Below are 101,069 nucleotides of genomic sequence, written 5' to 3'. Positions count from 1 at the left end.
TTCTCATTTCGTCCTGTTACTCAATTGAGGAAGTCACCCAACCAAGGGTACCACAGAAGTCCCGGTATGACCAAGGATGCTGCTGTATCAACCACACAACCGAGCACTCATACTCTGCTGCGCCAGCATGTTCATCAACTTAAAATTGTGTATAAATTGATTTTCATTGTCTACATTTCAATTTTGCTGTTGAGTTACTGTGCACGATTCCTTTTTTAGAAGTTCAATATGACCTCACCACCATACAAAAAAATGTCGATTTGAGTAATTCTTTGTCATTGTTTTCCATACCTGAACCTGAATGGTGGCGTGCCAAATTTAACAATTACCTATAAATTTTGGAATTGGGAATCACTGTAGGGGATACCAAAATTTAAACTTTCTCATTAAAGATCGTTGTGTATTGTTTTTTTGTTTTGTATGCATGTTCCCAAAATTTTTCTCTTTTCTTGTGTTTCTCTATTGTTTTGAAATTTCAGTTCTCACCATTACAAATGAGGTTAAACTGCGAACACTGCTTCCATATTGCCCTTCCGTGTCTGTGCAGGTTTGTGTATCAGTTTTTGTACTGGTGAGCTCTCAAGCCATGAGAATTGTAACTTAAGGGAAACATAATGAAAAGTAAGGCCGGCGTCAGACGTCGTGCTTATGCTGTGTGGAATCAACATAAACGTGAATTTTCTTATTCGAAATGGCACAAGCACAGGCCTACTGAAACAGGCCTACTGAACTATTTCGAAGCATCACATGATGTAAACGAAGATAAAGGTCAAGGTAACTTGAAAAAATTGATTTTTTTTGGGGGGGGGGGGTCCGTGAATCATTTATGATGTTACCATTTCTCATTTGTTTATGTTTACTTTTCGATTAATTATTGTGTAAGTGTTTCTCACTTTTCTTGGTTACTCATCCCAAGCAGTTCTGGTTGACACACAGTTTTCTTTGTTGTGCAGGAGCTGCGCTTGTACTCAGTGAATAATGATGTGAGTGGTTCGATTCCACTGCTGCTTCATTGAACATGATTTGTGACATTGTAATATACCTCATAAATACTCATCAGGTAGCCGCGGCATTTAATTCGTCCATTCCAGCAAGTCATCCGTGTGAAAGTTTGTACTATTTCCCCGCGTCTTCGTACGCGCGTGTGACGTTTAAAAAAGTGGGAGCATAGATATAGAATAATTCTATATCTATGACAAGTGGGAGTTACTCGATCACACACCGATCTTAAATAAGGGAATAACATTTGTGCTGGGGGATTTTAACTGCGTTATTTCAGGCTGCTTGGAGTATGGACGGGTATTCCCCGAGCTGTAAGCGATGGTAAATGACGTCACACTTAAGGACTACTATATCAGTGTTGGAGCAAAGGCTTTGACCCTCAAGGCCAAGGCCAAGGCTTTGACCCTTAAGCCTCGAGGCCAAGGCCAAGGCTTAACCCTCAAGGCCAAGGCCAAGGCCCTGTTTTATGAAATGACCACTGATATAGAACAAATTATAGTCACATGAGTGACACATCATCACGCAAGGGCGGATCCAGAACACAATTTTTTTTGGGGGGGCAAAGAAATTTTGTTCCCCCCCCCGAAAAAAAAAAGTGGGTCAAAAAATTACGGCTTGGGCTTCGGGGCCCGCTTAAGGGCCCCAAAAAATTGTTGGATTCGAGATGCTCTGTGGTGCGATTTGAGGCAATTTCTGACCATTATAACCCATGTTTTTTGAGGAAAGATGGTGGTGTACTCATTGCCTGCCTTTATTACGACGTCACATTAAAAAAGTGGGGTTTTTTTTGGGGGGGGGGCATGGCCTCTTTTGGCCCCCCTGGATCCGCCCTTATCATCACGAATTGCTCGTTACGAAGAACAACATTTCTTTAATTGCAATCAACATGCTCTCATAGGCCTACACCGTTTGATGAATGCACTGTATCTATTAATGTATAAGTTCAGGTCTTCAATATGGTTTAACTAAACAAAATAATGATTTACTTCTATATTGACACACATTTCTCCCAAGTGTAACAAAAGGGGGATCCAAGAAACTGATTTGGGAAATTTTTATTTGCTGGCCCAACATGGTCATAAAAAACAGCATTATCTAAAACAGATACATGGAAATCTTTAGCACTTATCAGGGAGACATATACAACCAATCAGATCTATTCCATAGTTATATGCAATTAAAGTGATCATCTCATTAGCCCCACAAGTGTACGGAATATTTTTGCAGCAAATCTACTACAATGACAACAAAATGTGATGCTAAAAAACGGTGGAAGTGTGCCCAACACACAAATCTATAGGGTGCTTCCCTCCTCCGTGGTAATACGATTAAAATTAATGGTAACAGCAACATTTCGAACAGATTTATCTGGAAAATGCAAAAATCTATGGGCCTTGAAGAGCCTTGACTCAAAATTGCAAGGCCCTGAACGCTCAAGGCCAAGGCCAAGGCCAAGGCTTTTGCCCTCAAGCCTCGAGGCCAAGGCCAAGGCCCTCAAATCCAGCCTTAAGGCCAAGGCCCAGCATCAAGGCACTACATCACTGGACTATATAGGTAATTCCGCTCCGTAACCATTGCCATGTCAGAGTCCGCTTTGTAAAGTTTTCATGTGTAAGTGTTTCCATGGGTAGGGGCATATTATTATTAGTGTGTATAAATGCAGAAATAATGTGAACTAATTATTGTTATTTCATGTAATAGATGGTGTTGTTAGTAAAGTATGATATATATCTTCAATGAAAAAAATGTATATAATCACCATGCCACAAGTCATGTACATGACTAGCACTATGCGTATGTTGTGGACAACGTATTACAATCGACTCTCGTTAGTACAAACTCTGTTAATACAAAATTCTGGTTATAACAAACATAAAGCCTTGGTCCCGACTGTGCATTTATATGCACAATAAATGGGACTGATTTTCCTCTGAATACAAAATTCTGATATAACAAACAATTTGGCTAGGTCCGAACGAGTTTGTTATAACGAGACTCGACTGTATACTCGACTTCATGCATGCGAAGTTTTTGCCGTGCGTAGTCTGAGTTCCATCCGTTGTTAAAGGGCGTTTATTCCATAAAGAACATAGAAGCTACACTTACACATTGTGCGGTTTACCGCAAGCGAGTGTAAAGGAGCATAAAAGAAGTTACATTTTTTCCCCTAGTTGAATATCTGCTGCCCATCTTTTGATAGGAGTACACCCCTCTTCCCCGTGTTTTGTTTTATAGTAGTTGTTTTCCCCCTTCCAAGATGCTTTATTCTAGCACAAACTGCCTGTGCAGTTAAGCTTTCAGTTCATTGACATAAAAAATCATTCATCAGACCAAAGGCAAGACACATAAGCACTGCTCCTTATTACTGTTCTTGTTACTTTCCATTCACTTTCATCCCCATTGTTTTCATTCCCCCCCCCCCTGTTTTTTGAAGCAAGATTCAATTGTTATAAAAGTACTTTCGAAAAAGTTTTTTCATCTTATTTAAGGATCGAAATTGTTAGTCGTTTGTTGAAGATCTTGAGAGGAAATTACTTTTTTTGAGAAGTATATTATTTTGTTTACTTGGTTCCTTTTCTTCTTTGTACCAGCTTAAAAATTAAATCGCGACTTTATCATTTTGAACCGGGAGATTTGTAGTGAGCCATTTCTCGCCGTTACATTGATAGTTTTCATTGGTGCTGCTTGCGTTTAGTCTGTTCGAAGCAGTGTTGAGTTTGCCTTTGTCAAATATTTTCCTCTTTCATTTATTATGTGAAATAATTTATTGAAAATGAAATCTATAGTTTCAGTTCTTTTGAAGATTTGGTTTTTAACGTGAATTTTTTGTCGTCTATAGTTTTGCAACATTTTGCTTTAACTTTCTTATTTTTTTCTCTTGCTTTGCTATAGACACATTTTTTGTGCTTGTTTGGATCATGGTTCACCTTATCCCGCTTTTGATGAGCAATTTTTAGTTTTGTTGTAATGTAATTCTCTCTCTTTGATTGAATTCTTTTGAGAAGTTTCTTAGTCGTTTTCAACCTTGGTGTTGTGCAAGGATATACATTTGTTTGGCCTTGTTTTCTTAAGAAACTAGGTTGAAAGCTCATTTCAATGCTAGATTTGTAACGCTTTTTCTTGTACATTTTCATAGGTGTTAAAGATTTCCTTAAATATTTTACCTAGTGCTCCCATTTTTTTTGTTTCACACCGCTCAATGGCAAATAGTTGGGAGCCTGTTCAGTTATTTTATGATGTGCTAATCCAAGAGTTGGGGGATTGTCTCCCACTTCGTTTTTATCTTCGAAGTTGTTTATTGTCCCTGATAATTCATTACCTTTTTTTTTTAATATGTTTTCTCTTTTGTAACTTTACAGACTTCATTATATGCACCATTCTTAATTATTTTTTTTTTGGCCTTTGCTTTTAGTTTGTGTTTCTGGCTTAAGTTGTACCTTTTTTTAGTCTTTACTTTTGATTGAAGAGTTTATTCTTTGGAGTAGGTTAATTGTCTTTGATTTTACGTTTATTGTATTATTATCAATTCTTTGGGGTCCTCTTTGTTGAAATATTTTTGTCGGTTTGGTCTCCTATCTCCATTAATTAAGTGTCCTCGAGACTTTTCCCTTCCAAGATCCTGAGTTTAGTTTAGTTTGGGTAGTTAATCCCCATAGAATCTGTTTAGTGCGAGTTCGCAATACTGTGTCAGTTTGACAGGTTACACGTGCTAAATGCGACCGGAAAACGGCTGCTACCACCATTCCGCCTTTAAGTAAAAAGAATACACATCAAGCATGCATTACACAAAATTGTTTTGAAGGACATTTTGGTCAGTGTCCTTCAAACATCTCACATGAATGGAACAAGTTTTAAAATATTATAGGAAAATGCGTGTTATACTACTTTGAGATGACTTCGAAAAAAATAAACTTGGGGCTTGACTTGACTTTTTGAAAAAATGACTGGAAACTTTACTTGACTTGTAAAACAAACGAATTGAGACTCGACTCGACTTGGACAGAAATGATTTGGTTACAACTCTGTAATTATTGAAACAAAGGCTATCTACGATCGAATTTAAAAACAAAACAACGTAATCTTTAATATCCGTCATATTTTTTTTATTTAATGGAGTGACCTGCAATCTGTCAGCAGACTACAAACATGGTGGAATGCACTTTCTTTCTCTTAATATGAAACGTTTCTTGTACACGTGATTGTGATTTCCCGTCTTCAAAATTACCAAACCTTGTTAGCAAACTGGTTGAACACGAAGCATTTACAACGGCGCAAGTGATCTGTAATCAAACTAATCCATTGTCCTGTCAACTTCAGTCCATCTTGAAATAGTTTACAGAAAACAGAGGCAGCCGTAATCTGAAAAGAAAACAGAGAGTGACCACCTAGAGATAATCCATGACAAGCTACATCAAAAAGTGCGCATGCGCATGTTGCTGTATGGCATTGCACGCACAAGACTTTAAGAAGTTTTTTATCTTTTTTGCCATCATCATTGTGTATCGTGCCCTCATCTGAAGTTCATCGGCTCCTACACGTGTCCTTTTTCTGCAAGTTTACATGTCTGAAATTTGCACCTTGACCAAACTGACAGGATTGCGGGTATGTTTTGTGCAGGAGTAATCACCTCCTCTGAGCCTATTTCTACTGTTTTTAGACATGTTACAGTGTCTGTTCCTTCATGGTTGCTTGCTATATGACCATGGTATGACTGAGTGGATCGATCGAAGTGACGAACTTCTTCTGTGCGGTGTGTTCCTCCATGCTCCATCCATCATTGTCCATGTTCCATCATGCCCATGTTCTTCGGATGGACAAAGTACGTTTCGCCATATTCTCTCGGTAAGTACCGTTTCAGGCACAATTGCAGAATACCCCGCCACTCGATCTATCCACCTCGTAGCCTGGAGTTTCACATTCAACATACATTGATGACTTTTTGTTTTTCTCCCATCCCCCAACCGAAAAAGTTCAGAAATTGTCAAGTTTTTATCCCGAATAGTTCAACACCACCTTTCTTTTTTAGCTTGAAGTTTGCAGTCGTTGATCGGTCAATGAGATTGTGTTAACACATTCGATCGTATTGTGTTGCCTGTGTGTGATTTGAGGCATGTCAGGCAGTACATAAATAATGCATTTATCTAATTTCATATTTTATGTTGTAGGGTTTGTAGCGCGTATTGATTTGTCAGGGTATATAATACGCATATAGTAAATATCATATGAAAAGGTAATTGAATCGATTTCACAAGAAGGATGCATATGTGATCAAATTTCTTTTTGGCCATTGCTTTGTTATAGTTTGCATTTTTCTTGTATTTTGTTATTAAATAACCCTGGAAAATGCATATTGTATGCGAAGACGGGCGTTAAAAAGTGAAGTCCACTAGCACTACAAACTGGGAACCAGTTTGTATTCGGCGGTTGCTTGCTCATTGTTGAAAACATTTTTTTATTTATTGTGTATTCAATATCGGAATCTAAATCTTAAACTTCATTCACGCTTGCTTTCAACCTTTCCTGAAAAATATCGTGTCCCCTATTAACCACAAAGTTGGACACGGATTATTCCATTCTGCCATATTTTTTTTGGTTGGTAATACGTTGAATGGTATACATTGAACGTATACTGCACATACCGTGCAATAGGCCTATTTGCACCAAAAACCTAGGTGGGTAAAATGCGGAACTCTCATTTTAAAAGGTCTTCCCGGGTGAATTTCCAAAAGAAAAAAATCATAGGAGTTGTTGAGAATATAATACATTAATCCAGATAAAAATTAAAACATTGTGACGATTTTTAATGTTGGTTCTGCAGCGATAAAGATGCCCCCTCCCACAGCATCAGAGCAAGTACGCGTATACTGCACATACCGTGCAACAGGCCTATTTGCACAAAAAAACCTAGGTGGGTAAAACGCGGAAATCTCATTTTAAAAGGTCTTCCCGGGTAAATTTCGGAAAGAAAAAATTAGAGTAGTTGTTGAGAATATAATACACTTATCCAGATTAAAATTAAAAGATTGTGACGATTTTTAATGTTGGTTCTGCAGCGCTAAAGATGCCCCCTCCTACGGCATCGGAGCCAGTACGCGTATACTGCACATAACGTGCATAGGCCTACTTGGACAAAAAACCTAGGTGGGTAAAACGCGGAACTCTCATTTTAAAAGGTCTTCCCGGGTGAATTTCGGAAAGAAAAAAATCACAGGAGTTGTTGAGAATATAATACATTCATCCAGATTAAAATTAAAAGATTGTGACGATTTTTAATGTTGGTTCTGCAGCGATAAATATGCCCCCTCCTACGGCATCGGAGCCAGTACGTGTACACTGCACATAACGTGCATAGGCCTACTTGGACAAAAAAACCTAGGTGGGTAAAACGCGGAACTCTCATTTTAAAAGGTCTTCCCGGGTGAATTTCGGAAAGAAAAAAATCACAGGAGTTGTTGAGAATATAATACATTTATCCAGATTAAAATTAAAACATTGTGACGATTTTTAATGTTGGTTCTGCAGCGAAAGATGCCCCCTCCTACGGCATCGGAGCCAGTACGCGTATACTGCACATACCGTGCATAGGCCTATTTGGACAAAAAAAACCTAGGTGGGTAAAACGCGGAACTCTCATTTTAAAAGGTCTTCCCGGGTGAATTTCGGAAAGAAAAAAATCACAGGAGTTGTTGAGAATATAATACATTCATCCAGATTAAAATTAAAAGATTGTGACGATTTTTAATGTTGGTTCTGCAGCGCTAAAGATGCCCCCTCCTACGGCATCGGAGCCAGTACGTGTACACTGCACATACCGTGCATAGGCCTATTTGCACAAAAAAACCTAGGTGGGTAAAACGCGGAACTCTCATTTTAAACGGTCTTCCCGGGTGAATTTCCGAAAGAAAAAAATCACAGGAGTTGTTGAGAATATAATACATTATCCAGATTAAAATTAAAAGATTGTGACGATTTTTAATGTTGGTTCTGCAGCGCTAAAGATGCCCCCTCCTACGGCATCGGAGCCAGTACGCGTATACTGCACATAACGTGCATAGGCCTATTTGCAAAAAAAACCTAGGTGGGTAAAACGCGGAACTCTCATTTTAAAAGGTCTTTCCGGGTGATTTTCCGAAAGAAAAAAATCACAGGAGTTGTTGAGAATATAATACATTCATCCAGATTAAAATTAAAAGATTGTGACGATTTTTAATGTTGGTTCTGCAGCGCTAAAGATGCCCCCTCCTACGGCATCGGAGCCAGTACGCGTATACTGCACATACCGTGCATAGGGCTATTTGCACAAAAAACCTAGGTGGGTAAAACGCGGAACTCTCATTTTAAAAGGTCTTCCCGGGTGAATTTCCGAAAGAAAAAAATCACAGGAGTTGTTGAGAATATAATACATTATCCAGATTAAAATTAAAACATTGTGACGATTTTTAATGTTGGTTCTGCAGCGCTAAAGATGCCCCCTCCTACGGCATCGGAGCCAGTACGCGTATACTGCACATAGCGTGCATAGGCCTATTTGCACAAAAAAACCTAGGTGGGTAAAACGCGGAACTCTCATTTTAAAAGGTCTTCCCGGGTGAATTTCGGAAAGAAAAAAATCACAGGAGTTGTTGAGAATATAATACATTCATCCAGATTAAAATTAAAACATTGTGACGATTTTTAATGTTGGTTCTGCAGCGATAAATATGCCCCCTCCCACAGCATCGGAGCCAGTACGTGTACACTGCACATACCGTGCATAGGCCTACTTGGACAAAAAAACCTAGGTGGGTAAAACGCGGAACTCTCATTTTAAAAGGTCTTCCCGGGTGAATTTCCGAAAGATAAAAATCAGAGGAGTTGTTGAGAATATAATACATTTATCCAGATTAAAATTAAACCATTGTGACGATTTTTAATGTTGGTTCTGCAGCGCTAAAGATGCCCCCTCCTACGGCATCGGAGCCAGTACGCGTATACTGCACATACCGTGCATAGGCCTATTTGCACAAAAAAACCTAGGTGGGTAAAACGCGGAACTCTCATTTTAAACGGTCTTCCCGGGTGAATTTCCGAAAGAAAAAAATCACAGGAGTTGTTGAGAATATAATACATTCATCCAGATTAAAATTAAAAGATTGTGACGATTTTTAATGTTGGTTCTGCAGCGCTAAAGATGCCCCCTCCTACGGCATCGGAGCCAGTACGCGTATACTGCACATACCGTGCAACAGGCCTATTTGCACAAAAAACCTAGGTGGGTAAAACGCGGAACTCTCATTTTAAAAGGTCTTCCCGGGTGAATTTCGGAAAGAAAAAAATCACAGGAGTTGTTGAGAATATAATACATTTATCCAGATTAAAATTAAAACATTGTGACGATTTTTAATGTTGGTTCTGCAGCGCTAAAGATGCCCCCTCCTACGGCATCGGAGCCAGTACGCGTATACTGCACATACCGTGCATAGGCCTATTTGCAGAAAAAAACCTAGGTGGGTAAAACGCGGAACTCTCATTTTAAAAGGTCTTCCCGGGTGAATTTCGGAAAGAAAAAAAATCACAGGAGTTGTTGAGAATATAATACATTCATCCAGATTAAAATTAAAACATTGTGACGATTTTTAATGTTGGTTCTGCAGCGATAAAGATGCCCCCTCCCACAGCATCGGAGCCAGTACGTGTACACTGCACATACCGTGCATAGGCCTACTTGGACAAAAAAACCTAGGTGGGTAAAACGCGGAACTCTCATTTTAAAAGGTCTTCCCGGGTGAATTTCCGAAAGATAAAAATCAGAGGAGTTGTTGAGAATATAATACATTTATCCAGATTAAAATTAAACCATTTTGACGATTTTTAATGTTGGTTCTGCAGCGCTAAAGATGCCCCCTCCCACAGCATCGGAGCCAGTACGTGTACACTGCACATACCGTGCAATAGGCCTATTTGCACAAAAAACCTAGGTGGGTAAAACGCGGAACTCTCATTTTAAAAGATCTTCCCGGGTGAATTTCCGAAAGAAAAAAATCACAGGAGTTGTTGAGAATATAATACATTCATCCAGATTAAAATTAACAGATTGTGACGATTTTTAATGTTGGTTCTGCAGCGCTAAAGATGCCCCCTCCTACGGCATCGGAGCCAGTACGCGTATACTGCACATACCGTGCATAGGCCTATTTGCACAAAAAAACCTAGGTGGGTAAAACGCGGAACTCTCATTTTAAAAGGTCTTCCCGGGTGAATTTCAGAAAGAAAAAAATCACAGGAGTTGTTGAGAATATAATACATTTATCCAGATTAAAATTAAAACATTGTGACGATTTTTAATGTTGGTTCTGCAGCGAGAAAGATGCCCCCTCCTACGGCATCGGAGCCAGTACGCGTATACTGCATATACCGTGCAATAGGCCTATTTGGACAAAAAAAACCTAGGTGGGTAAAACGCGGAACTCTCATTTTAAAAGGTCTTCCCGGGTGAATTTCGGAAAGAAAAAAATCACAGGAGTTGTTGAGAATATAATACATTCATCCAGATTAAAATTAAAAGATTGTGACGATTTTTAATGTTGGTTCTGCAGCGATAAATATGCCCCCTCCCTCAGCATCGGAGCCAGTACGTGTACACTGCACATAACGTGCATAGGCCTACTTGGACAAAAAAACCTAGGTGGGTAAAACGCGGAACTCTCATTTTAAAAGGTCTTCCCGGGTTAATTTCCGAAAGATAAAAATCAGAGGAGTTGTTGAGAATATAATACATTTATCCAGATTAAAATTAAACCATTTTGACGATTTTTAATGTTGGTTCTGCAGCGCTAAAGATGCCCCCTCCTACGGCATCGGAGCCAGTACGTGTACACTGCACATAACGTGCATAGGCCTACTTGGACAAAAAAACCTAGGTGGGTAAAACGCGGAACTCTCATTTTAAACGGTCTTCCCGGGTGAATTTCCGAAAGAAAAAAATCACAGGAGTTGTTGAGAATATAATACATTCATCCAGATTAAAATTAAAAGATTGTGACGATTTTTAATGTTGGTTCTGCAGCGCTAAAGATGCCCCCTCCTACGGCATCGGAGCCAGTACGCGTATACTGCACATACCGTGCAACAGGCCTATTTGCACAAAAATCCTAGGTGGGTAAAACGCGGAACTCTCATTTTAAAAGGTCTTCCCGGGTGAATTTCCGAAAGAAAAAAATCACAGGAGTTGTTGAGAATATAATACATTCATCCAGATTAAAATTAAAAGATTGTGACGATTTTTAATGTTGGTTCTGCAGCGCTAAAGATGCCCCCTCCCACAGCATCGGAGCCAGTACGTGTACACTGCACATACCGTGCATAGGCCTATTTGCACAAAAAAACCTAGGTGGGTAAAACGCGGAACTCTCATTTTAAACGGTCTTCCCGGGTGAATTTCCGAAAGAAAAAAATCACAGGAGTTGTTGAGAATATAATACATTATCCAGATTAAAATTAAAACATTGTAACGATTTTTAATGTTGGTTCTGCAGCGCTAAAGATGCCCCCTCCTACGGCATCGGAGCCAGTATTGCGTATACTGCACATGCCGTGCATAGGCCTATTTGCAGAAAAAAACCTAGGTGGGTAAAACGCGGAACTCTCATTTTAAAAGGTCTTTCCGGGTGATTTTGCGAAAGAAAAAAATCACAGGAGTTGTTGAGAATATAATACATTTATCCAGATTAAAATTAAAACATTGTGACGATTTTTAATGTTGGTTCTGCAGCGCTAAATATGCCCCCTCCTACGGCATCGGAGCAAGTACGCGTATACTGCACATACCGTGCATAGGCCTATTTGGACAAAAAAACCTAGGTGGGTAAAACGCGGAACTCTCATTTTAAAAGGTCTTCCCGGGTGAATTTCCGAAAGAAAAAAATCACAGGAGTTGTTGAGAATATAATACATTTATCCAGATTAAAATTAAAAGATTGTGACGATTTTTAATGTTGGTTCTGCAGCGCTAAAGATGCCCCCTCCTACGGCATCGGAGCCAGTACGCGTATACTGCACATACCGTGCATAGGGCTATTTGCACAAAAAACCTAGGTGGGTAAAACGCGGAACTCTCATTTTAAACGGTCTTCCTGGGTGAATTTCCGAAAGAAAAAAATCACAGGAGTTGTTGAGAATATAATACACTTATCCAGATTAAAATTAAAACATTCTAATGATTTTTAATGTTGGTTCTGCAGCGCTAAAGATGCCCCCTCCTACGGCATCGGAGCCAGTATTGCGTATACTGCACATAGCGTGCATAGGCCTATTTGCAGAAAAAAACCTAGGTGGGTAAAACGCGGAACTCTCATTTTAAAAGGTCTTCCCGGGTGAATTTCGGAAAGAAAAAAATCACAGGAGTTGTTGAGAATATAATACATTCATCCAGATGAAAATTAAAACATTGTGACGATTTTTAATGTTGGTTCTGCAGCGATAAATATGCCCCCTCCCACAGCATCGGAGCCAGTACGTGTACACTGCACATACCGTGCATAGGCCTACTTGGACAAAAAAACCTAGGTGGGTAAAACGCGGAACTCTCATTTTAAAAGGTCTTCCCGGGTGAATTTCCGAAAGATAAAAATCAGAGGAGTTGTTGAGAGTATAATACATTTATCCAGATTAAAATTAAACCATTTTGACGATTTTTAATGTTGGTTCTGCAGCGCTAAAGATGCCCCCTCCTACGGCATCAGAGCCAGTACGCGTATACTGCACATACCGTGCATAGGCCTATTTGCACAAAAAAACCTAGGTGGGTAAAACGCGGAACTCTCATTTTAAACGGTCTTCCCGGGTGAATTTCCGAAAGAAAAAAAATCACAGGAGTTGTTGAGAATATAATACATTCATCCAGATTAAAATTAAAAGATTGTGACGATTTTTAATGTTGGTTCTGCAGCGCTAAAGATGCCCCCTCCTACGGCATCGGAGCCAGTACGCGTATACTGCACATACCGTGCATAGGGCTATTTGCACAAAAAACCTAGGTGGGTAAAACGCGGAACTCTCATTTTAAAACGGTCTTCCCGGGTGAATTTCCGAAAGAAAAAAATCACAGGAGTTGTTGAGAATATAATACATTTATCCAGATTAAAATTAAAACATTGTGACGATTTTTAATGTTGGTTCTGCAGCGCTAAAGATGCCCCCTCCTACGGCATCGGAGCCAGTATTGCGTATACTGCACATAGCGTGCATAGGCCTATTTGCAGAAAAAAACCTAGGTGGGTAAAACGCGGAACTCTCATTTTAAAAGGTCTTCCCGGGTGAATTTCGGAAAGAAAAAAATCACAGGAGTTGTTGAGAATATAATACATTCATCCAGATGAAAATTAAAACATTGTGACGATTTTTAATGTTGGTTCTGCAGCGATAAATATGCCCCCTCCCACAGCATCGGAGCCAGTACGTGTACACTGCACATACCGTGCATAGGCCTACTTGGACAAAAAAACCTAGGTGGGTAAAACGCGGAACTCTCATTTTAAAAGGTCTTCCCGGGTGAATTTCCGAAAGATAAAAATCAGAGGAGTTGTTGAGAGTATAATACATTTATCCAGATTAAAATTAAACCATTTTGACGATTTTTAATGTTGGTTCTGCAGCGCTAAAGATGCCCCCTCCTACGGCATCGGAGCCAGTACGCGTATACTGCACATACCGTGCATAGGCCTATTTGCACAAAAAAACCTAGGTGGGTAAAACGCGGAACTCTCATTTTAAACGGTCTTCCCGGGTGAATTTCCGAAAGAAAAAAAATCACAGGAGTTGTTGAGAATATAATACATTCATCCAGATTAAAATTAAAAGATTGTGACGATTTTTAATGTTGGTTCTGCAGCGCTAAAGATGCCCCCTCCTACGGCATCGGAGCCAGTACGCGTATACTGCACATACCGTGCAACAGGCCTATTTGCACAAAAATCCTAGGTGGGTAAAACGCGGAACTCTCATTTTAAAAGGTCTTCCCGGGTGAATTTCGGAAAGAAAAAAATCACAGGAGTTGTTGAGAATATAATACATTTATCCAGATTAAAATTAAAACATTGTGACGATTTTTAATGTTGGTTCTGCAGCGCTAAAGATGCCCCCTCCTACGGCATCGGAGCCAGTACGCGTATACTGCACATACCGTGCATAGGGCTATTTGCACAAAAAACCTAGGTGGGTAAAACGCGGAACTCTCATTTTAAACGGTCTTCCCGGGTGAATTTCCGAAAGAAAAAAATCACAGGAGTTGTTGAGAATATAATACACTTATCCAGATTAAAATTAAAACATTCTAATGATTTTTAATGTTGGTTCTGCAGCGCTAAAGATGCCCCCTCCTACGGCATCGGAGCCAGTATTGCGTATACTGCACATACCGTGCATAGGCCTATTTGCAGAAAAAAACCTAGGTGGGTAAAACGCGGAACTCTCATTTTAAAAGGTCTTCCCGGGTGAATTTCGGAAAGAAAAAAAATCACAGGAGTTGTTGAGAATATAATACATTCATCCAGATGAAAATTAAAACATTGTGACGATTTTTAATGTTGGTTCTGCAGCGATAAATATGCCCCCTCCCACAGCATCGGAGCCAGTACGTGTACACTGCACATACCGTGCATAGGCCTACTTGGACAAAAAAACCTAGGTGGGTAAAACGCGGAACTCTCATTTTAAACGGTCTTCCCGGGTGAATTTCCGAAAGATAAAAATCAGAGGAGTTGTTGAGAGTATAATACATTTATCCAGATTAAAATTAAACCATTTTGACGATTTTTAATGTTGGTTCTGCAGCGCTAAAGATGCCCCCTCCCACAGCATCGGAGCCAGTACGTGTACACTGCACATACCGTGCAATAGAGCCTATTTGCACAAAAAACCTAGGTGGGTAAAACGCGGAACTCTCATTTTAAAAGATCTTCCCGGGTCAATTTCCGAAAGAAAAAAATCACAGGAGTTGTTGAGAATATAATACATTCATCCAGATTAAAATTAACAGATTGTGACGATTTTTAATGTTGGTTCTGCAGCGCTAAAGATGCCCCCTCCTACGGCATCGGAGCCAGTACGCGTATACTGCACATACCGTGCATAGGCCTATTTGCACAAAAAAACCTAGGTGGGTAAAACGCGGAACTCTCATTTTAAAAGGTCTTCCCGGGTGAATTTCAGAATGAAAAAAATCACAGGAGTTGTTGAGAATATAATACATTTATCCACATTAAAATTAAAACATTGTGACGATTTTTAATGTTGGTTCTGCAGCGAGAAAGATGCCCCCTCCTACGGCATCGGAGCCAGTACGCGTATACTGCATATACCGTGCAATAGGCCTATTTGGACAAAAAAAAACCTAGGTGGGTAAAACGCGGAACTCTCATTTTAAAAGGTCTTCCCGGGTGAATTTCGGAAAGAAAAAAATCACAGGAGTTGTTGAGAATATAATACATTCATCCAGATTAAAATTAAAAGATTGTGACGATTTTTAATGTTGGTTCTGCAGCGATAAATATGCCCCCTCCCTCAGCATCGGAGCCAGTACGTGTACACTGCACATAACGTGCATAGGCCTACTTGGACAAAAAAACCTAGGTGGGTAAAACGCGTAACTCTCATTTTAAAAGGTCTTCCCGGGTTAATTTCCGAAAGATAAAAATCAGAGGAGTTGTTGAGAATATAATACATTTATCCAGATTAAAATTAAACCATTTTGACGATTTTTAATGTTGGTTCTGCAGCGCTAAAGATGCCCCCTCCTACGGCATCGGAGCCAGTACGTGTACACTGCACATAACGTGCATAGGCCTACTTGGACAAAAAAACCTAGGTGGGTAAAACGCGGAACTCTCATTTTAAAAGGTCTTTCCGGGTGATTTTGCGAAAGAAAAAAATCACAGGAGTTGTTGAGAATATAATACATTTATCCAGATTAAAATTAAAAGATTGTGACGATTTTTAATGTTGGTTCTGCAGCGCTAAAGATGCCCCCTCCTACGGCATCGGAGCCAGTATTGCGTATACTGCACATGCCGTGCATAGGCCTACTTGGACAAAAAAACCTAGGTGGGTAAAACGCGGAACTCTCATTTTAAAAGGTCTTCCCGGGTGAATTTCCGAAAGAAAAAAATCACAGGAGTTGTTGAGAATATAATACATTCATCCAGATTAAAATTAAAAGATTGTGACGATTTTTAATGTTGGTTCTGCAGCGCTAAAGATGCCCCCTCCCACAGCATCGGAGCCAGTACGTGTACACTGCACATACCGTGCATAGGCCTATTTGCACAAAAAAACCTAGGTGGGTAAAACGCGGAACTCTCATTTTAAACGGTCTTCCCGGGTGAATTTCCGAAAGAAAAAAATCACAGGAGTTGTTGAGAATATAATACACTTATCCAGATTAAAATTAAAACATTCTAATGATTTTTAATGTTGGTTCTGCAGCGCTAAAGATGCCCCCTCCTACGGCATCGGAGCCAGTATTGCGTATACTGCACATGCCGTGCATAGGCCTATTTGCAGAAAAAAACCTAGGTGGGTAAAACGCGGAACTCTCATTTTAAAAGGTCTTTCCGGGTGATTTTGCGAAAGAAAAAAATCACAGGAGTTGTTGAGAATATAATACATTTATCCAGATTAAAATTAAAACATTGTGACGATTTTTAATGTTGGTTCTGCAGCGCTAAATATGCCCCCTCCTACGGCATCGGAGCAAGTACGCGTATACTGTACATACCGTGCATAGGCCTATTTGGACAAAAAAACCTAGGTGGGTAAAACGCGGAACTCTCATTTTAAAAGGTCTTCCCGGGTGAATTTCCGAAAGAAAAAAATCACAGGAGTTGTTGAGAATATAATACATTTATCCAGATTAAAATTAAAAGATTGTGACGATTTTTAATGTTGGTTCTGCAGCGCTAAAGATGCCCCCTCCTACGGCATCGGAGCCAGTACGCGTATACTGCACATACCGTGCATAGGGCTATTTGCACAAAAAACCTAGGTGGGTAAAACGCGGAACTCTCATTTTAAACGGTCTTCCTGGGTGAATTTCCGAAAGAAAAAAATCACAGGAGTTGTTGAGAATATAATACACTTATCCAGATTAAAATTAAAACATTCTAATGATTTTTAATGTTGGTTCTGCAGCGCTAAAGATGCCCCCTCCTACGGCATCGGAGCCAGTATTGCGTATACTGCACATAGCGTGCATAGGCCTATTTGCAGAAAAAAACCTAGGTGGGTAAAACGCGGAACTCTCATTTTAAAAGGTCTTCCCGGGTGAATTTCGGAAAGAAAAAAATCACAGGAGTTGTTGAGAATATAATACATTCATCCAGATGAAAATTAAAACATTGTGACGATTTTTAATGTTGGTTCTGCAGCGATAAATATGCCCCCTCCCACAGCATCGGAGCCAGTACGTGTACACTGCACATACCGTGCATAGGCCTACTTGGACAAAAAAACCTAGGTGGGTAAAACGCGGAACTCTCATTTTAAAAGGTCTTCCCGGGTGAATTTCCGAAAGATAAAAATCAGAGGAGTTGTTGAGAGTATAATACATTTATCCAGATTAAAATTAAACCATTTTGACGATTTTTAATGTTGGTTCTGCAGCGCTAAAGATGCCCCCTCCTACGGCATCAGAGCCAGTACGCGTATACTGCACATACCGTGCATAGGCCTATTTGCACAAAAAAACCTAGGTGGGTAAAACGCGGAACTCTCATTTTAAACGGTCTTCCCGGGTGAATTTCCGAAAGAAAAAAAATCACAGGAGTTGTTGAGAATATAATACATTCATCCAGATTAAAATTAAAAGATTGTGACGATTTTTAATGTTGGTTCTGCAGCGCTAAAGATGCCCCCTCCTACGGCATCGGAGCCAGTACGCGTATACTGCACATACCGTGCATAGGGCTATTTGCACAAAAAACCTAGGTGGGTAAAACGCGGAACTCTCATTTTAAACGGTCTTCCCGGGTGAATTTCCGAAAGAAAAAAATCACAGGAGTTGTTGAGAATATAATACATTTATCCAGATTAAAATTAAAACATTGTGACGATTTTTAATGTTGGTTCTGCAGCGCTAAAGATGCCCCCTCCTACGGCATCGGAGCCAGTATTGCGTATACTGCACATAGCGTGCATAGGCCTATTTGCAGAAAAAAACCTAGGTGGGTAAAACGCGGAACTCTCATTTTAAAAGGTCTTCCCGGGTGAATTTCGGAAAGAAAAAAATCACAGGAGTTGTTGAGAATATAATACATTCATCCAGATGAAAATTAAAACATTGTGACGATTTTTAATGTTGGTTCTGCAGCGATAAATATGCCCCCTCCCACAGCATCGGAGCCAGTACGTGTACACTGCACATACCGTGCATAGGCCTACTTGGACAAAAAAACCTAGGTGGGTAAAACGCGGAACTCTCATTTTAAAAGGTCTTCCCGGGTGAATTTCCGAAAGATAAAAATCAGAGGAGTTGTTGAGAGTATAATACATTTATCCAGATTAAAATTAAACCATTTTGACGATTTTTAATGTTGGTTCTGCAGCGCTAAAGATGCCCCCTCCTACGGCATCGGAGCCAGTACGCGTATACTGCACATACCGTGCATAGGCCTATTTGCACAAAAAAACCTAGGTGGGTAAAACGCGGAACTCTCATTTTAAACGGTCTTCCCGGGTGAATTTCCGAAAGAAAAAAAATCACAGGAGTTGTTGAGAATATAATACATTCATCCAGATTAAAATTAAAAGATTGTGACGATTTTTAATGTTGGTTCTGCAGCGCTAAAGATGCCCCCTCCTACGGCATCGGAGCCAGTACGCGTATACTGCACATACCGTGCAACAGGCCTATTTGCACAAAAATCCTAGGTGGGTAAAACGCGGAACTCTCATTTTAAAAGGTCTTCCCGGGTGAATTTCGGAAAGAAAAAAATCACAGGAGTTGTTGAGAATATAATACATTTATCCAGATTAAAATTAAAACATTGTGACGATTTTTAATGTTGGTTCTGCAGCGCTAAAGATGCCCCCTCCTACGGCATCGGAGCCAGTACGCGTATACTGCACATACCGTGCATAGGGCTATTTGCACAAAAAACCTAGGTGGGTAAAACGCGGAACTCTCATTTTAAACGGTCTTCCCGGGTGAATTTCCGAAAGAAAAAAATCACAGGAGTTGTTGAGAATATAATACACTTATCCAGATTAAAATTAAAACATTCTAATGATTTTTAATGTTGGTTCTGCAGCGCTAAAGATGCCCCCTCCTACGGCATCGGAGCCAGTATTGCGTATACTGCACATACCGTGCATAGGCCTATTTGCAGAAAAAAACCTAGGTGGGTAAAACGCGGAACTCTCATTTTAAAAGGTCTTCCCGGGTGAATTTCGGAAAGAAAAAAAAATCACAGGAGTTGTTGAGAATATAATACATTCATCCAGATGAAAATTAAAACATTGTGACGATTTTTAATGTTGGTTCTGCAGCGATAAATATGCCCCCTCCCACAGCATCGGAGCCAGTACGTGTACACTGCACATACCGTGCATAGGCCTACTTGGACAAAAAAACCTAGGTGGGTAAAACGCGGAACTCTCATTTTAAACGGTCTTCCCGGGTGAATTTCCGAAAGATAAAAATCAGAGGAGTTGTTGAGAGTATAATACATTTATCCAGATTAAAATTAAACCATTTTGACGATTTTTAATGTTGGTTCTGCAGCGCTAAAGATGCCCCCTCCCACAGCATCGGAGCCAGTACGTGTACACTGCACATACCGTGCAATAGAGCCTATTTGCACAAAAAACCTAGGTGGGTAAAACGCGGAACTCTCATTTTAAAAGATCTTCCCGGGTCAATTTCCGAAAGAAAAAAATCACAGGAGTTGTTGAGAATATAATACATTCATCCAGATTAAAATTAACAGATTGTGACGATTTTTAATGTTGGTTCTGCAGCGCTAAAGATGCCCCCTCCTACGGCATCGGAGCCAGTACGCGTATACTGCACATACCGTGCATAGGCCTATTTGCACAAAAAAACCTAGGTGGGTAAAACGCGGAACTCTCATTTTAAAAGGTCTTCCCGGGTGAATTTCAGAATGAAAAAAATCACAGGAGTTGTTGAGAATATAATACATTTATCCACATTAAAATTAAAACATTGTGACGATTTTTAATGTTGGTTCTGCAGCGAGAAAGATGCCCCCTCCTACGGCATCGGAGCCAGTACGCGTATACTGCATATACCGTGCAATAGGCCTATTTGGACAAAAAAAAACCTAGGTGGGTAAAACGCGGAACTCTCATTTTAAAAGGTCTTCCCGGGTGAATTTCGGAAAGAAAAAAATCACAGGAGTTGTTGAGAATATAATACATTCATCCAGATTAAAATTAAAAGATTGTGACGATTTTTAATGTTGGTTCTGCAGCGATAAATATGCCCCCTCCCTCAGCATCGGAGCCAGTACGTGTACACTGCACATAACGTGCATAGGCCTACTTGGACAAAAAAACCTAGGTGGGTAAAACGCGTAACTCTCATTTTAAAAGGTCTTCCCGGGTTAATTTCCGAAAGATAAAAATCAGAGGAGTTGTTGAGAATATAATACATTTATCCAGATTAAAATTAAACCATTTTGACGATTTTTAATGTTGGTTCTGCAGCGCTAAAGATGCCCCCTCCTACGGCATCGGAGCCAGTACGTGTACACTGCACATAACGTGCATAGGCCTACTTGGACAAAAAAACCTAGGTGGGTAAAACGCGGAACTCTCATTTTAAAAGGTCTTTCCGGGTGATTTTGCGAAAGAAAAAAATCACAGGAGTTGTTGAGAATATAATACATTTATCCAGATTAAAATTAAAACATTGTGACGATTTTTAATGTTGGTTCTGCAGCGCTAAAGATGCCCCCTCCTACGGCATCGGAGCCAGTATTGCGTATACTGCACATGCCGTGCATAGGCCTACTTGGACAAAAAAACCTAGGTGGGTAAAACGCGGAACTCTCATTTTAAAAGGTCTTCCCGGGTGAATTTCCGAAAGAAAAAAATCACAGGAGTTGTTGAGAATATAATACATTCATCCAGATTAAAATTAAAAGATTGTGACGATTTTTAATGTTGGTTCTGCAGCGCTAAAGATGCCCCCTCCCACAGCATCGGAGCCAGTACGTGTACACTGCACATACCGTGCATAGGCCTATTTGCACAAAAAAACCTAGGTGGGTAAAACGCGGAACTCTCATTTTAAACGGTCTTCCCGGGTGAATTTCCGAAAGAAAAAAATCACAGGAGTTGTTGAGAATATAATACACTTATCCAGATTAAAATTAAAACATTCTAATGATTTTTAATGTTGGTTCTGCAGCGCTAAAGATGCCCCCTCCTACGGCATCGGAGCCAGTATTGCGTATACTGCACATGCCGTGCATAGGCCTATTTGCAGAAAAAAACCTAGGTGGGTAAAACGCGGAACTCTCATTTTAAAAGGTCTTTCCGGGTGATTTTGCGAAAGAAAAAAATCACAGGAGTTGTTGAGAATATAATACATTTATCCAGATTAAAATTAAAACATTGTGACGATTTTTAATGTTGGTTCTGCAGCGCTAAATATGCCCCCTCCTACGGCATCGGAGCAAGTACGCGTATACTGTACATACCGTGCATAGGCCTATTTGGACAAAAAAACCTAGGTGGGTAAAACGCGGAACTCTCATTTTAAAAGGTCTTCCGGGTGAATTTCCGAAAGAAAAAAATCACAGGAGTTGTTGAGAATATAATACATTTATCCAGATTAAAATTAAAAGATTGTGACGATTTTTAATGTTGGTTCTGCAGCGATAAATATGCCCCCTCCCACAGCATCGGAGCCAGTACGCGTATACTGCACATACCGTGCAACAGGCCTATTTGCACAAAAAACCTAGGTGGGTAAAACGCGGAACTCTCATTTTAAAAGGTCTTCCCGGGTGAATTTCGGAAAGAAAAAAATCACAGGAGTTGTTGAGAATATAATACATTCATCCAGATTAAAATTAAAACATTGTGACGATTTTTAATGTTGGTTCTGCATCGATAAAGATGCCCCCTCCTACGGCGTCGGAGCCAGTACGCGTATACTGCACATACCGTGCAATAGGCCTATTTGCACAAAAAAACCTAGGTGGGTAAAACGCGGAACTCTCATTTTAAAAGGTCTTCTCGGGTGAATTTCGGAAAGAAAAAAATCAGAGGAGTTGTTGAGAATATAATACACTTATCCAGATTAAAATTAAAACATTGTGATGATTTTTAATTTTGATTCTGCCTGTGTAAAACGCGAAACTCTCGGAGGCCCATACCCATTGATTGCGTTGCCTGGGTAAAACATGGAACTATTGATACAGAAGGCCTTCCCATAAACATGTGGAGGATATAAGACAATTGTTGACATTGCAAATAAAACATTACGATTATTCCATAATGTTACTTCGGCAGAATTCGTTCTGCAGCGGTACATTATCCCCCTATCAACTGTTTAAAACACGTGCTTCACAGAGCACTGGGTCAAAGCTGCACCCTTGGTTTGTAAACGGCATGTATCCCTGTACAGCATGTGTTCTGCACTGTTCTGCAAATACTACACACAATTATTATACGACGGCACAAACAGGTGGGAAATCTTTTATTTTCAATTTATTTAAGGGTAGAATGTGACGATTTTGGGACTTAATAATGAGATTTGTCGCTTGTTGTACTTTTAAAGCCAGTATTTCATCTTAATTTAGTGTTTTATTAACAATTTTGCAGAGTTCCGCAGAGTTCTGCACGTTCTGCAAGTTCCGCAAAATACCCACACCCGGAATAATCTAATCTTACCGGTTTCAGTTCGGAAAATACCAGCGGACTTCTCCTTTTTTCACCAACTCAGATCAGATGTACATATAGGACCTACCAACTATTTAATACATAGTCAAAGGTAGCACCTGTAATTAGGTTTTTCGAGCGATCTCCACCCAACAAAAGTCTAAATAAAAAGTGTGACACATATATACAGTGGCGGTATCACAACCTAAAAAAACGAAAATTATAATAATTATGCCTATATTTGAATAATTAGTGCGCTGCACCCGTAACCTAGTAGTACAAGTACAAAGTATTGCATAATTCATGACCTATTGTGACGTACTACTGGTGATGCCATAATTTCCTGTTTTCGGGATGTACCATACTACTACGCCGATATCGCGGCGACGTGCGTCATCGCATGCTCAGTTCGTCGGTCTCGACTCTGTGCAGTTTGCACATGGAGGAAGGAAAATAAGGGGGTGAAAAAAAAATAGCATCTATGGTAAGAAATCACCCTGTTTACTGATTTTTAGTAATTGGTATGATTTAGAGCCCCGCTTTCAAACGTTTATGTGTAAAAAATAATGAGATTCTGTTCTTGAGCTTTGCAAATACTGTTTGCTCAGGTTTTATGCTTGTAATAGAGGGCGCTGTTTTAAAGCTCCAATAACATCATTGCCATATCCCAGGAGGAACAGATACATTTCATTTATTTATGTCTATACATTTCTTTTATGGGGGTAGGGTTGGGTGGGGTGGAACGCTGGGCTCTGATGCAGGGATGCATAGCGATAAACACTGCAGGACTCGGTGTGGTTGTCCCAAGTGATTGTGAGAAAAAAACATCATTCGGGTGGGACTTGATTCCATGACCTCCTTTAAGAAAATAAAGCTAGTTAGTAGTTGTGTTTATCTATTCAAGTCTATAAATTGCAAGTTTCCAAATAAAGACCAAATTATTAAGGTGTAATGTATTTTCCCGTTGTCTCCAGCCTAAGTTTTACTTAAGCTTCGAAGTGAGACGCTTTGGTTAACAACATGGAGCATCAGACCAAAGTACCCTCGGAAGGCCAAACCACAACGCTGAACCCAAACACCAACAGTAGCTTGTCTACAGAGCCCTCACCAGTCCATCAACCCAACAACATGACCGGCGTCGTGTCTAGCGTGACCTCTACCCAGGGTGCATCTTACCCCCCTGGCCCCCCGATGGTGTCCCAACAATACATGGTTATGATCCAGAACCCCACCGGCATGCTGCCTGATTTCAACGTGCGTGGGGCCTACATGACGGCCCATCTGCAGATCATATGTGGGATCCTGTCGGTCATGCTTGGAATCATTGCGATAGTAATCGAGTCGGAAGATGCGTATATTGGTGCCCCCATCTGGACTGGCATATTTGTAAGTATATTTGTAACTGCTTTTGCCTCTGTTGAGTGCGTTTAGCTACAGCTGCCAAATATATATTACTTTTTCCAAAATAAAAATTCTTGTGTAAAAGTGTACTGATATTGTAACACGTACCTTGCATGCAGAAACCATCAAAGAAAACAAAACCAAAGAAAACACAATTATACATTTATTTCTATTTCACAAATAAAGTGAGGCTAAACAAGTAAAAGTGTTGTCTAAAGGTAGGTATATTTGAAAAAAAGTAATGAAATTGAAGAGAAAATTTCAAAAAGTGAAGGTTCTAACGCGTAAGCCAAAAACTTAAAATGCAACTTTGAAATTCAATCTTTACTACAAAAATGGGTGGTCTTTTTATTTTATATCATTAGCGTTTACCATAAAGGATCTGTTATTCTTTTCTTTTATTTCAGTTCTTTATGTCAGCTGGGTTGACTGGAGAGTTTGCTGCCAAGAAAAGACAGAACTGTCTGGTAAGTTGTTAACATGGAGTAAGATTGCTTGATGCTTCAAAATCATAAAGAGTGACTGTGTCATTAGACATTTGAAAAAGCCTTCAGAGCAGGCAAAGCTGGCTTGTTTTAATTACAACTTAACAAGTGCTCTTAGTTTTATTGTGTTTGTTTATTTTGATTTGAATCAAGGTGAACTGTTGTGCATTATTTTGCCTCCGGAAACCATAAGGGACTGTTGAGTGTTCTTGCATAATTGTCAAAGTACCTGGAGTTATTTTTAGATGAAATTTAAAACCCTGCTGTTTTCAGTTTTGTGCTTTTGTCTTCCTGTGTACTGTAGGCTGCACGAACAGTACATCTTTAACTCTTAGTCAGTGAAGCGCCGGAAAGTGCCTGGCCTATTACTCACAGGAGCACCTGAAACTGCTGGAGCACTCTATGGTCTTATTGATTCTTCACTGAATAAACATAATGTAATTACAATGTAGTACAGATGCTAACCAGTTAACCTAGCTGATTTGTTGTTTATATCACTCATTAGATCACAGGATATCTAGTCTTGTCCATCTTATCGGCCGTGGCAGCGTTTCAACTGCTATCCCTCATGGCTTCGTTCACTGCTTGGGAGTTTGGAGCTCTCTACTCTTCAACCCTTCTTGTAAGTGCCAAGTCAAAGTCCCAACAACTATTGGGTACTAAGCAGCTCCATGGCATTGGAACCTGAGCCGATTTCATGGAGCTGCTAAGCACAAAAGTTTGCTTAGCATGAAAAGTCTATGTTGGCAAAAACAGAATTACCAACCAAATTTCCATGTGATGTATAGATGCTTAGCATGAAAATGGTATGGAGTTTTGGCTGGTAACCTGCTTTTACTAAGCCAAACTTTTTTGTGCTAAGCCAATGTTTGTGCTTAGCAGCTCCATGAAAGTGGCCCCTGGTGTTGAATGAATTAATTCTGGTCACAGTCAGTGCTTGATTTGGATATGTTTGCTGGACTGATGACGGCCAACCTATTGTCCTCCTGACTGACTGGGTACCTGACTGACCAACTCCCCGACTTACTGACTCCCCGATTGACTGACTCCCCAACCGACTCCCCGAGTCATTTTCTGACCGAGTGACTGAGTCACCCCTGACTGAGTCACTGAGTGACTGACTGATCCGAATAGTTCAGGCTGACTCCCCCACTAACTGACTGAGTCAATGACTGACTGAGTCACTGACTAAACCGAATCACTGACAAACTGAATTACACAGTGACTGAGTGATCGAGTCACTGAGTCACTGACTGAGTCACTGACTGACTGAGTCACTGACTCCCCGAATCACTTTTGATTCCAACTTGACTCAGCGAGTGTTGTCTTGTTTGATTCCTATTCTAACTAGAGAGGTCGAGTTGCTGTAGATGCGCTGACTGCCGTCATTGCTCTTCTTGAGCTTGGTGTCTCCATCGTAGCGTCTGTCATCTCATGCCGTGGGACTTGCTGCCAAACTTCAACTGGCTCTTCAATGACGGTAGGTCATAGGGGTTGCTTGTATTAGGGTAGGAGTGGAATTGCTACCACTGATGAAACAAACTGGGAGGTATGGTGTCACCCACTGCGCATGACTCACATAAAATCCCAAAAATAACAAAATTAAAATGTAAAACCCCAAGCTGTCCATCAAAGCTGGTGGATATGTCCGCTTTATAAATACACACCATAAACAATAGTAACCGTTTAGCAGTTTGATTGCATTGTATCACCATTACATTGAACGTGTAGTTAGTCCTCCATGAATCAGTAAAGCCTTAGAGAGCTGGGGCGGTTTGGGGCGGTATGAGGAGTAACGGTCTAGGCAGTTTTGGGCGGTATAAGGACTACATGTAATGGGTTAATGTCTGTGTTCTTTTTTTCTTTTGTATCACCGTCAGGTTCAGTACCTGCCTGCCGTGCCAAATGGTGGGACGAGTGTCTTACAGAATGAGCACGGTAAGCTACATTGTCTCTGTCTGATAAAATAATGCAAAGTTTTACCCTCTGTGTTAACAGATTTTGTGTTCTTGAACCCTTCAGACTATTTTGGCACTTTCATTTTTGAATGTACATGTATACAACTGGTGCGCATTCCCTTAAAATCTGTGCAGGGCACTTTGTGCAGGGACAACCCATCCAAGTTACCACCTGCAACTCGGGTCAAGTAGCCTATCAGGTACAACCTTGTCCCATGTCCCACCCACCGCAACCCTTGCCTCAAGCCCAGCAGTCCGGGGCTTATATACCCCCGTACCCCAGTATGGAGGACAGTGGCACCCAGTTGGAGGATACTGAAAATGATCAGGTCACAGGTATGGAAAAGGTGCCCCTGGTGTGAGTTACAACGAAGCAAGATTGAGAGACTCGTAGTTGATGCTGTCTGCAAAAATTAACCCAGACTCTTCTGGGAAGCTGGTTGAACAGAGGTTTTTTAAACAAAGTTTGTGATGTCTCGAAGTTGAAATTAGATATAAAAAAAAAGTACTATATAATTTGGGGTAACCGACATATTATTTAAAAAAAAAAATCCCTAAATCAATCATAGGCTTTTCGATGCAAAAGTACAGTCGGGAACTTGCGTCGATATGCAGACATGGTTAGGATCACAGATTTGCAAAACACTTTATGATAAAGAATGAAGGAATACCAAGCCATCACTTTTCGGCTGTGCATGTACTCTATTTCACGCTCTGCTCGGAAGGGTGTTCTCATAGTCCTAGACTGAACTTCATTTTGTGTGCATGTTGTATGTTATTCACCAAAGTGAACACTCATGAATTTCCTCACACTATTAATGTCAATCCTGTCATGTGCAAAAAGTGAGTTGATGCCAACCTCCGCTTTCCGTGTAATTTACTCTGTAAGCTTTGTCAATGCGTGTTCTAAACGTCAGATATGTTGGAGGATTTTCTCTAAGGCACTTTTTGGAAAGAAACAATTTTTGGTGTAAAAATGCGGGGAAAACCCAGCACACTGCAGTGAAAGTGAATTTGTATATTTTGGAGTACGACAAACTTGTCTGTGTTTGCACAACTCGTCTATAAAAATAACCAAAGTAAATGTACATGTACTATTGGTGGTTGCCTATACACCTAATCAATCTTGTCAATGTTTTCTTGCCATATTTGCTTTTCTTTTCTTCCCATGAATTTTGAAACAAACTCTATTGAATTTGTTTTGGTTCTTTAAAATTACCCAAACTAATGTAGGTACACAATCTTTTGTGATTCACTTCATTTAGACGTACTGTATTCAGAAATGTAATACATGGTATTTATATCATTTGGCAGCTCTTCACAACTTACCAAAGGTTTTCAAAGTTGATCGTTTATGTTTGTAAATAGTGGTTATTTATTAAGTGTAGTAACACAAACTCGCCTTTTACATACCCTTGCCCATTATAGTGTATTCTCTTGACATTTCACAGTACTTCAGAACTTATCTATATACAATGTAAAAGCTTGCCAAAGTAAGTTTTAAAAAGCTACGTCTCCTTCATTAAAACAAATACAAAAGAATGTATTAAAAACTATTTAAGTACTTTTTTTTAAAGATAAAATGTGCATTTATATTAATTGTTCAGAGAACACGAAACTAGGTTTTTTTTAATATGTATTTTGTTTTGGTTGGGTTTCTGAGTACAACTTCGAAACTTTACTGTCATCACTTTGAATTTTCATACATTTTTTAAAGTTAAGTGTTTAACGAAAGTACTATACTACAGGGTACACGTGAAAAGTTCATTTGCAAAAGCAGCAAAATGTGTTTATCAATTTTCAACTTTTGAGAAAATATGCTTGAAAACAACACAGAACCCATTACTTGTGCACAAATGTGGACTGCCCCTTACATCATATCTTGAGGACTCTTGAACAATTTCATTTAAAAAAGAATTAAAATTGTTCAGGAATATTATTTTATTTTGGCAAATATTTTTTTCTCCATTTTTGTCAAACTGGCCCTTGTCTGCTTTTGAAAATGAACCCTTCATGTATGTGATCTGAGGCTGTGGCATGTTACCTGTTTAGAGAAAAGAAAACATGGAGTGAAGTACATGTATATTACAACTTGTGCATTACATTTATAGGTGTTATTACTTTTATTCATGCAGAGTGCATGTAACTTATCCAAATTTGTTAATTTTGTGGATCTTAAATAGTGCAGCTCATTGTTAATGTGCAATATCTGTGATTCTTTGTGTATTTGTGTGCAATTTATTTGATTCACCCCCATCCACTTGCCTCTCTCCACCCAGGAGTATAAATGGGTACCGGCATTAGCTGGGGAGTAACCTGCGATGGACTAGCATCCCGTCCAGGGGGAGTAGAAATATTCTTAGTCGTTTCATGCTACTGAAACCGGAGATAAATGCCGGCCTGATGAGCCACATTGGCTCGGGACAGACTTTACTTTACTACTTTATTTGATAAAAAAAAAACTAAACTGAATTTGATCAGACCCTGCTGGTCTAAAAAAAGTACTTTAGCACTTCTCCCCAAAACTTTTGTGAAAGCATTTTCACTTGTTGCAATAGTACTACAGGTTTGCCAAAAAGCTTTTTGTTTTGTACGTATACATACATGTGTATACGTGTTCGTGGTCAGTATTGTATTGAAAGGGTTTAATAAAGTTTGCCAATGTCATACAATAAGCATGCCTTTTTGGGTCAGTTTGTCCTTTTGTCAGTTCTATTCAGTTTATTCAAATTGATCCAAATTAACAAATGTCACAATTACATGTTTAGTTGCTACGTTACTTGTTATTGTTTAAAAGGAAATGATTTTGTAATAACGTTTAATTATAAATAATATTCTCAGTTTCTTTGAAAGTTGCACTTTACACATTGTTTCTGTTCATGAGTGTTTTTGTAATACTTCTCACCACATTTCAACTTCCTCTATTGACTTAGTTTCGAGACATCTTTCAACAATTATTACATGTACATGTAACAACAAACCCTTATTTCCTTCATGACTATCCATGGTTAATACACAAAACTGACTAGTATGTTGCCATCTTATGATCTGGATCACTCTGTAAACTTGGGTTACACTTTTTTCCTGTCCCCGTTACATATGACATCTATGATTATATAATTCTGATAAACTCTGTAATGCAGTCGTTCCCCAAGAGTGATTATGAATACCAAACTACCTCCCCAACAAATAAAGAATGGATTAAAGTAATTCTAAATGATACTTGATTGGCACATTACAAAGAACCAAGGTAACAGGGACAGGAATAATATTGCACTTCAGGCCCTAAATTCACAGAATAACTCGTAATTTGAATGTTGGAAGTTGCATTTTGGCAGTGTGCGAGTCCCTTTCCAGACTCCTTTAACTTAAGTGTTTGTTACTCCTTGATGTAAGGGTGACGTTTCTTGAGCAACTACTGTCTGTAGTCTCAGCATATCTTCCACTTCCCTATCTGAGCGCACATACAAATGCATCTCAGATTCCGGTATATCTTTCTCGGTCAGTTCTTCATCCAGGTTTACCGTTTCTTGGTCCAATAATGTGTCCACTGAAGATGCACTGGTGAACAATTTACAGTGATGTTTGATGTTGCCCTCATCATCGGAAGGTAGTTTTCTTTTCCTTCCTGGTTTCCACAACAGAGGATGTGAAAATGTGGGTGAGGTGCATGAACTACTAAGGGATTGATTGGATGTTTCGTCTTTGTTGGTTTTTTCTGTAGTGGCTGATTCCTCATCATCCCTAGAGTCCTGTTCATTAGGTAACTCGGCACAAGATATAAGATATTTCTTGATGTGCAGGACATCGTCCAGGTACTTTGTTGTCATATCTGCGGTGATAGTCTTTAACTTCAACCAGGGAAGTTTCTTGACAAGTTGCATCAAGGTGCTTTGCATCTCTCTGACACGCGCTGCGGTCTGGCCTGGCAGCTTGAGAGGTAGCAGCCCACGAAATGTCGCCAGTCGTTTGCCTTTGCCTCGTCCCTCCGGGGACGCTTTCCAAACCAGGAATGCGGCAGCCACGATCACAGCATCGTAGGATCTGCCGCAGGTGATCCACGCATCCTTTGCCAAGCTGACAACCTTCACAGACTTATCAACGAATGACTGATCAACAAAACCGTACTTCTTCAAGACAGTCTTGACAATATCCTCAATGTTTGTATTAGGAACGTGCATGTTATACTCGCTCTCCAGTATCTGCTTCACTGCAAACAACTCCTTGACTGTGCTCTGTACCACAGCAGCGATATCCGACAGAACCACCGGCCAGTCATTCTGTCGGCAAATTGTAAACACAACAGCCCCACACAGAGCTTGCTTCTTAGCTCGCCCCTTGCCCTTAAGAATCCCTCTCCATGCTTGGCTGAAAAGGTCGACGACCCCTCTCTCCATCTCCCCATTCAGCCTCATCATGCTACAGACTTCCTTCACGTAATCAATCCAGGGCTTGAGTCCCCTGCTGGGCGCGTTAGGATCTCCCTGTCGGATATTTCGGCACCTGCCCAGGTTGTTACTCTGTAGTGATCCTGCTTGATTGCAGCTTGTGACGCCGCTCCAGTAATCTCTCTCCTGCTCGAAGGAAGTTGTGGAGTCGATGACCTCCCCGCAGTCTGAGCACACACGATGATGCTGCCCTCCATGCTCCTCCACAATGACAGCGGATGAGCTGCATTTTGGGCAAACACTTGCCATATCGACCTTTATAGGAAAAACAATGGATTTTTTTATAAATAAATAAATATTCAACAGTTTAATATTTGAGTTTATAATATTAATATACTAGCCCAACGTTATACTAAATAACGGGCCTACGCCTACATGATCATTATGTAGGCCTACTTGTACGTACTAATGAATGTTATTGTTAGGAAATAAAGTATAATTAACTCAAAATATTGAACTTTTGAAAATTAGGGCCTATTATTTATCCAAAAAAATAGCCTACATAGTACATGTACTGCTGATAAAGATGGCATTGGTACAAATGTAGATGATATAGGCCTAGTTTGAAATTGATACACAAAATTGTTAAAATTAGGCCTACTTGACATTTGACAAGTTCAGTTCACTTGTAATTTTGTAATTTATTAGACTTTAATATAACACCAACATTTTAAACTGAAGAAGGCTAAAAGATCATTTTTACTAAATCAATACCTCAGATGGGTGGTATTACTCGCATTGTCTGAATCACAGACGACAATTTCAGGATCTAAATACGACAACACGTACGAAATTCATGTCTTGTTTTCATTTTTGAGAATGTAATTGTAGGTGGATTGATTCTTGAGGGCGCTCTTTCACCTTGCTTACGGTGGCTCCGAAATGCCAAAGCTACATGGTGCATTAAAATATGCATGGATATTAGGGTTGATTTGTTGCTGGTAATTAAATTATTTCTCAAAAATGTGACTTCAGCAACCAAGAATCAATGTGTCATCCCCTGATACATCTTTCTCCATCAGTTATTCACGAAATAGCACTCATACCATGGAAATCAGTGGTAAACTTACGTTACCGGGAGGGGGTTACTCCCCTGAAGCCGCAATTAAAAAAAGGAAAATCATGCACCCACGCCCACACCCCCAATAAAACATGCATGCCAACACCCTAATGGTAAAAACCCCCTTCCGGCCCCTTGAGGTACCATGAAAGTGAAGGGCCTACTGTATTGGTATAGATCTGTCATTTTCCAACTATATCGCCTCTTGACCTCTAGATTTTGACCAATCGACGAGCCCTCACAAGTATGATCGGGTCTTGACACACCGGTTGCGCGTCATATACAATGTATAAAAAAAAGTGTCACGTGCTCTGTATCATGTTTGGCGATAAAGCGCCCGGCCTTTTCTTTTATTACAAAACACTGCATGCGAATTGACCAATCAAACCATTTAGTCCTAATTTAGGAATGAAATGACGTCACGATTTAATAAAGTCGACTCCGATTGGCTGGCGTGCAGCTTGCATAATATATGTACATGTACCTGCATGTAGACATTATCAGACGTTACACAGGATATGTGGCTCCACGGTTCGTTAGTAAAAACGTCAAACGCGCGCGCGCGCCACTGATAACTATATAGCGCCCATTGGATAAAAACTCAAGTTGCTTTAGCTTCTGGGTTCCAATCTAATGCTATTTAATGGCCAGTGGGCGTGGTCTAAAATGAACCGACGTCGCACTATTTACGAACCGGATAGACATAACACGACTGTCTAACGACTTGTCCTCAATTCTAGGAAAGTCTATGCCAGCAGATTCGGCCAGTAATTATGCAAAACTTGACAAGACCGTCATCTTGACCTCGAGATTTTGGCCATTCGGCGGTTGCCTTGTATCGGATCTTCCGTAACCTGTTGTTGTATTACAAAAAATGTCAGCCTAATTGACCAATCAACAGCTTAGTCCATTATTTCCGATCGAAATGACGTCACAATTTCTAAAATCGACTCCGATTGGCTCGCTCAGATCAGATTATCATCAGACGTTTGATATGGAGGGCTCCGTTGGATGGACAACGGGCTATAATTGAATCAGACTAGGGTGGGGTGGGGGCCCTCATAGATTCGCACTGCATGCAGGCAACTTTTCATTTGTCCATGCACATGACTATCAGTTTTATCCTTTAGGGTATATAAGGAGAACGTTTGACAATTAAGCACGAAACTCATTTCGACTGAGAGGTTTCCGTGTCTAGCTCTGTTGACAAAGCTCTAGCTCTTTGAAGTATACATCAATAAAGCCCTATTTATTGTATGGATAACAACACAGTTCGACAACACAGTACACTCATGACTTGGACTTTGGCAGATTATAATGGAGAACTTAAGAGGAAGTGACTTTCAAATTTCAAATTATCTTAGCTGTAAGTAATGTCGGCCGGATCGGTTTCGGGGCTTGGTGCATATTATGTAAACTGCCATCTTACTAGTAGCTTTGAATATCCTTGTATACCATTTCGTGTGTTTGCCGCTGTTCTTAGCTTCCGATGCGAAGTATGGGGAGTTCCCCTAATATGTTAATATAAACGTGTCTGCACGACGTTGGTCGTTTTGACCACATTTGGTTTACCTTCCGGATAGTCAAGGATATAGCAACATACAGGACACAATGGGTTAAGTGAGATTTATGCGGGAAAAAACATAAAATTAATCACACTCGGAATAAAAGCAAAGATCAGACGCCTATATGCGGTTCTACGCTGGCTGGGTGACAGCACTTATTTCCTCGATGGTTTCCTCGTTCAGTGTGACAAACTGCACAGTTCTTGATTATTATCGCAGTGGTGAATATGATATGACCGTACCGTCCAGGCAGCTTCAGGACAAGTCTGTGTTAGTTTTGGCATGGACTATATACTTCCGCAAGTTTGCCCCAAACAGACGTTTCGTTGTCGACGGGTGAAACAATAGGCCTAGCTACGACTGGGTCTGTACTGTCTGTACCACTTTATTAAAACCAAGCACCAATCATGTCTGAGGGTGATTTGAACTCGACCATGGCTCAGAACTTTGAAGATCAAAATATAACCATGGCCTCCACCGTTGAAGCACCTCCTGAACTTCACTCGTATGGCGTTTTGGCGTTTGTAGCTTGCGTGTGGATCATCGTAGCTGTGTTGGGTATAACAGGCAACACTATGGTTATCATAGCAGCGATTCTCAGTAAGCAAGTCCGGACGACCACTAATGTTCTGGTGGTCAATCTGAGTGTGGCTGATCTGTGGACTTCCTTGTCTCTGCCTTGGTCAAGCGTGGCTTTGCTGAGTAATGGTACCTGGCCTCTAGCTACCGAGATCCCGTGCCAAATAGCTGCGTTCATGTGGCACACCGGTCTAGGAGCCAGCCTGTACAACCTGGCTTTCATTGCGTTGAATCGTCTTGTCAAGATAACTTGCCCACTGGCCACCTACAATCGCATCTTCTCACCTCGCAAGATGGTCTTCATTGTCACTCTTTCCTGGCTTATCCCGATCTTTGTTATCACCTTTCCACTTACTATCGGTGTAGGTGCCTTAGGTCACGATCTCAAACACGATACCTGCACCGATGACGACTTGCATCCTCGCGCTAATGAATACAACCTGGTCCAAACCATCGGATTCTACCCCATCCCTATGACCACCGTCATCGTCAGCTATGTCATCATCTATGTCCATGTCAGGCGTCACTTCAGAAAGCAACTCACCAAGACAAAGAACAAAGACAGGTCCACAGATGCCATAGAGCCCAGTGCAACCAGCATGACATCCCTGTCAACTGCCGGTACGTCAGCTGAGGTTATCGAGGAACGCGAAGAGCATGAAGGTGCCACAAGAAAGCGCAAAATCAGCCGTCAGCAGCTTCAGATTACCAAGAATCTCTTCTGGGTCTTCTGCGCGTTCACGCTCTGCATCTCTCCGTACTACATCTCACTCTTCTTTGCCAACAGTGATGTGTTCGCTCTGTACGGCGCTACCATCTTGATCTTCAACAGTTGTGTTAATCCTATCATCTACGGAGTCAAACACCCGCAGTTTAAGAAGGTGCTCCGGCCGATGTTGTGGTGTAAGTGGAAGAAAATACCACAGCCGTCTAAGACACTTCAATCGATCCTCTCAATGCGCCAGAGAGAGAATAAACCTTGAGAACAAACTGCTTACTCGGTAAACACAGGCACAGTAATTAGCTGCTGTTTAGCAAATTTTGTTTGCGTTTTACAACCTCCGTGACTTGTCTGTTCCTTATTAGCCTCCGTATAATCAATTACCGGCAATGATGCCTGGTGCAGTGACATTTAACACTTTATCATACCATTATTATGAGGATATTACTGGATTTATTTACCGGATTAAGTCGCTTATAACCTTGTATTTTGCAATTTAGTGACCCGTTATCTTGTATTATCTGTACGATTATTTTTTATATATAGGTTTTCCCAGTTATTTTAACACTGGTATCACACGAATTCCCTATATCGATACTTTAGAGCAACTCATTATGAACATACCCAAGAAATTTCGTGACTATAGGTCAAAGGATTTTTGGAATTATGGCTAATTAATTATTCATATGAATGAATGGTAATTGTGCTCAGTGTACACGACGTATATGGGAAAATTCAGTTTCTCGGCGCGTAGCGCTGGAAAAGTTTTCGCTGCGTAGCAACCCGTGGTCTGATTTTTATGTTTTTGGTATTAAAAGATGCGCAAGGCTCAAGGCTAAAAAAGTCATAACAGCTTAGGTTGCGAATTGCTTTTTTTTATTTTTTAAAAAGCTATCGCGGAAAAAGTTGAGGAGGGGGGGGGGGGGGCGGATTCCGCCCCTGGCCCTTTTAGGGACAATGCCGCAAAGGGAATTACATGTATATATAAACTTGCGGCATGTCTAAGTCGGAAATCCTGGAACTCAATTTGGTCAGGTACATGTACTTTTTCCCTGCGGTTCTCATATCCGTTCGGTGTGCATGAGTTGAATGTTTGTCATGGTACGGTAAAAACAAAAAGCTGTTCTTCAAGTGTCTATGAAATGCATTTTCTGAGGAACAAATTTTGTGCAACTTTCTATTCTCTTAAAATTGTGTTCAAAATTTGACATACCTTTGTGATATTTCATTGAAAAGTGCAAAAAAAATACAAAAAGCGGCCATGCTTTTTCCGGACAACAGTGTGAGGGCGTTGTTGTGATATAATTTAGGGGTTTCTGTTAAACTTGTGGACCACAACAAAGAAATTGCTGGACATTTAAAACATCAATCTGTAAGAAAAGTTTTCTCATTTGGCATACTGATTTGTACTGACACAACAAAGAATCACCAAAGAAAAGAAAATTTAGGAGCTCAAAATCTCAAACATTCTGGCGACTTTCTGTGCTGAAACATAGGTTTAACATTATTAAGGTTTCTTGTCGAACTAAATTTGATTTATCGTAAAAACCCAAAAGGGACCAAAATACCGATTAAAATTACAAAATGAAACTTCAAACGAGATTATGGAAAATTAGGTTACATGTACATATGTTCAAGGATTGCATTAAAAAAAAAATTGCATTGCATTAGTGACTTTCTGATCGGATCACCAAAAAAGAAAAGAAAAATGTGATATCTGTATAAAACTTCAACGTGATTCGTAGAAGCGAGATTTGGCTGGCCGATTTTCATGGATTTAAAAACCGTGTATACGTACAAAGTTTTAATTGCTTTCCAGGCTTTCCAGGCTATATCCTATTATTTCGTATCCTATTATTTTCCTGTTACCATAAAATTACCGCGGGCCCATCTGAGTCGGCCGCTATTCGCTCTAAGACTGAGGGGAAGGGGAATTCTTTTCTGCTGAAAAGAACTATTATCATTTTTTTCTGAATTCGGCGAGTTTTCTGGTTTGGTCCATAGTTTGTTTTGAGATTTTTTTTCATTTTGACGACGATGCAATAATGGGAAATTGAGCTACACAGTGTCATCATAAAGTGAATGATGATGACTCGGAGATTAGGGTATAATCAACGGGTCCGGTTGCAGCATGGGGCTCCGCATAGCTCCATGATTGCAGGGAAGCTCCCCTCCCACTAAAAAATCCAGGCCTTAGTACACATGGAGGCGCACTGGTTGGAGTATGATGTTATTTTCCTCTTTATTTCCTGTCCCCGCAAACATAAGGATGGCTTCCCGCCTCCCCCCCCCCAATTTCGAGCAATAATTACTCCCACGTGTAAAGGCCTTTCGTGGCCACCGGAGGTTTCTAAGGCACGTAATCTGGGTCAAAGGTCATTTGGATGATGAACGTGCGCCCGCCGGCAAAATGTGGCGAACGACTACACAAACTTCGAGTAAAATCAAGGTATTTGGTTTTTGCTTTACTTTCTTTTTAGATGAGTAGAACGGCGAATTGTAACTGAATCTTAATTTGAAATAAACGGACAGAAAATGATTCATTTCCTAAATGCAAACATGAAATGGCTTGTTGCCTAGTTTCCGGACAGCAAATTGTACCAGCAGCATACGATTCGAGTAGGATCGACAGAGGGCGCCCTCTCAAGCGTGCAAATTTCAGAGGTGTCCAGGGAATTTTGAGAAAAAAAGACAATTTTATGATAACGAAAAAAAAAGTGGCTATGTTTACAGCAGCCACAATGCGATTTTCATCGGCTATCGTTACCTGGTTACAGCTCTGCAATTTTCTAAATGGGGCCCTGTTGATTTGGGTGACACTTTTTGTGAATAGGAAAATTGTGATTAAACTTATGATTTCTTTACGCATTCGTACAGCCCAATTTCATGTCTAGGCCCTATTTACTAATTTAGTTTTCAAATAGGCCTAGGGGCTTATAAGAATTTTTGAAATAATGATTGGTGTCTGCCTTATAATTATTGAAATAAGCACGAATAAAGGCAAAATAATTGACAAATCATGAGTTTTGACAATTTCTATCATGTTTCTCCTTATTGTATGTAGGCCTATGCAAAATAATCACATTTTACTCTGCATCAAGCATGTCAAGCATACACATTTCAGAGTCGCAAAAAAATCCCTGCTTAAAATCAATTTTTCTGGTTTGCAAATTGCAGATTCTGACGTACTTCACACTTGCATTAGAATGTTTCTTTTAGTTTTCTACAAAACCACGTCAAAAACAAACTTTGTATAAAATATATTTTAAAAAAATTATTATATTAGCCAGCCTACTATGCCATTGTAATCCTTACCTTTAAGACACCTCTATTTTTTTTACGAGTTCTGTTCAAAACTCACGTTTGTAGGTGACTGTCAGGTACCAAAGTGACTTTTGCAGACTTAAGCATCTTTTTTCTTCAGATTAATCCGTATTTTGTAATTAGTGCCCTTTTGTACACAAGTGCCTGTTTTTCACATGCGTCCTTTTTGTTAATGAGTACCCTTCTTGGAATGTTGCCCAAATGTCAGCAATTGTGCCACACTAAAAAGCACCACCTATTGTCCGATAGTGTTCGTGATCCCCCAAGTTGAAAAGCACATATGAAGATGGACCCTGACTTGTTATTTACTAGTGCATATTCCTAAACCACTCCATTAATTTAATGAGCTCACTGGGTTCAGTTGGCTGGCTTACATCTGACGCTGGAGAGGAGTATTCGGGGAGTTTCCCCTTCAACAGTGTGGGGTCCCGAATGCTGTCAACTGTTCATGCTAATTGAAGTGCCCCACGGGGGATCTTGAAGAGACAAACCATAAGAGAGGTCTCCGAGAGATCACAGAAGTAATCTGACTGTTTGTCCTTTACAGTGTGCCTGTAGTTTTGCTGGGCGGAGCCTAAAGGTGCCAGCCAGATGTCAGTTGTGTACAAAGACAGAAGCCCCTCCCCCTCAGCCACCTCTACCACCGAGAAGGTAAGGCTGTCTGAAGGGCCCAATTTCACGGCGCTGCTAAGCACACAAATTTGTTTAGCACAAAAAAAGTATGGCTTGTAAAAGCAGGTTACCAGCCAAAACTCCATGTGATTTTCATGCTAAGCAAACAACAGCTGAATACTAGTCATGAGCAATATACATCACATGGAGTTTTGGCTGGGAACCTGCTTTTATAAGCCAGACTTTTTTTGTGTGCTAAGCAAATGTTTGTGCTTAGCAGCGCCGTGAAATTAGCCCCTGGCTACAGCTAACACTGAACAGTAGCACACGTGTCTATGGAAAGTAGATTCAGCTACTTCCATAGATGTGTGTGTAATGCCAAGCCATAGCCATGTTATTAGTACAGAGACCCTAGTGAGATATTGCAGAGAAGACACTTGAAGGTGATTGGGTAAAAGACCAATCCATTAAGCCCCGCCCCATTTATGTTTTGAGCAATCACAGCTGTGATTACATTCTGGGCGGGGTTTAATCAGTCTAGGGAGATGGAAGTAGGGAGTATACATACATGTATATTGCCTCCCCCCCCCCCCCCTTCCCCCACCTTCCCCCCCCCTTCCCCCCCCTTCCCCCCCCCCCCACCTTCCCCCCCCCCCAACTTTTCGACTAGGTGTATTGGCTATGGATCATCTCCCCCCCCCCCACCACTTTTTTCGTGGTGAGGGGAAAGAAAGGCGGATTTGGAGGTATTTTTCAAACTTTCCATTAGTTTCCAACAACCAAAAATGTGTTTAATAGCCCTGACAAACGGAGAGAAAAAAATGATGTTTGATTTAATGTTAAGGCGTGTAAACATAAGATGTACATCAGTATCATGAACAGCGCCCCAAGTGTAATGTGTTTTTTTACGCCACTGAATCAGTTCATTGAAAAAAGGGCATGAAATAAAGTTAAGTGGTATGACTATGATATGCTGCTACCTAAGCTATGCCATGGAGTAATATGACTGAATAATCTTCATTATTACTTGTTGAAAACCAAGGTTCAGAGGAAAATAGGAAAAAAAAGTTTAAGAAGAAATTAAAGGACATTCACTATAACATTTCACCACATAGACCATGGTGAATTCTTCCAACACCTCCCCCAACTCCCAAGATAAAGTAATTTGCTGGTGTTGTAGAACGTTCTTTTAAACTTAACGAGAAATAATCTTTTCTGACCCTTGTCGACAGATCCGGCCGCCGCTTTCTGAAGTTTCTGGCGGGTTCTGTGCTAGTGACTGGTGGGACGTTTGTCGGAGCGGTCGCCTATGGCAGAGCTAACCCTGAATTCCGCAAGCAGGTGGAGAGCAACTGGCCTATTCTTCTCGGAATCTCTCCGTATCTCTTCAAGGATGATGATACTATTTTTGAGGGTCTACCAGCACTAAAGACTACTAGTCCTTCACAAATGTGAGTACAAATGACTTGAACAATGAATGCAAGTCAGGTTAAAAGGAAATGCTACAATATGTTGGTTGATGGCATTCATATTTGAAATAAACGGACAGAAATTGATTCATTTCCTAAATGCAAACATGAAATGGCTTGTTGCCTAGTTTGCGGACATTAGTTTGTGATTTGTTTTAATTCTTATTTTTAATGTAGGCCGGCATTGCTTTTCCAAGATACTAAGCAAGAAGTGAAGGAAGTTGTCAGTGAGAAGACAGGCCCTGTAGCTCAGGACAATCCAGCAGAGGTTGTAGGCTCAGACAAGGTATGTGAAGGCATTGAAATTTAAAAGCTATAGATTTTGATTCAAGCTTCAGATTCAAAACATTCTGGGTTCTTCAGAAGGAGAGAAAGTTGCCCTCAATAAATACTAAAAAATGTTTTCTAGTGTTTAGAAAATCAGTGTTTTTACGTGATAAAGATGTGACAAAAAGGTATACAAATAAAGCTTATGTGATACATCCTTCACTTCTCACACAGGATAAAGAATCTGCAGAGTTGAGGACGGCAGAAGAGGAATCGCGGCTGGAGAGGTTGCGGAGGGAGCGAGAGGAAGAGCAAAGAGCCAAGGAGTTACATGAGAAGATGATTGAGCAGGAGATTGATGATGCAGCTGATCTGGCTGGTAAGATGTCCCAAGTCCTTTCTCAAAGATTCATTTAGGTTTATGTGTTTGATATAATGGCACTTATAATACAGAAGAAATAATAATGGATATTTATAAAACGCTTTTAACTAGGATCAAAGCCATCTACATTATTATTACCCCTGATCATCGGGCTAGTGAAACATTCAAAAGACAATCTCAGCTCCCTGGGCAGCATACAGCTCCATGCTGCCATTTCGGCGTAAGGCAGCTAGAATCAACCACAATGACCATCTCTGCCCTCACAAGTACCCATTTACTCCTGGGTGGGGAGAAGCAATGAGTGACAAAGTGCCTTGCCCAAGGGCACACGCACCGTAACCCCAGGCTGGATTCAAACCCACAACCTGCAGACTTACCCGCAGATCATGAATCCAATGCTCCAGACCATGAGGCCACGATGCTCCGAAATGAGAAATATGAAACAATGATGAAAACACAAGAAAGAAAAGAGTATTTTTGGTGTTTCAGTAATTATTAAGACTGTGTTGTCACCGGCAAAATAACACATAGCTTGCCCGTTGTTACAAACGCGAACACAATGAGGTTGTACACGGCTGTAGACATCAGGGCAATTTGTCAGGACAGTTGTTTTCATCTACAAGAAGTAAATTAGATAATTGACCCTTGAGACTTGACCAATTTTTTTTTAAGACTAAAGACTTTGACACTAAAGTAACAATTTTGGTGATTTGATTTGGACAGCTTTTGAAACCATCATCGACACCATAACAGCGAGCAGTGCTCAACTCACCCAGGATGCTATCGACGCGCAGAAGAAAGCGGTCGTCTTAACAGAAGAGCACCGAGACAGACTCAAAGAAGCCATGGATGAACCCCAGGTAGGTAGAATATTGAGTTTTGGGCGCAGACAGTGGTTAACTGTAGTTCGACTAACTTCTCTTGAACGCAGGATGGTGGAACCACTCTAGTCCACTATTGTGAACCTGACCTTCACTGGTTACCAATAGCCGAGTGCATCATTATGCACAGCAGGGAGCCAGGATCTAGTTTCCCGACAAAATTTTTGCTTAGCATTAGGTAGGAGGCGTTTGCATATTACTCTTAGTGTGCAGGTGTATTTTACGTCACAATTCAACCATTAGTCAACTAATGGTCCTTGCCCAATCTTTCTCATTGACATTATGTCCACACTTCTGTTGAACATGTTGTTCATCCACAACTTATCAACTTTCATTCTATGAATGCTTTGCTAATTTTGGAGTGATGGAATTTTGCACTAGAAGACAAATTTGTCAAATGTTTGCTAGTTTTTCTTAATATTCTTCAACTGTACATTCAGTTAAAAAGATATATATCTATATAAACATGACATTGTAGTGTTTCTGTCTTTCCACAGAAAGGCTCCCTCATCCACAGTTGTTGATATAATATTTCAATGGCAACTGAACATATGATAAAAATATGGACCGGTGTAATATTTCTACATTTCCGTTTGCATGTTTACCCCATTCATCCACATACCTTTTTCCACATAGTTGAACTCTGTTGAACAGTGGTGTTATCTACACACACACCTTTACTGTTTTCTTTGTTTATGTTTCTTCAGAGTGACACAGCTGACAAGCGAGCGCAGTGGACGAGGGTCGTGGAGGCCGCGGAGGCAAAAATCCAGGCGTTGAAAGTAGCAGACGACTACGCGCAAGCTGCCAAGTTAGTTGATCAATTTCAGCTGTTAAAGATCAGTTACTTTAATCCTAACCCCCTTATGCATTATGATAACTTGTGATGTCTTGTGAATGAACTTGTGATGTCTTGTGAATGAACTTGTGATGTCTTGTGAATGAACTTGTGATGTCTTGTGAATGAACTTGTGATGTCTTGTGATTTCTCAGGCTGGAGCTTGAAAAACTTCAAGTTGTGATTGCGGACAGCCAAGAGAAGAAACCTAGACTTGGTACCAGTCCAACCATCACTGATGCAGCCAAACACCTGAAGGACATGACCTACGACCTAGATACTGCCACAGCTGAGGTAAACATAGACTGGCATTATGTCCTACTCATACACAGGGATGGAAAGACAGGCAGTGGGCATTGAATTTGATTGGTCGTTGGATTATGCATGTTTACTTACAGAGACCACTTACCACAATGCTGAACAAAATGTGTTTCTAAGAAAAATTCATCCCATGGACCCTTTAACATTTTGCTGTAGTAAGTTCTTTCACAGTCCCATTGTCCTAAGAACATCCTAAATACAGTGGTGTAATAAAAATTTGAGGGGCATCATGCATGTAAGAAAACAAAGGAAAGGAAAACAAAATAAAATAATTTGTCTTTATTATACATTGTATTAGCCTCGAAATGCTAACAGAAGTTGACAGAAGAATTTGGGTAACAGGAAAGTTTACATCACACGCTTGTCTGGAGACCCAAGATACAGAATTTCAAAGCAGCTAGTCAAGTCATGATTTGTTTTGAACCCCCTAAGGTGGTGACAGCTCAGACTGAATCCAACATCCTGAAGGAATACCATGACTTGATCCAAGAAGGGAAGGAACAATTTACTAAGGAGCTGAGGAGCCTCATGCCAGAAGTCAAGCTGGGAGAAAAAGGTATTGCAACAAAATGATTGTGCTGAGTCAAGATGGAGATATTTGTCAAAATGGGTTGGTTTCTAGTACAGGACTGCAATTGAAAATACTTAGTCTTTTTGTTGTTGATTTCTGTTTGACAAAAACCCTTTTAATTTTAGGGTAAGAATCATGTGTTGTTTAGAATTTATCAAATAGAACATAGAACACATTTGAAATTTGATTTTTTTTTTGGCGTATTTTTAAATATTCTGATAAAAACTTTCTGAAAAGTGAAAAAAAATGTCCTCATTCGGTATTAGACATTTACCTACATTGCTGAAACAGTGAAGGATTTGCACAATTTACAAAATTGAAAATGGCAAATGAGGTTTTACATTTTCCATCTAGGCATTAACAGAAAAGGAATAAATTTAAAGGACAAGATGAATTCATACAAAAATCTGTTTTGCATAGGTTAGAAACTTCAGAATAAGAAAGAAAGAACAATAATGTATATAATGTATAATGTCTTATCTGTCATTCCCATTTGCTGTGTCCTTCGTCTCTAAGGCAAGAAACTGACTGAAGACGAGCTGAATTCCTTGATTGCTCACGGTCATCGTCGCATTGAACAGCTGCAGCATCAGCTAGCTGAGCAACAGGCCTTGGAACAACGACGATTGCAAGAAGCCATAGAGAAACAGAAGACGGAACTAGAGCAGGACACGGTGGATGCTATCAATAGAGAGCTGGAGAGGAAGGAAGGAGTCTTTGCTGTGGATCTTGAGAAAAAGGTGAGAAATTGGGAAGATTTCCTAAGATGGGAAGATTTCATTGATGACTATGAGTCAAATGTAGCTGAGAAAGGGTGAGCTAGAAAAAGATACAATAGGGGTGTGTTGTCTGGTGGTTTGGGTTTTTGACTCGTGATCAGAGGGTCAGGGGTTCAAACCCAGCAGCTTTCCATATGTTGTGTCCTTGGGCGAGTCACTTCACTCGTACCTGCCTCGGCCCACCCAGGAGTATAAACGGGTATCGGCATTAATACCAGGGGAGTACTCTGCTATGGACTGGCATCCCATCCAAGGGGAATGAAATAATTCTCTCTTGTTTCACACCAAGTTAAACTGAATATAATCACTGGCCTGATGAACCATATTTTTTTTAGAGAGACTTTACTTTTATTACTTACAAGGCAGAGGGGCAGGCTAGATTCAAACAGCAACAACTGCTATGAGCAGGAGGCTAGAATCACATAGAGCTAAGAAGGAGATTGGGTGGTTAGAGACGTTAAGTGATTAAGATTGACGTGATGATTGGTGATGAATTTAAGACGTTAAGACTGATGGGAGTCTTTAGAGAGGTAACCATTCTTGTCAGAAATTATTATTTCAATTGTATTTCAATTGTTTGTTTATTTCCTGTTATCAGATGGAGGAGGTCATGAGAGAGAGTGAGAAAGAAATGCGTGTTCAGCTTCGTCGCCAGGCGGCGGCCCACAGCGACCACCTCGCTGACGTGCTACGACAGCAGGAGCTGGAGTTTGATAAGCAACTACAGCAACGTGAGCAGGATGTACGCATCCAGGAACAGAATCAGTACCATCAGAAGCTCGTGGGTGCTCTGGCCACGCTGAAGGGTGTACAGTCAGCCGTGGAAGGTAAGGAAGAAGGATTCGTTGTTGGGCAAGGGAGTGTTTGGAATGATCTTGCTTCTTTAGAGTTCTTCTTTTGGCATTGCCTAGAGACAGCAGTCCACCACAAGTCCCTGCAAGCCCATCACAAGTCCTCCAGTCCCAATTCAACTCACAAAGCTATTCAAATGAGCTTTGACAAAGGCATTCCTTTGTTCTTGTTCATCCATTGTTTCTATTGACTGGACTCGTGAATTGCTCGCGACTTGACTTGTGTCACAAGTCTTGTGATGGATTTGACTACATTCCTGAGAGACAGTCAACATAAAGGCCGCCGTTCGTACTTCATGCAAATGCAAATGCAATGTGAATTTCACGTCAGAAAACTTTCTCTGCAAAATTTGCCGCAGTTGAAATATGTTCAACTTTTGTGAATTCGCAGCGGCAACACTGGATGTCACGCATTCGCATTCGTCGAGTATGAACCAGCCTTAACTCTAACTGACACATTGACATTAAGCAGCACAGACTGGCTGCAGTATCACGGAATGTAAATGGGCTTTAATTTTTTGCAGAAAATTTACAAGAGTTTGTGTCATTGTTCGAAATGTTCTTGTCCCACTTTCATACCAAACGAAAACTTCGTAATCATACATTGGTGTAAACCAACTATTCTGGTTTCATCCAAATTTCTTGTCATCAGTGTAATGGTTGTATTTGATTAAGCACCATTATTTTTGTGACCAGCGGTTTTTTGTTTTTGGTTCAGGCCGTGCTGGCATGGAGAAACAGGTCCAGAAAGCACAAGAACTCTGGTTGGCATGTGAAAACTTGAAGAGAACCATTGCATCAGGTAGGCTAGCTTGAGTGGAAAGTAGATATCTGTTGGGAAAAAGGCAGGACTCCATCGAAAAATTTAATGGGCACCAAAGTTCTCTGTCCATTTTGAGTCAGGTTCAGTGTTGCTGTCTTGCAGTTCTCTGCAGCCTGTTCCCTCCTGAAGTAATCAAGTATGAGGGCTCTAAATATCAATCAGGCTGATTCTAGTGATTAACAGTTCGATTTAATATTGTGCCCAACAAATTCAGTGGATCCTTATACTTGACTAATCTCTGAGCTTCTGGAGTTCTACAGCAGATTAGATTGGATACCAGCAAATTCTTCTTTTTGGTTTAGTTCAGCCAAAAATGCCTTTAAAGCATCATTGGAGTCTTTTTTAACAATACGTCTTCTTTTTACTGTATACTTAATTTCAGTTTGATACAGAACATTGGCGATGGTAGTCCCTTGTAGAACCAGCTTTCTAATGGACAGGTTGAGATATTTTTCCTTGTTTTCAGTCCCGAAAATTATCTTGGTTTTCTGTAGGCCAGACCTGAGCCACGTCTAGTACTAGTAACGTAGAACACCAACTATTGTTGCATTGCAGGTGACACCATCTCGGCACCATTAGCCAATCAGATCGTAGCTGTGACTGATGCCGCTGAAGACAATGCCTTCGTGGATGCCGTCGTCAAATCAATTCCCGAGAAAGCTCTGATTCAAGGAGTACAGACCGAGGAAGCCTTACGCCAACGTTGGGAAGACGTCAACAGAGTCTGTCGTCGCGTCTCTATGGTTGACGAATCAGGCAGTGGCCTCGCCAAGTATCTTCTCTCCTTCCTACAATCCTTGCTCATCTTCCCCCAGAGGACCCCATCGACTCCGCTCCCAAATCAGGAGATTGACCCGGACACTTTAGACACATTTCGACTGCTAGACTTTGCTAGTTACTACATCGAGCAGGGTGACCTGGAGCAGGCCGTGCGTTACATCAACCAGCTCCAAGGCATGCCACGCAAGGTGGTTGCTGATTGGCTGAGAGAGGCTAGGTTGCTATTGGAAACCAGTCAAGCAGCCAATGTGCTGTCAGCACATGCTTCCGCATCAGGTCTGGGTGGTCTTAAATTTTGAGTGACGAATTAACGACAGTAGATTTTCAATAAATTAGTTTTATCGGTGGACTAAGCCAAATTGCCTATTTCACAATTGTAGGTTTTTCAAAACCCCTCCTGGTTGTCATCACGAGTGAAGCCTACCGCAGTTTTATTGGGAATTATATTGTCCTGAAATGATTTTGATTCGCTGAATCCAACACCGTATGCTGTAATTGCTGTGCCATGTGTATGCTCATTGTGAAAAAAAATAATCAGATTCAACCTTTTCATGGTGTCAATCCCCGTTCATGGATTGACAACATGATCAAACAACATATGATAAAGTAGACTCCATTTTCACTTTGTGATGTGCAACTGTTGGGTTGCATCCTTTTCCATTGTTTCATTTGCATCAGCTGAAAAGAGCATGCAACTCAGAATACAGACATCAGTGATTTATAAAATATTTCATTATAGATGATAAAATAAATGTAACTTGATAAACACAGTTACTGTGTTCACAATCGTCATGTTTGCTTATGTAACCCAGGGCACCATTTGACAGTCAGCAAGCAACAAATACACGTCAGTGTTGTTTAAATGAAACTTTATTAAAACTTAAAGGGAATATACATCATTTGCTTTTGCTGTAATTTTCAGAAATGGATGGAAATGGATCGGCCGATCAGCGTTGGAAATTGATACAAAAATACCACTTTTCTTGAAAATGACAGTATACCAGGTGCCATAATTTTACAGGATGCTTTAGACTGTCATTTACCAACATCCTATTAAGGTATTTCGCAAAAACTTGGTAGTTTTATTTTTCGATGTTTGCAAATGTTGTATATTCCCTTTAACGCTCACAAAATATGAAGTATATACAGTTTTGTGTGATAAGGCAGTGTAAGTGAGGAACGAAATAACAAGATCGCTGGACGTGTTTCCAAATTCAATAAAATGATACTTAAAACATGCATCGGAATAAGACAGTGTCAAAACTATAAAAATATTCTCTTTTTTTACAAAGGGGAAATGGCATCCTACTTGAAAGCGAATGAGGTTACAAGCACAGTTCACAGGCAAATTCGAAACTAAGCAACAACAGGCAATACAAATTAAACGAAAAAGACAGAAAAGCTGGCGTGCTCCAGTTATTCGTACAAGTAATCAAAAGCGAGGATAATTTTGTTAATAAACTACAATTGTCTGAAATGAGCATTTTTTCCCAAAAAAATATCTTAAACGTTTCCTTTAAATTTGGTTTCTGGGTAACTTGCCATTTTTTAACAGCTGAAACTTGAAATGAATTTTTAACGAAATGTCAGTTGACGTAATATTCATTAATGCTAATGAGCTAAAACATAGCTGCAACCTTCAATGCTTTGTTTTCTGTAAATGCAATCTCCATTGACTAAAAAGAAATTGTTTGATAAATGCTTGCTCTTCTGGGGAGAAAACACTATGATTTTGTTCAATTTTTGGTGACAACCTCCCCTCAAGATTTTTTCACAGATCAGAGTGCGGCTATTCTGCGTTAAGATCACCCCAGTCTATCTGTGTCTTGCCAACTTTCTTCAGAATCTCGTTGGTCTTGGAGAAATGCTTGCAGCCGTAGAAGCCTCGGTAGACAGACAAGGGAGATGGGTGGACGGCCTTCAGTACGTGGTGGCGTTTCTGTGGAAGTTAGAAAAAACAAAAGTGTGAAATGATTTAACATTTCAGGCATGACGATAAGTTCTACCTCACTGGCTGACATTCAGCTTCGTCATCACAGCAGTCAAAATCAGTGAAGTGCCTGTTGTTAACTCCCTTGTTAGTTTGATACAGCCATGTTTTTACTGGAGGTGATTGATAAGCCAGCTATCTTTTTTTCAATTTTCAATTAGAAACAGCAGAAGTTGCGGTAAGTCAGCCAGGAGTTTGACAAAATTTGTTTACGTACGGTGTTTATGATGCTGCCTTTCTTCTGTGCATAAGACCCCCACAGCAGGAAGACGATATCATCACAGTGTTTATTCAGCCAACTGATGACGGCATCTGTGAACTTTTCCCATCCTTTGTCTTTGTTGGAGTTGGCCTGGTGAGCCTGCACGGTCAGCACCGCGTTCAGAAGCAGCACCCCTGGAAATCAAGATATCAAATAAATTGGCTGGACGGACGGAATCAAAGTCAACATTATGGGAGTGTTAGATATTCTGGAGTTGGGATTTCTGCTTCAGAGTGCATCTTGAAATGCCTCTTTGGCACTGTGGTAAATTGTTAAATGAGAGATCTTCTAAAAATTGTGCCTGCCAGTTTTCATGCCACGGTTTGGACAAAATTATCTATGTAGGAAATGTGACCCTTTAATGTCTGTAGGTTTCTTTGTTTTTCAGATCTCAAATCTGGATTGAAATACTTCGAGGAAAGCAACAAAATGCCTACCTTGCTTGGCCCATCCTGTCAGATTTCCATGCCTAGGAGTCTCAAAACCATCAATATCCGTGGACAATTCCTTGAACATGTTCACCAAACTAAAGATTGATACGAAAAATAAGTTTCAGGGATATAAGTCTAATTCAATTGCTCGATTTCTTTTTTTTCCTTCAAATTATTGGCTTCATACATCTGCGTATACTTTTCTTCTATACAGGTACCTCATTTTCTAGCAACAATGTCACATTCCTGACTGCTTGTGAACTATTTTAATAATTAAGGCAGCATCTTTAAATCTGGAGTTTTCTTTGCCTTTGAGAACAAAGGCCTCTTCCCAAGAGGAACAAGAATTTGTTGCACTTTTGGACATATTCCCAGTGGAAAAGAAAACAAATATGGGAAACTCCCTCGTGAAATTAACTACAGACTCAGGACAGGGGGAAGCGTTTTCTTATGTAAACCCATCGGTACAATTTGGATCAAGTTCCACATGGAAAAGTCTGAGAAAGCAGAAAGCAATTTTACCTGGGAGGTGGCGACACTCCTTTCTTGACACTGAAACACAAACCTGAAGTTGGAAATACACAAAATAATTCTGTTATTCATGTGTGAAAGTGCTTCATCTTTTGTGCGGCCATTTTAAGATTTCTCTCTGATTTACTTTTTGTTTGGTGTTGAGGTTTGCTTGCGTCACTGTTTAGTCTCTTCAGTTATGAGACTGTCTGTCTTTGTTTCTTTACCCTGCTATCCTAGTCTTGTGACAGTGAATTCTCGAGCTGTTTGAACTCTCATTATACGTACCATGAGCTTGCCCCGGTCCATGGTAGGGATCCTGCCCCAAAATTACAACCTTGACCTGGTGTGAAAAAAAAAAAAAATGCAAAATCAGGAACATGTGGCTAATTAGGAAAAAATGGCTTTCAAATTAAAAATTTTAGTCGATGACAGAATAGAAGTAAAATTGTTCCAAAATGAAATGAATATTAGACTATGGCTTGTAGAGAGATGAAGTAACATACATCATGGATGGAACAGAGCTGTGTCCACGAGTAGACTTGGTCGGCTGGTGGGTAGATAGTCTTAGATTGTCGCTCCTTCTCAACAAAGTCTTGAAGCTGTCAGAAAGACGGGGAAAAAGTTCAAAATGTTGTTCAATTATATTAAAAAAAATTATTTCCTTTCTTTTTCATAACAATAATTTGACTTCATGGTGGAAGCTATGGCAATATTCCTCAAGCATATATGATACCGAGTCACCAAGTTTATTTCTGATTTATGTGTACACACTGAGGAATTTGTGTTCCTTGCCTAAAGAGTTTAAAAAACAATCTGTTACTTGATGTAACTCCTCCAATTAATGTTCCTGCAACATTTCCCTTAAAAGTGATTTCTTCCTTTGTTCAGAACTGATATGACAAATGAGTACCATCAATCTCATGTTACTGATTTGTTATGGATTTGTTCTGGTAGGGGCCTGATTTTCCGGTAAATCTGTCATACTTTGTTGAAGTACGGCTTATTGAACTCCCCAGACAGCGCCCTCGCCCAGGATTGTCCGATTCCAGGAGGCGCCCCAGCGATTCCAGCAGTTGGCAGGTTTGTTTGTTTGCTGTGTAGTTTCTCCAATGCTTTGGCTCGTTGTTGTGCCATTCTCTCTTTCTGTTCAGGGCTGAGACTGGTGACGGCATCTCCTGATTCAATGGATTTCAGTTTCTTGGGTGGTGTTGATCCCTGCAGTAAACAGGTTGAATTTTAAAGAAGACAAATTTATAAAATAATATAGAATCATATGTCGACATATATAAACTGACACATAATCAAATTATTACAAGGAATTAGAATTAACTTAGTTTTTAGTTGACGTAATTTTATGGGGCATCATAAATCATAACAACATATTGCCATTTTTATTGGTATACCACAAGGAATGGGCCACTATGCGTTGCAGGTGTCTGAAACAGACATGACGGAGGCTAACTAGGCCTAAGTCATTTTAATTATTAATATTAAAATTTAAAAAATAATAATAATAAAAATAATGAATAGCCTACACGAAAGGTTTACTCATGGCGTCATGCCTATCCACACAATAAAAAAATACATTGTCCTTTCCACTCCGCCTTAATTGGTCTATACAATGATTTGATCGCAATCATGGCAATCACTGCAGATGCAGATTCATTGGCAGATTGTTTACCTGCGCGGTCCGGCCCATTTTGATTTTGTCCACTTACATTATCTGTTCCGAGCTGTCGTTTTGTTCCACTCCCGACCGATGCAACTCGGAAGAAAGATGAAATCTTTTGTTGTCCGATCATTTCTTGTCATCAACTTGTGTAAAAATTGAACAAAAATTCCAGCAATTTGTTTCAAATTTCCAATCGCAAGCCGCGCAATCCGTCGATCGTGAATTCGTGATCAGCTGTATACATGTGCAAAATTTCGCGCCAAACCTGGACAACAACAAATAGGCGTGGCTATCATCGACATTACCTCTAACAGAATAGAACATCCAAAATGTATCATTCAAATTCAGTTTGTGACAACAGTTTTATCTGTTTGACATCTTGTAGAACTTTTATTTACATCTAAACATTTTATATGATAAGTGTGTGCATAATTATGCGCAAAATATGATTTTATTGAATATTTATATTTTTATTTATACCGTCAGAGGGGATAGTATTTTGGTACGCGCCCATATATTAACATAATAATTCATCCTTTTTTTCGCTATCTAGTCAATTGAGGGCGCTGTTTTGCAACCGGCAAATATTTTTTTAACCTAATTCACTCAATGTCTTTTTTATGTCAACAAATTTATCCGATTTGTAATTGTTTAGGGAGGGGGAATTCTACAGTCGTCTATAGAATAAACATGGACCGTTAGGTAAATATGTTTTTTTTTATTTCCGGGTGGTGTTATATTAAAGTTTAGACCCGTGAACGTGGCGTTGTATACAACAAGCAAGCCACGTTCACGGGTCTAATTAAAGTTATACCCTTAATAAGAATGGCTGTTTTACGCGTGGCTACCCGACGTCGTAGCTCCGGAAATGTGCAGTGCAGTTCCGCCCGGCCCCGGCCGGCCCCATAACAACTACCTCCATAATTAAGGGCCACTTGGAACATGCCTACCCGAAAATGTAGAACTAACTAGAACTTTATCAAATTTTGATTTTTACATTAGACTATTTATTGTTGTAATGTAGTTTTTGAAGCACACTCACCTTCTTTATAGTGATAGAAAGGAAGTACATGTACCGCTTTTCTCAGACATGTCAGAGGTTTATTTTTTGTTAGTCCCTGAGTAACTGGGTCGCTAGAACTCCTTTTTTGACATTTGGGATGTTACTGTTCAGTAACATCCCAAATGTCAAAAAAGGAGTTCTAGCGACCCAGTTAGTGGGACTAATTTTTTGTGTCATTTCGGAAAGAATGTTGCAACCTGATGCTACTTTTTTCATCATATATCATCGCATGGAAATTCTACCTCCATGATCATCTCAATGAAGCCAAGGCCAGTTGCAAAAATGATGATAAGACATGAATCTGGGACTGAGAAACATTTCAAATTTTGTTAGGAAATACTTACTAAGAACTATTTTGTTGACTCTCCATAGGCATAGACTTTGTAGACAACCGCTGAAGTAGCGTCAGGTTGCAACATTCTTTCTGTAATTTCCATGTTCGTTTGCACTCATTTGTATGCGCGGGCTGTATCGTCAGTCACGTGGTAACTTGGACACACACAAAAACCGCGAATGCAGTGGCTGTGCACGGAGCCAACAAGCTCCGCCACTCGCATGGTCTTTTTTCGTGTCTGGGTTACCACGTGCACCTTGACTCAAGTCTACGTGACTGACGATGTTAGATGATCATATCTATATGACCCATAAATTTTGTTTTAAAATATATGTATCTGTACTTTTCTCTGATGTTCCAGGAACAGCAAGTCACATCTCATCTACCTCTGTCCAATCTTGCCCCTTGACGTTTCCCCTTCCTTCACTCCCTATCCCCTCCTCTGCCCCCCCCCCCCTTCTGCCACACCACACCCGTGACCCCATGGCTACCCCTAAGGGTAGTGCAGGCTACACCATCATTGGGGACAAGTCGGCCGAGTTCTACAAGAATCCTATAGCATTTGCCAATTGGCGTATGGAGGAGTATGGGTCACGGGTGTTTCTGTCGCGTCTGCTCAACAAACCCACTGTTTTCATTGGTTCCATCAACGGGGTGAAGGAGCTAACTGGAGGTATGTTAATCTTAAAATTAATGTGGCCTGACGTTGCGAACTTAGCAAGTTCTTCTTCAGAGGCTAAAACAGAAATGACAGAGATACATACATTAACATGGGGGTGCACACAAACATGCAGGGCTGAAAGAAGAAACACAAAAGGAGGATTAGGAGGGAAAGGTGTGGAAAGATGCAGGGGAGGGTGGATGAGAGAACAAAGAAACAAAGGGAGATGGCAAACCACAAGGGGTCTGGTGTAAACAGGGGAGGGACCAGAAAGGGGAAGGATCAAAGGTCACAGGGAGTGGGAACGGACAAAAGAGTGTGAGAGTGAAGGGATGATGCGGGGGGGGGGGGGGGGGGCAGTATAGAGGTGGAAAGGGATGAAAGATGGCGGGAGATGTGTTAACACAAACAAGGAAGACCAGATGGATTATCTGTAACAGAGGACAATGGAGGAAGAAAAGGATTAATCATTTCCAAGTTGGATGTTGAGACCATGTGGTTGAATAGTTCGAAGACGATTCATCCACACCTTCTCTCTGCTGAGGCGAACTGACTCTTTGCGATGGCCAAGAGATTCAATGCCCTGCAAAATCATATCAGAAATGGAGTGGTTAGGCAGGTTGAAGTGATGACCAACAGGGGTGTCTAGTTTCTTGGTGTTGACCGTTGACCGATGGGCATAGAAACGCTTCTTGAGCGTATTCTTAGTCTCACCTACATACTGCACTCCACAGACCCTGCAAGAAATGAGATATATGACATTAGAGGTGTTACAAGTGATGTTACCAATGGTTCTGTGGGTAGTGACAGAAGAGTGGCCAGAAAAGGAGTCAGACTCCTGGATATGAATCTGGCAGACAACACATCTGGAACTGCACTTGAAAGTACCATGCTGGGTGGGAGGGGATGCATCTAAGGATGGGACTTCAGCTCGAACAATCAAGTCCCGTAGATTTCGAGGACGCCTGTAAGCCAATGTGGGGCCGTTGGGGATGGCGCGGGCAAGGCGATCTGAAGTATGGAGGATATGATGATTGTCATTAGTGATTTTGCGGAGGGGAGGGAGATTGGGGTGAAACGTGGTAACCAAGGGAATCATGGGTTTGGCCATGGCATCAGGGGCCTTTCCCGTGAGAGCTTGATTTCTGGGGATAGATTTAGCTCTGGCAATGGCACGATGAACTTGGCGAGAGCTGTGACCCCTGGCCACCAAGTTGTTCTTCAGTATCTGTGTATGGCGGGAGAAATCGGAATCATTAGAACAAATTCAGCCATAGAGACATACGTTCAAGTTATCAATTCCCAAGTCACTAACCCGGACAACTTCCCCCACAGGACTCATGATAATCTCCCCAGAGAGGAGCGCCTGGCTCTCAACTCCTTGCGCTCTCGCACCGACATCATCATCAAGCCAGCAGATAAAGGTTCAGCTGTGGTCATCATGGATCGTCAGCAGTACATTGATGAGGCCCACCGCCAGTTGGATAATCGCACTAACTATACCCGCCTTGACTCTGACCCCACAGGCACTTTCTGTCAAGATATACAACAGGTACTTGACGATATGCGATCACGTGACCAGTTGTCGAAGAAAGCTCACAAATTTCTTTCTCCCTGTGATTGTAGGACTGCCAGATTTTACCTGCTACCCAAGATTCACAAGGCTGGCAACCCCGGTAGACCCATCATCTCCGGTAATGGCTCACCCACGGAACGCATCTCCCTGTTCATTGACAGTTTTCTCAAACCCCTTGTCCCACAGATTTCGTCATACATTCACGACACCCCAGACTTCCTACGCAAGCTTGAAGGAATCAAGGACCAGATTCCCAGCACAGCCATCATTGGGACTTTCGACGTCTCATCTCTGTACACTAACATCCCACATGAGGAGGGAGTTCGTGCTTGCTCCTTGGCTCTGGCCAAGGCAGGACACACGACTCCTCCCATCAGTGATGTTGGCACCCTCATGAGACTTATACTAACGAAGAACAATTTTTCCTTCCTTGGTGAACACTATCTACAGGTACACGGCACTGCAATGGGCACTCGCATGGCCCCGTCGATGGCTTGCCTCTTCATGGGTGACCTCGAAGAACACATTCTTGCCTCGGCCCCATGTCGCCCTTGGATCTGGTGGAGATATATTGATGATGTTTTCTTCATCTGGACCAGTGATGAGGACAGTCTCTTGACCTTCACTAACCACATCAATTCCTTCCACAGAACCATCAAATTCACATCGGAGTTCTCGGCTCACCAAACCCACTTTCTGGATGTCACCGTCCGCAAGCAAGGCAACTCACTAACCACTGACCTGTATTCCAAACCCACAGACACCCACCAGTACCTCCACTCCTCCAGCTGTCACCCCAGGCACTGCAAAACTGGCATAGCGTTTAGCCAGGCACTTAGACTCAGAAGAATTTGTTCTAATGATTCCGATTTCTCCCGCCATACACAGATACTGAAGAACAACTTGGTGGCCAGGGGTCACAGCTCTCGCCAAGTTCATCGTGCCATTGCCAGAGCTAAATCTATCCCCAGAAATCAAGCTCTCACGGGAAAGGCCCCTGATGCCATGGCCAAACCCATGATTCCCTTGGTTACCACGTTTCACCCCAATCTCCCTCCCCTCCGCAAAATCACTAATGACAATCATCATATCCTCCATACTTCAGATCGCCTTGCCCGCGCCATCCCCAACGGCCCCACATTGGCTTACAGGCGTCCTCGAAATCTACGGGACTTGATTGTTCGAGCTGAAGTCCCATCCTTAGATGCATCCCCTCCCACCCAGCATGGTACTTTCAAGTGCAGTTCCAGATGTGTTGTCTGCCAGATTCATATCCAGGAGTCTGACTCCTTTTCTGGCCACTCTTCTGTCACTACCCACAGAACCATTGGTAACATCACTTGTAACACCTCTAATGTCATATATCTCATTTCTTGCAGGGTCTGTGGAGTGCAGTATGTAGGTGAGACTAAGAATACGCTCAAGAAGCGTTTCTATGCCCATCGGTCAACGGTCAACACCAAGAAACTAGACACCCCTGTTGGTCATCACTTCAACCTGCCTAACCACTCCATTTCTGATATGATTTTGCAGGGCATTGAATCTCTTGGCCATCGCAAAGAGTCAGTTCGCCTCAGCAGAGAGAAGGTGTGGATGAATCGTCTTCGAACTATTCAACCACATGGTCTCAACATCCAACTTGGAAATGATTAATCCTTTTCTTCCTCCATTGTCCTCTGTTACAGATAATCCATCTGGTCTTCCTTGTTTGTGTTAACACATCTCCCGCCATCTTTCATCCCTTTCCACCTCTATACTGCCCCCCCCCCCCCGCATCATCCCTTCACTCTCACACTCTTTTGTCCGTTCCCACTCCCTGTGACCTTTGATCCTTCCCCTTTCTGGTCCCTCCCCTGTTTACACCAGACCCCTTGTGGTTTGCCATCTCCCTTTGTTTCTTTGTTCTCTCATCCACCCTCCCCTGCATCTTTCCACACCTTTCCCTCCTAATCCTCCTTTTGTGTTTCTTCTTTCAGCCCTGCATGTTTGTGTGCACCCCCATGTTAATGTATGTATCTCTGTCATTTCTGTTTTAGCCTCTGAAGAAGAACTTGCTAAGTTCGCAACGTCAGGCCACATTAATTTTAAGATTTATATATTTCAGGTCCATCCAGTCAGTAAGCAGTTTGCAGCAGTCTTACTTTTTTTCATTTTTTTTCATGGAGGTATGTTGGAAGATATGACATCCGTTCTTTGGTGAAGTATTAACCATTCTTGTGTTGTCATTCATCCAGTGGTACTTGTGTTTGACTTGTGACTTTACTGAAGTTATTGACGAAATGTTTTGATTACAAGGAAGTGGCTCACTGTCTCCCAAACCAGACTGAAGTTTTTAGAATTTGATTTCCGTATTGACTTTTGCTAGAGCACTTGAAATTGATTGGAAAACAACAAAACCAGAAAAATACTATTGTAGTCGTAGACAAAAAGAGTTGTCAAAAGCTGAGAAGTCAATGGCTTTTCTGGCGATTTCAGATTTTCCAAATCATGACTCAAACGTATTTATTAAATGAATGTATAATTTATGAAAACCCTTCCGTCACAGAGAAAAATGCCCACTTTGACATGGGTTACAGAGCCTTCCTGCAGCCGATATTCGGAGATAACATCATGTTTGACGTCCCCACGGAGGCAGCAAGGCTGCACAGGGTGATTCACCTGATGTATGGTGCTCAGACGATACCAAGCATTCACAATCTCATCCAGAAACTCACTAAGAAACACTTCACCTCGCTTCACAAAAGGTTAGAAAACTCAGTAACTCATTCCTGAGACTCATAGTTTGGAATATCGGTTATTGGCCTTTTTCAAGAAATTAATTTTTTGTTCTTTTGAAAGTACGGTTAAATTAAAAGGAAGCATGCATTTTGAATTTTTTTTATTCCGGCAAACTTGAATTCTGGATCCTGATTGGTCAAACCATTGCAACAACATTGTGTTTTTTTTCCAAACAGCAGTCTATATTGCATGGAATGTTCATTTTCTTTTCTGCAGCCAATGTGTGAGTGTGTACAATGTCTTCAAGAGGTTTGCCACCGAGTTGTCGTTGGCGCTTTTCTTGGGCCTAGATGCAGACGAGCACCCAGAGATAACAGAAAGTATCATTGCACTCACCACTACACACTGGCATGGTAAGTGATTGCACTGAGGCCCACAAAAATAGTTAGGTAGGGAATTGTTGGTTTTTTTTTGGGGGGGGGGGGCGCATTTTATTGGGTGTTGATCATATGTAGGTGTCCGCGTGCAGTCAAAGGTAAAAGGCAGTAATTGATAGGTTTTTAATTTTTCTCACTCCCCCCCCCCCAAAAAAAAAAATAGGGTAGGGGCTGTCAAAATAGGGTAGGCAGGGTAAACGAAAGTAGAACTATTATCTTTTTTTGGCCTGACCACTATGCACTTGTGTGGCGAAACTCACTACACACTGGTGTGGTCAGGGGTGTGAAATCTCAGCTTTATAGCTGATTTCAGTTTTTTTGGGGGGGGATTACAGCTTTTTTCCCCTCACTTTCTATGTACAAAAGTATAGGAGATTTCCAAAGTTCTGCTATTTTACACCTTTTTCAGCTGTTTTCAGCTGTTTTTATCAGTGGTCACTCACACCCCTGTGTGGTGAAACTCACCACACACTGGTGTGGTGAAACTCACCACACATTTGCATGGTGAAACTCACCACACATTGGCGTGATGAGCAGAAGTATCATTGCACTCACCACTACGCACTCGCATGGTAGACAATTTCACTGACCACTGTGTAATGGCATGGATTTATAAGCACATTAACAAGCTCCGTATTTATTTTGTAAAGTTTTAGACAATGAATGGAACGGATTGCTTGGCACAGTAACATGTAACAAATACACATAGGAGTGTCATAATGACAAAACCATGCAGTTTTGTCACATGTGGAATTGTCTTTTTGAAAGAATGTAGACTTATTATATTTTGGTTTTTGTATCAGGAATTATCTCCATACCACTGAGTCTGAGAGTCTCCATGTTTACATCGACATTCAGCAGAGCCTTGGAGGCAAAGGTAGGTTGCAGTCTAGTCTATCAAAATTCAAATCACAAGTCAAATCGGGAGTGAATATCTTATTTCCTTGTGGTTTAGCCAAGTTAAAAATCCCTAGGTATTTTAAGGTTGACTTCTTGGTTGAAAATCATATCGTTTGTACACATGCAGGGAAAACTATTAGAGATTATCCATGAGAGGTTGGCGCACATTCAGGATGGCTCGCTGTTGGAGCAGATGACCCAGGCAGGTTTCCAGACAACGGCAGAAATGGAGCAACACACGCTACTCTTCACGTCGGCTCTCGTACCCAAAGCTCTGGCTTCTATGATGACGTCATTTGTATTGGCCACAGGAGGCCCAGACAAAGTAAGTCAATGCTGAGATTTGTAGTCTGTCACTAGTTAATCACAACTTAATCACAAGTCAATCACACGTCAGTCATAAACGAATCCCATGTCAATCACAAGTCAAATCATAAGTCAATCACAAGTCCATCACAAGTCAAAACACACGTCAAAACGTAAGTCGATCACAAGTCAATCACAAGCCAATCACAAGTCATTCATAAGTATCGTAATTCAAACACAAGTCAATCCAAGACAATAACAGGGCAATCACAAGTCAAATCATGAGTCCATCACAAGTCCATCACAAGTCCATCACAAGTCAAATCACAAGTCCAGTCACGAGTAACAGGGGATGATTATTGACGTAGGAATGCCTTTGTTGCGGTTCATTTGAATAACTTTGGAGTTGACTTGGGACTGGATAACTTGTGAGTGACTTTTGGCGGACTTGTGATTGTCTAGTAATTGACTGGTGATGACTTGTGAACAAGGTTTTTTTTGCCTTGTGATTGACTTTTTTAATGACTCGACTATGACTCTGTTAATGCAGTCCAGTAACGACGATGAACATTGTGTTCTTAATAAATGTCAAAACTGTTGTATTTCTAAAGCCTAAAGTAGGTTTTTAAAATTGTTTTCTGTGATGTCCCTAATTTCCATCTCTGTATTCACCATGCAGAAAGCCTTGAGGAGACAAGCAAGTAGCGAGAGTGAATGTCTAAGACATATTCTACTTGAGGTCGAGAGACTTTGGCCACCATTCCTGGGAGGTAGAAGGATTGCAAATAGGGTAAGATAATCATATGAGGGATCTGAATGGGTTAAAATTGGTTTTGTTGGATTGGGTTAGATTAGGGCGGGTAGGGTATGATGGGTTCAGCGGGGAGGGTTGGGGTGGGGTGGGGTGGGGTGGGTTTGGATAAGGGTGGTATGGGTTGGGTACGGGTGGTGGGTTAGTTGAGTTAGGGTTGGCAGGGTTAGGGTGGGTTAGGGTTAGGATGGTGTTGAGTAAGGGTGGGGTGGGTTGGGGTTGGGTAGAGTTAGGGTGAGTTGGGTTACGGTTGGCAGGGTTGGGGTGACGTAGGTTGGGTTTGCGTGGGTTGGGCTCGGGTGGGTTTGGTTAGGGTTGGGGTGGGTTGGGTTAGGATAAGTTGGGTTAGGGTTGGCAGGGTTAGGGTGATGTGGGTTGTGTTTGCGTGGGTTAGGTTAGGTTGGGTTGGGCTAGGGTTGGCAGGGTCAAAGTGACGTAGGATGGGTTTGCGTGGGTTGGGTTTAGGTGGGTTGGGTTCGGGTGGGTTTGGTTAGGGTTGGGGTGGGTTGGGTTAGGATGGGTTTTGTTTTGGTTAGGGTGGGTTGGGTAAGGGTTGATCAAAGATTAATCTGAGTGGATGGAGAGGGTTGTGAATTTTGTTTGGTTTACATGGACTTCATGGGTGGAAAGAAATAGTCTCTAATCAACTCTGTTGGTTGAGGTGCCATTTCTGATTTCTCTTGTGTCTGTCTTAATGTTCTAGGGTTCCAGCAGAATCTCATGATCTCCCAGCGTGCAATATTTCTCAGTGTGCAATATTTCTCAGTGTGCAATATTTCTCAGTGTGCAATAATTCTCATTGTATGGTATTTCTCTTGCAGGAATGTGTAATTGACGGCTACAAGATACCCAAGGATCATGCCGTTGTGTACATCACTCATGCAGCTCACAGAGATCCGACTGTCTTCTCGCATCCAGAGACGTTCAGACCAGAACGCTGGTCAGAAAGGTATTAAATCATAGAAAGACGTACCACACAGACAGATAGTCAGTATAACTGACAGACAGATATGGGGATCCTGTCATTCAGGAACCCCACTGAACCAACAAGTATTTGGAGTGATCCTAGTTGACCTAAATGGATTTTGGTTTCAGAAAAGGCGAAGTTGATGTATTAATTTTCTATTTACTAGACTGTGGAGTCATGCCTAACAATTGTTGTGGTAGGTAGCTTTGGTCAACTTGTACCTGTTCTCTCCCCTAACTGTTTAAAAATGTAAATTTAATTAACACTAGTCTGAAATTACTATAAGACAACCAAAGTCCACAATTCATATGGTGATACTTACATTTACAAAATGGTCTTCCCGTCAATTTCAAGTAGAGCAGAATTTGAAACCAAAAACCAACTTAAGAGGGGAACTATTGTTGTATTCTTCAATTGTTGGAAGATGAATGTGAACCTTTTGTCTTGTATTATTTTGTCGCAGGGGATCAGATGCGAGTTTGCTCTTCACGTATGGCGGTGGGGCGCGTTCCTGCGTCGGTACTGCACTGATGAAGACAAGCATTGAGGTAAGTGATGTCACTTTGCTCTTGTTGAGAAAAAAGTAGAAATGGCGTATAAGTGTTGTTCCACACCCCACTGGGGTTAAAGAAAGTGTTGTCCTTTTTAAAGGTATTTTTTTGTACTTTCAAGGTTTTGAGTATTATATTTGTGGGCTGTTTACAAAAATAAAAGTATGACTTGTACTTTGGTAGCCATCAAGTGGATGAGAGAATGGATCTTTGAAATGCCAAATCTTTAACCCTCCTGCTATCTGAACAGTCACAGACAGTCAAAAGAAATCAATCCTCTTCCCCTGCCATGCCTTTTACACAGGCTAGTCACTAACAGTCAGATCATATTTCAAGTAAGCACTGTGACTAGTCAAAATCAGGCAACAGACAAAAACAGGCAACTGGTAGGCACAGCTGGCTTATCAATCACCTATAGTCAAACCACAGCTGTATCAAGTTACATAAATAGTCACAGCCAGTCAATCCTGCTTTATGTAGGCTGGGAGCTCTTACATGTCACTATTAAAAACAGTCACTTGATTGATTTTGACTGAAAGGAAAACTTTGCAAAGAATGCATGTTTGTACAGGAGGGTTACTGAATTAAAATTGTGTGAATTCGGGCGATTCACAATGCAGTGCGCCACCAAGATTTTGCCTCAGAGAGTTCCTTTTTCCCAGTGCATTGTGGGAGATGGTTGACAAATTCGCAGCGCGGGACATTTGAAATTGTTCATTTTTCCAGTCAGTAGTTTCGTTAGTGTATGATTGGAGTATCTGTTTGCCCTTTTCTTTTCTTTCTACCAAAATGGTGGTTTTTTTGTAAGGCGGCAGAATGCTGTGCCCCAATCTGTAACAAAATAGCTTAAGTTGTCGACTGACACAAATGGGCCACGTTTTGTTGACCGTAAACTTGAAAAATGGACTCTCCGTGGCAAACTTGTGGTGGCGCACTGCATTGTGAATGGCCCGAATCGATGTGAATGTTCACAGACCGTCTGCAAATATCTCGTGGATCATTACGACTGGAGTGTCCCGGCTGGTCAAGATTTGTCCTACAAGTGGCTCCCTGTGTCTAGACCCAAGGAGAAACCGGTAGCCTGCTTCAAAACAAGACATCCATCAGGGGAACCAATGACGGCCAACTCAGTGAATCATTCCTGAAGCTAGGAATCATGTACGAGACAAATTATGGGCTCTGTGCACAAGTACCCCCTCAACGGTAAGAAAGGGAGAGTTGGGGAGACCACTGGGAGGGACATTGGAACGCATCGATGACGACGCCTGACGCTTGCTTTATGGTATGGCTTTGTGCACATTCAGAATATAATTAATCTGAATAAGGCCGTGTCCGAAACGGGCTTCCAGAGCTACGGCTACGTCTATTGTCAGCGCGTCCCCGCGTATTTTCAATGGGCGCGGACCTAGACCTAGCTCTAGACAGTTGATTCGGATGCAGCCTTAAAATTATCTATACGCACTCGAACAATTAAGCACACGCAGTGTGTCCCGTCCACTGGTCCCTCGAAAGTGATCAAACAGCGCCCTCTCTTGTTCACGCACAGAGCTGATGGTTGCAGACCAGTAGATAGACTCCCATAGACCTCAATGATAATTACGCGCACTTCCCAAAATTATTAAAAATACTCACAACTCTCCAAGGTGTTTGAGACATGCAACAAATTAAAGCTTATTTCATCATCTTTCAGTTTCTGTTCAATTTTTGGGGAGTTAACCAAGGACTTTTGAAAGAAAATTCAATCCAAAGATGATCACCCCTAAAAGTAGTTCTGAAGCCCATCGCCATTTTGAAAAAGGATGCCTACGCTCCATTGCAAAATAAAGCCTTTTTAGGGCCTAATTTCATCAAATTTTCACAGAAATACGAGCTCGTAGTCCTTTGCTCGGCTTCCACCCTTCTTTTTTACAAATCCTCAAGTTCTCTGCCCTCAAAAATGCTCTTATACCGGAGAATTTGAGGGCTTGCAAATCGTGATTTGGCCAGCGTAGGCAATAAGCCTTTTCTGAGTTCGTAACCTGTTGCGCATTCGTAACCTGTGACAACGCGCATTGTTTGTCTCAAATGGCCTTTGACATCATCGCGCCACTGACTTTACAAAAAGGCTGTTTGTGCATTGTGGGTACTGTCAAAGGGCATTTGAGACAAACAATGTGCGTTGTCACAGGTTACGAATGCGCGCAGTTGGAACTCCGAAAAGGTTTATTTTGGGCCTATTTACTGGTCTGCACCCTCAATGTCAAGTTGATGTTAAATGCCTTGAGATTCGGAGTTTATGAGTGGATGACTTGTGATTGAATTGACTACAACTCTAGTCAAAAACAAATGCACAAAGTTCGCAAACAAAAGGAAGTATTGTCCAGAGATGTACATAAAATACCATAATGTGTCTTTCATATCCAAATAGAAATATAATGTTTTTGTAAGAACACCAAAACAGTGTGACAACCCAGGTACTTAATGTCGGTATTTTTTTGTATTAGGTATTGAATGTATATTTGTGAAAATGTACCGGTATTGATGTAAAAATTTCGTTGGAAAATTTTAATATTAAAGTTTCGTATTATGATGTACATGTACGATAACCAAAGTGTGTGTCATGTTTTTGAACCATTCCATGAATTCAGTGCAAGTAGCAATATATGAAAAGTCTGTACATGTGATATTGAGTATCGTAGCCACAAAACTACATTATGAGTCTATATATATGTATGAGTAATGTTCATGTACATTAATGCTGTAATGATCATTGGCAATGCACAAAGTGTTTCATTGGTTTAACAACTCAGTTTTTATTTGAAATTGTTTAAACATTATACGAAGAGTTTAACCAAGTCGCGCATTTGAATACATGCAATACCTTCGAATAAAAACAGGTCATTTTCATTGTAAATAAACTTACATTGGTAATGTTGGACTACTTTGCATTTTATGTTTGGGGCTGCAGTAGCTTATTTTGTGACACCTTTCAGATTAGCAGCATGTGGACTAATATTGGACTCTGTCATATTGACATAGAAATTAATAGTAACCTTTCAGAGTCTGTTGATTAAGCATGATGAAGCTTACGAGGTCGTCATGACCTCTTTGTTCAGCGTTGTGGCTAAATCCCTTTCAGATTATTACATGTAGGTTCACGGCCTTGTATTTTAGCAGGATACTTTACCTCAAGTAGTTCTAACTTCCAACAAGTTGAAATCTCAGGCTGAAGTTGGATGTACCTTGTATTTCCTCGATAAACACATACGCACACACACTCTTTATAGCATAGGTGAGGTGTAATATTTATATGTATTTTATTTTTTTATGTTATCTTAGTATCTTTATATATTTATTTCTGTTTACATTGCTATTTTAGAGTACTATCAAAGAGTTTGTTAAAAATGTTTAGACATAAGGGCTGTTGTAAACTCAAAGCCACGTCTCATATCATTGAGCGCTTACACACATGTAGGAATTCATTATCTGTATAAATATGAGAAACTTCAGATTTATTTGTTGAAGTTTCACTATTGGAAGTTTACTGTGACTGTAGCAAGAGAACTGTTGAAATTAAGAAGACAACAGGACACTGTACTCTTTTCTGTGGAGTCCTGCAGGCAATGATTTATCTAAGCCTCATAGAGTGGGTACTATCATAATTTTCCCAACTGCAATTTTGAGCGAACTAATTTGAAATCATGTTTTAGGGTTCGCTTCGGGCAGGGAAGTGACAATAATGTTTAGAACAGACAGATTCTCAGGGATAGTTATGTCTTTTCAAGCTATGAAAGTTGTTCTTCATGTACTTATTTTAAATGTCCTTAACTTGGATTCTTTGAACTAATGATTTATATTTTTCCATGTTTTTCTCCATCATAATTGAAAAGATTGACATTCTCTCCAAGTTTAAATCACTCAGTACGATTATCAATCATCTTAATAGTTTCAACAAATAATCTTGAACCACTCTTGAAAAGTTTTACCAATGGTAATAGAGGCGTGTATCTGTATCTAATGTTCTACGGTGCGAATTCCAGTTCTAGAATTCCTATCACTTTAAATAGTTGGAGTATTTTTGAGTAGATTAACTGATTAAATTTATCAACATAATTAGCATCATTGCGTATTTATTAGTCAAAATAGAACATGATGGACAACATGAATACATCAATCGAGATTGTGCCTTTTTTTCAAAGGTCTTATTAAAAGTTGTGAAAATTATTATTTTTTGTCATAATAAGTCGAAGCTTGTTTGGAGAAAGGCAATTTTTGGCCAAATTTGATGGAAAATGTAAGGTTAACCCCTTGCAGTTTTTTTCTTCAATTTTGGCCGAAAAATGAAATTTCTTGAAAGTAGGAGGAAAGATGCCTAAAGATCCCTGAAAGACATTGCAACTGGAGTTACATGTATGTACAGATTCAGCATTTGACAGAAAACTTGTGATGAAAATGTGGGGCAAAAATGGTGAAAATTATTAATTTTTGTTTAATAAGTCAATGATTTTCGCCCCAATCTTGAATATGTTTATTGTTTGAATGTTGATTGATGCTCTCTTGCATCCAGAGACTTATCTGCGTTGTTTGGGAAAAAGTCAATTTTTGGCAATTATTTGATAAAAAATGTAAGGCTAACTAACCCCTTGAATATTTTTACAATTTTGGCTGAAAAATGAAATTTCTTGAAAGTAGCAGGGAAGATGCCTGAAGGTTCTTAGAAGACATTCCAACTGAAATTATGGACAGCTCGGCTTTTAAAAGAATATTGTGACGAACATTTGGGCCAAAAGTTGTGAAAATTGTTCATTTTTGTCTCAAAAAGTCAATTTTCACCAAAATCTTCAATATGTTTATTGTTTGCAGGTCAATTGATCAGTGCTCCTCTTGCATGCAAAGGCATTTCTGACTTGTTTGGACAAAAGTCAATTTTTGGCCAAATTTGATCAAAAATCAAGAAATCAAGAATGTAAGGGGTTAACCTTGCATTTTTATCAACATTGGACAAAATTGGACTTTTTGATAAAAATGCAAGGCTTTAATACTTCCCCCTTACATTTTTTGCAAATGCAAGGTTAACCCCTTAAATTCTTTATTTACAAAAAAAGGTCAAATTTTGCCCAATTTTGATGAAAATGTAAGGCTTACCCCTTATATTCTTAATTTCGAAAAAAAGTCAAATTTTGCCCATTTTTGATGAAAATGCAAGGCTAACCCGTTATATTTTTGATTTTCAAAAATAGTCAAATTTTGCCGAATTTTGATGAAAATGCAAGGCTAACCCCTTATATTCTTTATTTCCAAAAATAGTCAATTTTTGCCCATTTTTGATGAAAATGCAAGGCTAACCCTTTATATTCTTAATTTCCAAAAATAGTCAAATTTTGCCCATTTTTGATGAAAATGCAAGGCTAACCCCTTATATTTTTATTTTCAAAGTAGGTCAAATTTTGCCCAATTTTGATGAAAAATGCAAGGCTAACCCCTTATATTCTTTATTTTCAAAAAAAGATCAAATTTTGCCCAATTTTGATGAAAATGCAAGGCTAACCCCTTATATTCTTAATTTCCAAAAACAGTCAAATTTTGCCCATTTTTGATGAAAATGCAAGGCTAACCCCTTTTATTTTGATTTTCAAAAAAAGATCAAATTTTGCCCATTTTTGATGAAAATGCAAGGCTAACCCCTTATATTCTTAATTTCCAAAAACAGTCAAATTTTGCCCATTTTTGATGAAAATGCAAGGCTAACCCCTAATATTTTTGATTTTCAAAAAAGGTCAAATTTTGCCCATTTTTGATGAAAATGCAAGGCTAACCCCTTATATTTTTGATTTTCAAAAAAGGTCAAATTTTGCTCAATTTTGATGAAAAATGCAAGGCTAACCCCTTATATTCTTAATTTCCAAAAATAGTCAAATTTTGCCCATTTTTGATGAAAATGCAAGGCTAACCCCTTATATTTTTGATTTTCGAAAAAAGGTCAAATTTTGCCCAATTTTGATGAAAAATGCAAGGCTAACCCCTTAAATTCTTTATTTACAAAAAAGGTCAAATTTTGCCAAATTTTGATGAAAATGCAAGGCTAACCCCTTATATTCTTAATTTCCAAAAATAGTCAAATTTTGCCAAATTTTGATGAAAATGCAAGGCTAACCCCTTATATTCTTAATTTCCTAAAAAAAGGTCAAATTTTGCCAAATTTTGATTAAAATGCAAGGCTAACCCCTTATATTCTTTATTTGCAAAAATAGTCAAATTTTGCCCATTTTTGATGAAAATGCAAGGCTAACCCCTTACATTTTTGATTTCCAAAAAAGGACAAATTTTGCCCAATTTTGATGAAAAATGCAAGGCTAACCCCTTATATTCTTAATTTCCAAAAATAGACAATTTTTGCCCATTTTTGATGAAAATGCAAGGCTAACCCCTTATATTCTTAATTTCCAAAAATAGTCAAATTTTGCCCATTTTTGATGAAAAATGCAAGGCTAACCCCTTATATTTTTGATTTCCAAAAAAGGACAAATTTTTCCCAATTTTGATGAAAAATGCAAGGCTAACCCCTTATATTCTTTATCTTCAAAAATGTCAAATTTTGATGAAAATGCAAGGCTAACCCCTTATAATTCTTAATTTCCAAAAAGGGATAAATTTTGCCCAATTTTAATGAAAAATGCAAGCCTAACCCCTTATATCCTTAATTTCCAAAAATAGTCAAATTTTGCCCATTTTTGATGAAAATGCAAGGCTAACCCCTTATATTTTTGATTTTCAAAAAAGGTCAAATTTTGCCCATTTCTGATGAAAATGCAAGGCTAACCCCTTATATTTTTGATTTTCAAAAAAGGTCAAATTTTGCTCAATTTTGATGAAAAATGCAAGGCTAACCCCTTATATTCTTTATTTTCAAAAAAGGTCAAATTTTGCCCAATTTTGATGAAAATACAAGGCTAACCCCTTATATTCTTAATTTCCAAAAATAGTCAAATTTTGCCCATTTTTGATGAAAAATGCAAGGCTAACCCCTTATATTCTTAATTTCCAAAAATAGTCAAATTTTGCCCATTTTTGATGAAAATGCAAGGCTAACCCCTTAAATTCTTGAATTTACAAAAAAAGGTCAAATTTTGCCCAATTTTGATGAAAATGCAAGGCTAACCCCTTATATTCTTTATTTCCAAAAATAGTCAAATTTTGCCCATTTTTGATGAAAATGCAAGGCTAACCCCTTATATTCTTAATTTCAAAAAATAGTCAAATTTTGCCAAATTTTGATGAAAATGCAAGGCTAACCCCTTATATTCTTTATTTGCAAAAATAGTCAAATTTTGCCCATTTTTGATGAAAATGCAAGGCTAACCCCTTATATTCTGAATGTCCAAAAATAGTCAAATTTTGCCAAATTTTGATGAAAATGCAAGGCTAACCCCTTATATTTTTGATTTCCAAAAAAGGACAAATTTTGCCCAATTTTGATGAAAAATGCAAGGCTAACCCCTTATATTCTTTATCTTCAAAAATGTCAAATTTTGCCCATTTTTGATGAAAATGCAAGGCTAACCCCTTATATTTTTGATTTCCAAAAAAAGGGCAAATGTTGCCCAATTTTGATGAAAAATGCAAGGCTTACCCCTTATATTTTTGATTTTCGAAAAGGACAAATTTTGCCCAATTTTAATGAAAAATGCAAGGCTACCCCCTTATATTCTTAATTTCCAAAATTAGTCAAATTTTGCCCGTTTTTGATGAAAATGCAAGGTTAACCCCTTATATTTTTGATTTTCAAAAACGGACAAATTTTGCCCAATTTTGATGAAAATGCAAGGCTAACCCCTTATATTCTTAATTTCCAAAAATAGTCAAATTTTGCCCATTTTTGATGAAAATGCAAGGCTAACCCCTTATATTTTTGATTTCCAAAAAAAGGGCAAATGTTGCCCAATTTTGATGAAAATGCAAGGCTAACCCCTTATACTCTTAATTTCCAAAAATAGTCAAATTTTGCCCATTTTTTTATGAAAAATGCAAGGCTAACCCCTTATATTTTTGATTTCCAAAAAAAGTCAAATTTTGCCTGTTTTTGATGAAAATGCAAGGCTAACCCCTTATATTCTTACATGTCTTAATTTCCAAAATTAGTCAAATTTTGCCCGTTTTTGATGAAAATGCAAGGTTAACCCCTTATATTTTTGATTTTCAAAAACGGACAAATTTTGCCCAATTTTGATGAAAATGCAAGGCTAACCCCTTATATCCTTAATTTCCAAAAATAGTCAAATTTTGCCCATTTTTGATGAAAATGCAAGGCTAACCCCTTATATTTTTGATTTCCAAAAAAAGGGCAAATGTTGCCCAATTTTGATGAAAATGCAAGGCTAACCCCTTATATTCTTATTTCCAAAACTAGTCAAATTTTGCCCATTTTGGATGAAAATGCAAGGCTAACCCCTTATATTTTTGATTTTCAAAAACGGACAAATTTTGCCCAATTTTGATGAAAATGCAAGGCTAACCCCTTATATTCTTAATTTCCAAAAATAGTCAAATTTTGCCCATTTTTTTATGAAAATGCAAGGCTAACCCCTTATATTTTAGATTTCCAAAAAAAAGGGCAAATGTTGCCCATTCTTGATGAAAATGCAAGGCTAGCCCCTTATATTTTTGATTTTCAAAAAAGGACAAATTTTGCCACGTTTTGATGAAAATTGCAAGGCTTATCCCTTATATTTTAGATTTCCAAAAAAAGGTTAAATTGTGCGCGTTTTTGATGAAAATGCAAGGCTAACCCCTTATATTTTTGATTTTCAAAAAAGGACAAATTTTGCCACGTTTTGATGAAAATTGCAAGGCTTATCCCTTATATTTTAGATTTCCAAAAAAAGTTTAAATTTTGTGCGTTTTTGATGAAAATGCAAGGCTAACCCCTTATATTTTTGATTTTCAAAAAAGGACAAATTTTGCCAAGTTTTGATGAAAATTGCAAGGCTAATCCCTTATATTTTTGATTTAAAAAAAAAGATTAAATTTTGCGCGTTTTTGATGAAAATGCAAGGCTAACCCCTTATATTTTTGATTTTCAAAAAAGGACAAATTTTGCCCAATTTTGATGAAAAATGCAAGGCTAATCCCTTAAATTTTTTGATTTCCAAAAAAGGTAAAATTTTGCTGAAAATGCAAGGCTAACCCCTTATTTTCTTTATTTTCAAAGAAGGTCAAATTTTGATGAAAATGCAAGGCTAACCCCTTATATTTTTGATTTTCAAAAAAAAGGACAAATTTTGCCCAATTTTGATGAAAATGCAAGGCTAACCCCTTATATCCTTAATTTCCAAAAATAGGTCAAATTTTGCCCAATTTTGATAAAAATGCAAGGCTTACCCTTTATATTCTTAATTTCCAAGAAAGGGGCAAAATTAGCCCGATTTTGATGAAAATGCAAAATTAGTGAAAATCATTAAAGTTTGTCTCAATAAGTCGATGATTTTTGCCCAAATCTTCAATATTTTTTGGTGTTTCAAGGTCAATTGATGCTCCTCTTGCATCCTGATGCATTGCTGAGTTGTTTGGAAAAAAAGTCATTTTTTTGGCCAAATTTGATCCAAAATGTAAGGTTAACCCCTTGCAATTTTTTTCAATTTTGGCCGAAAAATGAAATTTCTTGAAAGTAGCAGGAAAGATGCCTGAAGGTCCTTGGAAGACATTCCAACTGGAGTTATGGACAGATACAGCATTTAAAAAAAAATTGTAGTAGTGAAAATTATTAATTTTTGTCTAATAAGTCCATGATTTTCGCATAAGTTGATGATTCAACTGCAATCTTTTCTTTAATAACATGCATACCATCTATATTTCACCCATCTCAATATAATATGCTCTTACGTGCCTACTCTTTCAAAATCCATTCAGACTGTTATTGAAACCCCAACAAATAATCATAAAAGTAACTGAACGAAAACAGTTCTAAAAACTTTGAAAAATATCAATCTTGAAACAAAACCACTCATTGGCGTATCAAAACTATTGCAAAACAGAAGCTTTGAATACATTCCCGAAACTAAGCAAAAATAATTGGTTTCATCAAAATTTACAGCAGACTGCTAGATCCTGAGAAAAATAGCAATCCATTCTATAGTCATAAACTTAAGGTCCATGTTAAAAACCTACAAAATATTCTTAGCAGCATGCACAAAAACAAATCGAAGAGTATTTCAATCTGAATCTACTAAAATCAACAATGCAATTCCACTTAGTGGGTTTTTTTTCAATAAAGGCACTGAAGTGTTAAAAAAAATAGATAAATCTTAAAATCATGATTTGTAACCACTATTTTTTTTTGTTTTTGCTTAAATCCATTCACCTTAATTCTTTTTCCTAAGTTCTTAAATTTACTTCTTCCTACATTTAAAATTTCTTTTAATTTCTATCTCGCAGCAGGAAATTGAAGGAAAGAATTGGAGCGAATGTCTTCACAAACTTTTCAATAACCCTTGCTTTGCAGGATTGAGGGATTAATTAAAGTTAAAAAAAAGAGTAACTTATGGCTTCTGACCAGCGCCCTTGAACAAAGATATTGACAAAATGGGGAACCGCCAACGTGTAGAGCTGGACAGCTCAGTTGGTAGAGCACCGGAACGGCAATACGGAGGTCGCAGGTTTAAGCCCCACTCCAGTCAATTTCTTTGTTCAACTGTTAAAAAAAAAAGGTACCGGCTTTCTGAAGAGTGTCGATTATGTGGGATTCACAAAGGAAAAAAATGCCTTAAGAATTGGGGTTAATAGTTACTACCCAAGCTGCGTACAGCTACATATACATGACAGAGGTAGTAAGGAGAAAACTAGAAAGACAATTGAAATCAATTTCATTGCTGATAGTGAGAACAGAACTCACACAGCAGTTTATATTTCATACATCATTCTAGAGATAATGGAATGCTTACAAGCATGTGCATACTTCCCACAAATGAAACATGTTTATGTAATCGCACAGTTGCAGCCTCAATCATGGGAGTTGAAATCCATTTTTTGGGAACAACAAGAAATTTACTTGAAGTTGCATTTGCTGGAAGTATGAACCAGCTTTTTCTGATCCAAAAATTATTATGTCAAAACTCCAATCTTTAAATGACTTGTCATCTTGACAATTAGCCTGGTAAAGTGGTGGGGAAAATGTCCCTGTAAGAGTTCATTCTGTCTGATAGAATCTCTGTAAAACTCAGGAAAATCTTACAGAAAACTGCATCAGTCACTACTTGGCTAGGCAGGACTGTTCATGCCACAGAGCACCCAGATATCGCTTACCAAGACACAATCAGCTCACTGGGTGAAATTTCTGCACAACTTTTCCGAAATTAGAGAGGTTTCGCAAGTGAACTGATACGGTTCGCGTGCCGGATAGCTCATCACTATGCGTGGACTTTTAACGTCATACGAAAGTCGCTATCCCCTACATGTGTACATGGCGTGGGTATATCGTGCGCTACGTTTCGGTGTGAAGCGCACAGTAAACTGCCCACTTTCAACCTCTGTTCCGATAAGTTATTTGGTTAAGAGAGGATAAATTGCTGAACATATGTGCCATGTTTGTGTTTGAAAGTAGGATTTGCCGAAAATACCAGACTTTCATAGGAGGCTGCCATTTTGGATAACTGCTGGTTTTGGTTCTGATAAATAATTGGGCATGTGTGTAGGCCTACAGGATTTGAAACAACTGAATGGTCGATAACGGTTATGGATAGCTAAACATATACATACAGGTATCTGTTCAGATGTGAAGCCTCTCTATTATCATGGTGATGACTTCTATGACTCTTCGCTAGTGACGTCTTCTTCGCGGATCGTATCGTCATATTCAAGATCTCGTTTGATTTTCCGTCCAATCAGACTGTAGATCTTCTCTGGGGGATACCCCTTAGGTTCAGCAACTTTGACAGTCAACATCTCCTCGGTCAGAACAGTGTCTGATGTGATCGGTTTAGCAGCTACAACACTCTTACCGAGCTGAAAATGGAAAGATAAAGCATTTACTTATTAGATATCAATAAGGGAATAAATGTGTGTTTGGCCAGTTTTAAACAGTATGTTTAAGACCGGTTGGAGTCTGGTTGCTGATAATTACCCAAGCTGAAGGCGAGGGTAATTATCAGCATCACGACTCCAACCGATCTTAAGCATTGGGTTTAACACTGGCCAGTCACATATTTTTTCACATACATGTACATAAGTACCCTTTTCGGTTAAAAAATCTAAATTTTTCAGTCCAAATTTCAAAACAAGTCCAAGAAGCTTATGCTTAAATATGAGTTGGTGGAAGCCTAAAAAAACCAAGACAATATGGTCGGAGTACTTGGGCTTTTGCTTACTGGCAGTAATTGGAGTGTTGGAAAAAAAGGTATGCTAACTACTAAAAAAGCCTGAAAATCATCCTAGAATGCAACAGACAAGGGAAAACAACTCCATAGTGCATTCAGGCAGGCAACTGGAAAGGCAAAAATTAGAGAGGAAATTCTAAGCCATACAAGACTATGCAGTGCTTCGTCAAGTTTTCATGGCACAAAAGAGAACTTCAAAAAGGAAACCAGTTGATCTGAGGGAAAGTTGCATGTTTGTACACTTGTAAATTTAGTTTGACAACAGGAGTTTTAAATGTGATTTTCTTGTGTGTGTACCTTGTTATGACAAGCTAGTTCACAGGCTCGCATCTCTTTGACCCTTGACCCTAGGGCTCTTTCAAGAAATCTGATTTCTGCGACCAGCTCCTTCAATTCCTGTGGTTCTAGAAAAAGAAAAAAAAAAACAGAAAAAAGATGAAAAATTAAAACAATCTCAAATGATTTTAAAAACCTCCTAGAGATTTGTGAAAAGAGACTGTCGTGGTGCTGCTTTGTGTAGCCTACTCACAAAAGCAAAGCAAATGAGGGGCATCGCGTATGTGCACTGGTTTGCATACGGTGTGAATACAACAAAATTTCAACTTGCGTGCAAACCGGTAGATTTTTGGAATTATAGACAACTCTTCAAAAGCCATCATAAGTCAATAACAGTAAAAAGTCATCCAGTTTCAAGTCACATTCACATAAACAGTTAAACAGGCATTCCTGTGTCCCTATTTATCAACTGTTATTTGTGCCCTTAATACTTGTGACTAACTGAAAATTGAGGTCAAAATTTCTCTCACCCAACGAGGCTTCATGATCGCTGCCTTTCCATGTCTTATCCATGGTGATGTGTCTTTCTACGACCTTTGCACCCATGGCAATGGCTCCTAGTGTGATGGTTTTCCCACTCTCATGACCTGAGTAGCCAATAGGAATGTCTGGAAACTCCTTCTGATATTCCTGTAGGATCAGACAAAATACAACCAAATCACAGGGGTGGATCCAGAACCAAATTTCAGAATTTCAAAATTTGCAATATTAAACTATATTAACAAAAATGTGTGTGGCTGATCTTGGAGGATGCACAGTTTCAAGGTCTTTCACCGCACCTTGTGTTGTTTATGCTCAGCCATGCATAAATTTAGGCCTAGAGTATACTTGCTTCAGGATGTCACTGGATCTGCTTCAACATATTGACAGTGATTGCTGGAGGATTTTGCAGGATTGAGGCAGTGGTCATCCCTCCAAGGACCACATTAAAAAAACAATGGAGGATTTTGCAGGATTGAGGCTGTATGTTATTTGTTTTACATAGAGGCAGTTGGAGGATTTTGCAGGATTGAAGTTACATACTAGCAAAAATGCATAGGGAGTTCGGGTTAAAAAATAACCTCTAACATAGGGCTTGATGACACAGTGGTTAGTGCCCCGATACGCTGTTTTGCACAGGTCAAAGGTTCATATCCAGCATTTTGCAGCATTAAAAGAAAATTCTTATGAAAAGAGACGAGGGAAACAACCAATGACAAGAGACAAAGATTACCTGAATGATTCTCAGATGCACATCTTCCGGTTCCAAGGGGTACGCGCTGGTACATTGCAGAATACAGAAATTGACGTCCTCTGCTTTCAATGTCTTATACACCTGTGGGAATGTACATAAATAATCCTAGAAATCAGGCAAGAAGTAAGAATGTTATATACACTGAGGTAGACTCTTGAAAAAAAAAGTTGAAATGATAAAAGAGAAAACGGGGATTTGCTTTTGGAACAACTTATAAACCCGTAATTTAAGGCCAATGTTTAGACTATTTCCATTTGAAAAAGAAAAGCTTCTGAATGATTCTGAAGTCACAGATGGAGTTAAGGTTTAAAAAAACCATTATATTTTTTTAGTGAGGATTGCTTACCGTTCTCATGGTGTCCATTGATTGCATTCCTGAGGAGACGACCATGGGTCGTCCTTTCTTGGCAGATCGGGTCAGGAATGGAAGGTTGTTGGTATCTCCTGAACCAACCTTGAAAAATGGCACGTCCAGTTGATGCAGGAATTCCATCGCAGCCTAGGGTCAAAACAGTACACTGGCTGTCATTTCAGTGTTATTGTAATCATTGCCTACTGTCCAGACCACGTTAATGTCTTTATTACATGTGGTCACTTACTCACTTTAGTGTCACTGTTGGGTGCAATCTGGATCTGTGCCATCACTCGATCACTCAGAAATGCACCTACGCGATTCTTTAATCCTCTACGACATCTCAGACTTCACTTCCCTTTTTCAAAACAATCCTCCAGCGCCGTGGATTAGAAGGAAAAGGTGATCGACTGATGGCAGCGCAATGGACTAGTAATAGCAAAGCGCGATCGACCCAACATGCAGATCCACCGATCAGGCCCAACATCACTGTCATCTAACCTATTGTCATTCTAAGTCAGTCATCATGATCTGCTGTAATCAGGGGTGTGAGTGACTACTGATAAAAATAGCTGAAAACAGCTGAAAAAGGTGTAAAAAAGCTGAACTTTGGAAATCTCCTATACTTTTGTACCCAGCAAGTGAGGGAAAAAAAAATGCTAAAATCCAAAACAAAAAAAGCTGAAATCAGCTTTAAAGCTGAGATTTTACACCCCTGTGTAATTTACTAGACCATCCACTCATTACTTGCCATCGTATCCACATCTGTCATTATTCATTTCCAGCTGTCATTTTCAGTGTCACTGTCATCACATTGATGGCATTGTCATTATCCTCATTGTCATTTAGCTGCTATCATTTTAGTGTCACCATCACCATCACTGTCCTTGTCTTCTGTTTACCCACCTCATCCATTCCAGATGCGGTGAAGTAGATCCCAACTTCTGCAGCATACTCCTTCAATTCCTTGTACTGCGCGTGGCTGAATTCCAAGAAACGTTTATGCTCCCCGTAGGTTCTACCGAAGGAGTTTTTGGAGTTGTAAGGGCGTGCTAAGGCAGCTTTGTTGAACTTGTACTGGAGTTCGGACTTCTGGAATTTGGCACAATCAGCTCCAGCCTCCTGTGGATGTAATCAAATAAATTATGTAACGGTCAGAAATCCTAGTACAGCTGACTAAAACAACCGCCATTTTTTATATCTTAATTAACCGTGCTACACTATCTGTCAGAGCAGCAGCTTGTTCTCAAAAACTTTGGGACTTGAAAGAAATTTCCGTAACTCATTTGACAAACAGTCCAGAGCATTTTTCTGTTTTTTTTTATTTTTACATTACCTGTACCACTTATCTGACCTAGCCCTTACAAGCTTACTTTGCTCCAGCCACTCCTACCTTTCTTCCCAACTTTGTAATCCTTGCTCCTCAAATTTATCTGACCCTTCAAACATTTCCTCCTTCTTAAACGATATTTTGCCCGGATGTTTTGTGACTTTTTTGGGGACTTTGAAAGTTTTACCGTGACAAATCTTAGTCTGGTTCCGCACCAACATTGTCGTTGTGACTTCTTATGCACCAGTATTCACGACATGGGAATCAGACCATTTTACAATTTCGAACTATAGCCTGTTTCCCATTAAAAAAATCCTCCAGAGCCACAAATCACAAAAAGAAAATGTAATACTCTGTAAATTATATGTTGGAGTCGATTTAAAATAAAAAAAAAAAAAAAAAATAAGAATATTGCAAATTTTTTGGTGTGAAAAACAAAAATTGAAAATGTCACCTGCAGTGCAGGTATTTGATTTTGAACCAGCAGCTGACCAGGGATCTGTCACTCACAAACTACATACCCTTATCCACCGGTACTAGGCCATCGGGTGCTGCACAACAGTGGAGGTAATTTAATGTGCTGACAAATGTCATGGCTGTATAAAATAGCAGGCTAAAAATCGTTTACTGAACGAAATCTGGCTAAACTAGCTGGCTAAACATGCTAAGTAATATACACTTCCATTTACGTCAGACCCATTTAAGAGCAACTCTACGAATCGCCTATTTTTCCATGTCCAAATGTTTTTGGGGTTTTTTGGGTTTTTTTAAAGGCGATTCGTATACTCTATTATAATAAAGCATCGGACAAGGTCAAGGCCCTTGCACCATTGATCATGTTGATTTGTACCTTTGCGATTTTGATCATTTGCTTGGCTATCTTGATGTCTCCCTGGTGATTCTGTCCAATTTCGGCAATGATGAAGCACGGGTGATCCCCGCCTATCATTCGTCCAGGGGCAAGCTCAAATTCAAGCGGCATTTTGGCCAAGTTTCCTCTGCCAGAAAGAAGAAATAAGATCGATAACGTTCACGTGTAATGTTGACAAAATCCAACCTTTCACACTATAACACTTGACAGGTACCCGGCTGCTGGGCATGGGCGCTGTGTGATGTACAGGAACAAGTTGGGCGGGGCCAGTGTAATTTTGACGAGGCATAATAATAGCTCTTGAGGGCGCTATATCGCTTTTCCGTTGGCTGCGCTGCCATGCCATGCGGTACAATCATATTATTGTTCAGCCTGAGTTAATTATATTAATAAAAGTTTACGAAAATCAATTTCAAGCACTTTATATAATTATGACCCCAATCTCAGCTCCCTAGGGGAATTCAGGTCATTTTCGATAAAACTGGCTAATTCAAAATAGCACAGTATATAACCATCTCTGCCCTCACAGGTGCCGGTGGGAGCAATTAATTAGTGACAGGTGTCTTGCCCAGGGACACACGCACCACAACCCCTGGCTGGACGCGAACCCCCAATTTGCCGAATTACCCACAAGACATTCTTTATGTATGGGGCTAATTAGTTTCCAATAATGGAATAATGCAACGTCACATGACAATCATTAATTTTGCTCTGTGACGGCTTTGTAAACAACTTCAGCTCAAAGATCAAGTTCACGGGAATGTAAGTGACGACTCATTACAACTTGATGGTGGGGTTAGGAATTCAAAGTGCTTAGTAGGACTTCACAACCGCAGTCGGCCCTACTTGCAACCCATGTGCCCCGTCCCTTCGGCCCACTCCTCCCTCGGACATGACATCAAACACAGATACTTATGACGATCGGCTCTATGAATTTCGAATATCAGTTTGAAAACCCAACTCTTTGAAAAATGGGCCAACTACAATCATTCGCGCTCTCTATCCAAAAATCGGATTGGCATTGAATAATCATTCCCTTTTTAAAGTCGTGGAGAGCATGTCTCATTTTTGGAAATAGAAATGCTAGTTGGCTTAAATGTTTGCTAATGTCAGTGAGCCATATCCTTTATTTTGACTACATAGGTTGATTAGATAGCAGATGTGTAGCAGCCATCTTAGAGGGCAATGCCTGTGTTTACCTGGGATGTACATGAGTGAACTATTTGTGCATTCATTGTTACTGAATTAAAATAGCAACAGATGCCCTCTAAGATGGCAGCTACGCATACGGTCATAGAGATACATCACTGTCAACCCTTTTCACTTTTGCTCCTTCAGAGTTGCTTGTAGACCAGCATCAGTAAGCCCACTTTAATTACTTGCGCAACAAAACCTCTAAACGAACAATTAATTAAAATGGCCGGCGCATAATTAACACGCGTGAAAAGAAGGCATAGCGTCGGTCAACCTGTTACTAATGCGACGGCGATGGTTGATTGAAAAACCAACGGACGCAATGGACGAGCACGATCGAGTAAATTATTAAAGAGCAGTCGACGATTAAATGGAAATATTTCACAGTGTTTGGACCCTAGTGGTCAGCAGTCATGCATGTTATTAGCAAATTCCGGAGTCAACTTGTACTGTTATTGTCCCTAGTCTTCGATGTGGTCGAGCACCGTAAAGGACAATTATTATTTTGTTTATATTCAAGCGAGTATTAGAGCGAATGCGTACTAGTGCTAATGTCAATGAAAGTTCAATCGCTGACGTCATCAAATTCGCCTCGCTTTCGCGTGAAGTGTGAACCCACCTTGTAGACTTTAGTTGTGATATCGAAAACCTGTACTTTTGAATAAATTGATATGACGTCATCAGTGGGTAGAAATAATAGAGAAAGAAAACAGATACCACCAAATAGAGAGACGTTTACTACGTGACTCGATTCACTTTACTTTTCATTCGAGGGAGTACGTTTATTCAAAAGCATCAGACTTTAAGACGACAGAAATAAGTTCGAACAATTTCTCTTGAAGAAAATATTGCATTTCTTGTAACGAAGCCATTGGACCCTCAGCCAAAGCAAGGCAATCATATTATTTGGCTCATATTGACTCCGTTTGTGTGGCTGGCTTTCTCCTCGGTTGTCATTTTAAGGCCACCATTATGTTTTTAGTTATATTTCAAGAATAACATCTTGATATGGTACGAGGTAACATGAGGTTGCGTTGCTTCTCTTATAATGTGCAAGATGGAAAGCTTAAAAAAACATCTTCAGCAAGATTTGCGCAAACAGTGACACCAATTCATCAGAACTTCATCTAGTCGTGGATTCAAGGAAAGTAAGGGCGAATGGTCAAAACATGGGTTCCATCTCTATCCCCAAGACGTATATTATTCATGTGTGAAATCGAGGAATCGGTTATGACTTGCAGTAATCCGATCCGTGCATTGCCTGCGTGTTGAATTCGATACGCACTGCATCATACATATCGGAACATCTCTGGATGATATTCCATCCCATGTTCTGATATGAAACCCATGCTAGAAGGCGCCTGTGAGATGTAGGGCTGACTTTGATTTGTCACGGAGATTTCAGCTTTAAAGTTCTCCGGGCAAGCTTCTTCCGGCCGTTATCATTGGTAGACCGTAGACAGCTCGAGATCAAGCCTCCCAAATCGTGCCCTAAGCTCCCTTGAGAAAATCTGTATTTCATCTTCGGTCAAGCCACTGATAGGTGAACGAGACAATGTCTCATGAGAAATAATTGATATCATTTTTTTTGAATTCTGAATGTACAATAATGATAAATTTAATAATGAATGGTTCCTGTAAAAAAGATTTGCCATTTTGTGGAAAATTTTATCAGGACTTTCACAGAAACAGATTGTTTTTACTAAGCCAGAGGGAAATGAAGAGTATCTTTTGAATCTTATGAAGACCCCGACACTGTAACATTGAATAATGCCAGTTCCTCTCACAAACACTATACTCCGACAAAACCGATGACCACTGCACTAAGACAAGTCTATGAATCAAAGCAAACCATACTCTAAGTCCGCACTGTTTGAATTATTAATATCTTCAATCCATATTTTTTATGGCAAGATGGAGACAGTTCCTGTGGATATATGGCACTTATCGGAGCTAAGGATCTCTGTCTCTTAAACATACAAGTGAAAGAGCATTACCTTGCTTCTCAAGTCTCATCACAAATTCCAGTCTTGAGGCAAGAGTAGGCCTAATCCTAGAGGGAGGCAACATATTTGTCCGGAGAAGCTAAACCATAACTCCAGACAGTGTTTTTTGATTTTCTTAATATTATTGGTTTGGTTTAACTACTGTAACCTTTGAAGGTGTTGTTTTTTTGTATTAAAATAACCTTGTCTCGTGTTTAATATAATTCAATAAAATTATTCTAAACATGTATTGCCTCAATATAAGTGTGTTGCTGGTCCGGAAGCGAATCCAGCATGTAGCGAAGAACTCCCCGAAAGTCGAAGTTCGCCAGGCAACTGATGCAAGAATGTAAATTGAATGGAATTCATCTTAGGCGGAACCATATGCATTTAGGAACCCATTGCCCCAGTAACATCCCGAGTGAAGAAGACGCGTGACAATTCGCTGCCAGCTAACATGATAATTTAACCTGGTCAATTTGTAGACCGATCGCCCCGGAAGGGATTTCTGCTGGTTCACTTTGCCTGATGTTTTGCATATTTCTCTCGGGGATGTAAGTACTTGACCGAAAGCATTTAGGCTAAGAATGATGAGGAATATATCAGAAGTAACGATTGAAATTTCAGGCTTAGCCATATGCCGGTGGACTTTGGTAGAACATTCTGCAAAAGAAGTGCTTAAAAAAAATCTGAGACCAAATTTTGCTGTAGGAACACTCTTAATATTAAGTCGGGTTATTTTGATAGTTGTAATTGAATGCAGAATCAACACGGGCAACGGTGTTCTGACTGCATGTGGGTCCAGCGTGAGGTGGAAATCTCCCCCGAGGGATGCAAGGAGGATACACGGGGCATGACTTCGCTGGACTGTCCAAAAAAAACAAAAAAACACCATGGTTTATAGGCCTATTCAGTTGCAATTTCTGTGTTGATCGGGCCACTCTGAAGATTTTATTTCAGAGTCTGAATTGAAATATTACACATCTATATTTAATATCGCGATTTGGCAAATCAGTGAGGAGCTGAAAGTCGCTCGAATGAATAAATGAAACTCGCAGTACCAAACAAACATCCTGCGATGTTCTTGTTAGTAATTATTTGCGTTTCTGCAAATAGGTTATTAAAAGGGAAAGGAAGATGTTTTGTCAGGGAATGGTCCATCAAAAGAGAATTATGAGGATTGGCTATGATTTTGAAGTTGTGTGTGGAGAAGTATATGATTTTATTAAATGTCTATTTATTATTTTATTAGCTATAACTTTGATTCCTTTCTATTTAAAAACTGTGAACAATTATTTAAGCTATATATGAAATGGTCGATAAACATATATATTGATCGTGACATTGCAGAAGTTTTATATCTTTAAAAATGATAAATCAATAATGAGTAGTAGGCCTTTCACTTATTAGTGGTGATAGAGCTTAGGTGTACGGGGTGAGTGAAAGAAAGTGACCGAATTAGAAGAAAAAAATATTTAAAATAATAATTTGCTATATGTCATAAAAAAATTACACAGGGATAAAAAGTACGGACATGTCTTGACTTGTAACTGTGAAAAAATGTACTTAATTTGCATACTCTATTGCCAAGTTATGACTATTTAATAAAAAGATCACAAAATTCAGCTGTCAACCGAAATCTGACAGTAAAAATAATGTTTCAGTCTTGACTCAAATTATTAAAATCCATTTGTATTTGAATGCCTGTGTGTAATCTGTAATTCTCACTCATACTTATCAGCTCAATAGCTTCCTGTGGCATTCCATGAACAGCTATAAAACAAATCTTCTAGTAAAACATGCCTTACTTCTGATAGCATTTTTCAATTCAGTTAGTTGTTTTTGTATTAATTCAAGACATAATTCATTCAGACATAATTCATTCAGACGATATTAAATTTGATTGCTTTTAAGAAAAAAAATCATTCATCCAGGTCACTTTGTTTTGGACTCGGCCTGTATAGTCCAAGAGTGTGCATTATCAAAGACTGGACTTTCCCATGTATCATACCTTGTGTCAACCCTTGTATCACCCCCTGCAGCACCCCTTCTCTCACCCTGATATTTCCCTAAAATGAAAATTGATCTTTTTTCTCTTCAATAACTGACCCCCTATGAGGTGTGTTGAGATGGCAGCATCTGTCTTTCATGTGTGCCTGACTGACAGAGAGAGAACCACAAGACACCTGAATGCAAACCCACAAGATGAAATCAATCGGTTAGCCAGAGGGGTCCGAAAAAAAACCCCAGCAAAAATGAGGTTATTTCAGTACTTCCGCCAGAAATCGATGGTGATTATGTCCAGGTCTGATGGTCAAAACACGTCGACTAAGTCAGCCATCGCGTTAACAACACACCGCGCGGGATGGACGCTTCAGCTAGCCATGCACCGCACGCAACGTGAACATGCAGCTGCCCTGCACTTCCCGCCCATTATTTCGACTCGGTGCAATTTGTAGTCAAATCCGACGGACCGTAGTTTTTAAATTTACCGAGAAATCTGATTTAGCCTTGACGGAATGTGAGACGGGAACACACGATAAATTATTCTGACTGTTCATTATTTAATTCTGAAGAATTTCAGCATTATGCGCCACTCCAATCAAGATGTCTATAAATAGCATCCAGCTAGTCAGGAAATTCGCACTTAAGCTATAGATTGAGCAGGTGAAATTAAAACAGTGAAATGACTATTTAAAGAATGGCATTTTAACGCAAACAGGGGAAAAAACAGGATGTACTAGCGGAGTAACAGGAGGGTTCCAAGTTGATTTTCGTGGAACGAAACGAAATCACATATCAGCAAAATAGAATGACAAAATTAAGTCTTATGTGTGCATCTACACTCTGTCTCCATTCGAAAAAAAAAAATCTCAGATCATTCCGATAAACTTGATTGACGAAAGGCAAAGATCTTTTCACAGCATATACCCTGAATGGTCTTCATGTGAAGATTAGCGGAGGCAAACATCGGAAAGAGGAATCACCTTCATATCCGCCGAAAGTGTTAACCGTCAGCGGGGGATATTACGAGTTACGACCCAAATGAGAAGCTTTTTTGAGTTGCCACCACGCTCGCGCGCAGGAGATTCGCGCGCGCTCAATGCTCCTTCGACCAATAGGCTTTCAAATGTACACGCGCGTCTCAAATTAAGAACGCATAGAGTAGACGCGTCTGAAGCTGGACGTGGCGCCGATCGGCGATCGCCGGATTAATTACCATAGAGCATCGACCTACTGTCCCTACACGACCTCTACTGACCGTAGAGGCAAGATGATGGACTAATCTCTGGTCTGATTTTTTTTTCTAATTTGTCTAAGAGTATTGGTCTTTTGACCGAGTAGAGGACGGATCGAGCACATTACTGTTGCATGGTCTGGTCGATGACTCGATGTTAAAGGGCAATAACTTTTTTTTATGAAAATGCACCTCGATGTGCGTTTTGGTGCCTATTTGCCAGTTTTTATTTGTATGCTTGTGCGAATTTCCATTATGCGCCTTTAAAGTGACATCACAGCAACAGCGCCCTCAGTTGCCAGGAAAAGCATGAACACCTTTTGTTTTGGTTTTATCATGCGAATTTATATTTCCACATCATATTCGACAGCGGAAACATTGACGTCGTATGCCTTAAGTGACATCACAGCAACAGCGCCCTCAGTTGTCAGGAGAAACACGGAACAAATTAAAGGTGTTTTAAAAGTGTACTTTAAAACAATTTGAAAAGTATGTCTCGTAGGTTACATACATTTGAGGGGAATGGACATTTGCACAAATGACGTTCCAGCGTAAAATCCATGTCATGAACCCTTTAATCTCAGCCCGAAATCTTCCAAAATACCTCACGCGTTATAACCCGATTTGCACCCAGCAAAGCACAACACGGAAATCAGGTAGCGTGGTTTGCCTTCTCCCTACGTGTCACTGCGTCTTGAGATAACACTGATCAAATCACTACAAATCACCTTCCAGTCGACCCTAAGACGTGGCTAGAAACTCCTCCGATGAAATCTACATCTTGGGTCCGGAATGAAGTTACCTACTATGCTGACATACCTCTAGCACCTTTTTTTTTTAGTTAAAAAAAAAAAAAGAATTGGATTTTTGGAAACTATAGGCCCTAAATAGAAAAAATATACAAATTTATTTTATGGACAAAATGTGTAAACGTTTTTAATATAAGAATAATACGTATATACCTTAGAAGTAATTCTTGTCAATTAAATATAACCAGAATGACTGCGACGATATTGCCCAAAAGTTCTATATCTTATAAGATTCCTGCTAAAATAGCGTTTGATTTAAATCCAAAAGAAAAAAAACCCGATCATTCCATTATGTTGCATGGTCATCATGGCGTCAACACATGTTCAACGGGTGTAGGCAGGCTTTCAGAGGTAATGTATAATAATTGTATGAAACGGGGCGTAGCTTTATATAGATTAGCGAGATTAGACGGGAAAACGAAATGTACTTTACCAGAATACACTGGACATGCGTTTATTTTGGTGACGAAATATAAGAATGCATCTCTTCGAATGCATTTTCGTTTGGCGCGACTTTCTCATGCATGTATTTGAGCTGACGGGGACAAACGGAAGCCGTTCCATCAATCCATTAGGCTTGTATCATTTTACATCTTAGCTGTTAAGAAGATACTCAAACGAAACCACATGTTTCTTTTAGCCAATCTCTCCCTGTGTTAGGGTTTCCATAGGAAACCCAAATCCGTGGATTCAGCCTCGTCTTCGGTTCTCTTGTCCTTTATCTGACGTCATATGACACCATCCTTCTGTTTTTTTCTGAACTGGCAGTAACACGGCTAGTAATTCACTTAGGGTCGGTTGTCCATTAGCGGACTGCGTAGGGATTAGTGTGAAGCTTGACGCTTTCACGGGACAGGACATCTTGGCTTGACCAGAGAGTAGATGCATCGGTAACCTCAGAAGATTCTAAACTGATGAGAGAAGCTTCTAGATCGATGTATGGATCAAGTCCGGATTATAAACGTACCCGTGGAGACCAAGGACTAAAGGACATCACACCAGAGGCTCTGGATTCAATGTCACCGGGCAGGACTCGGCATGACTAACACAATAATTGCCCTCGCCTTGGCCATTTGCATACCACTTGCGACTTGAGTTAATAAGCTGGGAATTCAGAAAAAAAGCCAGTCTTGCAGAAACGGAGCGAATCAAGTGTGAAAGTGACAATAATTTCCCTGTGGAATAACGGAAAAGGTCGTGAAAAAAAATAGACTCTGTCAGAGAATCATAGATTTCCCGCAATTTAAAACGAGCTCAATCCGTTATTACGTTTATTACATGCATGCGTACTATTGATTTTTTCACTAACAAATATGAACTATTCGTTAACCCTAAAGGGGCCGGGTTATTTTGACCATCTCTCAGCCGGGGGGGGGGGGGGCGGATTCGGCCCCCCCTAAGATCTCGGCCATCGAGTGACGAAAAATTTTGAAACTCGATACATGCATAGAGCAACTCTTCCTTGACATACCCAAGAAATTTCATGACTATAGGTCAAAGGGTTTTGGAATTATGGCTAATTAATTATTCATATGTACGAATGGCAATTCTGCTCTGTGTACACGACGTATATGCGAAAATTCAGTTTTCACGGCGCGTAGCGCCGGAAAATTTTTCGCTACGCGGCAACCCGTGGTCTGATTTTTATGTTTTTGGTATCAAAAGATGCGCAAAGCTCGAGGCTAAAAAGTCATAACAGCTCGGGTCGCGAAATTTTTTTTTTTTAAGGCTATCACGGAAAATGTTGAGGGGGGGGGGCGGATTCCGCCCCCCCCCCGGCCCTTTTAGGGTTAAGCTTTCTTCAGTATGGTTTAATACGAGTTGAGGTCACTCCAATATTTTGATTTCGGTGTAAAAAAAAATGCTGCATTGTAATCAGCGGCAGTAATATTCCCAGCTTTCATTCATGTAGTCTGAGTATCACCCATTATCCACGGAGCCAAGTCTCCTGTATAACGTCTGATATGTCAAAGCATGCAGATTTATGCGATCTCGCGCCTCAGCCAATCGGAGTCGACTTTACTAAATCGTGACGTCAATTCATTCCTAAATCAGGACTAAAACTGTGATTGGTAAATTCGAATGCAGTGTTTTGTAATACATGTACAACAACAGCCGGGCGCGTGTCGCGTGACCACAGCCTTTGTCGCTTTTTCTAGGTTTTTTTTTATCCATGTCTATGACGCGACAACGGTGAATAACCGAAGATCCGATGTAGAAAGCGCCTGCTGATTGGTCAAAATCTAGAGGTCAAGATGCGGTTGTCTTGCATAATTTATCAGTGAATTAATGTTATAGCTAGTACATAGACTACCACTCATGTTGCCTTTTACGTAAATACTTTGCACAAATCTGGATCAGTTTATTCTGGTTAAACAAATCAGATATGGAATACTGCATTAATGGGGAATAAGTCGTAATTTGAAACTCCTATATTTGCATTTAAACATTAGGTTTGCGTGTTAGTCTTGTTTGATAGTATGGGTAACCTTGGCAAATATTGGCTAACTAGCAGATGTCTGGGCTTGTCCACAGCTGTTCTATTTACCAACTAAACTACGTGAGTTGTTTAGATCGTATGGATCTGGTGCACGTACGCGAAATGTGCCGTTTTATTGTGACGCCAAAATTGAATTATTAATGTCACATTAAAAATTCACACCCGTGGCCTGATAACCAAATTACACGCGGTTAGGTTTACAAAAATATTGAATAATTTGTATTTTGAAAACGGCACATACGTACCGTTGTAACACGGTTAGTATAGACTTACTGTAATAAAATTCAGCACTTAATTTTAATATAGATTATCTATCGTTTGGTGTTCTGCATGCAAAACACTTGTTTGACATTCACACTGAGAGGAGAAGCCCTGTTGATTTGGGAAGTTAACTCTCTTAATAATTCTCGTACAGAGAGGTGTAATCAAGTAACATCGTCCAAGTAGTTGAACCAATGCGCACCAATGTTCGGGAATTTAATACTCTAAAGGGCGCCGCAGGCTTCTGAAAAAAATGAGATCGCAACATGAAGGAATTTAATTAGAACGTGCAGATGAAATCTGCGGCCTGGGTGGTATATGGGTGACATTGAGGCAACATGTACTACCGTGGTATTATTCAGCGGAAGAAGCTGACGGGACGAAATTAATTAATGGCTTGGTATGCGGGCGACGGAAGATCCTTTAAAAACATCTCGCGCGGAAATCACTGTCGACCATCCCGTAGCTTGGCGGGAATGCACGCATAAATGGAACACGACGGGGGATCTCATAGCATGAGACGCGTTAAAAAGTTATGAGCAGGAAACGGTGTGACCTCAAGTGGGTGATGATCTATGAGATCATAAGGTCATGATGACCTCCAAGGAAGTATTACTTACACTCCAAAACAGTCAAACTTGACTTCAAGTTACTGGGTACATGCATATGGGCGGATCATAGAGAACTGAATTTTCAAGAGGGAGGGGGGGGGGGAGGGAGGGGCAACCGACCGGCCGTTTGTTGCAAATTGGAAGGGGTAAGTTCATAAACGCTAAACGTGAGTGTCTCGAGTCGTGATGATTAAAATCACAGCCTAAGTTATTGCGGACCCTCGGCTTTCTGTTGATTTGACGTGATTGCCTCCTCACAATTAATTAATTAGCCCTACCTCAACGGAGACAGTTTGCACGACTTCCGGAACCAAATGGAAAATTAATCAGGTTTTAATTTGCGTTGATGTTACAATTTGTCAGTTGACTCATCATTGTTGACATGCAGGTTTTATACGTAATTAGTTCATTTGCTACAGTTGCTAGTTTCGGATTGTGTTTGCGTTTGGAGTCCGGAGATCGCCAACTAAGCGCAAACATTTTGACATTTTGGTTAACCTTCGTGTAATGAAAAGGGCGTGTCATCTTTCCACATAATTGGAGGCATGCAATTGTTAAGCCTTTTGCTGTGAGATAAGTTCTCCTTTTCACCTCCCATCGGATGCTTACTTCTACAGGTTACAAACAGTCGTGAGTCGAAGTTGCTGAGACAAACTGATGTTACCCGAGTTCCAACATAACCTCAATTAAGAAGTTTACAGGTATCATCGATGATCTCGATGAACTCGTTCGAACTTAATGATGACAAAAATTAATTGTGCAGAAGTTTGTCTATAAGACAGGTCGATATTTATACATACGAAAATATATTACAAAATTGCAAACTTATACATTTATAAATTACCTGTAAATTCCATGGTATAATACACATTTTGTGCTTTCCCCCTTGTTTTTGATGAAGAAAAAAATTATTCAAGAAATGCATGGTCTTTGAATTAACGGAACTCACAGTATATTTTCAAACAAATCCAGAGGTAGGTTTAATACGAATTCTGTGCGTTATCAAAAAAGGGATTTGTTTTTCTTAAAGTAGTACTGAATGAATTGAAAAAAAGGGGGGGTGAATTGGTATAAAATATGTGAGGTGCGGTTTTTCCATGGATGGAAAGAAAATAAATTGATAAAATCATCATTACATTTTGAAACTGCAAATAACCAGAAGCTCAAACAATTAAAAAAACAACACTTTGTGTCCCAACGGTAGCATTCGTGTATAAGCTGAATAAATACTGCACTAAGAAAGTCTAAATTTATACAAGGGTCGCCTGACCATAATAACAAACAAATGAATGAATGAATAATTGATGACTTATTTCTTGGCTGTAGTTCGTCAGCTAGTTCGGGGTTGACATTATGAGGCTAACAAATAGAAACGAAAACAGGAGCGCAGCTGGCATGTGTCCGGCCTCCCATCGCCAACCCGACTGTAATCAATGTCGAAAATTGTTTAGCCACACGTTTCAGACAAAAATATAATCATTCGTTCACGCGTTTGCCGCTGAAATATTAATGTATTATTGGACAAGACGATAACGTCATTTAGCGACGTGGGCTCCAGTATAGAGTGTTGCCAGGGCAAATTGTACATGGTTTTAAGAAACAAATACGTGGTTTATATGTAATGGTTCTTAAATGTCCCCTTGTGGAAAACAGGAACCCGTGAGGAACATGATATACATGCTGCTAGTGGGTGTAGTAATCGTAATGGTTGATGGGGGTTCAGAATTCATGTCTTCCTCAAAGCATGGCCTCTAGCAATGACATGGTAGACTGGCCATGCATCACAACATGACGTACATGAATACGATTTCGGAAAAACGTCTTGTATGCCAAGCCACGTCATAAACGTCAGGAATGGCTCTTAAACGCCACGAGGAATGCATTTATATGGAAATGTATCTTTTCAGTGAGTTTTAGCGTCCGCGCCAAGAATGCATGCACCGGTCCGGTAATGATGCATGAATACCAAGCAGTGTTTGGTACCGGTTGTTTGTTGGCGTTGGTGACGCCAACAACTTTCGATTATGAGATAGATGTTGTTGTCATTGCTGTCAACCAAACACATTGGAAGGCATGATGTCATAGATGACGTGGTCTATGGTCAGGGGAGGGAGGATAATTATTTAGGTATCCTACGAATACCTAACATCTCTTTTTTATTCATTCGTTGTTTCGTTCGCCGACACTTAGCATTCCACGACTCTCTTTGACTACCCAATGCTTTACAAGTTGTAAACCATGTGTTGACTGATCACTCACTTATCGATGACTGCAACCGATAATCGAAAAGGAGTTATATCGATTTCATCCTCCGTTAATATGTATTACTAACGCGCGTCCCTGACTGTCATAGTGTTTAAGACAACAAAAACAAATTTTTGTGCGATATTACGATAAACAAATATTGTTTAAAAAACTCAAACATCTCCAGAATTTTGTACAATCAATGTAAATGTATTTGAAACCACGACTTCGTCGCCGATCTCGGCTTCAGGAGATTTTTAGGCCCAAGTTGTTTTAAGGACGCTGGCTCAATGTTCCATAGTCCATGTTCTGATTTTTAGTATAAGGTCAGTTTTAGAATCTTTCCAGTTTGCTTGAGTATGAAATACTTCTAAATGATTTTTTAAGACAGTGAAGAAGCCGAAGCTGAAAATAAATCGAGGTTTCGAGAAAAAAAACCCGGTTGTTTTCTTCTTAAGGAGATAGAATACACAGGCAATCCCAAGAGTCAAAGGACTTGCCAATGCAAGCTTCTTAGATAGGATTAAGCTTCGTCAACTCAATAGAGTGTTACTATTCGCGAACGTAGGGGGAAAGAAAACACTTGCATTTGCCTGGAAGGCAGAAAAACAACACAGCGAAGAGACTGAGCAGAATATATGATAATATGACAATCTCCTAAAGGCCCACCGCTCCAACACCTGAAAATAGTGTAGAGTTATTTCATCCAACGAGTTTCTTGCGAAGAATTTGGGGAAAAAAAGTTGTCAGGCTTAAGTAAGATCCAACTGACGAGAAAGACCCAATTGGAAAACAGAACTAATGGGGTTTACGGAAACAAATGGAGAAACAAGCGTACATGCGCAGAATCTTGAGACTTCGTGAGGTCTTATTATAGTGTAGAAATTATAATTCATGTTAATGTACCCTTATAAGAAGACACTTTTCGTCATAAGTTATACCTTAGGGAGACACCAGACGTTAAGGAGACATTGCAATGTCTCCCTAATGTCACAGCTCCTATTTAGAGGCAAAATGTTACTGACGCAAATAGGCTAGATCGATTGCTCTTGGTCAAAAACGTAAATACACCAGTATTCGTGGGAGTAGGAGAGGGAAATTGGGGTAAGGGGTGATTTAAGTTGGAAACAATTTTGTGCACACCCCTATGGGAATGTCCCCTTATGTATCAGTCCCCGTACAATTAATTATACTGTTATTAATGATAACGCAAACATAATTAACAAAATGAGATCTACAGGATGTTAGGAGAGATGTTCCTGTTTTTGGATCGCGTAAAGTTTTTATTTAAATCTTCGGCGGAAGTGAAAATAGACTCCTGAATAACAATTTGGTATACCTTTTCTCCAGTAATCTTGCACACACATAGATGCTTCTTCGTATTCCATGTTTTCAACCAAAAGGTTACAAGAATGATTGACAATCGATGCAAAAAAAAAAATAAGAACTTCGAAACCGTTGAAGATATTAATCTTGCTTTGTAATAAAAACATTTCGGTCAATTCAATGATACTTCCAGCATTTTGTGGAAAGATGCCCCCAATTTTTTTAATTAATCAAAACATGATCTTTGGCAGGTGTGAGATACACGTAATACTACTTCAATAGGCCTATTTCTGCTGTGATCGATCGACACACACTGTTAAGTCTCAATCTAGACATCATTTGTTATTGCTGGTTGTATAATCCCTTTATAGGTCCATAGCTGATTCATTCACTACGCTCACATAGACGCCATGGACATCCCAGGAGCAGAGACGTGACAATTCAGTCTGCTATACCAAACAGCAAATCGATGCTGGTTTGTATTATTACGAGTTGCACAGCTCGGTACAGCGACTTATCAATAGATGGGCTTCGGGCGTTCGGACCGACTACATAAAACGACAACATCGGTGGTGAGTTTACTTTCATTTCATAAAACAATGAAGGTGATATTAATAGTAATCTTGGCATTTGAATATGCCCAATGCAAGTTGTCCTTGATACGGAATACGGTGTTTTGTGCAATGCTTTACATGGTTAGATTTGCTATATACACTAAGTATAGCAGGTATAGTCGCATTTAACATTTCGCTGGTTACCACACTGATGGGTAATTTTAACAACTTAAATCTGCAAAACGTTTAAACTTACTGAACCAACTGATTCTTATTCGATCGTAGAAACCAATTTTCTACTGGGAACTCTGCTACACGCAGGCATGTTTTCCCCACCGACATAACATGAATCAGGTCGGGAAACATTTTGGATCGATCAAACTATATGATAGCAAGTTTGCTCTCATCTCCAGACGCTAGCGCGGTAAAGAAACCTTAACGGTCAATACTTGATATTGTACATGCCTTGATATTGTACATGGATGATATTGTAGTGATTACGGATAGAGATTTCAAGGACTTTCGTGGGCGTGTCATTAACACACTAGAATTAGTGGGTTTTTTTAATGGGTGCGGGTATGTGCCTGCATAGCCTAGCATGTACATGTCAATTTCACTTGTTTTGTTAACCTTGAATAGTGTACAGAAGATTTATTTTCTGCTTGTATGTTACTACGTTACCAACCATTATTATGAGAACGATTATGGCGAAATAATGGCAACCAAAATGTGCATGTTCTTTTATCTAAAACAATGCCGGTTTAGATGTAATGATTTCCTCTGGATTCCTTGAATCACAGAAACATTTCAGGATATCGTGACCTTAAGGACAAACACCGGAATACATTTCTAGACATATTACATTTTTGTTTACCATGCCATGCAAAACAAAGGAGGTAGGTCTTAAAAAAATGCGGAATATCTTCTATTTCCCCCCATTTATGTCAAATTGACCGATGAGCAAAATAAGGCATGCGTTTTCAAATCCCATACTTTCGACCTTTACCACACGGGTCGCCCATTTGAATCTTTATTAGTTTTCTGATCACGAAGATAATGCAGGCTTGGGTCACACACGTTAATTACTCACTGATCAGCAAGATAGTGTTATAATCAATTACATACTGTATACATTTATATTGTGTAAATTCCGTAAGAATAAGAATATGATCAAATGCGCATCCGTCCCTGTTCATCAGGAATGAGACCATTTTTTTCTGCAGCAGCTCGAGATTAGCGCAATTTGGTCTCTACCTTCGCAGGTACCCATTTACACTCCTGGGCGAGGGGAGGCAATTGTAGTAAAGTGCCTTGCCGAAGGGCAACAACATACAAATTATGTTCTCTGTCAGGGTTCGAGCCCATGTACCACGGCACACGAGTCAAACACCGTAACCATTGGACCACAGCACTCCACAGCATGTTTGCGGTGTCAATATGACACGACAAAATGAAACATGAAATTGGTTATCGAATAATAACAATATAATACCCGACACTTTGACATTAAATGCAGGCAATACATAGTCTTGTACATGCACACAATATTACTTGAGCACACACTCTGTCTGTATAATTGCTATATAACTGCCATTGCGTGCACAGCAAACCCCAGCCCAGAAAAAAAAATCGATCCCTGCTCTGCCAGCATTTGTGTTTGACTTGCAATTACCCCCAACTTCGATCCGCCTATAATTTGCTTGATTGTCCCGGTTGCTTTTGTTAAGACGCTTTTGTTGCTTATTTTCGCTCCCAATGTGCAGGATTTTGGAGGATTATTCGAGGAAACAGCGGGTATGGTTCCACTGTCTTGGGGATGTACGAACCGAGTGGATGAATATTCGGAAGACGGATATCACACCAAAATGTAAAGACTGAATATATACGAATGCCAAACAAGGGAAGGATTCTCATTTGAAAAGAAAACTTGACACGTATAACGTTCACGTTAAACTTTTCTGCAAGGACGCGTCTGCATCTCTCGTCAAACATTCATGGTATACGAACATAATCAATCTGCCCGTATAAAATGATCCATTAACAGTGTATGGATTGTTTGCATCGATGTCTCGCATTTGATATTTCATCATGCGATAACAATGCACCTTCCAATTTTACCACTGCGCACGAATAAAGATATGTCTACCTGATCACCGGTCTTCAAACCATCGCATCACCGCCTACATGTGATACGTGACTCACGATTGTATTGTAAAGTTTGCAAAAGATGAAGACTGTATGTCATATAGAGTTCTGTGGTATAGCGTCCACTGTGTATGGTTGAACTCCTCTGTAATTACCCATTGGGGATCGAAGTGAGCAGGTATACCTGCTGTGTAGGCCCAGGAGACTGGTGATTCGACGGCACAACACAAAGACCTCAACACCTTACAGAAAGGGCAAGCTAGAGTCGAGGTGGCAGCCTAACAATACTGAATTCATTTAGTCGGAGTGGTTTCTGCCCAGCAGTTTTCCAAACGGAGCCCTGTCATCAGAGTGCAGTCATTTCTAAGGATTCTTTAGAGTACATCTTTTATCTAGAGCGGATTGGATTAAGGGTGGAAACCCCTCAAGAACGGATGAGACTTTCTGGAGGTGATTCACCTTATAAGACGCCACCAGTACACAGTGGGACTGCTGGCCCAAACAGATCGTATTGAATATATGTCTTCTGGTAAATCGAATTATTGCCCTGGTTCAAATAAAAAGATATATATCCAACGAAGGGTAGGCCTACAACATTTGGTAAACGAGATTCGACTTTTCGCACATACGGAAAAATAACTCTGGCCATTTTGTGACATAATAACGCCACAAGAAGATCGCATAAGCCAGAGTGTGAATCACAACGTATCGCAACTGGATTGGCTGATTACGGTCACGTGACCTTGTTTATGGAGCTCGACCAGTGTACAACAACAATGCTTGATGTTCATCAATTTATTACAAACGGCGACTCAGTATTATTGGTAGTTGAGTTTTGTTTCTTAATAAAACATTGACATCAAGTCAACTCACCATATACCTTCTACGTCCCCTTTCTACGAAAGTGCACATCTACAATTCCAAAGTGCTGAGAAACTATACGGACTGCCTACGCAATGCTAGTACTTGAGGCGTAAACTAGTGACGGTGACTGCGTATACATTGCATATTGTGCCATAGACATGTCAGCGAGGTCTGACACACGCGCCAGCTACGTTCATTACACGCCCCGTCTACGACCAGTCATCACAGGCGGTTTGGCTCAGGGAAAGAGTCGTCTCAGATCGCTCAGCGAGTACGAACAAGTTTCCCGCGCTCGATAACAAACTCCAGCCATCTCCAGCCGTTAAGAGCAACATGGATTTACTTATCTGGCGATTTTGAGCCAAGGATGCAAGGAGGAATGAATGAAATGTGAGATGAGCGGATGATAAAGGCGACTACTGATACGATGTTTCATTGATCGTGGATAAAATGCGCGGGGAAGCAAACTAAATACGAGTTGAGTGAAACAGAGGTGTTTTATCGAGAAACTGAGGTTGCATCTGAAGCAGACAAATGGCTGTGGATGTTGCCAGTATTGCCAGTAAGGTTGGTTATGGCACCTTACCAAGCTTAACGTTGGATGTGAATAAGACGGACTTGCAAGTCAACGGTACAGACAGCCCGACCAGCCCATCGCTTGGTACAGCCGATGTAGTTGTGCTAGGCATCGTGTTGTGTACCTGTATGTTACTGATTGTGTTCGGTAACATATTAGTGATTCTTGCTGTTTATCGCGACAGATCGCTTCGTCGAAGTGTCACCAATTATTTCATCGTCTCTCTAGCATTTGCCGATCTGCTAATTGGTGGTCTCGTCGTGCCGATATCGATAATTGATACCTTGAATAACGGCTACTGGTTTTTAGGCCGGGCAATATGTGACCTATGGCATGCACTGGACATATTGGGATGTACTGCCTCAATCTTGAACCTGTGCGTGATTTCACTGGATCGGTTTTGGGCAGTAACACACCCACTGAGTTACCCACGACGAATGACTAGAAAAGTTGCATTGATCTTCATCGTGTTAGTATGGTGCTGTTCTGCGTTTATTTCTTTCCCTTGTATCGCATGGTGGCATGCTATGGAGGGACCCATGCCGGATAACGTGTGTATTTTCCCATCTGATGCCTTCTATCTTGTGTTATCTTCATGTGTGTCATTCTACGTACCATCCATCATTATGCTATTTATGTATTTCCGGATATATCGAGCTGCTGCTGCCCAGATGCGACACATTCGATCCGGAACCAAGCTGGTGTCTACGGGCAAGAATAACCCGGAATCCAATGGCACCGTGTCGCTGCGGATCCATCGCGGGGGAGGAGCGTCATACAACGGTTCAGGTAACAAGCGATACTCGGTAGCTACCGATTCACGGACTCACGCTAACCAGATAATGGGGAGGAGGCTGCTTTCTCGAATGAACCGTGAACACAAAGCCGCCAAAACACTTGGCATCGTGGTTGGTGTTTTCGTCGTGTGCTGGCTGCCGTTTTTTGTCGTGAATGTTGCCAGTCCGTTATGCCCAACATGCATCTCATCGCCACACATTGTCATTCCCTTACTGACATGGCTGGGATACATTAACAGTGCTTTGAACCCAGCCATCTATGCCTTCACCAACAAGAGTTTCAAGCGAGCTTACAAGAAGATCCTCTGCCGATGCGGACGACGCCAAAAGGGACACTTTTTAACTCGAGATGGAACTACTTTTATGAGCATTGATTCCACGTACAGTATGGCAGATATGGGACCAGGGACGCCATCCCCATGACACTGTGTACATAATGCAATATCACTGGTAGCTATGGCGCTTCAGTTTACGCTTTAAAACATTCAAATTAAAGATGCGATGGACCAATGCATTTCTTGGGCAAGACTTAAGCTGTGTAATCAGTGGCGCTTAAAGTTGCAACTGACGAATGTCAAATCGGCATCCAAACCGAGTCCCGCACTGCTCTATGATCCTGCGGCGAGAATTCATTTACACAAAAAAGGAAAACAGGTATTCGATGTCCTCACGATTTGAGCTGCTAGCCTCGGTTTGGATGCTAATTTGATATTTATTTATTCATGACGTAGGCGTTATTTCTTCCCGTGAATAAAGGTCGGTATTTTCCTCATCTTATTTAGCAACAGTAAATCCCTTGGAGGCCAAACTGAAGCATTAATTAAACATTAAGATTTGGGATCATGAACACAGAACAATAACAGCTTCTAAACAAATCTATAAGGAATTGTATTCCAATGTGCTGTTCATTGTTTTTATTCCTTTTTGTGAATCCGTTTTTCTGAAATGAATTTGAATCAGGGTGACTTTATTCTTGTAAATGCGCCAATACCAATGTCTGTATTAGGAGGTTTGTTTAAAATGTTTCTCGATATGACGACGAATGACATGCATGATGAATTCATAAATGATTTTACCGAATGGTTACGTGTTTATGCACATTATCAGGGGAATGAGACTTCAGTGTTACATTTCAAGTTTTCCTCTATTTTTAGACACCAATCAAAAGCTTGTAAATCATTGAGAAAGACATCAGAGAGGGCAGGAATAGATAAAAGAGCATTGAACAATTGAAGTGTAATAGAGAAATCTAAAAAAAAAGACATTGATAGTGGAATGATGTGGATTGATTACATAAGATGAGAAGGAAGAAATTATGAGGGTGAGTTGAAAACTAAAACATCATGAATGGTGCATTTGTAAGGCTCCACCGCAGCAACCGACTTCAAAACTTTAAAATGTCAGTTATATGATAGCAATCGACATAACTTTAGCACCACGGATGACGAAGAGAACAAAATGAAAAAGGAAAAAACGAGGGACAGTGAAAAAAACCGGATGCAAGAATTTTAAGGGAACGAGTGTATAGTGGAGGATAGTGAAGGGAGATTTGATAACAGACATGGCGTGAAGATGAAAGCGGAGAGATGTTTACTGTAAGAGGAGAGAGAAATGGTGACAAGGAAATATTAATAGTGTAAAATTCAAAGTAGGAACACGTCAACGAGTTAAAGAGAGTATACAAGAGTATATGGAATTGTTAGAGAGACAGGAATGGGACAGAACAAAGGGAGTGAATGGAAAATAAATGTATTTAGGAAATGTGATGAAGAGGTTATCGAGAAAATGAAACACTGAGGCGATGGGATAGAGTGAAAAAAACACAAGAAAAACCAAACAATTTCTAGCAAATTCTAGGAAGTATTCATCCACTTTCATCCCACGCGCTGCCTGACTATGGAACGCTTTCCTTGTATCTTGTTTTTTTTTAATTTTTATCTGTCCCATTTCAAGCTATAACGTCGATAACTATCTTTCTACTTGAATATTTCTTAGATTTCCTTAGGGCCTTGTGATAGGCGACTGTCGTGTACAAAATTCATGTGTTTTGAGAGAAGGAAAAAAATGAGTGACTTGTAAGAACAGGTGGAGGATAAGGTTAAAAAGAAAAAAGGTGGGAATGTGTGACAGGATAGAGTGAGAAATGGACGTGAAATGAATATAGTCATGCGTATTGTGCATAATAGTGGCGGTAGATCGCACAAAGGAGGGTCGATACGAGCTGTTGTGTAATGACGCAAGAAATATTCGGAAACAACCCTGTGCGTGGCTTGGAGCAGCTTGCCCGCTCTTTCTGGAAATCTATTACCAAATTGAATTATACCTTTGTTATTATAATAATCCGAATGATCGAATACAGGAAAACACGGGCCTTCTTCGTTTAGCAAATCATTATGGTCCATTGTGAATGGCATGTAGGGGTTTATATTGACGTCAGCTTACCGAGGACAGACACGGATCGGAAGGAATGCGCCATACCTCATCTTCCACAATTCGCACAAAAGAAAAATACACCCAAGGGGAAGCTGGAATTCAGTTACACGTTCAATCAAAAGTTGACTGCGTGAATGTGTACATTGCGAGAATAAAAGGATGCGGTGCGCTAGATGGACAGCGTGTTTTGAAAACGAGAAAATGAAGAGGCTCCAATTTGATATCCAGCAGACCATTTTCACTTCAGTCAAAGATTAAAATCAACACATTTGGAGTTTGTAACCCAAATTCAGGACTCGTCTTCTACTCGAGTTCTCGCTTGACTGTTGCCTGCGCATAAACAGCAGTAACAAATACAAATCCGGTATCTTATCACCTAAGGTTTGGGCTACACTTGTCTATAAAAGACAAAACTTGATCTGCAACATTTGAGGTTTCGAACTGACAGGTGTATTTTCATTACCTTTCTGTTGAAGATTGCAGCAATTAAGGTCCATATTCTGAAGACATCTAATTAATGTAAACCGACCACGTCCAGAGATTGTACCGATGTTAACCGATAATATTGATGTAGGCCTATTAGGGCCCAATTTGAAGTTGGAAAGTGTTGTTAAGATTATTTTAAAACAAAAGTACTGAGGTTGAATGTAATCATGCACTGTATAAATATTTGTCTAGGAAAGACTGGGGATGTTGAGTGATGGAAGAAAGTTCTCATTTGCTATTAAAATTGTATATATGCCTCTCGATAACAAGATATTGTATTTTCTTCTTGTTTTGTTCGATCAGTTTCAACATCTTTTCAAAACATTTCATAAAATCCTTCGTTTGCTGATTTTCAATTTCGAGGATTGAATTACTTTGGAGATT

The 101,069-nt window shown here is 40.0% G+C and overlaps 8 protein-coding genes and 1 long non-coding RNA gene across 9 annotated transcripts; 6 read left to right on the top strand and 3 right to left on the bottom strand.

Moving 5' to 3' along the window:
• Positions 1-22,494: 22,494 nt before the first annotated feature.
• LOC119739836 lies at positions 22,495-22,878 on the top strand. The gene is made up of 2 exons (XR_005272630.1): positions 22,495-22,690; positions 22,828-22,878. It is a non-coding gene; the product is annotated as an uncharacterized LOC119739836 (long non-coding RNA).
• Positions 22,879-22,898: 20 nt separating this feature from the next.
• On the top strand, positions 22,899-29,400 carry LOC119739835 (membrane-spanning 4-domains subfamily A member 8-like). The gene is made up of 7 exons (XM_038214928.1): positions 22,899-23,368; positions 23,859-24,270; positions 24,693-24,752; positions 25,276-25,392; positions 26,122-26,250; positions 26,651-26,708; positions 26,864-29,400. The coding sequence occupies exons 2-7, from the start codon at positions 23,905-23,907 to the stop codon at positions 27,088-27,090; spliced, it is 957 nt and encodes a 318-aa protein (XP_038070856.1). The 5' UTR covers positions 22,899-23,368; positions 23,859-23,904; the 3' UTR covers positions 27,091-29,400.
• Positions 29,401-29,426: 26 nt separating this feature from the next.
• LOC119739834 (transcription factor IIIB 50 kDa subunit-like) lies at positions 29,427-32,007 on the bottom strand. Its single transcript, XM_038214926.1, has 2 exons — positions 31,891-32,007; positions 29,427-31,431 (listed from the first exon to the last, which is right to left on the bottom strand). Exon 2 carries the CDS (start codon positions 31,423-31,425, stop codon positions 30,097-30,099), a length of 1,329 nt encoding a protein of 442 aa, XP_038070854.1. The 5' UTR covers positions 31,426-31,431; positions 31,891-32,007; the 3' UTR covers positions 29,427-30,096.
• Positions 32,008-33,824: 1,817 nt separating this feature from the next.
• LOC119739589 (G-protein coupled receptor moody-like) lies at positions 33,825-35,642 on the top strand. The gene has a single exon (XM_038214573.1). It carries the CDS (start codon positions 34,209-34,211, stop codon positions 35,361-35,363), a length of 1,155 nt encoding a protein of 384 aa, XP_038070501.1. The 5' UTR covers positions 33,825-34,208; the 3' UTR covers positions 35,364-35,642.
• Positions 35,643-37,445: 1,803 nt separating this feature from the next.
• On the top strand, positions 37,446-47,769 carry LOC119739757 (MICOS complex subunit MIC60-like). Its single transcript, XM_038214809.1, has 13 exons — positions 37,446-37,550; positions 38,973-39,076; positions 40,270-40,488; positions 40,684-40,792; positions 41,008-41,152; positions 41,879-42,015; positions 42,744-42,847; positions 43,030-43,168; positions 43,628-43,751; positions 44,283-44,506; positions 45,144-45,372; positions 46,115-46,198; positions 46,775-47,769. The coding sequence occupies exons 1-13, from the start codon at positions 37,512-37,514 to the stop codon at positions 47,296-47,298; spliced, it is 2,181 nt and encodes a 726-aa protein (XP_038070737.1). The 5' UTR covers positions 37,446-37,511; the 3' UTR covers positions 47,299-47,769.
• Positions 47,770-48,132: 363 nt separating this feature from the next.
• Positions 48,133-52,138, bottom strand: LOC119739758 (uracil-DNA glycosylase-like). The gene is made up of 8 exons (XM_038214811.1): positions 51,914-52,138; positions 51,180-51,410; positions 50,699-50,794; positions 50,481-50,535; positions 50,205-50,247; positions 49,689-49,777; positions 49,207-49,385; positions 48,133-48,938 (listed from the first exon to the last, which is right to left on the bottom strand). The coding sequence occupies exons 1-8, from the start codon at positions 51,995-51,997 to the stop codon at positions 48,789-48,791; spliced, it is 927 nt and encodes a 308-aa protein (XP_038070739.1). The 5' UTR covers positions 51,998-52,138; the 3' UTR covers positions 48,133-48,788.
• A 287-nt stretch (positions 52,139-52,425) lies between these two features.
• Positions 52,426-63,440, top strand: LOC119740031 (putative cytochrome P450 120). The gene is made up of 10 exons (XM_038215224.1): positions 52,426-52,569; positions 53,626-53,937; positions 58,047-58,245; positions 58,496-58,632; positions 59,460-59,533; positions 59,684-59,881; positions 60,542-60,652; positions 61,495-61,622; positions 62,104-62,188; positions 63,166-63,440. Exons 2-10 carry the CDS (start codon positions 53,748-53,750, stop codon positions 63,334-63,336), a joined length of 1,293 nt encoding a protein of 430 aa, XP_038071152.1. The 5' UTR covers positions 52,426-52,569; positions 53,626-53,747; the 3' UTR covers positions 63,337-63,440.
• A 9,361-nt stretch (positions 63,441-72,801) lies between these two features.
• On the bottom strand, positions 72,802-78,905 carry LOC119739933 (sialic acid synthase-like). The gene is made up of 7 exons (XM_038215074.1): positions 78,641-78,905; positions 77,367-77,582; positions 76,455-76,607; positions 76,088-76,189; positions 75,345-75,504; positions 74,836-74,942; positions 72,802-74,167 (listed from the first exon to the last, which is right to left on the bottom strand). Exons 1-7 carry the CDS (start codon positions 78,770-78,772, stop codon positions 73,970-73,972), a joined length of 1,068 nt encoding a protein of 355 aa, XP_038071002.1. The 5' UTR covers positions 78,773-78,905; the 3' UTR covers positions 72,802-73,969.
• Positions 78,906-93,209: 14,304 nt separating this feature from the next.
• LOC119739782 (dopamine receptor 2-like) lies at positions 93,210-100,956 on the top strand. Its single transcript, XM_038214852.1, has 2 exons — positions 93,210-93,401; positions 95,147-100,956. Exon 2 carries the CDS (start codon positions 96,927-96,929, stop codon positions 98,187-98,189), a length of 1,263 nt encoding a protein of 420 aa, XP_038070780.1. The 5' UTR covers positions 93,210-93,401; positions 95,147-96,926; the 3' UTR covers positions 98,190-100,956.
• The last annotated feature ends 113 nt before the right edge of the window (positions 100,957-101,069 follow it).

The sequence above is a fragment of the Patiria miniata genome, unplaced genomic scaffold (assembly GCF_015706575.1).
Source record: "Patiria miniata isolate m_02_andy unplaced genomic scaffold, ASM1570657v1 HiC_scaffold_4, whole genome shotgun sequence".
NCBI lineage: Eukaryota > Metazoa > Echinodermata > Asteroidea > Valvatida > Asterinidae > Patiria > Patiria miniata.
Note: the sequence above shows the minus strand (reverse complement) of the source record. Positions and strands in the feature narration are given on the sequence as shown.

What these genes read in the sequence shown, in the direction of transcription:
- LOC119739835 (XM_038214928.1), top strand. Translation starts at nt 23,905, where the DNA reads ATGGAGCATCAGACCAAAGTACCCTCGGAAGGCCAAACCACAACGCTG. An exon ending in AGAAAAGACAGAACTGTCTG is followed by an intron (nt 24,753 to 25,275) that starts GTAAGTTGTTAA and finishes ATCACTCATTAG; the next exon opens with ATCACAGGATATCTAGTCTT. An exon ending in CAACTGGCTCTTCAATGACG is followed by an intron (nt 26,251 to 26,650) that starts GTAGGTCATAGG and finishes TATCACCGTCAG; the next exon opens with GTTCAGTACCTGCCTGCCGT.
- LOC119739834 (XM_038214926.1), bottom strand. Translation starts at nt 31,425, where the DNA reads ATGGCAAGTGTTTGCCCAAAATGCAGCTCATCCGCTGTCATTGTGGAG.
- LOC119739589 (XM_038214573.1), top strand. Translation starts at nt 34,209, where the DNA reads ATGTCTGAGGGTGATTTGAACTCGACCATGGCTCAGAACTTTGAAGAT.
- LOC119739757 (XM_038214809.1), top strand. Translation starts at nt 37,512, where the DNA reads ATGTGGCGAACGACTACACAAACTTCGAGTAAAATCAAG. An exon ending in AAACTTCGAGTAAAATCAAG is followed by an intron (nt 37,551 to 38,972) that starts GTATTTGGTTTT and finishes TGTCCTTTACAG; the next exon opens with TGTGCCTGTAGTTTTGCTGG. An exon ending in TGTACAGTCAGCCGTGGAAG is followed by an intron (nt 45,373 to 46,114) that starts GTAAGGAAGAAG and finishes TTTTTGGTTCAG; the next exon opens with GCCGTGCTGGCATGGAGAAA.
- LOC119739758 (XM_038214811.1), bottom strand. Translation starts at nt 51,997, where the DNA reads ATGATCGGACAACAAAAGATTTCATCTTTCTTCCGAGTTGCATCGGTC. An exon ending in ATAAGCCGTACTTCAACAAA is followed by an intron (nt 50,795 to 51,179) that starts GTATGACAGATT and finishes TCTTTCTGACAG; the next exon opens with CTTCAAGACTTTGTTGAGAA. An exon ending in TGGACCGGGGCAAGCTCATG is followed by an intron (nt 50,248 to 50,480) that starts GTACGTATAATG and finishes TTCCAACTTCAG; the next exon opens with GTTTGTGTTTCAGTGTCAAG.
- LOC119740031 (XM_038215224.1), top strand. Translation starts at nt 53,748, where the DNA reads ATGGCTACCCCTAAGGGTAGTGCAGGCTACACCATCATTGGGGACAAG. An exon ending in CACCACTACACACTGGCATG is followed by an intron (nt 58,633 to 59,459) that starts GTAAGTGATTGC and finishes TTTTTGTATCAG; the next exon opens with GAATTATCTCCATACCACTG. An exon ending in GCAGAGCCTTGGAGGCAAAG is followed by an intron (nt 59,534 to 59,683) that starts GTAGGTTGCAGT and finishes GTACACATGCAG; the next exon opens with GGAAAACTATTAGAGATTAT.
- LOC119739933 (XM_038215074.1), bottom strand. Translation starts at nt 78,772, where the DNA reads ATGCCGCTTGAATTTGAGCTTGCCCCTGGACGAATGATAGGCGGGGAT. An exon ending in CAATGGACACCATGAGAACG is followed by an intron (nt 76,190 to 76,454) that starts GTAAGCAATCCT and finishes ACATTCCCACAG; the next exon opens with GTGTATAAGACATTGAAAGC. An exon ending in TGCATCTGAGAATCATTCAG is followed by an intron (nt 75,505 to 76,087) that starts GTAATCTTTGTC and finishes CTGATCCTACAG; the next exon opens with GAATATCAGAAGGAGTTTCC.
- LOC119739782 (XM_038214852.1), top strand. Translation starts at nt 96,927, where the DNA reads ATGGCTGTGGATGTTGCCAGTATTGCCAGTAAGGTTGGTTATGGCACC.